This window comes from Anas platyrhynchos, chromosome 3 (assembly GCF_047663525.1).
Source record: "Anas platyrhynchos isolate ZD024472 breed Pekin duck chromosome 3, IASCAAS_PekinDuck_T2T, whole genome shotgun sequence".
Lineage (NCBI taxonomy): Eukaryota > Metazoa > Chordata > Aves > Anseriformes > Anatidae > Anas > Anas platyrhynchos.
In genome coordinates, this window is record NC_092589.1 from 46,479,536 (window position 1) to 46,615,146 (window position 135,611).

At 41.8% G+C, this 135,611-nt stretch overlaps 4 protein-coding genes and 2 long non-coding RNA genes across 8 annotated transcripts; 3 read left to right on the forward strand and 3 right to left on the reverse strand.

Moving 5' to 3' along the window:
- The first annotated feature begins 2,020 nt into the window (after positions 1-2,020).
- LOC140002162 (putative coiled-coil domain-containing protein 144C) lies at positions 2,021-14,187 on the forward strand. 2 transcript variants are annotated; one of them, XM_072035811.1, is made up of 9 exons: positions 2,021-5,613; positions 6,250-6,398; positions 7,145-7,257; positions 7,497-7,973; positions 10,495-10,647; positions 11,699-11,893; positions 12,381-12,613; positions 12,772-12,896; positions 13,182-14,187. In XM_072035811.1, exons 1-9 carry the CDS (start codon positions 5,447-5,449, stop codon positions 13,283-13,285), a joined length of 1,716 nt encoding a protein of 571 aa, XP_071891912.1. In that variant the 5' UTR covers positions 2,021-5,446; the 3' UTR covers positions 13,286-14,187. The 2 variants fall into 2 exon arrangements, with proteins under 2 accessions (XP_071891912.1, XP_071891913.1); XM_072035812.1 differs by having other exon boundaries at positions 13,319-14,187.
- Positions 14,188-16,612: 2,425 nt separating this feature from the next.
- On the reverse strand, positions 16,613-22,087 carry LOC101790520 (sulfotransferase 6B1). Its single transcript, XM_021270723.4, has 7 exons — positions 21,805-22,087; positions 20,576-20,721; positions 20,031-20,120; positions 19,204-19,330; positions 18,686-18,780; positions 18,140-18,296; positions 16,613-16,932 (listed from the first exon to the last, which is right to left on the reverse strand). The coding sequence occupies exons 1-7, from the start codon at positions 22,004-22,006 to the stop codon at positions 16,802-16,804; spliced, it is 948 nt and encodes a 315-aa protein (XP_021126398.4). The 5' UTR covers positions 22,007-22,087; the 3' UTR covers positions 16,613-16,801.
- A 2,881-nt stretch (positions 22,088-24,968) lies between these two features.
- LOC101790335 (sulfotransferase 6B1) lies at positions 24,969-31,058 on the reverse strand. 2 transcript variants are annotated; one of them, XM_013097255.5, is made up of 7 exons: positions 30,778-31,058; positions 29,239-29,375; positions 28,478-28,567; positions 27,694-27,839; positions 26,788-26,902; positions 26,094-26,250; positions 24,969-25,414 (listed from the first exon to the last, which is right to left on the reverse strand). In XM_013097255.5, the coding sequence occupies exons 1-7, from the start codon at positions 30,977-30,979 to the stop codon at positions 25,284-25,286; spliced, it is 978 nt and encodes a 325-aa protein (XP_012952709.1). In that variant the 5' UTR covers positions 30,980-31,058; the 3' UTR covers positions 24,969-25,283. The 2 variants fall into 2 exon arrangements, with proteins under 2 accessions (XP_012952709.1, XP_005017313.1); XM_005017256.6 differs by having other exon boundaries at positions 26,788-26,882; positions 27,713-27,839; positions 30,778-31,056.
- Positions 31,059-34,374: 3,316 nt separating this feature from the next.
- LOC119716461 (uncharacterized) lies at positions 34,375-40,173 on the forward strand. Its single transcript, XR_005264535.2, has 3 exons — positions 34,375-34,727; positions 39,745-39,828; positions 40,035-40,173. It is a non-coding gene; the product is annotated as an uncharacterized lncRNA (long non-coding RNA).
- Positions 40,052-66,154, reverse strand: LOC140002163 (uncharacterized). Its single transcript, XR_011808291.1, has 3 exons — positions 65,843-66,154; positions 59,017-59,194; positions 40,052-42,561 (listed from the first exon to the last, which is right to left on the reverse strand). It is a non-coding gene; the product is annotated as an uncharacterized lncRNA (long non-coding RNA).
- A 56-nt stretch (positions 66,155-66,210) lies between these two features.
- On the forward strand, positions 66,211-79,539 carry DACT2 (dishevelled binding antagonist of beta catenin 2). Its single transcript, XM_021270724.4, has 4 exons — positions 66,211-66,591; positions 71,419-71,551; positions 73,168-73,455; positions 76,926-79,539. The coding sequence occupies exons 1-4, from the start codon at positions 66,343-66,345 to the stop codon at positions 78,713-78,715; spliced, it is 2,460 nt and encodes an 819-aa protein (XP_021126399.2). The 5' UTR covers positions 66,211-66,342; the 3' UTR covers positions 78,716-79,539.
- Positions 79,540-135,611: the final 56,072 nt, after the last annotated feature.

Consider the following 135,611-nt stretch of genomic DNA (forward strand, 5'->3'; position numbering starts at 1 on the left):
GCTAGTTCTCATTGGTAATGCAGTAACTTTGGCTTCCCTATAGGGAAGCTAGAGAGCTGAAAATAGGTGCATGAAAGTGCCTCCGGGTGCGTCGCATGATCTGTGTGCATGAGAAATATGCTGCCTTTTCCTCACCCCCTTCAATACAGAGATGGGAAAGTCTGTTCATACTAGCTTTCACCTAAAAATAAGAGGAAGAACAGTGTTTTTTCTGAAGTAAAATAAAGGAAAAACATTTAGTTGTTTCCGACACTGTTGTTGGTCGGGAGGAGGCATGCTTCCTTCACTGCGTGGGGCTCTCTTTTTTCCATTGGGTATGGGAACTGGCTGTGTGGCATGGACATGTCAGGGTGGCAATGCCGTTCTCTTCCTGGTTCTTGAAGTTGCATTATATGTTTCAGATGCCGGCAGTCTCTCAAGCCAAATCAGAGCACATCAACATCCAAGAAATGGCTGTTAGAAAGTATCAGGAACAGCAAATCGCAGCTCTGAAATCAGAAGTGGAGAGAACACAAAGCTTGCAGCGGGAGACTCTGCTGCAACTACCACATGTAGAAGCAAAAATAGACAGGTCAGACGAACAGTATTTGATGCAGAAGGACATTAGAAGATGCCTCACAAATAAGGTAAATAGGTGAGTACAAACATTTTGTTTGTTTGTTCATTTTTGTTTCAATCTTAAACTATACAGTGTTTCTCTCTTCACTGCTATTCCATCCAACATCCCTGTTTTGGATCCAGTCCGCATGCTGGATGCACAGCAGTTCATGCATGCTTCTGTTGTTTTCCCAGAGCTAATAATTTGCTGGCAGATGTCAGTGCTGAAAGGCCTCAAGAGCACCTGCCAAGCAACTCCTCAGTTGCAAGACCAGCTCTGAGAAACGCCTTGAAAACAGGAGAAGACTTATTGGGCACAGGTAAGCAGCTTTACCTTCCATTCTTCAACAGCCAAATCTTTCAGAGATGGGATTATTGGTTGGCTGCAGGCTCCAGAATTTCCATCATAGGCTTTAAAAAGGCCTGATGGTCAAACATGAAAACTCTTGCTTTGTGTGTGTCCCTATCATCCGTTGTTTCCCTTTAGTTGGCTTCACGTCTCTCCAGATCTTTGCACTCTCCTGTCACACTACAGAGTTTTCCACTGATTTCTTACACTAGCTCTGCTCTCGAACTAACATCAGACCCCTTTTTTTCTCTTCCAGTCACCAGCGAGCATGAACTCAGATCTGCTGGGACTTCTCAGATAACTCCTGGCAGATCTTTAAAAGTAAACCAAGTCCAGGTTGCCCCCTTCAAAACAACACAGTCATACCCCACTGGTTTGAATAAAGAATTTTTAAACTGAAAAAAAAGCCCTCGTGACTGTTTGTGATTTTTTTTTTTTTTTCACCCAGCCTGACCGGTTTTCCCATTGCTGTGCCTTCCTGAGCAACAACAGCGTTTGTCTCTTCAAGGTTTAGTGGCTGGAGAAAGTTAAGGCCTTGGAAAGCTCCTGTCCTCTTCCTCCACACTGAGGGCTAGATACAGACAGGAGAGCTCTGAGGTTCCACGTGGTTGTCAAAAGGACAAGACACCCTATGGGATGCAGGGTTCCCGCCTGCCTTGGAGGGCTCAGGGCACTTCCCATCTCTCTGCATCCAGGTCACTCTGAATCCCCTCTGCTTGGTGAGATATCCCTTCAAGCGGTGTGGGGCACACTCCTGGAGGACCAGGAGACCATGACCGATGCTAGTGTCATTTGCCTCCAGCACCAGTGCAGAGAGACAGATGGAGATGCAATATCCCCCAAAATCCTGAGAGAGTTCCAGGCCGTGCTGGGCCTGCGAGGGGCCTGGTGTGGGCAGAAGGAGACTTGCTGGAAGCTTTGCAACACCTTCTGCCTGAGAAAGCCCCAGGACAAATTGCTGAGGACGCGGGGACATTTTTCACTGCTCTGAACGTTCCCCTGACACACTGTGCTCAGTGGGACACCAGCCCCCTGGCAGCTGGGGCTGGTCCATGCTGCAGGGAGACGGTAGGCCCATCTGGTGGCTGGGGGTAACACGCTGTGTTGGGAGGCTGGACATTGCCTGCCAGGGCCCTGGGGGGCTGTGAAGGCTCCTGGGACTCTCCTTGCCTCCAGCTGGGCTGCAGAGGTGCCATCAAGGCAGCTGGCTCCAGCGCCCTTGCTTATGGGTGAGAGTACAAAATGAGGAGGTTTTGTGGCTGCATGGTCACCGGCTGCTCCCCACAGCCCTGCTCAGCCCCATGCACTGCTGGGGACGTTCCTGTCCCTGCAGGCAGGCCTGTGCAGTTCCCTAGTGTGCAGCGGCTCTCAGGCTTGGCTCCAATGCCACGGGCCTCCGCAAGGCTGTTCTCCCAGGGCTTCCTTCTCAGGGCTTCTCAGACCTACATGTAGGTGCTGTGGGCTCTTGCAGCCATCACAGCTCTGTGGATGCTGACATGTCCACAGGGACACTCCTCACCCACACAGTGCCATGGGCCAGGCCCTCACCCCGCCACCTGCTGCCGGGCTGGGGGCAGATCTGTAGAAAGCCCAGGCCTGGCCCTTGCGGAGGGTCCCTGGGGGCTCTCCCCGGCACTAGGGCAGCGTGACCCTGCCCAGGCTGCTGCACCCGGCAGAGGGGTCTTGGCCCCAGCCTCGGCTGGAAGGGTTGGAATGGTTTCAACGGATACAGGCCTGGCTGGGGGCCTGCCCTCCTCAGAGGGCTTGGGCAACTCCACGTCATCCCTCCTGAGCTTCCTCTTCTCCAGGCTGAACAGCCCCAGCTCTCACAGCCTCTCCGGGCAGGAGAGGTGCTCCTGCGGCATCTTGGTGGCTCTGCCTTGGACTCCTTCAGTCTCTCCATGTCTCTCTCATGCTGGGGGGCCCAGAACTGGGCACTGTGCTCTAGGTGCAGTTTGCCCAGTGCTGCCTAGAAGAGAAAGTTCACCTCTTTTGGCCTGCTGGCAGCAGAAAGGTTCATGAACATCCCAAATCACACTCCAAGTGTCCAGTAGCCTCAGAGAGACACGGTGTGGGTGTCCAGATGCCCTCCTTTATGTCTCCGGGAACAATATGGAGTCGTCCAATCATGCGTCCTGTCTGCCTGCCAGCTGTCTCAGGGCAGGCAGGGAGTGGCTCCATGAGTCTTCCTCCCTCCCTCCTTCCATCAAACTGCCATACTGCACCCAGTCGCTGTTCCTGGCTGCTCACGCTCCTCGGGGGCTGCCTTTGGACACGTGGGGGAGGCCGCTGCTGCCCCTTTCAACAAACCACAGTTATACCACAATGCTTTGCATAAAAATTTTTAAACTCAAACAAGCACTCATGACACTTTGTGAAAATTGTTTACCGCAGTGTTTGTCCCCTCCTCACAGCCCTAAGGATCTTTAAATCCACCATTTTTTGGTCACTGCAGGCAAGCCAGCATTTGACCTTCACATTCCCAATAAGCCCGTCCTCGTTCCTGAGAAGGAGGCTCAGCAGAGCACTTCTCCTTGTCTCCTGTATCACTTGGATGAAGAAGTTATCAGTGCATTCCAGGAGCCTCATGGATTGCTCACCTGTGAGGTTGAGCAGGAACCTGTTTCCATTCCTCTTTACCTCCAAGGAACCCTCCCTCTGCCCAACAGCGATAGCGCAGGAGGTCCACCACAATATGGGGTTTCTCATCCCCGTGGCTTCCCTTCAGGCCTGGCAGGGAGTTGCTCCACCAGTCTATCTCCCGCTCGCACTCCCTAATAGCCCTCAATCTCTCCACCCCCTCCTTGAGTTCTGCCACCATGCGGACCAGGTCATCCACCTGCTCGCACCTCACGCACACAATTACTCTGCCTCCCGCCGATGGCATCAACAGGCTCAGACACTCCCCGCATCCAGTGACCTGAACTGCCTCATTTTTGGACGGGCACTCGGTCTGGGTGTATACCGTCCTCCTGGAGAGAGCACCGTGCCAAGATACTCCATTGTGACAAGATACTATGCAGCATGCTCTGCTCAGCTGTAGCAAAGAGATTTGCACCAGCCAGGAGGGTGAGGAAACCAAGCCGACGCAGCACAAACGCAGTTGTTGTAGAAAAGCACAGCTTTAATTAGTTTAGCTATGGGGTCATCATGGGCCTCTTTGCCCCACGCCTTCCAGTCAAGTGTCATGGTTCTTCCCACTTGCCTGTGTCCCCAGTGTGGGCAAAACACTGGACAACATGTGTTTGTTCATTACTTAAGAGGTCAGGTCTGTAAGACCTCCAGAGTTGTCACCCTGCAGCAAAGTGAGGACTTTGGCAAAGTGTCAAAGGCCTTTCTGGCCTCGCAGAACAAACGTCAGTAACAGGGTAGTCCTGGTGTTTCTAAACCCAAGCGGTCGTGCATTCCTCCTTGGACTTGCACCCAAATACAGGAGCTTTCTGACAGTACATTTTTTTTCTCTGGATGGTCTCTCCAAACAGCATGTGGAAGGGCTACATGAGGGCTGGTAGACAGGGCAGGAGGGAGAAACAGAATTTTATGCTGCGTGGCCACTTAGATCCACCTCTGTCCAAGACCACATTGAGAAGGCTTCTGAAGACCTCCAAGAAGGGAGACCCCGCAGCCTGTCTGGGCAACCTGTGCCAATGCTCATTCACCCACACAGTAAAGAAGTGCTTCCTGATGTTTAGATGGAATACCCTGTATTTCAGTTTGCAGCCACTGCCTCTTGTCCTGACATGCAGGAATGCACAGGGAGACACATCAAAAGGTTGTGAATGTCCCAGACCGTACACCGAGTCTTCAGTCATTTCAGAGAAACACAGTGTGGCTGTTGAGGTGCCTTCTTTCATGCCTCTAAGGAGCCTTGCAAGCACACGCCTGCTCTACTAAGACCATCCATCTACACCCTGCAGATGAGCGCTGCACAGATGCTGGGAGAGGAGGGGATGATGATGATGGGTCTGCAGGGCATGCAGAGTGCCGGGAGTTTTGGAGCAGCGGCCTCGGGCAAGCCCGTGCTTCTGGAGGCACATGAGGGGTTCCTCCTTTGGCCATGAGGCCCGTGTGAATGCAGAGAGGTTACAAACACATAGCCCCCTCTGCGAGGAGAAGATGGCCACTACCAGCCCAGCCTGCTGGCACTTTAAGGTGTCAGCAAGGTGTCACCAAGCCCCTGATGATGTCATAAAGAGCTCAGCGGACTTGAGGCACTTGCACAGCCCCCACAGGCACAGTGCCTTCTGGTGCTGGCAGTGCTGGTACTCGTTGTAGTGGTGCTGCTGTTGGCACTGGTGGTGGTTGCATTGGTGCTGCTGGTACTGGTGCTACTGCTGGTGGTGGTATTGCTGCTGCTGCTGCTGGAGGTTCAGCCAGTGGCAGTGACCTGGGCCCTGCTGCTCCCCAGGGCTCAGTTCCTCTGTTGGCCGCCTGCGCCCATAAGCATCTGCCGAGCCCAGTGGCGAGGCGAGGTGGTACAGCGCCCTCTTCTTCTGAAACATGAAGAAGATCCAGCGGCTGCTACGCAGGCTGAGGAGCGATACTAGGAATGAGGTCCGGGCATCGCACATGGACTTGCAGCACCCCATGGCTGCCTGTGGCGAATCGGCCCTAGAGCAGCTACAGGCAAAGAAGCATGGCATCGCACAGCAGGACAAGGACAACAGGTAACGGGGCAGTGCTGGGCGGGCAGGCACTCGTTGGGACATGCCTCAGCTGTGTCCCACCTCTTGTGCCTATTTTTGTGCCTGTTGGTGTCTGATCTCAAGGGCAGCTGCATGTGCTCAATACATACAAATCAGGGAAAATCAGCACATGCCCTGAGGATGGCGGCTGGGCTCATGATGCCTCCTTGCACACCCTGTGCTGCCCACAGACATCTCCCAGAACAACTGGGTGCCGGATCTGGACGTCATTTCTTTCCCCTGCAGCCCCTGTCTCTCTTTGCCAGTATCCAGGGGAACCAGCAAAAAGGAAGCCTAAGTCCACTGTGGGCCGTCAGCACCTCTGGTAGTAAAGCGTCCTTAGAGGGTTCTGTACAATAAATAAAATGCAAGCCAGACTTCCAGCCAAAGATGAAATGGGTTGTCAATGCCTCATCTTGCATAGCAGCCTTGCTTTGAGAAACTGCTTGCTGGTAAACCGTAGTGTACAGGAGAAAGATAATTAATTCTAGGAAGTGTGTGCTGCTCTTTCACGGTTTGCCATCAATCTGGAAAGAGTGGCCAATGAAGGGCCATTATTAATGCCAATGGGCATCGTGTGCAACTGAACAAACATGCCTTCTTTCTTTCTGGGCACAGGCCTTGCGTGCAACCCGTGGGCTGCAGAGAGCAGGAAAATGAGAGAGAAGCTGCTCCATGCAGTGAGAAAGGGTCGCAAGCATCCAGCGCTGGCCATGGGGCAGGAGCTGCTGAAGCCGGACAATGTGCATCCACTCTGGAGAGAGCAGGTAGGACTCTCCAGCATGGAGGAGGCTATGGGCAAAAGGTCTGTCACCTGCCCTTGTGGTGGGTTGCTGTGTTCACGCTTGTGTTCAGTGGAGGAGCTGAGTGGGCCAGCACAAGACACCTGTTTGCTGCTACCCAGACATGTAGCTTGGGAGGCTGTGTGGGCACTCCTCTGTGTGCTCAGTGTCCACTCAGAGAGCCGTGGCCTGCCTCTCAGATTCCCCTTTGGAGAAAAAGCAAACTACCACCACCAACAACAGCAACAACAAAAGGGGGAAATTTATTTGGCTATTTCGATGCTAATAGCTACACCCGTAGAACTGTCCACTTTCTGTGGGCAGTCTAAAGCACAGTGGAGACATGATATTTGGAAATTATTAGGTCTTGTGCTGTAGAATTCAGAAAAAAATGAACTGCTAGGCACTGTCCCTGGTAAGCAGCAGAGCTCTTTAGACAGTATTTGCCTCTTTAGACAGTCGTTCCCTTTTGTCTTGTTTCTGATCACTTGGAGTGATCTCCCTGGTGCATGAAAAAGAAGTATGCACCAGACGAAAAGAGCTTCCCAGCAGGAAGACAGATGCATTTTGAGCCTGTATTGAAATAGTCCTGTCTTCAAGATTCCATGAGTTTGGAGACGTGTGTCTGTGATAAGATTTTTGCTCAAAGCATGACGATTCAGAAAGCACTCTAGGCATCAAGAAGTTGTTTTAACTCACACTGGTTCCAAAACTATGTGGTTTTAACCTAGATGAGCCTGATGTACACTCAGAGCCTGATGTACGCCCAGAGGCTGGTGTCTCTGAGTTGCCATCAGTTGAAGAAGAAGCTGTCCAGCATAGTAGCGAAAGCTCTGGGAGCAAGGTATGTGAAAGCATGGTCTTTAAATCAGCATCTTCATTTTTGGTGTATATTATGCGCTAGTGTAAGATAAGACTTTTCTGTGAATAATGCCAAATTCAGAGTTGTGTAGATGAAAACTGCTTTAGAGTCTGAAGTCAAGCTGTTGACAGTCTTCGGGTTTTATAAAATGCTTCCATTATATCCTCTTTTGAGTGGACTTGCTTAAGTTTTGTCAATTTTTATTCTTTGACTTTGAACAGGACACAGAAAGAACAGTGGAGCCAAAGTCTGACTTGCTCGCTTTCTCCCCGAGCCTCGGAATTCATCAGACATCCAAAAGTGCTTCTGAGCAAATGTTTCAGAGAAAACGTGAGCAATGGCAGTGTTTGCAAGATAAGCTCTATCGCGACATCTCTGAGATGCAAGAAAGCAACAAGAGCTTGTCTCAGCAGCTGAGCAAAGCTGAAAGAAAAGCTAGTAGGCTTGAGAAGGAAGTTGAGCAATTGAAAGTACTGCTCCAGGAGAAGACCTTGTTTTTACAATCAGCAGAAAAAACGATAGAGGATGTCAGGAAGCAGGCAAAGAAATATCATGCTCTACGCCCTCAGAAAGCTCAATTGAAAAAAGAGGCTGCGGAGAAGGAAGTTCTGCAGGAGCAACTGTCCCAGCTTCAAAAGACAAACCTTTCACTCTGTCAGCAGCTGGAAGGCATGCGGAACAAGGCCATCCAAGAAACAGTGAGTAATGTCTTAAAATGCAAGACCGACAAAGAGGGGGGAAAAAAAAAAAAAAAGTGAACACAGACAAAGAACAACATAAAGGGGAGCAGCTCACAAAGTCATTTGACATTTGAGAATTTAGCAGGTATAAGCTACCTGCATGGGAGGCCATCACTTGGGTTGGCTCTGTTTTCTTCCATTTCTGCTGGTACTCCAGAATGGTTTGGCAAGCAGCATATCCTTGCTCTAAACTCACAGGATCACAGAATCGTTTAGGTTGGAAGAGATCACCTAGTCCAAGATCATCTAACACTAACAAGTCCTAACCTAACCTCTCACCTAACACTAACAAGTCCTCCACTAAACCCTATCTCTAAGCTCCACATCTAAACATCTTTTAAATACCTCCAGGGATGGTGACTCAACCAGTTCCCTGGGCAGCCCAGGGAACCCAATGCCTAACAACCCTTTCCGTAAATAAGTTCTTCCTAATATGCAACTGTGCCAGGAAGCTATCTTCCATGCTCTCCAGGAACCTCCTAGACTGCTTCCTGTGAGCTGTACTGTATTTCCAGGATATGTCTGGGAAGTTAAAGTCCCCCATGAGAACAAGTGCTGGCAATTGCACGACCTCTGCCAGCTGCTTGTAGAATGCCTCATCTCTCTCCTCATCCTGGTTCGGCGGTCTGTAACAGACCCCGACCAGGAGGCTTGCTTGGTTGGCCTTCCCACCAATCCTAACCCATAGGGTCTCAACTTTATCATTCCCAGCCTTGAGTTCCACAACATCAAGACACTCCAATATAGGGAGCCACACCACCACCCCTTCTGTGCTGCCTGCCCCTTCTGAAGAGCCTATAGCCAGTCCTTGCAGCACTCCAGTCATGGAAGTGGTTGCACCACGTTTCAGTGATGGCAACCAAGTCATAGCTTGCCTGCTGCACGATGGCTTCCAGCTCCTCCTCTTTGTTGCCCATGCTGCGTGCACTAGTGCAGATGCACTTCAGTTGGGCCATTGCCTGCTCCCCCAGCCCTGACAACGTTCCCCCAGGCTCATCTCTAATGAGCCTCATTTCATCCCCATGCCCCTTCTTACCTAGTTTAAAGTCCTCTCAGTGAGCCCTGCCAGTTCCTGGGCTACAATCCATTTTCCCCTTAGGTGGGACACCTAATTTCGTAGGACACCTACGATCCATTTTCCCCTAATAGGTGGGACCCATCCGCAGCTATCAGGCCAGGTACCAAGGAAAGCACCCCATGGTCAAGAAAGAAAAAGAAAAAAAAAAAGTGCTGGCACCAGCCTCTGAGCCACGTGTTTATCAGGTGGGCTTTCCGTGTCCTGTCTGTACCCCTCCCTGCCACCGTAGGGATAGACGAAAACACCACCTGTACTCCCGCTCCCTCTACTAATCGTCCCAGTCCCCTAAGTCCCGTTTGATAGCCTTCAGGCTTCTCTCAGCAATTTCATCGCTGCCAGCCTGGACTCTCAAAAGAGGATCATAGTCAGAGGGGCGAACCAGGCTGGGAAGCTTTCTGTCAACATCCCTGACACAGGCCCCAGGGAGGCAGCAGACTTCCCTACGGGTAGGGTCAGGATGACATATAGGGCCCTCTGTTCCCCTGAGAAGGGAGTCGCCTACAATGATTACTCTGCTTTCTTAAGAAAGAGGCAGTCTTGAGGTGTGGAGTCAACTTCCTTGCCCTAGGCAACCTCTTGGGTGGACTTTCATCCAGCCACGTCCTCACCCACCAGTCTCTCAAGCTCCCAGGCCTCAAACCTGTCGTGTAAGGGCACCTGGGAAGGCAGGGCCAGTAGGGAGGGGGGTTGCCTGCAACTCCAAGCAGGGACCTGTTTCCACTCCTCTTTACCTCCAAGGAACCCTCCCTCTGCCCGACAGCAACAGGGCAGGGGGTCCACCACTATTTGGGGTTTCTCATTCCCGTGCCTTCCCTTCAGGCCTGGCAGGGAGTTGCTCCACCAGTCTATCTCCTGCTCACACTCCCTGATAGCCCTCAACCTCTCCACCTCCTCCTTGAGCTCTGCCACCAGGCTGACCAGGCCATCCACCTGCTCACACCTCACACACACGGTGTCGCTGCTACCCTCAGATGGCAGCAAAAGGCTCAGGCACTCCCTGCATCCAGAGACCTGAACTGCTGCCTTCTTGAGCAGGCACTCAGTCTGGGTGGCCACAGACTTTCTAGAAGGAGCTTTCTGCCTAGCGCAGACCATGCCTGGTTTAGGTATAGGTAGACAGCTGGTAGACAAGCGATTCTCCCGAGTGCGGAAGGCTGCTCTGCTCAGCCCTGTCCGAGTGTGCCCTGCCCTGAGTGATGTGCCACACCCTGTTTGCCCGTCCTGGTCAGCAGTCACCTCGGCGAGGATGAGGATCATCACGTGATTCTCCTCTACAGTTTTATTTCCCTTTGCAATTCACTTAGAAAACTGAACTAGGCATAGGAACTAGTAAGTAAAAGTAAAATACAGCCTTTAGCTTCTTACATTTTTCTTCATGCTCTCCTACCATTGTTTCTCTAGGGAGCAGTCACACAGCTGCAAGAAAAACTTGCTGATACTTCCAGTAAGCTGTGGAAGGCAAAAACATCACTGCTTGTTTCTACGTACACATGCCGTTACCTGGAGGAAGAAAACTCGAAATTGCAAGAGGACTTGGACAAGGCTAATGCTAAGGTATACACCATCTGTGAACAGCTTATTAGAGGTGAAGCTGTTCTTTTCTTCTAAATACTGCAAGAGAAGAAATAACCTGAGAACAAATGCAAGACAGATTTGTTTGAAGATGTTAAAAGTTACATTGTCATTAACACTCATTTTCCACTACAGCAAGTGGAAACTTGTTCTGAAACATCAACAAAGCCAACAGGTTTCAGTCACGCGTAGGAGGCGATACCGTGCTTCCACAGCAGATTAGAAGCCCTACTACTACTACTAGTACTACTACTCAGTACTACTACCCTACTATTCAGGCCCTAGAGTAGTGTTCCAGTGATCTCCTTTCTCCTCTTCCCTTTCTCCCCTTTTGCCTTGCAAAACAAATGGCTCTTCAGGAAGCTCATCCTGAGACTTAGGGACAAGGCTGTGGGTCGGGAGTAGCATCTGGAGGAGCAAGAACGAAGCAGCTTGTGCTCCTTCAAGACTCTCTGTTGTTCCAATGATCTCATCCGCTGGCTGTTCTGTGATATTGCAAGGCACGCTCTGCATAACGTCTCTGGGCTTGCTTTATTTGCAAGTTATTTCTCCTCTCAGTCTCGGCACAAAGATGAAGACCTCATTCTCTGTTAGTGGAGTTCTTGAGAAACAGAAGTAACCTTTTGTTTCCTGCAGCCTGCTAAGGCATGGCTTGCTATCCCTTTAGGTAAGGATGAGGCAAGGCCTCGAGCCTCTTGTGTCTTCTCCCCAAGCTGGGAGGACATTCTCACACAGGTGTGTGTGAGTGAGAATCATTGTGTTTCACAGGCACGGAAGTTGTATAATGATGTAGAAGGAGTTGAGTGCCTTTGCCATGAGGCCTTTCTAGAAAGAAAGGAAGGATGGAAACCGGAACACTCTTGTCAGCAAGGGTTTGAAAGTTGTGCTTACTTTAGATGTCTTTTCCTTGGCTGAAATACAACCTGGGTGGATTTCAGCTCTGACTGCCATTAATACATCTGTCTAAGTTTCCCATAACGTAGAGATCTTAGAGCCCTCTGATTAAGGGAGATTGTTTTTCTACTGCATACAGGGACGTGATCTTTCTGCGGAGCTGGAAGTGCAACATGAACTGTTGCTGCAGCTTGAAGATGATAAACAGAAGCTGCAAGAGCAGGTGGCTTCCCTTAAGCTTCAATTAGAGACTGAGAGAATACACCATCAAAGATGGAGTAAAGAAAGAACCCAAGAAATGAGAAAGAAGCAAGAACTCAGTCATCTTTTTCCGGTAAATTCATGTACTGTTTGGATCTGTATCAACATTGCATTCAATTGTTGTTGGGGTCCTTGTTGTTAGGTATTTTATTTTAGGCGGCTAGTTCTCATTGGTAATGCAGTAACTTTGGCTTCCCTATAGGGAAGCTAGAGAGCTGAAAATAGGTGCATGAAAGTGCCTCCGGGTGCGTCGCATGATCTGTGTGCATGAGAAATATGCTGCCTTTTCCTCACCCCCTTCAATACAGAGATGGGAAAGTCTGTTCATACTAGCTTTCACCTAAAAATAAGAGGAAGAACAGTGTTTCTTCTGAAGTAAAATAAAGGAAAAACATTTAGTTGTTTCCGACACTGTTGTTGGTCGGGAGGAGGCATGCTTCCTTCACTGCGTGGGGCTCTCTTTTTTCCATTGGGTATGGGAACTGGCTGTGTGGCGTGGACATGTCAGGGTGGCAATGCCGTTCTCTTCCTGGTTCTTGAAGTTGCATTATATGTTTCAGATGCCGGCAGTCTCTCAAGCCAAATCAGAGCACATCAACATCCAAGAAATGGCTGTTAGAAAGTATCAGGAACAGCAAATCGCAGCTCTGAAATCAGAAGTGGAGAGAACACAAAGCTTGCAGCGGGAGACTCTGCTGCAACTACCACATGTAGAAGCAAAAATAGACAGGTCAGACAAACAGTGTTTGACGCAGAAGGACATTAGAAGATGCCTCACAAATAAGTTAAATAGGTGAGTACAAACATTTTGTTTGTTTGTTCATTTTTGTTTCAATCTTAAACTATACAGTGTTTCTCTCTTCACTGCTATTCCATCCAACATCCCTGTTTTGGATCCAGTCCGCATGCTGGATGCACAGCAGTTCATGCATGCTTCTGTTGTTTTCCCAGAGCTAATAATTTGCTGGCAAATGTCAGTGCTGAAAGGCCTCAAGAGCACCTGCCAAGCAACTCCTCAGTTGCAAGACCAGCTCTGAGAAACGCCTTGAAAACAGGAGAAGACTTATTGGGCACAGGTAAGCAGCTTTACCTTCCATTCTTCAACAGCCAAGTCTTTCAGAGATGGGATTATTGGTTGGGTGCAAGCTCCAGAATTTCCATCGCAGGCTTTAAAAAGGCCTGATGGTCAAACATGAAAACTCTTGCTTTGTGTGTGTCCCTATCATCCTTTGTTTCCCTTTAGTTGGCTTCATGTCTCTCCAGATCTTTGCACTCTCCTGTCACACTACAGAGTTTTCCACTGATTTCTTACACTAGCTCTGCTCTCGAACTAACATCAGACCCCTTTTTTTCTCTTCCAGTCACCAGCGAGCATGAACTCAGATCTGCTGGGACTTCTCAGATAACTCCTGGCAGATCTTTAAAAGTAAACCAAGTCCAGGTTGCCCCCTTCAAAACAACATAGTTATACCCCAATTCTCTGATTCTCTGATTCTAGGGTTGGAAAAGACCTCCAAGATCATCTGGTCCAACCATCCCCCTACCACCAATATCACCCACTAAACCAGATCCCTAAGTACCACCTCCAACCTTTCTTTGAACACCCCCAGGGACAGTAACTCCATCAACTCCCTGAGTAACCCATTTCAATGCCTATCTACTCTTTCTGAGAACAAATGTCTTGTAATTTCCAAACTAAACCTCAATGATTTGAATAAAGAATTTTTAAACTGAAAAAAAAGCCCTCATGACTGTTTGTGATTTTTTTTTTTCACCCAGCCTGCCCGGTTTTCCCATTGCTGTGCCTTCCTGAGCAACAACAGCGTTTGTCTCTTCAAGGTTTAGTGGCTGGAGAAAGTTAAGGCCTTGGAAAGCTCCTGTCCTCTTCCTCCACACTGAGGGCTAGATACAGACAGGAGAGCTCTGAGGTTCCACGTGGTTGTCAAAAGGACAAGACACCCTATGGGATGCAGGGTTCCCGCCTGCCTTGGAGGGCTCAGGGCACTTCCCATCTCTCTGCATCCAGGTCACTCTGAATCCCCTCTGCTTGGTGAGATATCCCTTCAAGGGGTGTGGGGCACACTCCTGGAGGACCAGGAGACCATGACCGATGCTAGTGTCATTTGCCTCCAGCACCAGTGCAGAGAGACAGATGGAGATGCAATATCCCCCAAAATCCTGAGAGAGTTCCAGGCCGTGCTGGGCCTGCGAGGGGCCTGGTGTGGGCAGAAGGAGACTTGCTGGAAGCTTTGCAACACCTTCTGCCTGAGAAAGCCCCAGGACAAATTGCTGAGGACGCGGGGACATTTTTCACTGCTCTGAACGTTCCCCTGACACACTGTGCTCAGTGGGACACCAGCCCCCTGGCAGCTGGGGCTGGTCCATGCTGCAGGGAGACGGTAGGCCCATCTGGTGGCTGGGGGTAACACGCTGTGTTGGGAGGCTGGACATTGCCTGCCAGGGCCCTGGGGGGCTGTGAAGGCTCCTGGGACTCTCCTTGCCTCCAGCTGGGCTGCAGAGGTGCCATCAAGGCAGCTGGCTCCAGCGCCCTTGCTTATGGGTGAGAGTACAAAATGAGGAGGTTTTGTGGCTGCATGGTCACCGGCTGCTCCCCACAGCCCTGCTCAGCCCCATGCACTGCTGGGGACGTTCCTGTCCCTGCAGGCAGGCCTGTGCAGTTCCCTAGTGTGCAGCGGCTCTCAGGCTTGGCTCCAATGCCACGGGCCTCCGCAAGGCTGTTCTCCCAGGGCTTCCTTCTCAGGGCTTCTCAGACCTACATGTAGGTGCTGTGGGCTCTTGCAGCCATCACAGCTCTGTGGATGCTGACATGTCCACAGGGACACTCCTCACCCACACAGTGCCATGGGCCAGGCCCTCACCCCGCCACCTGCTGCCGGGCTGGGGGCAGATCTGTAGAAAGCCCAGGCCTGGCCCTTGCGGAGGGTCCCTGGGGGCTCTCCCCGGCACTAGGGCAGCGTGACCCTGCCCAGGCTGCTGCACCCGGCAGAGGGGTCTTGGCCCCAGCCTCGGCTGGAAGGGTTGGAATGGTTTCAACGGATACAGGCCTGGCTGGGGGCCTGCCCTCCTCAGAGGGCTTGGGCAACTCCACGTCATCCCTCCTGAGCTTCCTCTTCTCCAGGCTGAACAGCCCCAGCTCTCACAGCCTCTCCGGGCAGGAGAGGTGCTCCTGCAGCATCTTGGTGGCTCTGCCTTGGACTCCTTCAGTCTCTCCATGTCTCTCTCATGCTGGGGGGCCCAGAACTGGGCACTGTGCTCTAGGTGCAGTTTGCCCAGTGCTGCCTAGAAGAGAAAGTTCACCTCTTTTGGCCTGCTGGCAGCAGAAAGGTTCATGAACATCCCAAATCACACTCCAAGTGTCCAGTAGCCTCAGAGAGACACGGTGTGGGTGTCCAGACGCCCTCCTTTATGTCTCCAGGAACAATATGGAGTCACAGAATCACAGAATCACAGAATTTCTAGGTTGGAAGAGACCTCCAAGATCATCGAGTCCCACCTCTGACCTAACGCTAACAGTCCCCACTAAACCATATCCCTAGGCTCTACATCTAAACGTCTTTTAAAGACTTCCAGGGATGGTGACTCCACCACTTCCCTGGGCAGCCCATTCCAATGCCTAACAACCCTTTCGGTAAAGAAGTTCTTCCTAAGATCCAACCTAAACCTCCCCTGGCACAACTTTAGCCCATTCCCCCTCGTCCTGTCACCAGGCACGTGGGAGAACAGACCAACCCCCACCTCGCTACAGCCTCCTTTAAGGTACCTGTAGAGAGCAATAAGGTCGCCCTTGAGCCTCCTTTTCTCCAGGCTGAACAAGCCCAGCTCCCTCAGCCACTCCTCGTAGGACTTGTTCTCCAGGCCCCTCACCAGCTTCGTCGCCCTTCTCTGGACCCGCTCAAGTACCTCGATGTCCTTCTTGTAGCGAGGGGCCCAAAACTGAACCAGTACTCGAGGTGCGGCCTCACCAGAGCCGAGTACAGGGGGACGATCACCTCCTTAGCCCTGCTGGTCACACTGTTTCTTATGCAAGCCAGGATGCCGTTGGCCTTCTTGGCCACCTGAGCACACTGCTGGCTCATATTCAGCCGACTATCCACCATCACTCCCAGGTCCTTCTCTGCCTGGCAGCTCTCCAACCACTCATCTCCCAGCCTGTAGCTCTGCTTGGGGTTGTTGCACCCCAGGTGGAGGACCTGGCACTTGGCCTTGTTAAATTTCATGCAGTTGACCTCAGCCCCTTGGTGCAGCCTATCCAGATCCTCCTGCAGAGCCTTCCTACCCTCAAGCAGAGGATATGTTTCTTCCAAGTAATCACTTTGCTGTACCAGGAACGCAAATATAGAGTTACCATTCAGGGTTGCAGCCCTCCCATCTTTTCAAAACTTCCCTTCGGCATCTGCTTCCTTCCTAACTCCACATCAAACAACTTCAGTCTGTTGACTATTCATAACCTAACACAGAGTCAGCCTCAGTGAACTAAAGGTTCACAACACTCAACATAGACTCATAAACTCTCAACCCTTCCAGTTAGCACCATGTGCTCTCTCTCTACACAGTCATTTGTGGGTTCAGACCCACACCACAAATGCAAGTCAAGCCCACTATGTCCTGGGAGGAAGGTCCCTGTGGAGACTCCTCTCCCTTACCATTGAGCACTGCATCAGCCTCCCTCACAGTCTCAGGCTGTGAGGCAGCCACAACGAAACCACCAGATGGGTGCTATGATGCCCATGCACCATCTCTCTCCTGGAAGGATGTCAGGCACTCACTGAAGAAATGCGCTCATTTTATTTGCTTGCATTAAGCAACAGCCAGGCTCCAGGCACAGCACAAGCCCAAGAATTACAGTCCAAATGTTTAGAGGTGCCAAGTCGATCTCTGAGGGTTTCCTCTTTTCTCATGGTGACCGGCCACTATTGGAGAATCATTTTTGGGGAAGAAGTTGCTGCTCTTCTGCTCATTTTCAGGCCTTGCAGTACACATTGTATTTAATCTTTGCTGCCAGCTTTGTTCTCCCTATGGAGTCTTCAAATTTTCGGTCCATTTCTTCATTCTGAGCTTTAGAGAAGAGGTCTCTCCAGCTTCCAACAATGCCTGTGTACAACAAGAAGCAACAAGGACTGAAGGTGGCTAATCATGAGAGAGAATAACACAACAGTGATGCAGACTCACTGCACACTGAGGCAAGAAGCGTCTGTTTTATGCCCCTAAGAGGGCTAATTGCCTAGGAGAGGCAAGGTCACAAAGATAAGAAAATAAAGTCTGGAGCGAGGCCAAAGAGAGGCGTGCTGCCTGCACGCCTTCCCTCACATCTCCCCCATGCCAGAGGGCATTTCCAAGGTGGTTTCATGCAGAGTTTACACTGAAAAGAGATGAACCTGTTTTTGTCACAAGGGAATATGCATTTGTGAATGCTTCCTTCTGAAAAGTCAAGTTATATGGGGAAATGGGGTGAGTGGTGGAGAGATCAGTTAAATCCTTCTTCCTCCAAGGGGTTGGAATGGGAAGGGGCTAAAGCAAGCCCATGTCCACAGCAGTCAGAAATCAGAGACTCCTGAGCACTGGGGAGCAACTGTGCTACAAGAGCCCGGGCCCTGGCCCCAGGTCTATAAGTGATCACCACTATTGGCACACCTGTTGAGAGAAACCATGTTGAGACTATTTCTCATCTCCTGGTGAGGACATAATAATGTGATGCCCGGGAGGCCAACACAGCACTGAGTATGATGTTCCTGAGACCCTTGTCCCATTAGCACACCTCCTCCAAAAGAGAATTTGTATGAAGTGACATGTAAAGTCAGAAATGTCAAAAAGCCTACTTGAAATTCAACTCCAAAGACAGAAACAGCCTTTCTCCATGTCACACCAACCCACTGTTCTTCCCCTCCAGATCAACCATCAGCCTCATTGCACAACTCCTGGGCAAAGGCCACACCAGCAGACAACCATAAAGACAAACCACACAGCCCAAGCAGATTTAGTGCATAATTGCTGGTATACATGTAACCTACGTAATGTTAGCCTCCACCTCTACACCTCACTTGCCTAATTGACCAGCGTTGCCACAGGGAAAGAGAGCAACATGGAAGCAATGGCTGAGGACCATGGATAGCTGAGGCACTCCGGTATGCTACTCACAAACAGCCCCAAAATCTCACCAATGGCAGAAGCTTTCTGTACAGGATGCTACAGAAGACACCTCACCCATACCTGCCATTCACAACAAGCCTAGCAAGCTCATGTCCCAGTGACTCTCAGAAGACAACTTTAGAAGGCAGATTTTTCATTTGCAAAGACTTACCCTTACGGAAGAGGATGTCCCCAAATTTACCATGGGTTTCCTTGGATTTCTCCTTCATGGCTTGGAAACTGGTCTTCTTGGCAATTCTGTGAAAATCTTCCTCATCCAGGGAGAACTCAAAGAAGGCAGCAATCTTTTTCATTCCCAGTATTGGGTTCTGGCCAAAGGAACACAGCACAAAGGTGAAGTCAAAAGACTGGGCACCATGGCTAGGTTACAAAGCCAGCATCCAGTGATGTCACCAAGGAATTCTAAGGTCTCTCATAGAGGGGGAATCTATACGTGGTGGCCTCCGGTTCAAGGCCTTTTCTTCTCCCTAAAAGCAACTGAGTGAGATGAGACTCCTTCCACAAATAGACAAGCCTGCTCTCCTCCTAAGCCCCCATGGGCCAACCCAGGAGCAAAAGAGAGTAGCTCAGGAAAGCGTACTCTTCTAAAGGGACAGACAGGCCTGACCCAATAGTTTCTACTTCCCCATAGCCCCCACGTGTATAAGGACAGTTGCACAGTGCATCCATCAAGGAAGAACTGGCTGAGGTACCACACCTCTTTCAGTTCCTCATAGCTTATCATCATGATCTTCTCATGGTCAATGTATTGGTTCCATTCCACTAACTGGTCAAAGTAGGATCCCCAGGTCACTGCAGACAAAGAAAAGAGAAATAGCTGTGCAGGATATATGTGAAAACAGCCTTTACCAAATTAGAGGAGTCAGCCCATACAGCTATCTAAACATGGCACCAGAATGGAGAAGTGGGGACTAGGTAATGTCTGTTGTTTCAGCTGAGGTCAATGAAGGATCCCCCAGTTCTTGTCACTAGGTTGCACTGAACCACCAGCTCTATTACGGGAATAGAAAGATTCAGGCTTTGCCACAATCTCTCCATTCTAAGTTAGAGACAAAAGTAATACTAGTTCTCTGTTACTCCACTATTCATCCATAACATGGGCCCATCTGCCCATGACTGCCTTGGGAAGATATGCTGGGGTAAGATTCCCAAGCCCAGAATCCTGTATATGCACTCTAGGTGGAAAGAAATCCCAGAAAACACAGGGAAAAGTACATTTCCCATTCATGAAAGCTGTAAAGTACTCATCCCAGGAGGCAAAGGATGGCAGCACTGGCATGTTGTTGTAGAAGTGGTAATAGGAGACAGCCGTGTCTTTGGGGTTCCGAAGTAGCACAAGGACCTGGAGGAGGAATATTCATGATTTGGTTGTGATATGGTGACTGAGCAAGACACCATCTTCTCAACACATCACAAGTCCACAAACACCCACCAGACAATGACATGCCAGTCTAATTCCTTTGGTTTAGTAAGAAGTCAGAGCCTTGGCAGACCACTTGCTGGCAGCTTCAAGGTGAAAAGAGATACCTTTTCAGTGATGCCCTTGGGACACAGCTGTGAACTAGCACCAATCCAAAGAAATGAGCTCAAGCGCTACAGACCAGAAGATCTACAAACAGACTGTGGGTGCACCCATGCTTCTGTCTTAAGCAGTTCTCATCGATGATCATGTTATCTCCTGAGGCCCTGCTGGGCTTTCGACAAGTACTGGTCTTAGAGGCAAGTCCAAGCCTCTAAGCTTATCCAAACAGGGTAACTGCTTGCCATGCTCAGTTTTCTGACACAAAAATCTGGAAGCATCTTTCTGAGATCTTAGGGGCTACTAGCCCACCGAGAGAAATTAGAGTCAGCAGAGCTACTGCTGCCGGGAGAGGATGCTTATTCACAACTTCAGCACACAGCACTCTGCCTCTTCACCCTTGGAAATGTGCCTATGCATTGAACAGCACAGGTGAAAGTGCAAAAAGACATCTCACACAGGCAGAGGAAAGCTAGCTTGAGGTGGAAATGCTTTTGCAGTGTGACACAAAGAGAAGACTCACCTTAGCCTTTCCTTGGAGGATGGAGAAGGGCAGGAGATGAGGATGCAGATGGGTTGAAATGATTCTTCGGGAAGGCAGTTTCTTCATCCTCTTTAAGGAAGGTGGGAGAAATAGGACAGAAGTAGTTTATTCATTGAAGTGAGCCTTTTCAGGAGTCATGGGTAACAGGAAAATTTAAGACCAGACAAGAGGTATCTTATCCCTTGGGAAATCCCAGGCACTGGCGGCATACATGTAGGCTTCTGCTAGCCTCTGCCACAGAGCATCACTTCACATGAGACAGGTCTGAGGACAGGACACCCACAAGAACAGTCTTACAGATCCAACCAACTGGCTCCAGGCCTGGAGACCCCAGGCCTCCAACGCTGGCTGGTGTTCTGAGACCCTTGCACTGGGACACCAGGGGCAATAGGACATGCTCTTTGCACTGACCCTAACACTTGTTACTACTCTGAAGTCGTCTATTGCTCCTGAGATTAGACATTGTCTTTCAACCGTTACTACCTGTAGCAAGAGTATTGCCAATATTTCGAAACCCTGCCCACCTCATATATTCCAGGATCTCCAAACTCTAGACGTGGAAACATCTGTAGCTCCTTTTCAGCATTTATTCTCTCTTTCATTTCATCTTCCGTATATTTAGCATCTGCTGATTCCAGCTCCCTCACCATTTCTTCAAGCCAGTTGGTTCCTGAAATGATAAAGATAGCAGGAGAACGTCCGTCCTGGGCCACACATCTCCACCTTTTCCTGTCAGCCTGGCTGAGAGGAGCTTCAGTTTTCAGCCTTTTATTGGTCAGCAGAGTTTGGTCTCATACCCAGCCCCCAGCTAGGCTCCCATAACAAACTGAAGAAGGGTTCTTCAACCAAACCAAAAGACTGTCAAACTCTGACAGCATCTTTGCACCAGGCTCAGCTGTCTTGGCTTCTGCGACCTGCCACAGCTGGTATGTGAGGCACTGGGCTCAAAGAACCAATTCTCAGTTTTCATCTAACCTCTTCTGGGACGTGTAGGTGGACCCTCACACCTCTAAACTATTTCTGCCCATGCACAGCTCTGCAGGCTGCACTCAAAGTCAATGTAATAAGAATCACCAACTCCTCTTTCTGTATATGACCTGTTAATGTATCTCTCCAAAGTGATTAGAGACAAATGTGAAGGAATCCAAAATGTCCACGTGAAAGGGAACAACTTAAGAGTCCTGGTAGCATTCCTTTTTCCTCCAGTTAGGTGCATGGGAATTACTTGCATTGTGCAATGTAGTAGATTTGTGGAAACACTGCTATTCTGCCCTCGTTAGTAGGAAATAGTCCCTGTATTACCCTTGCAGCAAGTAGGGTAACAACATATTTTCCTGTACTAACAAGACTGTGTTCGGAAAGTCAAGGGATGTGGTTATTGTGCTTTATCCAACACTGGTGATTTCACCACTTGCACACAGCATGCAGTTCATGCACTGAAGCACAAGAAGTTTTGAGAATCAGAGGAGGGTCCTGCTGAAAGCCCCTGAAACCACCGCGAGCTGCAGCAAGTGAAACACATGGAAAGGCTTGGGTTGCTCAGGCTGGGGAAGAAAAAAAAAAAAAAAAGGCATGGAGGAGAAGGAGGTTGGGTTAGAAGACCTCCAGAGATGCCTTACAACTTAATTTCATGATCCTATGGAGAATGGTGTCACCATAAGCTTTTCTCAGGTATTATTGCTGCGTTAAACGAAGGCACATGATTCCGGATTTTAGCATTGCATGTTTGACTATTTATCCAGTGAACACTCACCTGTTTTAGGATAGCCTGCTAGAATCACATCGTCGCTCCTGATTTCAAGGGATTTCAGAGCTTCCAAAGTTTCTGGGCTGCTAAATGCAGTAGGATACAAAATACCTTTGTAAGTAAACAGCATATCTTCTGGGGAAGTCTTTTCATTCTCTGAAAAGCAACTTTCCACTGCTTCAATGACTCTTTCTCTATTTCTGCTCATGCTTGTATCCCTGTGGAATTCTTTTCAAGCAGAGATACAGACTGTCTTTCCACAATGCAGAAGAACTTTATACAGTGTGTTAGGAAATCAGAAAGGGCATTCACTCAGAGATTAAGATACATGTCACTGATTAACTCCATTTGTACTCTGTTACCTCCTTTCGAAACTGCAGGACAGGAGACTCACAGTAGTGACATGGAGTCTCTCTGCCATGCCTGATACCAGCACCAGTAGTCTGTTCTCTGCAAAGCATTGCTGTTGGGACAGCAATTCCAGTTAATACTGCTAGCATTCAAAATATTGCGTGAAATCAGGGAGAGACTTATAAGTGTTGTAAGATACTACTTTAAATATTTTTAACTGCTGAGCTACATAGTGCAATTTGCAAACTAGATAACCAGCATAACCATGAGAGCAGTGGATCTCAGCCTACTTTGGTATTGACTTCACTAATGGATGGATACCCAAGGGTCCAACTTTGTTTCAGGTGCCAGTGCTATCTTCAGCCCATTATTGTAATATTATCACTCCAGGTAATATATTCAGCACTAGGGACTTGTACCATCTAAGCCATACTTCTCATGACTGAATACTCACATTCAAGACCTTCTACTTCACCATATCCTCCAGAAGCATTGATTTCATGTGAAACTCTAATAGTTAGGTTCTGCATTAACATGAATCAAGTTCACCTGTATCACATTAGTTCTTTTTGTGTCTATACTTGGCCATAATTTAATCTTTGGGTGAAAACGTTCTTAGTGGGGGAGTTATTGATATTCTGGCTGCTGCCTTTTCAGAAGATAAGTAGTACTAAGATGGAGAAATATGTATCTCGACAAGTTATATCATTGCAAAAAGTCCTATTGTCCACATTCATTGCCCAACGTGGCTGCTTGCCTTCTCTGTCTTCCCCTCACACACATCCTTACCCTGTTGAATGCAAAGGCCCACAGAGCATCTCTAATGAAGCAAAAGCACCTGAAGTGTTACTGCTATAAAATAGATAGGGTGAGATTTTAAGGGCAGACAGTAATTGAACCTTGGGATAACACAGGAGAGGATAAACTACATAAACAGGTCATTGGCTGGTTTTCCATCAGATAAGCAAGGGCATGTCTACAATTTATTTCAGACCAGGTGCTTTCAAATTAGTTTTAATCTAATTAGTTTAACAGAGTAGCAGCTATACAGCATCCCTTGTGAGCACTGTAGCATCCAGTCTTTGCAGAGATTGTTCCCAGAGCCTGTGAGGCTCAATAACAACCACATACGTAATCTCTCATCCAATAGTGCTGCAATGGTAATACTATTTGAAGCTCAACTGCTTCCCCTTACTAAGTAAATGTGATACTTACATTTACTTCTCAAATCCCGGTGTGCTTGGAAAGTCTCAGTGCAAATCAAGGCTCTTGTGCAGTATCTGTCTGAAAACTCCAAAGCTGCCATTAAACTACAGTAAGATTCAGCCAGTGAGAATGAGGAAGGTAACTCTAAAATCTGGTGTGGGTACAACTGAGGAAAAAAAGTCACAAAAGGAAGCCAGACTTGATAGAGTTTTGCCAGCTCCGTGAACTATAGTGTTCAGTGCTGATTTAATTAATGCAAGAATAATTAACACAAACAAGGTCCTGGGTGCTTTTGTTCAGGGCATCAGTAAGAACATGAATAGCTAATCTGCTGTACATCGAAATACCCAGAAGTATAGATGTGGAAGGGACTTGATCTGACTTTCTAGTCCTACACCTGCATATCTGATTTATTGAGTATGCCAATCTTCTCCCCATTAGATGATTGTTTAAAACTTTTCATGGCCTCCCTAAGCAGCAGCATTCTCAAGTTTAGAATGACCTGCAACCAGTGGCTTTAACAATTACTGCCTGTGTTATGTATGAACCTCCTTTTACTGTAAACCAGAATAAGATTTGACTTCCCCCCCCCCCCCCCCCCCCCAGCACTTTCACCAAATTAATCCTTGCTGAGTGTGATTCTTCAAGTCTTTTCTCACAATTCACTCTTACTGGCTTTCCCCCATTAAGTACTTCAGCCTTTGGTTTGTTTGTATTTTCACACTTACCTTTACTGAACTTTATGTTTTCCAACCTTCTTCTTAATTTGTCAAAATAATGTTGAATACAACCAGGCCTCTCCACTAAAGGATATTGCTTTAACTGTCCTCCCAGTTTTGTACTGATCCAGTTTACAAAGTTGTACCTTGAACAAACTATTGCAATTAGTTTCATAACAGCCATGTAAACAAGTGGAAATTCCTGCAAGTGTTGCTGCCTTTAGATGCATTTTATGACTGTTGTTTGGATTTCTAGGAACTCAAATCTACTCTCAGTACTTTAATCACATTACATAACCCATTTAAGTTGCTATCTCTACATATGAAGCTGTTGATCTAAGTTGCTTCTCTTTTGGTGTAATTTCAGAACCTGTCTGATGCCAGAATTACACAAGTATTAACATCACAATTTTGCTTTTTACTAACCTTTATACAGATAGAAACATTGGTTTCAGTGAAGCAAGTGCAAATTTATATATGAGAAAAAAAAATAGGGATTTCTTTTGTGTTCCACAGAGATAATTATTTGTGGTCATATGTAAAACCAGTGCCTATGATTGGATCATGGCTGTTAATACCAGTCTGTAATTTGAATTCCAGATTGAAATTCTGCATTCAAAGACATTAAAATACTTAAAAATGCTGATCTCCATGCTTCTTTATTCTATTTCTTCTAGCTTTCATCGCGTTTGTCCTGAAGTCACAGGAAAGATATCCTTTGTCATTACTTAAGGTTGCATCAGATCCATATTTTGCTAGTTATCTTAATCATGAAGATGTTGCCTAACTTGAGGAAGTTTTGGAAAAAAAAATAAATCTCCATATACTAAATAATTTCTAAATAGTCTAGAATGACTGTTTGGCTGGAAACACAAAAGGACCATTTCCTTCCAGTGATAGCTACTGAAACAAGGCTGTCAGGTTTATTTGAATATAGTTAGTTATCATCGTATTCAGCAAATAAACGTAGCCAAAGTAAGCCAAAGATCTCACATTAAAAGAAAAATAAACAAACAAACAAAAGAAAAAAACGAACAACAACAAAACAACTATTCATCACTCTCGCTGTAAAGGCTGCTGCAGTGTGATTAATGTGATTATTACAATAATTCCAAGATTCTTGGATCATTCCAGCTATCTAATATATGTTATTCAGATGATCTGAAAGTGCAGTGGAAAGCTCTTCCTATAACCACATTTAATCGCTCTTCAGGCTTTGCAGTACACGTCATACTTTAACTTCATCCCCAGTTTAGTTCCTGCTATATGTTCTTCAAATGCTTTGTCCATTTTCTCATTCTGATCTTCACTGAAAAGACTCTTCCAGTCACTTACACCACCTTCAAAGAAGCAAAGAAATTATTGGAGAAAAAAAGAAAAACAGCATAAGGTCCTATTTTTCTGCAGCTCTTTACTCCAGAGTCAATTATGACTGACAAAATGGAAGATCAGGAAGGACTGATTAAGAATCGTCTGTCTGGAGGCAGAACTGGGTTTGTGCTCCCTTGTCAGCTTCTGATTTTATTCAGTGACTCCTTTAATGTCAAATGTAGAAATAGATTCTGACAACCAAGTTAGCCCTCTCACATCTGCATCACCTACACTGCACTACAAAAGTAGTCTTCTACTATCTTGCTTCTCTCTATTACCAATTCTTGGATCCTTGTCTTTTCTCTAACTTGTTAGCATGAACAAGGGGTTGACAGTGGCCCTTTCAGGGCACTTACACTCTCCCAAAAATTTAGGCTGAGTTTTGGCCCCTTTCTTTTAAAACGCCTGCCCTCCCCAGGTAAGCATCTGGTGGCTGAAGAAGACTCAGTGAGGAAGACTCTTGGCCAATAGAGGGAAAGTAATTCAGACACAAGACTACTCCTTCCTGCCAGCCATCTGTGGGCCTCTAAAATTTGCTGTGTGCTGTTGCTTCTCCCATGATGGCTGCAGTCCCTTCCTCATGAATGCTCCTTGACTAGTTCTTGACAGCGTGATGTTTCTGCCTCTGGGCCTCTTGGAGCTCCCTACCTTTGCGAAAGAGAATGCTGCCCAGCGCCCCGTGGGTCTTCAGCGAGTTCTCCTTCATGGACTGGAAGCTGCTCCTCTCCACCACACCCTGAAGCTCTTCCTCAGTCAGAGAAATCCCAAAGAAAGCAGCGATATTTTTCACTCCCAGGGCCCGATTCTGAAAAGAGGAAGGCAACATACCACATGACATTCAAACAGCTTACATTTCTTTTTTTTTTCAAGATGTTTTCATGGCCCTGCATGCCTCTGTTAGCTGCATATATAGAGTATTCAGAGTTTATCAAGACTGGAATGGTGTCTAGTGTTTTTATTCTCCGTTACTTTTTCAGATAAGATATGAGCTGTATTCTTATAGATTACAGAAGGCTGTGTATAATTTACAGTTGAGACAAATCTACACCATTTGGAGCTATAAAAGCTCCAAAAAATAATTACTGAGGATTTTGATTTACAATGATTTGGGCTGATGCTGCAGCTAAAGAGAAAACAAGAATCATGTTCGTGCACACACACAAATATATATAAAAAAGTTTTTAAGCTGGAATTTCATCTTACCCTCTCCTAAAACAATAATCTGTCTCATACTGTATGTATCATGCAGTTTGAATACACTATATGAATATAATGGTTTATTGGTTAGGAACAATTGTTCTTTGAAGTATAAAATACTTGTTACCTCAAGAGGTAACCTCACCTCTTTTAGTTCTTCATAAGTTATTGTCATAACATTTTCATCAGCAGCATACTTGTTCCATTCAGAAAGATAATTAAAGTAGGATCCCCAGGGCACTAAATAAAACAAAATAATCCTAAGATGAAGAATAAAATAATATTAGACAAGCTCCTTATTATATTAAACATTTTTTTGTCCTTGGGTTGATCCTTCCACCGTAGCCATTATGTTTATGCCTGAGTTTACCCCCTTCTGGGATAAACCCCATAAATCCCTCTTTATGGGATCTATGGGGTTTTGCTCCAGACTGTTCCAATCTCTGTCATAGTCTCTGGACCAAAGCTAGTCCAGTGTGGCTCTGAAGGATCTGCCTTCACACCAGGGCCAGCAAGGGAGCTGGGGGTCTGGCTCAGAACCTCTGCAAACACCTTCACAGAAACGCTCCTCTCTACTGTGGCTGGTTTTAAGCAAATCCTACCTTGTCTGCTTCTTTCCATTTCTGTGCAACAAAATTTCTGTGCATTTCTGTGCAACACAAAAACTGGAGAATTTATGCAGTTTTAAACTAGTGGGGTTATTTTATTCTTTTTTGCCAGTTTGGCAAGCTGGTGTTCAGATGTCTGTGTGAGCACAGGATAATGGACAGTGGAGAGGAGAAGGGGTGAAGGGGATCCAAGAGCAAGATAAAGAGGAACTGCTTCTTCCAGCAAAAATAACAGTTTGTGCAAATTAAAGCAGTTTGTGTAAGTGCAGTTCTGATGAATATCTGTCTTCAGTCAGTAAGACAAATACTGTAAAATTCACTTCAAATTTCTCACTTTGTTTCCTTAATCACTGCTCTGTTTGCTGTAAACTAAAAAAATGCAAGTGACTCTGATTTACAAAATGCAAGGTTTTTAGACAAAGTCAAAACATTGGATAATTTACATAAAAGAATATACTGTACTTTTCTCTGTCATGAAAGCTATGAAGAAATCGTCCCAGGTCTCATAGGAAGGAAGAAGAGACATGCCATTGGAAAAATGATAAAAAGATGTAGCCACGTCTTTTGGATTGCGAATCAACAGCAATATCTACAAAATAAAAACATTTTATTTCTACAGTGAAAAATAACAAGCCATAGTATTAAAAAAAAAAAATACTCTTCTTTAGAACTGCAGTCTGAGGAATTTCTAGTATGTCATACGCTATTTGCAGTAGTAACAATTCTTTTCTAAATCCAGTAAGTGAAGTATTTTGCTTCACTTCAGTACCTTGTGAGTATGATTGCCTATAGCTATCAAAATATCTTTTCCAGATTAATCAAATTAATTATGCAGAATCTAAGTATGATTTGCCCAATACGAGTATTATTCATCATTTAGATAGAGAGGAAAAAATCACACAAATACATATTCTCTCCAGAACTTAATGCATTTGTAACAACATTGTGGAAAGCCTTCCATAGGAAGTTGTATACAAATACATTTTTTTACTGCTGGAGGTTTTGTTTTCCCCCACACCTGCCTTGTGGATACTGAAACAAATGTGTCTGTAAGGATGAACTGAGACTTACTGAGATAAAGGGTAGCTATCAGTCAAGTAAAAATGGTCAGGCTAAACACTATGTAAGTATAAGAATGATTTTGAAATTTGGCCTAAAAGCACTAAATTAGCTTTCAAAAGCATTTGTAGGAGTGTTTGCTTACAAAACATTCAAATCATCACCCACCTTGGCTTTACTTTTGAAGATAGACCTGGGAAGATTGTCAGGAAGGAGATGAGTAAATATAACTCTTCGAGAAGGTAACTTGTTCATTCGCTTTATTAAGAATTGGAAGGAAGAAAGTAGACAGTTCAATTACTACAAGTATTCTGTTCCATTGGCCTGTGATAAAACATTAATTTGCTAAATTTATCAACAATTTTTGGCTGATCAGAAACACTTATGCTTTATGAGTGTTATCCTGGGATCTTAGCAGACTACCCTGAGTAGCAATAATCTTCAAAAGCCCCTGAGAATGAACATTTGGAAGGAAGATTAGCCATTACTAATTCTCTTTAGTGATAATGAATTTAATATGTTCTGCTAGACAAGGTATGAAACTGAAAGGTAATATCCAGAATCTAACCGGGAGCATGGGAAAGCTGAATAATCCCAAGAGATAAGGGGGGATAAAGAAGAGGTAGTAGAAAAGACAAAAGTCATTCTTTCAATATTCAACTTTTCATGAAACTCTTCATAAATACAGAAAATGCTACGCCAAATTTCTGTAGTGCTTGTATTTCTAATGAGTATGTGCTCCTCTCAGGCCCTGTAGAGTGTCCCTTTATCCCTCAGCATTTTGCAACATAAATGAGTTTCAGCCTGGCCAGATGCAGCCTACAGAGACATGGAAGAGTTCTTATCAAAGAGTGGAGTATTTCACATGCCATATATTCAGTGTTTGAAGCACCAAATTTTTACAATTTTAATAAGTATTCTGTACCCACCTCAAATTTCCCAGCATCTCCAACTTCAAGGTAGGGGAATTCTTCTAGGTCTTCAGCATTAACACTTTCTTCACCCTGCGTTTTCTTTTCAAATGTGGCTACCAGATCACTTAAGATCTGACCCACCCAGTTTGTACCTGGAAGGGGAAAAATACAGAATTGCTTGTAAAGCCTTGAGAAAAAAGCAGAAATGGATCTGCCAGCAGCCAGGAGGTAGGTAGTACTAGCAGGTGAGTTGCCTGGTCTTCTTTCTTGTGATACAATATCACAGCTGACTGTCTGGACAATCACCTCTCAGGGCCCTACCTTTGTGCCTTTGAAGGTTACACTTCTCCAACTTAGATGGCTAAATACATCATAAATTAACTTGTAACTTGTAAAATAACTAATTAAGGAGAAAAACCACTGCATGCACTAAACATGCATTAATGTAATAATTTTAAATTGTTACAAGTGGGAATAGGGGTGATGAACCTGTACCTCAAAACCTAGTAAATTACAAATGTTTTCTGATGGAAGGACAGGTCACAGAACTTTAGCATAGTTGCAGTACTAGATCCAAAAATTGTGCTTTGTATGCTCATTTTCTTTACCAATATGTAGTATATAAAAAAAAGTCTGAAATGTTTCATATATATATATGATATATTTTTTTCACAATGTAAAAGAGAACCCGTAGAGAACTCTCATGTTTAGTTTACTATTCCCTGACCTGTGGACACTGGGTTACTATGTCTTTGTCATTAGAGTTCAAGAACTGCATTTTAGTGTACAACATTTCTTCAGACAGAAAACATGCTAAAAAAATAGCAAAAACTTTAGAAACCTGTCAGCTCTGGCTATCTGCTGTAAGGCACTGTGAATCCTATTGCTAAAGGAGAAAAATAGCTATATTAAAATGGATATGTAACACACCCAAGAGCCAGCGTAGAGTGCTTTCAGGGAGATGCAGCAAAGATGTAGGGTAAACTAGCAACCCCAGAAAAGAACTGCTCTCAATCTCCCAATAAAAATCCATGTGGCCACTGCCACATGTTGCAAAATAATTTTTGGTAGTCATGGATTTTAGATATTCTATACATTTATGAGAAAAAAAAAAAAAAAATATATATATATATATATATGCAGCACTGCATGTGAAGGCACCAATGGGTTCATTCTGTGTAGAAATACAAAGCTACTGTCTTTACAAACATAACTGCAAGAGCAGATCCTGCAACATCAGGAAATCTAGTTGCCTCCAGTTTGAGAATTACATTTTTATTCTTTTCAATTTGTGCATATAAATTCATAACTACAAAAATTAAAGATAACAAAAGCTTTACACTCTATAGCTAAGAAAATCAGGTGTTTGTCAGTCATTTGCAAAATTCCTATATAATGTCCTCATAACTAGCTTTGTTGTGTTTTGTTTTGTTTTGTTTTGTTTTTTAGAAAAAAAAATGTTCTACTTTTTCTTTTTTCTCTAAAAACTGTAAGTAGAATCTACTTATTTGATATCACACAAATTCATTTACAAAGAAAGCAAGTTATATTCACCAGATTTAGGGTATCCTGCTAAAATGACATCATCACTTCTGGCTTCAAGGGACTCCATAGCTTTAAACACTTCGGGACTGCAAACAGTAACAGGGTAGAGAATCCCCTTGTAAGAAAAAAGCAGTTCATCACGATCCATTGTGCTAGCAGCAACCATTGCCTTATCTACCACATCAATAAATTTCTTCCTGGGCTTTTCCATTCTTCTCTGCCTCACACACAGGCTCCGTCACAGTGAGAAATGCTACATGGAAAGAGAGCCACAGTGTGCCTTTTAATAGGGCTTTTACTTTTTTGGGTTTTGGGGAGGAGGAGGTGTGTGTGGGGGGGTGGACCTTGTAAGCAATAATTAACTACTCTTTTTGAAACTGAAAAAAAAAAAAAAACTAACTGCAGACAAAGACCTTAAGTCACTTGAACCCTTTGATATCAACAGAATATGGATGTAATTGAACAAGAAAAACAAGCAAATGTAATTGCATCCTGGGTTAAAGGGTTTATCTAACTCAAAAACATCATATGCCAAAAATATGCAAATAATCACAGCACAGAATTTATAAACAAAGTACATCAAGATAGAAGAAGGACATGATTACAGGCTATGGTTTAACTGGCATAAGCACATTCCTTGTGGCTGTTCTGCTCTTTTCAGCATTCATTCTGCTGGGATATTTTCTTATACAACTCCTTTTTTTTTTTTTCCCCAAAAAAAAGTAAGATAAAATGCACTGGGACTGGGAGAGTGTTTAGTGCATTATTGGCTGTCCTGTAATGGTGGCCAACTTCTCCCTCCAGCTGGTGCCCAGGAGGGCAGAAGGACCAACATGCTCTTTGATCATTGTTCTTCTCTGTTTGGATTGCAACAGAAAGGTCTGGCTTTCTGATGAAAATTACTATTTTTACATGTTCTTCCCTTAATGAGCTCAATCATTGCTTAACAGCTGATCAATGATCACTGACTTAGTAAAAATATAGCCTCAGTTATAATGATTATTATTTATAACGGACTTTAATTTATGAACTTCAGACTGCACTGATCTCAGTACAAAAATTAAAGTAATGCCCAGGTTTAACATTAACATCTTTGACAAGAGGATGGATCACAAGGCAGAGAGGAAGTAGAAAATAGTTCCCCATTCTCCCCACAAAAAAATAAAAATAAAATAAAAAATAAATTCTGCCAAGTGTCTAAATGCCATTCTTTCCCATCTCCATCTTTGAAAGCTGCCTATTGGGCAGCTCAATCAGGAGGTCCACCGATGGCTTGCCCTGGGGAATTCACACCCAGGCACTGAGGCACCCTGCAGCACTCACAGGATCACCTGGCCCTACAGCTCTTGCATTTTGATGCAAATATTGTTCAGTCTATGGAAATCTTTTGCTTTTACCTTCATCACTTCTTTTCTGTAAAAATTTGTCAGTATACATGTATAAAGACTACCTGTGAGCAGGCATCAGCTGAACCAAGTGGACACCACGTGACTCCTGCTCAGTCCATTTCCTGAATCAGAGCTTGCACCAAAGCACATCCAATTGGCACCGTCTGCATCGCTTCACTTACATTAGCTAGAAATTACTGTACCATGAAATAGAGTCTTTGCTGATTCTTAACATGTAACCAGCTATTCTAGCAAAGCACAAAAGCTGCTTGCCTTATTTTTTTTCCTTTAGTTGGTGTTTTCATAATAGAAGCACATAATTCATTCCCATACTTCAATCTTCGCAGAACAGTCTGGAGAAAATTTGAGAGTGAAAAAACATTGGATTTCTGGTGTATATTTGCCAGAGGAGGCAGTCAGGGCACTTATTCATTGGAGGCATGTATTATACATAGGAACTGAGCACCCCCCAAAAAAAAAATAATAATAATAATTAAAAAACAGTATTACTGAAGAAAAACCAATTAGAAGACGTAAGTCATAAGGAGGGATTTGGACGGGAATTAAATTTCTTGAGTGAGAAAAAAAAAAAAAAGATCAAGATTTCATAACGTGAGCCTTTGATACAGCCATCTGCCAGGACACTGTAGCTGGGAGAGGGGGGATAAACCTCACACGGTACGTCTTGCATAAGAAAGACTCTGATCCTGCCAAACGCTGAAACAGGAGACTGACGGAAAACATTAGTTGGTTTAAAGTTTCTAAAAAGCAGCTTTAAAAACATGGAGATTAAAAACAGATTAAAGGATTTGGTAATCTCCAGATTAATGGTGTTTGTTGTTTAAACCACCACTGTGCCTCTAAAGGTTTCTGACTTCCCATAGATATCAGACTTGGTCTTTCCTGATTGTGGAGTTTTGCAGAAAGAGTCTGGTGACCTTTGCTGTGATAGCTACAGGACTCTGTCAGCTGACAGTTACCCAATGAGCTGATCTGCTTGTGCAGAGCCATTCCCTGTTAAATAAAACAACAACACAGTCCCCAAACGTACCCTCAAAACTTAAGGGAATGTGCTCTCAGTTAGTAGGTAAGAAGAGGTGGGTTTCCATAACTGTTCCTGTGATCTGCATTTATCTCATTCAGACTCTAGCAAAGGCTTCAATAAATCAGCCTTCCAAAATGACCTAAAAGGGATCTTGGTCCGCTTATGAAGGTACCCCCCTAAACTCCTTCTGACCATCAATATGACAAAAAAAAAAAAAAAATCAAGACCTCAAGAGGGGAATGTTTCCTGGGATCCTATTAATCAGTCCATGAAAATTTGGGCCCCACGTAGAATTTGCTCTACAATGGAAACACCATTTGTGTCATTTTTTTTCATTTGAATAATCCAGCGTGTGCCAGATCTGAGGGGAGTCAAAGTCTCCAAACAGCGACTGGGGTGGTAGGATGTTTTAGGTTATGTGGTAAAAGCTTGTCTGCCTGTCCACAAAGAAGCACAGAGACAATGGCAGGCAGGGGTGGGCAGCCCAAATAATGCCCTGTCGAGCTACTCCCAGGGCCATGACAGCAGCCGTCAGCTCATCACCACCACAAGCACAGAGGAGCACACAAAGGCAGTCCAAGTCCAGGGCTCAGATGGTGCTGGGTGGGCTGCTGCCTGGGGACATAGGCACGTTAAGGGTTGTGAGGGAAGAAGGTTTCATCATGGGACAGGATTCATCAGGGGATGTTTATAAGGACCAGAGGTAGGGAAAGGAAGGGATTTAGGCAATTTGGGGAGGATCAGTGAGGGAAAATAGAGGGATGAGTGGTAAAAAAGGGACAGCTACATGTAAATTGTTGGCTGGTCAGAATGCTTGTCTGCTTTGCCCTGTACCTGACCATCACAGTATGTCCTGTCTTCTAATTAATTTCCTTTCCATCTTTTTGTCTGGGCAAGGGACTCTATTAAATGTGTACGTGTGTGTAGGGCAGTCTGAGCACCAGCAGCAGGGGTCAGATCCTGTGTGGAAGGGCATCTGTGTCTGAGCGCCAGCATCTGGATTGAGTGCATCCAAATTAAGTGGGCTGGGACCATGAGCCAGAGCACCCATGTGCATGGGTGCCAGCAACTGGGGAGACCCAAGTGGCACCAAGTGCCAGTCCCTGAGCTGGGACCAGGGCTCAGAGCCTTTATGCACCTGGAGCAAGTGCAGGTGCATGAGCGTGGGTCTGAATGCTAGCAAAGGCCAAGACGGATGTGCCAGTTAAATCACCTCGAGGCATGTGTGCCTCTAACAGTAAGATTGCAGAGTGCTGCGTGCCTTCTGATAAGCTGATTGTTGAGACTACCACAAGAATAAACCACTTTTTACTCATTCAGTAAAACAGATAACATTTCCTGTTAAAATCAGCCATCCTTACTCAACTGCACTTCTAGACGCAAAATCTCCAGACATGCAGTCCTGGCTGAAAGTGCATATTTGTCAGTGTGCCTTGAAGGTCTGGTCAACTACCATGAAGAAAAATGCACAGCTCTACATGTCCACTCAAAAAGAGCAGGGTCCCTGAAGGCATTTTTACCTGGGTGTGAGTATCTTATTCTAGCAACTGCATGATATTTTTGCTGCTCTTGTGCTATGTACAAGTGCTATTCTGTTAATCCCCTAATAATCTTCTATGTATTAGGTGTAGAATTAGATAAAAATTAGCTTATGAAGTTTGTATAGATCTCCTTATCTCAATATTTATCAGTTCTGGTGATTTGAAAGATTATTATGCCTTACAGTTTTATGGGATTCCAGAAACATTCTTCATCTCCAGATGCATGTTTGCCATACCCTCTCTTTTAAAATCCAGGAATTATGGGTCAGTGGTATGCCCATGTGAACCCTTTTGCTGAATTCTTGATCTTGTCAACAGTTTACACCTATATTCTCCCAAAACATGAACCGGCTGGATATTTTGGGTAACTGTATCACTCCTCAGGAATACAAGACACATGTGAACAGACACAAAACAGGCTATTTACCAGACTGCATGACACTATCACTATTTACTTAAAAATACAGGAAAATACTGAAACAGAGATGAAAAAGAATTAATCCTCAGTACAGGATCCAGGTTTGTTTTCTTCAGTACTCTACAAAGCTGTTTGAGCTGGGGTGTTATCCTCTGTAAAATTATCTAGGATCCACCTTCATCTTTTGTTTTCTTCCTGAATTGTAGTCTTCTTCGTGACAGTTACCTTTCCTCAACAGAGCAAAGCTCGTCTCACCACCAGGTTAGACAATAGTTCCTAGTCTACAAAAGTATACCCAGCCCTATCTTTCCCCTACCCAAACTTTCCCATGTGTCTCTTTTAAGCTTTCCTCTCACAGCTTTTTTTCAGCCTCGGCTTTGCTGTCTCTGGAGAGTTTCCACTCTCTAATCCCTTCTCTGGAACAAGGTAGGAAATAAGCAATTTTCCACAGCTTTCATCATCTTTATTAATTCATGGGCTAGTTGCCAAAGTACAGATGCAAAGGTTAACTATTCCCTCCATCCTGTTAATACTCCACTAGGTAAGAAGAAAGAACATCTCAGGACACACAATTCTGGAGAAATCATCTTTTTACACTAATCTAAATATAAAAGGTCTATGTTAACAGAGTCCACAAACCACCACCAGAAGAGGTTTACTCTGTTTTGTCTGATCTTTCCCATTGATATTGGTGAAGTTAACTTAAAATACATAAGTAAACAATGAAAAGTAGGAGAACTTTGACTACAGCTCTGTTACCAAGTAAATGTGTAGAAGGGAGAGTCAAGTCAATGACCTGATTCACACACAAACACACACACACACACACACAAAAGTAACTCATTACATCCTTGTCTACCCATACAACTTGACATTAAAAGTAAGAGAACAAGGGGAAGAAGTGTGCAGAAGGGGATAAAGAAGAATATCAAAGACTTACAGAACATTACCTGATGTTTTGGAGGACTTTCTTATTTTGGGTAATACACTAAATATCCTACTTCCTGCAAACCTTTTATAAATCCCGCTATGGTCTACGCCTATGAAGTAGTCAAGTTTCTGGAAACTTTAGTACAGAACGAATTATGTCATACAAACAAAGTGTGATGTGGCAATACAAATGAAGCCAAATATATAATGCAGAAGTAATAGATGTGAAATAAAGCTGATTAAAGATGTATATTGAAACAGGTTATTCAGATGCACACAAAAACAATCCTTTAAAAAAAATCACAGTTTTAATTTTCAGTTTATGAATTCTAATATACAAATCAGGATATTAAAGCAAACATAAATTGCTCAGTAGAACATATGAGATTAAGTGGATATATCCCTGTGGGAGCAATTTAGGTCTTAAACATGTAGTAGGTCTTAAACATGTAGTCAAAATTGTGTATTTTGACAGAGATAAAAATTCTTTGCCTGAAGATCATATTTTAATTGTTTGTTTTGTTTTGTTTTTTTCATGTAACATCAAATACATTTAGTTTTATTCAAATATTGTAGTATTAGAATTGGAAAGGCATGCAAAATGAACAGTGGAGTGTTTTTCTCTGATTTGTTCAGAACATATTTCTGCATGGAATTTGGTCCCAGTCATGACACTTTAAATTAATCCTTCAGACATCTTTGGAACTGAAAATTAATCCTTCAGAAAGTTTAAACATGAACTGCCAATCTGTATGCTAATTCAGATGCTGAATAGCTTGCTACCAAGCCAACTTGGGCACCACCAGTAGCTCATCCTATTTACTTCTAGTCCATGCTATACCACTTTCTTTTTTCCTCTTGTTTCCCTCCAAAGGACTGAGCTGAACACACTCCATATTGTGTGTTTTGGAGAGGATGAGGGCTGTGGTGTACTGCAGGAAGAAAGTTTGAGACATGGAGGAAGATATGTCTCTGTGTCCATGCCCCCCTATCATCATAGGGTATGGAGATGAGGGTACAGGAGAGGGAGTTGATGAAAGGAAATAGGGAAGGAAACAATCATTTGGGTACCTCGTCCCTAGAAATACTCAGTTCACAATTATCTATGGTCATTTTAGCCAGATTAAGATTAATGGTCATTAGTGCAAGAGTAAGAGTTAAAAGCTCACACACACCATTGTGTGATAAATACTGTTCTGCTGCTTCCAGGGTAAGCTTAGCAGCATAAATATTTTTGGCAGTGTCATACGTAACAAGCCCTGAAAAAACATGAGATGCCTACATGCAAAGCTTCTCCAGATGTTTGTGTTGCGTTTCCTAGTGCTCTGGGTGCAGCAGTAGACCCAGGATGGCTCCATGGTTCCTGCTGTACCAACTCTTAGCAAACAGTCTGTGTTCAGGCAGGTTGTGTTTCTGGAAGAGTAACTGAAGTTTAGCTGGGAAGTTACTTCTGAGCTTTTGTGAAAGACACCAGATGCTAATACCCTGACCACAACTCAGCAGACTTCCACAGCCAGAGCAAAGGTACATCCCTCCAACAAAAGTTATCTGTCTACCACAGACATGGCATAGCAAGGTGTCTTAAATTACCAGGAGCTCTCAAGTGAAAGTCTCCAAATTTGAGAATAGAGCTTGACTTTTGTCTTCAGAATAGACGTGTGAGACAAAAAGTAACTAAAACCCAAAACGAGGCAGGAACTTCCAACCATCAGTTTTTCACACTCAGGTCAGTCAGGTAAACATCTTTTCCAACTCTGTTCCTTACAGTAATGGGTTAATGTGTAAAGCAGCCCTCATTGATTGCAAATATTACCAACATTATCAAGAAAGCTGTTACCTGTAAGTAACTCAAGGACACCACTCAGTGATGAAACCAGCAAAAAGATTCACCTCCTCCTTCTCCAACTGTTTTCCTCACAGCCCCTTGTGCCTTCTCTCAAATCAGAACAGGATTTCACAGCAAGGCAGGTCAGGGAGGTGTGAGTAACCTGTGAAACAAAATCAAAGGCAGCTGTAAACTGTAGCTTTACTGTATAGTGACTAAACCAGTAACAACAGTGCATATAAACATGAGCTGTTTGGTTTATTACAACCATTTTTATCAGGCTAAAAAAAAAAAAAAAAAAAACAGGAGGCTCAAGCTAGCATCTTATGTGTTAACAAGGTTCAGATTTCTGCTGATAAGAAAAATAAATAAAAAAGCACAAAGTCTGGCACAGAGTTTACCAAGCAAACATTGGCACTAGCTATGCATCAAAATTACCCAAAGCTGTGGAGAGTGAGTCTGATATACTGTCTATAAAAAGATAAGAACATTTTAAACAAATCTGCGTCTGATATGTTGAGGTTGTTTTTTGTTCTTGTTGTTTTTGATTGATTGTTGCTTTTTTTTCCTGATCGGTACTTAATACAGATTTAATTCAATTTCCAAGGAATTCAATGAAAAAAAAATCCATTAATTTGAATCATAGTTGGATGAGAGATTAAATATGCAGAAATCATTCTCCTAAGAAGTGGCCTGAATTGATACAGTTTCTGTGTGTCAAATACCCCTTTAGCCTTCTAGAGAGACCCAAGAGAATTTGACAATAAAAGGGAAAATATAATATTTCTTTAAGACAGCATCTTGTGAAGCAGGGACCTTAGATTACTCTGTATGAGATTAATTAAAATGCCACCCAGTAAATGAACACTCTTAGTATGCCAAAAGTCTTATGTTTAACGTTAAAATCTGACATATACTGCAATCACTGCAAAGACAGTTGTAGTATGAATATTATAACACTTATTTGCAACATTGATTTTTCTCCTGTACATCACACAACTGCTCTCCTGATCAGAGTTCAGAAACTGATTGCTTTAACAGCTCTATTTATCTCTCAGGCTTTGCAACACACATCATATTTTAACCTTATTCTGAAAGTGTTTGCTGCAAACTGTCTCTTGTACATTTTGTCGATTTACCAACCATGCTTTTCCTTAAAAAAAAAATTCTTCCAGTCACTAGCACCAAAGAAGCAGTACTGACACTACAAGATGTAATGCACATGCTTTAATACACTATTCAGTGTATTTATTTTCTCAGGAAGCATCATATAAATCCTTCTACATGACAAGGAAGTGTTTTTCCTTGCTCTTTTAAATTATAATAAATTGGATTTCTTTTTAAACCTGAGGAGTTCTGCCAGTCTGCAGGGATCACTGGGTGAGGTGGTTGTCAACAGCTCTCCGCTTCACATATGCAATAGATGTCCCAGTCTTGGGGTACAGATGAGCAAATAGCCACAGACTAACTCCTGGGTTGTGACACAGGTGAAATAAAGTTAACTGGTCTGATTTTCGAACACTTTAATACACCAGGGGGACAGCAGTTGCACTTCACAAACTCTTCACTAGCTGCTTATTTATTCCTGCCATGACGGCTGTAACTGTAGGGTTACTCCAGTATTAGATGGCACTGACAGTCTGGAGAATAAGGCTTACAGATACTCATGGCCAGAAAAGAAAATCTTTCCAGAAAACCAATGGGCCCTCAAAAAGCTCCCAAATCTTTTTCAAAACAAAAGCAAATGCCACCTTTGAAGAAGGACTCAGTGGTCTTAATAGCTGGACAGTCCCTGTCATGCTGTCATCTACTATCTGCTGTTTCTGCAGGGGGATAATATCTCATTCTTTTAGCCTCAGAGGGGGAAAGAAATCGTTACCATATCACCAGCTCCCTTGCTCTTCCCATCTCAGGTAAGCAGAATTAGGCAAATCAGATGCATACTGTTTCAAAAGAGTAAAGGTGTCCAAAAAAATGTGTGCTAAACCAGTTGTAAGACAGTCATTATATAACCCTTCAAGTTAGGAAATCTATTGGATTCTTCAACATTGTACATTGTGAATAGTCAGTTAATATTTATGAAAGGAAAATTAAATTCCTCTGTTCTTTTATTTGACAGGAATGCTATGAATAGTGTTTTCAGAATGGCTAGAAAATTCACCTGTATGCAAGAGAACATCACTAAATACCACTTAGAGATCTTCATAGATTGGAAGCTACTCCCCAGTACAACAGCATGAATGTCTTTTTAATTCAAAGGGAATCAAATATATGTATCACTCTTAAATATGTATTTCAGTTGGAAAAAAAAAGTAGCATAGTAGACATTATCCAATGAAACACAGCATTTCCTCCTCATAGCCTTCCCAGGGTGTCTCTTCTTGCACCACATTGATGACAAAGTGATGAACACAGCTGTTCCCAGGACTAATTCAACAAATTACTCAAATCAGGCTGTGTATATTTAAAGTCCTATAATAATGAGCAAAGCTCATTTACAGAAACATCGACAAAAGCATGCGCTTCATTCAAAGACAGTGAAAATTGCACCCCCACAGCACTGGATGAAAATAAAGCAGATAATTGCACAATGAAATATTAGTGAAGGCTGAGTACATGGTTTCCAATCTAGAACCCACATGAAAACTACGGAAGGAACTCCTGTCCAAGTAAAATCATGCCCTTGTTCCACAAGAAAAGGCTTTAGAAGTTGTCTCCTCACTACCTAGGAAATGCACCTGGAATGATTAGCCTTGGCCATTTTACTACAAAATACCCATGTACATTTCATCCACTGGATAATTTCTTTTCAAAATAAATATTGCATATTAACCATAACATAGTTAGACATACAGATATTTACAGTTTATCTGAGTTTTTATTATCACTACTCTCTTATTCTTAAACATGCTATTATTAAATGCCAGTATTACTCTCAAAATTGGAAATAACGTTTGGATAACTTTTAATAACCAAGAGCAATGGTGACTAGTGAAGACTCCCTTACTGACTCTGGAGTTTTCCCAAAGGTATGCCTTCAGTGCTCAGCTGAGCCAGATGAACTGCAGGAGGTCCTCAGAACTGGTCAATCTGAGAGCATCCTCATATGATGTCAGATGGTCTGAACATACGCTGCACTGCCACAATTTTATCATTCCGGCTGTTAAACAAATGAAGAATTTCCATGCTGGAAGTTTAGTAGCCACAGGTCTTGATTCATCTTCAAAGTATCTAAGCAGCTAACGCAAAGCCCTGCTGTAGGATGCTGTGATGCTGAAAGATGAGAAGCTTTCCATCAAGCTCATGGAAGAGAAGTTCTCCAGCACTGTTCTTCCAGATTCAAGATGTCCTTAGGTCACCGACCATTGGAGACTGGGAAACTATTTTGAGGAATTATCATTATATGCTGAATATTCCCTCATTATTCTTGTTATATTCTCTCAGCCACTTCTGTACATAGGATGAAGTTAAATGCACCTTTGGCCTGTTCTAGGATGGGACGCTAGGGTCTCATATTCTTTAAAGACTTCATTTTAACTTGGACTCCCCTCACTGGAGGCTGGCCAGAACCAATATTTATCATGTAATGGACAAATAAAATATCTAATCTAAAATATGTCTTCGGCTTCAATATATGTTATGTTATGCAATGTTTGTTTAAAGTGCACTGTTAAGCTCTTTCTCAGGTTGCAGTTGGTGAAAGGATCAATTTTCAGTTTTTATTTCATGGTTCTGTTTGCTTAGCTGACAATTATACTTAAAAACAGAGGATTTTAGCCATACATACTGATGTATGTACTTGTAGGGTCTGTGAATATGGTTTCATATTATTTTACGTAGAATGAATCGTGTCAATACTGTCAATCATCCCAAAGACTTACAGGTTAAGAATTTGACTTGTTGCCAAAGGCTATATTTTTATGAGAATTTAAGTGAAAATGATCTTGCCACTTTTGAGTATGAGAAAAATGGTTAGGAAAATAGTTTCTTTCTTCCTTAATATGGCCATTATGACTAGATATTCAGTGCTGTAGTCATGACTCAAGCCTTGCCCTAGTTAGGGCTTTAACAGGCATAGTATAAATCACTGTTGCCTTACCTGCCTAGGTAGCTGAGCTGAAGTACATTACTGGAGTAAGGAGTAGAAACTTGACCCCATTATTTGCCATCAGACATAGAGCATTGCATGAAAGCATTGAGCACTGCAGAGCACGGGAGCAGCCAAGAGCAGAACTGCTGAGCACTGCCCCCTGGCAATGTTGGGCACAGTTACAATCCAATCAGACATTAAATTTCTCATCTCACACTTAGTTCTTAAGGAAAATGAGTCCTTATTTCAATGTTCATCTGCAAGAAAAAACAGCTAGAAGCAATAAGGGAGCACTGACACAGTGTTTTTGTTAAGTTAGATATTTAAACCCATTCAAGAGAAAAGATTTTCTTTAGCTAGTCTTGTCCACTCTCTATCACAGTAACAGCATAGCTGAGGTTTGGGGCGGCCTCTGAAGAACATCTGGTCCAACTCCATTGCTTAAAGCAGTCACCTAGAGGAGGTTGCTGAAGACCATGTCCAGTTGGGTTTTGAATATCTCCAAGGAGGGAGACTCCACAACCTCTCTGAGCAACCTATTCCAGTGTTGGACCACCTAAAACAAAACAAAACAAAAAAAAAAAAAAAAAAAAAAAAAAAGTATGTATCTTTATGAAAACCCAGCTTACTTGAAAACTTTTCATCATCTGAATTACTAAGAACAGAACGGAACAGAATTGAAAGGAAAGCAAAGGGAAAAACAGATTATGGATCACATGTGAATCTTTTATTCTGAAAGAGCAGATCTGTTTGCTCCATACCTGCTCCTGTCCTTCATAGTGAAGACTATGAGGTTGAAGAAAGTTTCAGGCACTTTGAATTTAAAAAGTAAACTGGTATAAGATTGAGAATACTGCCTGGACCCAAAGACAAAATTCTGATGAAAGCATCTTGACAGAAAGTGAATAATTTTATTAGACCTTGCTGATGTAAGTAGGCTAAAAAACCTTTCACTGACTGCACTGCATTCTGGAAACTAATTCAGTTGAATGATTTTGTTTGACCTCATTATTGCCCTGAAGCCAATATTGAGGAACAATGAAGACAAAACATTTATGAAACATAAAACTCCATCATTAACTAAAAAAAAAAAAAAATAAAAAAATAAAAAAAAAAATTTAGTTTCTTTTCTTTCTTAGTTTTCATCATTTTTTCCCTCTGGCCAGAAGTTTATCCATCATAAGGATATCCAGTAAAATATTACCTTTCTTCTTACAAATATTCTTCATCTTCATTTATATAGAACACCATAATAACAAGACTACTACTAGTGTTTTTAAAATTCCACATCTTTGAAATAAATCCTGTCCCAAAAACTTTAATTTTATTAACATCTTCATGGTTAATATCACATGTTCAAGAAGACAGTTACATACTGGTATGTATTGCCAGTTGTATCTTTGGGAATTTGTGTCTGCAGAAGAGAGAGTATATTCATACTCTCTCTGGCTTTTCTCAACATTTTTTCCTAGTCCAGAAGTTATTATTTTCAGCAATAGTCTGAATATATTTCCTTTTTATTAAGAACACCCTGAAAAATCAACTATTTTTTGACCCCCAGAATCTGTTTCTAAAAAGTAACAGGTGATACACTGAAAGTTGTTGGCATTGAACATATTTTTTTTTCCCTTGGTATTTGGACCAGTCTGATGCCAGAAATATCTTTAACAGAGTTATGGGAAATTCAAGTATACTTTCCAAAACATTTTAAAGTAGTTTGAATGTTCTCATTTCATATCCCTGTTTTCACTGTGAAAACAGAAGCTCCAAGATATTAACCAGACTGGAGCTAAGAAATGCTGAGCACACAGAGTGTTTGTTTGCTTTACTGGAAATCACAGAGAGCCAGTACACTTCTCACAAATGTCTCATGAATGACAGGATTCTGGCAAGATCAGCACTATCTTTACATCATATAAAGTCCCTTCTAACTAGTTGCTTGTCCACTATCTTTTTTTTTTCTTTTTTTTTTTCTTTTTTTTTTTTTTGACTAAAGGAGCCATTGAGCCATTCAGGAATTTTCAAAGCTAATCACATCTTACTCCATCCTTTTCAGAAACAAACCCAGGTTTTCCATCAGCAGAGGAAGACCAGAAAAAAAAACACATACTTGATGTCCAAAGAAGCTTTGGTTTCTTCTTTCTTCAAGTAAATAAATTAAGACTTCCCCCTTTTTCGTCTTTCTTGGTATCATCTGTGTTAGATGTATGAAAATGGAGCCTCTTTGCAAGGCCTGGGTTGGTCTCAGAGTTAAGAGACTGAGGAGAATAACTGTATCTGTGAAACTGAACTCAATGCCCAAGGGAAGGAAGAGAATAGCTGATGCTAGAGAGACAGAGATGATGAGTTTTCATGAGGAGTCTGAGAAAACAGATATTGGTGTCTGGCCACAGTGCAGTCGCCTAGGGTGGTGACTGCAGGAAGGAAGAAATGGAACTGGGTCAGTGAAGCAACCTCTTAATAAATATTTTGTTATCATCAGAATTCTATATATTCATCTATAGGATACATCCATCTCCTGTCTCAACAAAGACTAGTAGCTTAGAGTTCAGACAGAATGTTGGGTGACTGGAACTAAGTGACTCCTTTATTTCATGCATATCTTCTCTTCCAGCTGGGGCTACTAACAACAAGAAAGTCGCTTACAGCTTTGTCATCTGGATGACACGAGGCAGATAAACCATTGTGTGTCTTTGTCCAGTTTGGGCAACCATAAACAATTTACATTTGGGTAGAGCAGGCCAGGCAAGGAAAAGCAAGCAAAAGACATCCTAACTGATAAGTGTTCTCTTTGCCCAGAGAAGCTGTGGATGCCCCATCCCTGGAAGTGTTCAAGGCCAGGCTGGATGGGGCTTTGAACAACCTGGTCTGGTGGGAGGTGTCCCTGCCCACAGCAGGGGGATTGGAATTATTTGTTTTTTAAGGTTTCTTCTAACCTAAATCATTCTGTGACTCTATCATTCTGCTGTTCTAATCATCAAATAGTCAGTGGTAGAAAGGACTAAAGGTTGAGATCACCACATCTGATACCCTGCTTAAGATCAGCCACAGAATTCCACCTGGTAGTTCTTGTGCCCTGACATCTATCTTATATTTCAGTGTATCTGTTAAAAATCCCATATGCCACACATGTCCTTCAGCAGGAACAAGCAGCTCCTCACCACAGGAATTGTGTGGCGAACTGCTTTCAAATAGAGCGGAGGGAGGGGATGGACGTTTTTTTTCTTCCAAAAGCATAAATGGTTCTTTAGCACATAACTCTCCATGACAAAGACATCCATCTTTTTAGAAATTGCCCTGTAGTTATTCAAAGCTCTTCTGGTCACTAGTATTTTTCTTTGTCACTTTAACATTAATCAAAAGAAGATAATTAGGAAAAATTTAGAAAACAAATCATTTGCAATAAAAGACAAAGCATCTCTTATGGAGCGCTAGCCTAACATTTTTCAGTGCTTCCTAATTGATGGCCATAATACTTTTTCTATATGTGTTTCTATATCTGTTACATTCAGTTGCATGACTATAGTAAAAATATGACTGAAGGAAAGGAAAAGAAGTGTATCTGATTAGTTACTACTGCTGTATCTGACAATCTATGAGCAAATGACTGTATTTCCTTCGAGCTATGAAACCTTTGATAGGCCAGAACTGACACATGCATATGTTTTCCCTCCACAGTGAGTTAAACTTAGGGCTTTCTTTGTATAATAAAGTTTCCATTTATACCATCTTTAAGATGCAGGCACAAAGATTAATTTCAGTAGATATCATTATGAAGAGTTATAGCATAGCTACAATTCTATATGTTAATTTTCTAAGGACTCCTTTACAGTCTGATGCGACCGATGTGATGTTATCAGTGCCACCTAGTCTAGCTGGTGGCCAGCACACATTACAAGCACAACTCCGAAACTCAGCCAAGGTCACCTGATGGGCCATTCAATGATGTAAGAAATAAATTGTGTTCCTATGTAAATGCATCTTTACTTCAGTACAACCTCTTTGTCTAGCAGCAATCAATATTGTCCTACTTCTTAGTCTATGAATATGAAATGAAGTCAGAGAAGTTCCTGAAGACTCATCTATCTCAAGATGAACAGCTTTTCCAAAGTTCAGCTTGTAGATGTTTGAGGGAGGGAAGCGCTGTGAGGAAAATCTGCTATAAAAATAGTTAACAAAATTTAAAGCAAAATAGGCAAGAAATTTTAATGTTACAGTTTTCTTGCAAGTAAATTCAGTTTTGAAACCAAATTTGTTTTAAACATTATTATTTATTTTAGGATTATCTATAAACTATATTTAAATAACATTGAATATTGTACTATAACTTTAAAAAATATTCTCAGCTTTTCTTTGTTCAAAACTTCTTACAGGTCATATAATGTACAGATTGGCTTACAGATTGGCTATATAATCTATGGTAATACTTGTGTCTGCTGAAAGAAAGTTTCTTCCTGCTGTGGAGGACAGGTACATGTTAGTACCTGGTAGAACACTTCCTCTTTTCCTGTATTAATCAATCCTAGTTCCTATCAGTGAAGTTTTCATCCCTTTGTCTTCTAAGACATTCTGATGTCTTAGAAGACAATGATGTACCTTAAAGTTACATTTTTTTTTCATTATTATATCTACTTTAGTATTTCCCATCTTATTCCTCTGAGTTTTTGGCTATACACAGTGCCCTGGCTAACATCACGTTTCTGTATCTGCTGCTGCCCCCAATGGAGAGCTGTTTCTGGTCTTTCCCCTTCTTGACAAGTCCTTCATATGTAAGAAGAATTATTTAAAAAATAAATAAACCAAAAAATAGACACAATAAATAAGATTTCCGAAGTGACATCTTCATATGTTCCATGTTCTCAACATGGGTATTATGGTACAAGCTGACAATCACAAAATGTCACTCAGAGCTCTAAGACTGACTGTTACAATTGCATCAACCCCCAGCTCACATCTTTTATGTCTCAAAGCTCTCATTATCTTTAAGCCTGGAATACAAAGCTATATATATTTTTTTTCAACTTCACATACGGACACCAGCCAAATACCTAGGGGATGTTATTTTGATGTTCAGATGTGCATTGTGCTTTAAGCATACTGATATTCTGTATAATCAGCACACACCCAACATTTCCTCTTCAGATGGTAATGGGAAAAACCCTAAAACAACTGCAGTTAGCTACCTCATTCATTGCTTGTTTTGGAAGACACTTAATTATCATGCCAAGAGGCATGCCATGAGACCCAAAAATGATGTCCTGTTCCTTTTGTGGACAACTGAAGCTATAAAAGAATCTCGGAAGAAATAAAAACAATAATAATTATATATATAAAAAAAAAAAAAGAAAGAAAAAAAAAAGAAAACAAAAAGAAAACCCCAAGGAAATACAGTAGAAAACTTCTGAAAAAACGTGTGAAACGTGTATCTCCCATTCTGTGAACTACACACACTTCTCCATTTATGTGTATGTTTTATAAAGAGAGTTATTTTTACTATTGGACTCACCTATTCCTTTCTTAACTCCTTTAGGTGTAAAAATTCATAATTGCAGCATTATACTACTAAAGTTGTTTGTTTTTTTCTTTGACAGGGGTGGGGTGGAGAAAGAAATAGAGAAAGACATATCTGATTGGCTACATGGCTTTCTCTGTATTTTGTTTTAAAACCCTTTGTCCTTCTAGTTTTATACTACACTGAATAATATATATTTTATCCTTTGTGAATACCTGCAATCTTGGTGTTTGTTTTTTCCCAACAAGGAAGAAGACCATTTATGTTTGTGCTGTACCAAACAATCTGTGTAAATTATTTTTTTATATTCATTTTAAAGAAGTATTATCATTAAATTATAGGCTTTAAAACCTTAAAGATCATCTACATCTAACCTCTCTGCCATGGGCAGGGGCACCTCCCACTAGACCAGGTTGCTCAAAGCCCCATCCAACCTGGCCTCAAACACTCCCAGGGATGGGGTATCCACAGCCCTTGATTTCCTCCCAGACCTTCCACTGCTGGAGGTACTCATTATTTCTCCTAGTCTCTACTGAGTCTTTTTATTTCTACAGAGACTTCCCGTTCATATAATCCTGAAATATCCTGAGCAGGAAGGGACCCACAAGTCCAACTTGTGACCCATTGAGTCCAACTCTTGGCTCCACAAAGGACAACCCAAAAATCAACCCACATGTCTGAGAGCACTGTCTAGACACATTGTGAACTCCAGCAGGCTCGGTGCCATGACCACTGCCCTGGGGAGCCTGTCCCAGTGCCCGACCACCCTCTGGGTGGAGAACCTTTCCCTAACCCCCAGCCTGACCCTCCCCTGTCCCAGCTCCATGCTGTCCCCTCGGGTCCTGTCGCTGTCCCCAGAGAGCAGAGCTCAGCGCCTGCCCCTCCGCTCCCCTCGTGAGGGAGCTGCAGGCCGCCATGAGGCCTCCCCTCAGCCTGCGCTGCTCGGGGCTGAGCAAACCAAGGGACCTCAGCTGCTCCTCAGGCATCATCCCCTCCAGGCCCTTCACTATCTTTGTAACCCTCCTTTGGGCACTCTCTAATAGCTTTATGTCCTTTTTATAGTGTTGTGTGCACAAAACTGCACACAGTACCTGAGGTGAGGCTGCAGCAGCACAAGAGAAGAGCAGGACAATCCCTTCCCTCAACTGGCTTAGCAATGCCGTGCCTGATGCACCCCAGAATATGGTTGGCCCTCCTGGCTGCCAGGTACACTGTTGATTTATAGTCAACTTGCTGTCAACCAAGACCCCCAGATCCTTTTCTACACAATGAATCTAGTCTCAGTAGTATATAAAACTCATGCATTTCTCTTAAGTCCAAAAGGAACAGTTCAGTATCTGGTCTGATCACCTATACAGACTGGGGAATTTTACCTAGTTTCTTTTGTTAAGACCAACAACTTGCTGTGGACTGGACTTCTGACAGTGGTACAGTGGTCACCTAGTTCTCTAATTTTATTTCACCAAGATGTAGTTTGCAAGATTTGTTGCTGGACTAAACCATGAGGATCTCTGACACAAACCATGGGGAAGCAACTGTCTCAAGGTGATATCTCAGTACCCTACACTCACAGCCCACAGCAATGTTCTCCTCAGTGGCCATACCCTTCACACCTCTTTCAATCCATAACTCTCTTTTCTGTATGGCTGTGTGAGCCTGTGCTAGCAGTGGCATAAAGGGGCACTTTAGCTAGCTGTTTCTCAACGAGTAAGTTAAAATAAAAAAAAATAAAAATAATAATAATAATAAAAAAAAGTCTTACATGTTTATAAATCAACTATGGATAATTCTAAGGACTTGTAACAAGTTCAAATGATTTTGACCCCTGTAGCCAGAGTACAGGCAATGACACAACCCTTATCCTGATACTGGTTGGATGGTTGTACTGCAGCCATGCAAACAGCTGTCAGCAAACACTGAGCAGGAGATCCACCTCACACTATGAAGGAGGCCGCAGTGATTCCTTGGTCAGCTATGTAAGCATGAAAGCCAAAGCGTGGATTTATTACCTCAGATATGATCCTGCACCAATGATTTTGGCAACCTGTTGTCTCTGCACATCATCACAGTGTATCAGGTAGATGCACTAGCTTGGGTTAATGATAGCTCTAGTGTCTGTCCATGGAGCTACATTACCCACAGCTCTACAATGATAGTGCCAGGAGCTGGAGGCAGGCTGGAATGTCACCTTTGGCATCCCACAAAAAACAGAGGAATACCACACTGCTCTGAAAAATGCCAGGAGAGTTTTTGTTGGGAAATTCTGGATCACCATAAATTTTCACAAAGATTCACTTGCTGCAACAAAACATTCACACATAATTTTAGTTAGGGAAAGTTTCTCAGCTCCAGAATTAAACATTTAAAAAGGAAAGACACAAAGAGACCTGCCCATCTTGAACAGGCTAATGATTAGGACATCCAAGGTATAGAACCTGAAAAGAGGACCTGGGAAATCAGACACAAAGGAGTTAAGCATAGTCTCTCTTATAGCTTGGGTGTCACGTAATACTGGCATGGTAATTTATTGCTTTCTGGAAGGCTGCAAAGGCTTTGTTTTATCTCAGGGTAGAGTGAGAAAAGTCTGAACTTGAAGGACATGACAGCTACAAAAATCACGCTGAAAAAAGTTACAAAGGTCTAGGTGGGAGCAGAATGTTTGTAAAACACTGGAATCTACTTTAGTAGATAGCATATGCAAACTTCACTTCGGAGTTGCAAATGCATCAGTATAAATAGCATTTCCTTCATTTCTTCCCACACACAATCCCTGCTGGATTTTGAGCAATAAAGCTGAGACTTTTTTGCTCTTATCCTACTCGCCCTAAAACTCTTTGGAGTCTTATCCCTAATCTGAAAGAAAACCAAGATGTTTTCTTACATCTTTGCGCCATCTACTGTCTTCCACAGATCTTAGCATCCAACTCAATTTTATTTTTTTTTTTGCTTGCTGCTGCTTAGATGTTTTTATGGAAATGTCGATTATAATTGCATGACCTCGTTCCTGAGAGGTAACAGTCAGCTCAGAACCCCACTTTTTTCTACAGCTGATGGAAGGTGCCATTATCACAGCCAGACTGACCTCCAGTAGGTTACAGCCTATTCAGAATTTCCCTGAACTATTTTCAGCCCTTCAATAGGTGAACTCTCTTTGGTTTTAAAATGTTCTAATGCTTAATTATCCCAGCTTCCAAAAAGTATGCCTTGTTGCTAATGACTTCTGTCCCCAAATAGCATACTGTTTTTCTCTGAGATGGAAAAGTCTTTAAGGAAGCAAACACAATGAAAAAATAACATTCTTTGTTTTTCCACAGAGACCCTACAAAGTAGTCAATGCATTCCCAGGCTACTTCCTGGATGTGAAATGATATATAATTAAACACCTTCCTTAGAGCTGAAGAAAGGACCAGTGTCTAAAACTGTAGGCCTCCAGCTGCTGGATACCAAATGCTTTGTTAAAGAAAGGCTCCTTGCCTGAAGGGTAGAGATGTTCAGCTGAAAGCCCCTTCTGAGCACAATCAATACACAGTGACAGGAAGCTTGAGATGAACAAAAACATTACATTTCCAGATTTGCTTGCTTAATAATCATACAGGACACTGGATATTAGCTTAAAGTGATGCAGCCATAATGGTAACTCATTTACCTTTAAAACTGCAGCCCACTTGTATGTTGATAACGATAAACAAGTGCTTTTCCAATCTGAATTAAAATACTTAATATTCAATACTTTAAAAAAAAATGCTTTATGGGGAGGAAAAAAAAAACAAAAACTATCACAACAGCCATAGGGGAGAGAGCAAAACTGCAACTAGCTGAAATAGATTTCTGTCTGTAACTAATACTGGATGCTAAGTGAAAAAACATATGAAATGGTGCAATCAGAGAGTAATGCTTTCCCCAGTTTATACTCTCATTCCTCAGCCATCAGCAGCTCTGGCTTCCTGAGATGATGGATGCACTCCAGGTACATTTAACAGCCACCAGTGAACAAATCTTTCATGACTTTTCTAATTCTCTTTTGTCTAAGTATTTGAACTTTTGTCTCCACAGCATCCTGTAGCAATGAGATCCTAAATTAAATTTTGTATTGTACAAAAAGGATTTTTTTATACTGCTTCTTCACTACCACAAGCACGATAGTATTTCTATCACCTTATAAAGACTTCTAGGCAGAAGGGTAGCTAGAAACTCAACTTTCTAATGTAAAATCCAATAAAGAAAATAATTGAAAATAATATATATGCCTTTTACAAATCTATTTTTAAAAGGCAACATTTAATTCCTTTATCATGAATTCAGAAAGCTAAAGAATGACAGGAAAAACATGCTACCAGCACGTCATGATTAAAGGGATGCAAAACACACCAAAGCCACCTTGTCCCTGGCTTCACCATATGCTGCTCAGCCTTCTTAAGGATGGAACCAAAGTGAATTACTATGCACATGCATAGTAATGTGCATAAAGTGTTTTTAGGTGAGGTTTTGTTTTATGGATTCAGGGCAGACTTGAAAACTTACCTTAAAACTTACCTTACTGTGTGTGCTCTAATGCCTCTTAGGCATTGACAGTCTTTAAGTGTACTATGTACAGCCTACTAACTGCTTTCTGTATCAATATACACACATATATCAGATAGCCATATATGCAAATACATATAATACTAAATTTTTCCTTTTAATTTTGTAGTTCTGAAACTATTCTCAATGCAATATCATTCAATGCCCATTACTGCAAATCAAAATCATTCATTTCAAGGTAAACAGATAAACTGCTATTTCCCTAAAAAGTCAGCTCTAACAATTCCACAGATTTTCTTGCTATTGTTATCCCGTATTTAGAACTATGCATTTTAAATGCCAGCCTCCTACACTTGAACACAGCACATAAAGTATATTTCTTGCAACATTAATCATGCAAAGGTGCCTTTACTGGTGCCTATAACTGAATTTATACAGTATATGCAAATGTATTTTTATGTTGGTAAGACTTGCCAGATTTACAGTTTTCATAGTACAAAACAATGATGCCACAACACAGCACTGAATGGTTGAAAATGGAATATCTTTTATTAGAATATGCTGTTTTCTTCAAAACAAACTGTATTGAAGGACCCTGGCAATTTTGATAAAAGCAGTTATATATACTTAATGTTTACTCAAAACATAATATTTGGATTGACTCATTTCTGGAATATTGCCCTGACTTAGTCCTTTCATATTGTTTAAACTCACTGATAGTTCATTAAGATAGCATATGTGTAAACTCACTGATAGTTCATTAAGATAACATATGTGAAATACATTTGTACAGGCAACTTAATTTTGTTACTTCCTAACTTTAGATTACTTAATTTACCAGCTTTATTCAGGTAATAAATACTGAAGTATGGCTACAAATGGAGCATTATAGTTTAGTTTAATATAATCTATTTTTTTTCCACTCCTGACTAAATTTACCTTGCCCTTGTCACTACATAAATGATAGGCAACTATGGCTTTTTGCCCACTTACCTCTGGTTAGATGTGGTGCTGTCTGCTACTGTGCCATTAGATGTCACTCTGGACCATGCAAAAGACCAAGTACATGAACTAGCATCAGCAGCAGAAATAAACAGTTTCAAAATAGGAAATACATCTTCCAAGGCTGCACCTTATCCATGGACCCTCTCCAGTACATACACCTTCACCTCCACCTTCACGTTCCTCTGTGACTACTGGCTGAGCTGACACAACAGCATGTACTGGAAAGCCAGTTAGGCCTCACCTAGCACAAACTTGGTACTGTGCTCCTTTCATTCCACAAAGTGACAATTTCTAAGGGCCAGAGTTTTCAATCACACAGGGGTAGAGAACCATAAGAAAACACAGCCGTGGGATGCCTCTTGGAGGGATGAAGGGCAATGCCAAGCATGGTGTCTGAGCCTAGGGCAAATAATCCAGCAAATGGGATGTTTGGTAGATTGGATCTGAAGCCAACTGATTAACTGCTCTATTCTTGCATCGCTTCTTATGAGTTCATCTTCCTTTCGTCTTTTTGGTTTGTTTGTTTGCTGTTTTATCTTGACTGAGTTGTTACCAGCAAAGCAGTTCATCAGTTTGTTGCTACTCCCCCAGGGGAAGTGAGGAGTTATGGTAACTTTGATCTTGGAGGAGAGATAACAGTGGTGAGGTAAAGCACTCCCACATCAGTGGGGTGGATTCTGCTGATGCTGAAAGCCAGAGAAACACTCCCCACACACACTGACTTCTTGTGGCAGCATGATCACAGTCTTAATGCCTTTACAGCTTTTATTATGTTCCCAGCTCTCTGGTCTAGGGCACCATGACATTTTATGCAGAGCTGCCACGTGAAAACAGGACAAATTCAAACTATCCCCAGGTTTTCTGCTGACACAGACAGCTGTGGCATTTGTGGTCCATCCTGGAATTTCAGCCAAAGGGAGAAGTCCTGCTTGGGATAACACTTTGCCCATTGCCATGTACTTCCACTCATTCTAAGCAGTTCACAAACAGCTCAAGGTGGGGCATCTTTTAAGTCCCTTGTAATCTAACCATATTTATATGTTTTTAGGCAGAGTACTTGTTATGTCTCAGCAAGACAGGATGGATTAATTTAAAATTAAATGAAACAGAGAATTATAAAAAAAAATATTACACTCTGCTTTCTGACAGCAGCAGCATTTAATCTTCTAAGAAACCAGACTACACACACAGGTGAAAAGCCAAAAGAAAGGGGGTTCTGGGCATGAGCCCTGTGTGTAAGGGAGAAGCACAGCACTGCCAGGTTGAGAGTTCACAGACCAGAAATGAAAGCCTTCATTGGAGAACTTAGCCCAGAAACCATGAAAGCAACTCTTTATCTCTCCTCCAGAGATAGGTATGCAGAGATCAAGCTCCTAGGGTTCACACCACATGGTTGTTTTGGGGGGTTCCCAATACATCTGAGAAAGATGAAGTGACAAACCTGAACACAAACACCAAGGATGGAGCAGAGCTGAGAAAATTACTGATGTGTTCCAAGCCTAGTCTGGTGTGTAAATACTGACCTGAGACCAGCATCACGTGAGAAGTGGTCTTTGGGGTACAAGTAAAGCTGTTGCATTTCATTGGTGGGATACCAATACTCTTCAGCTTCTGACTGCCCACCACCTTCACCATTACAAGGGGCAAGCTGCTGCTCTACATGATGCAAAAAGGATGGCTGAAGTTGCACCACTGCTGTTCTTCAGAAAACCTGCTGTATGATTCAGCTGGTGTCCTTACAGGGTTTGTCTGAAACAGCTGTCTTCTCAGCTTGCAAGAGAGCAAATGGGTTTTTGTCCCATTTTCCCTCTCTTCAGCAATGTTAGAAAGAGAAGTGAGCATCTCCTCCTCCATAACATCCTCATCAGTCTCATATTTCCTCAGTTTCCCACATTAATCCAAGGAACAACCAGAACTTGATCCCAGCCTCTGTTATGGCACCACAAAATAACACCTGCCATCTCTGCATGTCACCTTACATGGTGGGGAGAGCAGAAAATGCCATTCATTTCAACATTGCTTCCAGAGGACAATAAAGACAAAAACTGCCTGTTGCTACCTTAATTCGATTTCCTGGGAGGGGTGGATTACTGTCTGCTAGCCAGGATGGATTTGCAATGGAATACGCTCATTAGCAAACAGAAAATGTACACAAAGCAAATCTAGTCTTCCAAATTTTCTCTAGGAACAGCTTTACAGGATTTACACAAGAATTTGCTTGCAGGAAAGGAGATTTGAGCATCTAATTTAAAACATCCTGTTCTGCGAAGTATTTCTTTGGGTGCCCACACATGTGGAGATACTTTGTTTTTTGCAAATGTTTCTGTGTTTGTCCTTAATCTGTACTGCAGCTGGTAGATCAGTGTTGTTTTACAGGTATTAAAAACATCCAGCAGGGTAGCTGCTAGCTAAGGTTTCAGGCTCCTGATAAGAGATGGCAGATGTTCTTCATCGTAACAATGAGGATAGCAGCTGCCCCTGTTTTGCAAGAGAGAGTAGAGAAAACTTGATCCACACTGATGCTTGGACAGAGGGCTGATTTTAGGTCTTCTGGCATACTTAATGAGGTTTAGAAAATAAATAAATAAACACTAGTGTCTCACTTAAGGTCAGAGAAATAGGGAAAAAAGAAATCTACCATGCTTCAGAGAAATAGGGAAAAAAGAAATCTACCATGCTGTGGGGCTGGGCACTAACTTCTCCAGCTTTGCAAGGTAAATTTTGGATTTCTGCATTGAGACCATGCATCTGCTTTGCTGAGAAAGAGCTTTTAAAAATGGCTCTATACAGAAAAGAGAGGAAATTTGTCAGTGTTGCAGGGAAGGAGAATCTGAGAAACAGGAATGGAAACAACCAGATGGATAATTTCAGCTCAGCAAAAGTGATGAAAAGAGCCTCTGCCTCTTGATTAAGCTTTAATCTACAGCTGCTGCAGAATGTATAGAGGTAAGAAAGCTAGAGTGTCCTTCAGGCAGGCTTGCACAATGAACTCAGGGGATGCCCAAGCTATGATGCAGGGCCATGAGCTAGCACCACAGTACCAAACAACGTGGGCTAGAATGGTGCTGCAGCACAAACGGGCTCAGGGACACCATTGCAGTGACACTCACACAGTCCTGCCAGAACCTGAAGGAGCATCTCTGCACATATAATGGCATCGGTGTAGCAGCTCATTCCATGTCTCCAGAACGGCACAGTAATGCCATGGTCAGTAAGACCAGAAACGTGCCCATTGCACTAACACACAATTCCCTTTGTCAGTGGAAGAGCAGTAGAAACTCTTGCAATTGCGCTGCTCCCACTCCTAATGGAAGCATGTCTGACCAGAAAACCTGTTACCAGTCATAGGAGACTGTTTTACAGGCAATAGGTCAAGCTCAGACCCAACTTAGTTGCCTGGACATTTTTCAAGCTGGATTCAGGTGTACTCAAAGTGAACCTGGCTTGAAGCTTTAATAGACAAGATAACTAATATGAAGGAAATACTGAGTAATTACCACACAACATTTTCCAGCCATGACTGGAAATGCACTCTAGTATTATTTGTGCTTCTCCAGGATTTAGAGAGGGAAATCCCGTGGGAGAACTTCTCTGCTTTATCAGTTTTTATGCAGATTTATATTGGCATTCACTTCACATAGTCCCTCCTCAGTTTTGTGAGCTTCTCAATACCTGTCCACTCAAGCAAGTCCTGCACAACACCTCTGAAGCTGAGTATAAGAACATTCAGCAGGAGGTAAGACTCAAGGTGCTTATTTCCTAGCCTGGCACAGGTAGGAAGAAGGAATACCTTGTATCACTGCAGCCAAATGGACAGTAAGGCAAGTAAGAGATACCTTGTAAGCTCATGTTCTTATATCAGAAAGGCACGTGGAAAGGTCATATGAGTCTGCCGTGGTAAGGGAGAACACGTCATGTACTGTAGTATGTATTTTACATCAGATCATCTCATGCACAATTAACTGGTACTGTTTTGTCTCTTTGTTTGCTGATATTGACATCTGCTACTTTGAGTGATTTTAAGAACCTAGTATTTTATAAAATGCTCTGGTTACAAATTGCTGTCTTCTTTCTTCCCCGGGTGTGCATATGGCAATGTACTTTGCAATCAAATCAGTCTAAAAAAAATGCAATTAAGAACATAAACAAGGAATCCTCTTGGGCACCTGACAATAAATACAAATTTGCTGAAGAGCAGTAAGTTGAAGTGAGGATGACATGGTGAAGTCAGAGGGCATAGATAACATATGTGCATGTGTGTGCTCTTTCACATCCTGTTCACAGAAAAATTTGTGAGCAGCAATGTTAAACAAAGCACAAACGCCACAGCCTCAGTAGCAGAGGAATTAGAGATCAGCTATGTGTCTCCCATTCTTCTTTTCTGTCCTGGAATGTGCAATATGTGCTTTAGCCCATCCCATTGCTGAGCACACAGCCGCTATCTCAGCATGCTTGTAAGTTTTCCATTTGTTTTTCACAGTTCACTAATGACTTATAACTGCCCCTGATCACCACCCTGCTGCAAATGATGAATTTAGCAGACTCCACATGTGAATGGCAAAGCATGAGAGACGATGTCAGTACTGGTATGCAACCAAGAGTTTTGCAAACCTGCTGGTGTTGCATGGTATGCTGAAAAAATAGATACACACAATAAGCACCACCTTCCTGCCAGCACAGCTCTTCTTCAAATGACAGGAGCTGCAATATCCTATGAACAAAGAACCATTGTCTGTAAAATAATTCAATTTTATTAAGTTGCTAGGTTTAGTTAACCTTTATAGGAAATAAAAAAGTGAAAGAATCATAATTTTTTAGTTTGCTACTGCCCTATTTAGTCATGAAAAGTGAAGCAAAGGCTTTGTTGATGAAAAAGGTTTCCATAATATTGCTCCACAGATGCATTCAGCAATACTGCAGTGATGTGATGTACACCAGTAACTTTTGCCCATTTACAATGCTGAAGTAATTTCTGCCGTGGTTTTATTACTGACCTACCTACCAGAAAATGGAGATGCAATTGAAGCTCTGTGAATTATTCTTTCAGGGTAGACTCAGCAGAAAAGCATGCTCCCCAAGGCATGTTTTGCACAGTAGGTCTCCTTCTTATAAATAGGGGCTAAGTAATGGCTGAAACAGAGGATTCAGTATGTGGGTTTCCATACAGTTCCATCCTAGTGGAATTAGGATTTAACATCATTGGAATTAAGCAAGGAATTTGATAAGGCTTTTTCTCACATCTCATTGACTTGCTTCTATGGGGATACACAGAGCTGCATTTTTAATAGAAGTCATTTAAGTGAAAACATTTCCCAGTTGCCACAATGCTCAGTATGACTCTTACACACCATCATATCAATCTTGTTAGCTTACAAAACTCACAAACATACTCCCACTAACTATACATGTCAGAGAAGCAAACTGGGTCTGTCCAATTTGCTCTTTCCTAGAAAAAAGAAGGCATTTCAAAGGATGCCCAATGAAATTCGCAGCCCTCACAAGTCAGCAGGCTGTTGGCTTTTGTTGTTGTTGTTGTTTTATTGTTGAAAGAATCCAAACAGAGCAGACCTTTTAGCATCCAGCAAGCTAAGAGTGCATTATCTGAATGCGTTCAATTCCTGTTAGTCGATAAAAGTACATTAGCATGTCATCCTCTGCATTGCAGTCTAACCTCCATTACCTGCACAGATCTCCAATGCAAATAAATAGAAACATCAGCTATATCAGCATGCTGTAAAACTCTAAGATGAATTCCTTTTTCTTTCTTTCTTTGTTCCTCCTGGATATCTTTAAGATAGCGGATCTATTTTTAACAAAAGACATTTCATTTTGCATGCTGTGATCCAGAATGTGCAGAAGCATTTGGCAAGATTAAAAGTAGTGAGTCTTAGGCTTCAGTTTAGCAAGATATCACAGCGTTTTTCTGACTTTAAGCACAGAAGTAGCACTACTGACTTCAGTGGGACCGCTCACCTATTTTGAGGTAGATGAGTGTGTAAGCATCCTGCTGAATTGGTGCCTTTCTAACCATACATCTTGAAAATTTTTGCCATCCTTAAGTATGCTTGTCAATACATTACTATGAAAGGACCCAGCTTTTCTGTTTTTGTTTTTTCTTCTTCTTCTTCCCTGGCATTGAGCTTTATTCATGCTGGGAAAAAAAAAAAAAAAAAAAGATTATTTTGCAACAAACAAACTTTAAATTTTCATCTGCCCTGAAAAAATAGGTAGTGCCCTTCATTTATAGGACTTCAGAGTAGAATTCTGCAGTAGGGCAGAAGGAATATTTATACTGCAGAACTGCACGTTGATGTTCAGTTTTTCCTGTTGGAGATACATTCCTTTTTCAAAGAAGTAAAGTAAGAAGTAGGCTAAGGAAGTAGGCTAAGGCCTTGCACACAGCTGTTTTTGCTTTGTTTTTCAGAAAAGTATGGAAGTTTGAAAACAGCAAGATCATAGATCACACACACAAACAAAATGGTGAAAAGATAAATCCATATGCAAATGCTAGTTAAAAATCTGATGTGATGTGTCCAGTGTGAAATATGAAGCAATGGAACACAATTCTCATATTGGTATAACTTTAAAGGCTTTGATGGTTCCATTTATTCTGAATGCTGGACAAGTGAAAGGAGAAAATTGGGGTCCCTTGGACTAGAAGAAAATGAGAATAACAAATGATTAAAACAACATAATAGCATAGATTCAAAATATTTTTAGAAGGCACCTTTTCAGTCCAGAAGTACTTAATATTATATTATTATACAATTATATTATATAAAACATATTATTATATAATATTTTATGTTATATTATGTAATATTAATGTACTAAATATTAGCAGAAAGACCCATAAATGAAGCTTATAAGGATGGGAGCAGACCCTCCAATGATGAATCATGTGTAACTTGGAATAACTAGGCATACAAACAGAAAAGATGTCAGTTTGGATACACAAACATGGTCACCTATGCTGAAAAGCTGTTGAAGGGAAAGGAAGTAAAGGGAAAGTAAAAATGAAGAGCAAATGAATGGAATTCTCATTTATTATTAATGATCAGGAAAAGAGATTTTAACAATATTTTAACGAAATCTCCAGGTGATATGAAATTGCTAAGCATTATGAATGCTAATGAGGGCAGAAAAAAAAAGCTGCGGGGCCTACAGAAATCAGGAGGACAGGAAGAAAATAAGGTTCTGCTGGGAAAAAAAAGTAAAAGCTATGAATTTCTCCACACCAAAAGATGTGGAGAAATAATCATTATTCTCCTCAGCCAGCCTGACCCCTTCCATCAGACCACAGATGAGGTTTTGAAGTGATGGGGAAGGGTCACTGCTCCTCTCAGCAGCAAGTTACTTATAGCCCTTCTTCAAGAACTGCCCTACCCCAGCTCTGTGGGACAGTCTTCTGACCCAGCTCTCCACTCCATGGCAGAAGCACTCAGCAGCTGCTTTTGGTGTCTCAATCTTAAAGAAGCCAGATGAAAATCTTCACTTACTTCCAAAGAGCATTAATACCCATTTTGTGCCCAGTCCCGTGAGCAGGTGGAGGTGCAGTGACTGAGCGCTGGCCCCAGCCCAACTGTACTTACCATATGCCCCCCGGGCACCTCTGGTTGCAGTCTGTTATAAACTTAGACCTTGGTAGTTGAAACAATTTCCTTGTGCTTCAGCTTCTTCTCGGTTAAATGATGGTAATGCTTTCAAGATCTCTGCCAAGAAGCCATGATAGTGACACAAAATCGTATCAATTTCTTCCTGGTTTCCATTCTCTATTATGCTCCCACACCTCCCATTCTTTCTGAATCTGTTTCCTGGCTTCACTCTCAAGCTTCTGGCCCCAGACTCATCCTAGCTATTCTGTGCCACTCCTTCCGCCTCCCTGGATTTCTGGTCCCCACCATCTTCTCCATTCTCCTGCACGCTCGTGCTTCCTGGGTCTGCATCTATGCAATAATTGCTCACGTTCTCCCGTTTGCTGTCTATCCACAGATTTATGAACAAACAAACATTTTCACATGGTCCAAAACAAGGCCTTTTAGACAGGAATATTTAAATTGGAAGGCATAAACTGGAAAGAGGCAAGACTGAATGCTTTCATGCTTTCATGGTTTCCTGAGGGAAACCTCCTCCCATCCCTACAACCCCCACCATTGTGCTGGGAGCATCACAAGAGAGACTCAATCTGCAGCCTCACGAAAAATAAACAGAAATAATCACAAAAACAGATGGACGTCTCCTAATCCCCAGTAGCTGAAGGCAGGATTTTACTCATGTTTTCAGAAGATTCCTCTCTCTAAAGACCACCATCAACTCAAATCTGTTTTTTGTAGCAGAATTTGTATGTCAGCTGCACTCTTGATTCCTCTTTCCTATCCATTACCCTGTAAGCTATAGTTCAAAAAGTCATTTTTTCAATTCAAATCAAATTCTCTGAACTCTCTAGAAAGAGACCATCTCACCAGCGATTTGTTTCTTTCGAATTAAATAAAGTAATCCTTGAGATATCAGCCTTTAAGAAGAATGTTTTCAAAAGCAGCTGCTCTGCTAATTAGGCAAAATGCCTGGATGAATGCAATTTACTTACAGTCACCTCACAGAGGCACACATGATACTATGCATTCTCTGGCAAGCAGTGCCAGCACAGAGCTAACACTGCCCAGCGTAGGCAATATGAGGGTTTAATTAACTTTCAGAATGCTCTTAATGCTGAAGTTAATGTTTCCAAAAAATGGCAAAAGGCTCCATCCCACTTCATGGCTGAACCCCGTACTTCTGTGTGGTGCCTCAGTCCTTCTGCATTGAAGGATATGCTTAGCACACACCTTCTTCGGTATGCAATGAGCAATGGTGACACACAAGAACTACACTTCCACATATCATGACTAGGATAGTGGCTTCTGTTAGTTTTGGCTCAATCCACGTCTGACTGTTCTGCATCCTCCAAATAACCTCTTCAGCATCTGCCAGATGTTAACAGCTTGGAAGATTCCTTTAGGCAGTACCTCTCCATCAGACCTTTAGTGGAATCAATGGCAAGAGGTTTGCAGAGCATCTAGGAACAACAGGACAGAAAAGGGACAGAAAAGGGGATAGAAAGGCTGGTAGTGTGAGTGTGCTGGTGCACCCATTGAGTTTCCATCATGCCAAAAAGATAGTCCTAAACAGCACTGGATTAATTTCTTCCTCAACTAATGCTACACGTGCTAGTGCCAACTCAGGCCAAAGTCACAATTAAAATATACACAGGCCAAACCTTATACAGAGAGACTCTGTCTCTTCACATGGTAATATTGCCAAAAAGATTCTGAATGATTTTTCCAAACAAAACATAAGCAAATGTGGGAAACAAACTGTAGTTTCACTCTTGAAGCTGCCTGTTATTACCACTGCATTTTGTGTACTCTGGACTTCATCCAAAGTAAATATTCAACTATTTTCCTTTTAAACACATCTGGAGGTCAATACAAATTGTCTTACCATTAACATTAGTCCCACACAAACTGGCTAATATGCACCCACAAAACAGGGAGTGAAGTCATTTTTTGTGGTCAAATTAACGATGCAGCTTCACTTTCAAGTCCTACCACAGATTTCCTGTTCGATCCTTGGTTAAAGGGTTAACCTCTTTGTATATCTCCATCTGCAAAACAGGGTAAATAACACCTGCCTCCTTTCTGGTATTTTATGAAGCTCTGAGGGCATTTCTATACCACAGGTGCAAGGCACACCCAAGCTAGCTCCATATGAGGAGCACTAACTCTGTTCCTCATTTTTCTAGGGTTTAAATTCAAATTAAAATATGCAGTATTCAATTTACTAAAGTGCTGAGTGCTCAGAACTGCAACTGAAGTCAAAGGGAACTCTGCAATTTATATATATTGACAATATGATACTAAGCACTCTGGAGAAATTGAACCAAAGGCATCTCCAATGGGCACCTAAAATGAGTGAGTATCTCTCAAATGAAATTCAGTGCCTCAAGTCCCCTCCGAGAAAACAAAAACAACTTTTGGGACATCAAAAAGACATTATAAGTTCCAACTGTAAGGTACTTACAAGCTAAAATGCTAAGTACCATTACAAAAAAAAAGAGAGAGAGAGAAAGAAATTTTGTCATTAGTGCACAGCTTCAGTAATCTGCAGTAAATAAGGCATGAGGTTGGAGCATGAGGGAAGAGGGTGTAGAGTAGTCACCCACTGAGTATGCATCTTACATTGTACACATCTTTCACACTGAATGAGAAATAGACCGGGGGAACAACATTGTGTAATCATATCTTAAAAAACAGGGCCCAAAGTAATATTATGTAGAATAATTGTTATTTTTTACTGGTTTGGTGTCTGATTTTGCAGCTACATAATTCCCTTACTACAGGTTTCTCTTCAAATGTAATTTGTGCATGACCTCAGAATCCATTGATGGAAAACAGGAGTGTCAATTTGACTCTCATATAAATTGAGAATAATGTCTTTGAAATAAATGGAATCAAAGCAACATAAGTGAAAAGTCAAAACTTCTGGCTCCTGAAAAGTGCAAGTTACATTTCAGCATTTAGATTCACTGTACTAAAGCTAGGCAGCAAAATGGGCTGCTACCTGTACTCTTCTCCCCTTCTTTCAAGTCATTCCTAAAGTCTAGTGAAACTTCACAGAGCATCAGCATTGAACATTCTTCTCTGTCAGTCATCAAGAATTGTGGAAGTTTGATCATTTCCTACTATGAATCTTTCACCTTTATCACTACCATTGCCCCATATAATACCATAGCTTTAAAACTGGTGGCAATTCATACCTTTTACTCTTTCCACAACAAATCAGATAGCACAAGCTATTTGTGGAGTTATCTGAAAAGATTAAGTGACATCACATGGGTTCCGGGGAAGACTAATCAGTACAACACAGGGGATAATCAGGAAGCTGATTAAAATAAAGATACTGCTGTGATATAGCCCATTTGGGATTTAATGCACAAAAAGATAAAAAGATGAAAGAAAAGGAAGAACAAAGTGCAAGGGATAACCGTTCCTTGCAAAGGAAAGGAGAAAAAGATAGATATATGACCTTAGATTAACTAATTCTCCTAGGAAGTAGATACTAACTGGTATTTGTTTCGGTGACTTGTATTTGGTCATGTTAGAACACGGTTTGAATAAAATAAGGAGCAGTGTTGTATTGTCTGTTTTAACAAGTGCCAAGACAAGTGATTTACAAAAACGCTTCAGCTCCTCATACCTGCCACGGCATTTTGCAAGATTCTTGCCACATGCTGCACACTACTGGTTGTCTGCCACACTCCACCCAAGAGGTGACAGTATTTCATGCTGTCTTTTGTCAGCACCTTCAGAAGCATCTTAGTTTTTGAAGGCAGTTTTTCTTTCCACTTCGTAGATTGAGCCCAGTCATCTTGGCTCTGAGGCATTGCTTTGCACAGGGAATTTTAGTGGGATGGATAGGGAAAGCAACAGCAGAAGTACATTCATCAAAAAAAAAAAAAAAGCCTTAGATAATATTGTTCATATTGTACCCCTTACACACCTTAACCAATCACCGTGATCATTGGTCATACTGTTCCCGCAGTTCCATCTTATATGTGAATATTAGAACTGTGAATATTTGCATACAACTTGCCAGAACAGGATCTCTCTAGACCCCTTCTGATGTAGTTCATTTTTTTTCAGGGTAAATACAGTTCTGAAACCATTAAACTACATGAAGTCTGTGACATGGTGAAAGTAAGGCTTGGTCCTGCTGTTAAATAATGTGTTGTACCGGAGGTGGTGTACATGAATAACTTGGTGGACATGGTGGACATGAATAACTTGGCCTCCCAGCAGGTGCTGTTTTTGACATTACACTAGCGCATCTGGTACTCCTACAGGGGCCGCAGCCAGGAAAGCTAGGCTGGCTGCAGGCTTGGAGGCAGAAACAGCCACCCACACATGGTGTTGAAAGAAGGCACTTGGTGAACAGATGACAGAGCAACTTGTTCCCACTCACCCAACTTGTGTATTCCAGCACAAAGTCAAGTGGCATTCAATTTGAGGTATGCTAGCTTTTAAGGATATGCCAAATGGGCAGAAGGAGGTGACCACAGACAGATGGGCTATATGCGTTGTGTACATTGCCTCGCAGAGAATCATACACGCTCCTGAAACTGTTAGAATCTCCTTCAATGTGACAAAGTGATCTGAGGACCTGTGGGATCCAAATGCTTCCTATTTTGGTGTAGTCAGAAGAATATTAGTTTTGTGTTGTACGGTCTCCACTGTGTTCACCAGAGTCTTGGTATCAGGGTTTCTTCTCACCCTTTGCATCACTATAGACTACATATTAGTAGTATACACTTTATTAGTATATTCATTATATTAGGATATTCACTTTCACATATTAGTAGTATTCACTTTGCTTTTCTGCCTGATAACTGAGCAGCTCCTAAGAAGCTGTCTTGGAAGCTTTAAATGGCATTCTCTGGGTAGCGACAGCAACATGACCTTGGATTTCTGTGACCAACCATTTCCAGACCCCATTTAAAATAAATCCTGAGCCCTTCAAGTGACTTTGGGAGGCTGAGACACACCTCAATCTCACAAAATGACTCTCTGCCATGCTTTTAAACCAACAACAAGCAATTTAGCACTAGAAAGTGAATGGCCATGATTAGATAACACACTTGGGTTGGTTTCCAGGGGGCAAGGTGAAGAGTGCCAGCCCTGTGTGTGTCTGACATGAAACACTAGCAAACAGGGGAAGGGACAGCGTTAAGAGAACCGCATTTTTCGTGAGGGAAATGTTCTACCTGTGCGCGCTCACTGCACCAACATCCTCGCATTATCTTCATATGCAGGAGGCTTCAGCACGACGACGGGCACGGGCGCACTTTGGGCATCGCAGAGGGGTAAATCAGATCCGTCCTCAGCCCGCAGGGATCTGAGCAGCCTGAAGAGCGTCAGAACCCAGCAGCGTTTGCAGAGATGCTCCGGAGAGAAAGCACCCCCATGGGGCAGGGGCAGGGGCAGGGGCAGGCAGGAGCCTCCCCCTCGCGGGGAGGAGGCAGCGCACCGCCCCGAGAGGTGGCCCCGGCGCTGCCCGGAGCCGCAGCCCTCCTCCCTCCTCCCCTCCTCCTCCTCCTCCTCCTCCTCCTCCTGCCGCTCCCTCCCCGCTCCCCACCTCTCCTCCAAAACCTGCGGAGCCGCCGCGGCCCGGCTGCAGTCTCCGCGCCGCCCCGGGGCCGGCCGCAGCCCCGCCGCCTCCCCGCCGCCTCCGTGCCATGGCCGAGCCCGCGGCCCAGCGCTGAGGATGCTGCTGGGCGCCCCGCGGCCGGGAGGGGGCGGCGGCTGGGATCGCGGCCGGGTGGGCGAGAGGCTGCAGGCGGCCCTGGCCGGGCTGCGGGAGCTCCAGGTGCTGCGGGAGCAGCAGCGGGACCTGGTGCGGGCCGCCCTGGCTATGCCGCAGCGGGGCCCGGCCGCCGGCGGCGAGCAGCCCCTGTGCGCCCGCAGCAAGGAGCGCCGGCTGGAGGCAACCCTCAGCGCCCTCAAGGAGCAGCTGGTAAGGGACGGGACGGGGTCCCGGTGGTCCCCCGGGGGGCGGAGGGGAGCCGTACGGCCCAGGTGGGGGACGGCGGGGCTCCTCGGAGATGATTCCAGCTAATGGCTCCGCTTGGTGTATATATAAGAAAAGGAAAAAAAAAGAACTGAAAGCGTTTATTGCCTGTCTGGGGCCACTGGGTTAACAGCAGCACCCGGTGACCTCTGGCCGTAGCGGCTATCATTTCTTCCTTATGTCAGCTGGCGTGCTTTGGGTACTGGTTTGTTTATATACATCTCAAATAAAGTCTGAAAATAGAAGATTATCTCGTTAGGACTTTGCTGGCACCTCGGAAGGCTTTCAAGGACACGGGAGAAACTAGCGGATAAAATGGAAGGGGCTGGGATTAGATTTATTTCCCGGGACGTGCAGGAGCTGGGAGGGCGGCAGGAACTCGGCTCCACAGCGGAGAGGGACGGGTCTCACCAGTAGGTGCCAGTGCAGGTTTGGGAAGCATCCTCTGGGGGTGCCTGCAGCTTGGGAGGGACGGCTCCGAAATGTCTAAAACCGAGGGTCGGGCTCCTCAGCCACGCTGCGGTTGTGCGAGCTCCTGGAGCTGCGGTACAGCGCGCTTCCGACGGACCTGCGGCTGCTGGAAGCCTTCCAGGAGGGCATACCTGCTAGCTCGCTGCTGTTGGTCTCTTCCCTGCAAATTTCAGACGTATATTTAAGCATAGGTGCAGACCTCGGCTTTGCATAAGACTAAAATAAACCCGAGAGAAAAGAGGCTTTTCAAAGTAGGATTTCACACATCCTAGGAACTCGGAGACCACAGGCTGAAAAAAGTTTCTTGGTGCCTTGTGGACAGGACATTGCAGTCAAACCCCTTGAAAATGGTGTTCATGATCACAGGAAGTTAAGTTAAAGCTAAAAGCAATAGAGAATGCAAAGCACGGCATTGCTCAGGGAGTGTTGTGTCTTCACCAGTGTTGTTCTTGGCCCAGGGATGGTAGAGTCTGTGATCACAGCTCTATAGGCTTTCAGATGGAGAAACTCATTAACAATGTAAACGTGGCTTTGCCTTGGAGTGCATCTTGATCCAAGTTTCACGTAGGGCTGTAGCCCTAGGCTTTTGTGTGGTCATAGCTGCATTCATAAAAAGTTTGGTCCTTGTCACATAAAACGTGGAAATTGTATCAGATGGAGCTGGCTCGAGGTTTCTCAGCAGTGGAAGCAAGACAGATGAGAGTCACACCAGGCTTCTTCTGTGCTGGGAGGGTGAGTAACAAGCACAGAAGCTTCCTGAGGTGTCAAATGCCACCAGCAGGAATGGGTGGAGTGGAGCCATCAAATCTTTTAGGGACCACTTGCAGATGCCACTCCAGCATCCCAATCTCTTTCCCAGCAGTGGGTGCTTGCAGCAGTCAGCAGCTAACCTTTCCAGCAGTCTGCTGTAGGCAGCAAGGCCACAGGCTGTCTGCTGCCCCGAGCAGGCACATCCTTTTTTGTCCCTAGTCAGTGGCTCTTTTTGGTGTCCAGGGGCTCTTCTGGCAGAGCTTCAAGTTACCGCGGTGCAGGCAGCGAGTCTGTAGCAGAGACTGGGAAGAGAAGCAGAGCTGTGATGCTATCTACCCTCAGTGATCCCAGAGGTGCTAAACAGGTCTCTCGGCCAAACTCTTTTGTGGTGACCTAGAGGACAAAGAAGAGATGCATATTCAGGCTAAGGAAAAGGAAGAATTCTATGACATTTCCACTAAGTGGGTAGATATCTAAGGCAGCAGCATACAGTATTGTTCATGTTTTCTCAGGGAACATATTTATAAAACCTCATTGATTTAAGTCCAATGATCTTATTTTGCAAGCTTTTGTGTGGCTTACAATGTTGTAAAAATGTGGAGAAGGGACAGAAATTATACTGAAGAGGAAAAAAAAATGATTGGTACCCTGCTTTTTGTGCAGATTTTTTTTCCCCTTTAAATATTTTTAAATGGAAGAAAACATCTTTTACATCCTGGAGATTATTTTTTTTAATATATATTAAAATAACTTAAAGTTTTTCTCAGCTGTTCTTTTTTGTTTGTTTGTTTGTTTTTTCTCAACTGAGAAAAATGTGTGCTTCCAGAAGGGATTCGTGTCACACCAAAGTAAGTGTCTGAAATATGTGAAATTGACCTTCCTCTGAAACTGGCTACTTTGCAGACTCAGTTACAAAAAGACCCAAGGGTGAATGGATTTTAGATGCACAGACCTCGGTAAGATTAGTGTTATCTTTTGTCCATTCCAAAATGCAGTTGGATTAATAAAATTATCAGGTGCCAATCTACAACCACAGCAAGAAACATCAAAACCCTCTTTAGCTGAAGTGAGCTGATTAATAGCAGAGCGGAGTAGTTAAACATGACCAGTGCTTTTTGGTACCTTGTTTTGGGGTGCCAGTTTCTGTAGATTCAAAGGAACCTGCTTTTCAGAGGGTGTTCTTCTGAAAAATGGATGGTATGACAATATTTTTGGCTCCCAGAAACCATAGTCCATCAATAGCATGAGTTGATTTAGAAGTCTGGTCCTACTTTGTGCGGTGTGCAGAAGTCTTCACAGCTGCATTGCCCAAAGCAAACAGATGGCTTCACCTGCAAGGTTTTGTCTCATGTAAAATTCATGTTGTGAATTGAGAAAGAGCGTGTTCAGGGTTTGTTGTTCTGGGTGCCGCTCGGTGTGGTTATTGGAACAATAACAACCTCAAGCAGCACACTGGAAAAGCCGTCCTTACCCAGCCAGAGTGAGACGTGCTTGTTGTCTTGGAGAGCAGAAGGAGTTAACTGAAAGATCAAAGCTATGAAGTCTGCCAGAAACATGAAAACCCAATGGTGTGAGGCACCATAAAAGGGTTAAAACGATGATGTAAATCATGTGTGTTGGTTAAAATGCTGTGAAAGCGCAGACAGAACCTGGAGGTATAATAAATAATCTTTGAATACCTGAGAGCCTTGTGGCCTCTCCGTCATTAATCAGAAACCACAGACTGAGGGATTGGCTGGCGAAACATTAATCATTAAGCAATTAATTCCAGCCGTGAAAACAAAACTTTGTGATTTCCTGAGTAGGTGAGATTGAAGGAAGCATGGCATGTCTTTGCTTTTTCACCATAAAGGAAATAAAGAAGTACTGAGGAGGTCATGCATTCATCATTCAGACGGGATAGAAAATGTCCTTTATTATCCAGGTCTTCCTTTTGTTTGTAGGAAACAGGAAGAGTGAAAATCACCACCTGTATTCCTAGGGAGCAGTAATGAGCTTGCTGAGCTTAAACATTTCTAGACGTGCAACGCTGATAAAATGGGGTTTTACTTCTTGTGTGTAATATGTCCCTCCGGTTCCCTAAAACAGTGTGCTAGAAATACCTTTTAGTCTTCCCAACAGCACCAACAACCGTAACAGTTGTCTTGTGAGACTTGAAACATCTGTCTTTTCTCTCTTCTTTGATTTTCAGTTTCTAATCACTGACTGATTAGCTCAGGATCTTAGCTTTCCTTGCATTTTGTATTTGTAGCTGTGGAGAACCCTAAAAATGCAGATCTTAAAAGCTGAATAATGATAACATAAGGAAAGTAGAGCTGAAAATGCATACATGTACATACTGATTTTAATTTTGTGTATGTTGTTTAATGTTGTATATACTTTAATTAATTAGGGGACCTAAATATTATTTATTTGAGGTTGGAAATGCTATTAGAGCTGCACTTTTATATGTGAAATGTAGGCACAAAGAATCTTTTTCAAGAAGAGTGCCTTTCTCGCTGTTACTGAACGGAAACCTGGCCTCACAAGGGCTGTGAGCACAACTTTACAGCCACCCTGAAGAGAATACCTTTCTGTGAAGTACTGTAGGATGCATGGTTAGGCATGATATAATTAGAAGCTGCCTAAATAGCGGCTGGGCTTACATAATTTGCCAAGTGCCATGTGAGAAGTTGGTGACAGAAACCAACTGTGGTTCTTTGGCTGGTACCCTAATTCCTGGCCATCTGTCCCCCTACGCTGTCCGTGTAAGTGTTGGGGGGAGCAACTGCAGGAGCTGTTACCACAGATCAGTCTGGTCAGTGACCACAGTAGGTAAAGGCCCTCGTTGCTGGCTTCTGAGGGGTTATTTGCAAGCTTGAAGGCACCATTTTTTTTAAATACAGACGTTTCCACAAGAAAATTCAAGAGACGCATTCTTCTTACTTATAATGTGTGGAAACAGCTAGCCATGAGACATGCAAGGGAAATTTTCAGCAGCAGAGATGGTGTATTTCATGTAGTGTACTCTTCCTACTGTAAAGAGATGCTACCAGAGCTAAGGGCTTTGCAGAGTGCAGTAAGCTACCTGTGCTTCGTGTGGTGATGAGATACCTCTACACACAGTCATTTCCTTCCACCAGAAAGTATCTTTGAGTTCACTCAGGCAATCCATAATGTTTCTCTCATCCTCCGCCCAGAGGCAGTGTATGGCAAAATGCAGTACATATATTAGTATGATAATTAGTCAGGAGATTGCCATCCTCTTTAGTTAGTCCCTACTATAGGTGTAACAAAACAAGGGAAGTTGAAGTAGCATATTCAGTATGAGAAGTTCTGAGAAAACATTCAGCTGGGCAGAAGGCAATATATGCTGAGAAACAAAATGTTTTGTACTTGCCTGTTATGTCAGGCTCATTACAGAGATCCATTTGCAACAGTCCCTAGCTAAGCAAAACATTTCACGAGTGCAGAATCTGTCCGGCACAGATGGCCTGAATTCACGTGTTGCTGCTGAGATTCTAACTACGATTATTCTTCATTTTCCCCTTCTTTCCTTGACTTGCAAATCAGTCTCGTTTGAGAAGACAGGATGTCGGCTTGAAAAGCCACCTGGACCAGCTTGACCAGCGAATAAGCGAGCTGAAGCTGGATGTCAGCAAGACCTCCAGTGAATACCTGGACAGTGACAGCCGCCCCAGCTCAGGTAACGTGCACCCTGTCCTTTATTTCCAGGAGTGTGGTGCCAGTAGAACTGAAGGATGTCAACCACTGAGCAAAACTTGTGTGATGTTTGGTCAGAAAGAGTGCCCCAGGGCTGAGGTGGAGAGTAGTGATGTGGCACTGAGCGCACACAAAGCTGGTGAGAATTCACCTGCAAAGTGGATTTAATTGGAAAATGCTGTTTCACTCAACAGGATTTTTTCTGGAAATTTTCAATTAAAAAATAGACATTTTAGCCACTAACAGAAGGAGAAGACAAATCTATTTATTAATTACCATGTTCAGTGCAAAATGGCCATTGGCAAAAGGTCTAAAGTACTTACTAGAAGCGAAGGAGACCAATACCTTAAATCTGCAGTCTTGAACATCAGTAAAGCCTTAAAGATCACAACCACTGCAGTGCTCTGACCTAACGAATGTTTGATCATTTGTATAAAAATGAGTTAATGAATAAAGCTCTATTAAAAGACACTGAGAAACAACACCCCAGCAGTCTGCTGAGTAACGTTCTCATGGACAAGAGAGAGACGGAGTTTCAGGTTTCTGTTGTGATTCACAGGGAGAGCTGAACTGAAGTCTTTTATAGCTGGGATGTCTGTTAAAACCGGTTTCTGTTATCTAGTCTGGGACAAAGGGAACACCTTTTTAAACAAAATTTTGAAAAGCCTTAAGTCTACCTTGATACAAGGAAATAATTTGTTTTTTTTTTTTTAATCTTGAAAGCTTGCACAATATGAGAAAATATTTTTATGTCTTATCTGTATCTATACATTGAATAGTAATAATTTCCTGAAGCATTACAAATAGCTGAGCAGGAATAAAGCATCTTACCACTAACTACTTCTTCCAACAGTTTTGTTCCACATGCATTTATGTGGATATGCATACGCATTTGCAGGATGATACTTACAATGTGTATAAAAGTTCAAGTTTCCATGAGTGTTTAAGTTCAAGAGTTATTCACTTAGGCATATACACAGTTCAAAAGGAAACAGCATCCTTTTCAATTTGCTTTATATAGAGAAGAATTATAAAAATTCCCACATTGAACTGACACAGAGCCTTATTTCGTAGTTCCATAATTAATTAGCAATGATGGTAGGACCTGGAGAGACAAGATAACCTCCACTCTGTGCCCTCAGATATTCCAGCTATCATAGACTTGGCACCTCTGATCACAGGCTGGTTTTGCTCTGCTGTCCCAAATGAGCTGTGCTTGTATGCACCTAGCACAAGTTACAACATCGTATGATGGCTGTTTTACACCAGTTGCATAATAGTCCCCAAAGATGTTCTTCAATAAAGAACAGAGCATGATGGTGCTGCACTTCACCCCACCTCATGCTCAGAACTAAGTGCACATGTCCGTGCTGAGCTGGCTTAGGGCCTAAGGAAATATGCAGAAGCCCAACAAAAGGTAGTTGAATTAGTTGAATCGGAGTATGCCTTTGCAAAAGTTACCCCCCAAAAATGGTGACAAATTTAGACCTGGGGCAAATAGCAAATGGAGATTTATCTTATTCTCTGCACGTTTCTTCTACAGACCATATTTAGTAACTGTAAGTCGGAAATATCTTCCTATTTATTTCACCTCTGCAGGCTTCTACGACCTGAGTGATGGTGGTTCTTGCTCGCTCTCCAATTCTTGTACCTCTGTGTACAGTGAGTCCATCTCCTCCTCCCACACCAGTCTCTTGCCCAGCTCTCAACACCCTAAGGCAAGGCTCAGTGTGTTTGATTACCGACCCAAGTCTGCAGATGAAACTACTGTGCATACCACCAGCTTCCAACAGCAGGACACCTATGCCAGCGATGGATGTCGGATTACAGCGAGCACAGACGTTTCTGGGACTCCTGCCAGGTCCAGACCGAGGCCAGTTTCCACAGGTAATTGATTGCAGAGCTGGGTACTCATTCAAGAGAAGGGCAGAGTCCTGGCTATTACTCTTAGAACCTTGTACACCAATAGTGTAATCAATACATAGCATTCATTTTAAATGTACAAAGTGAGAATTAATTGAAACCACAGAGCCTTGCCATTTACTGTACAACTTTCACTTGTCTCAGACTCTGATACTTTTAAATAATAGCAAATATGAGGAGGTATGCAATTAGAGATGGAAAGTACTTAAGTGCATGAGGTAAAATGGTAATGAATGTCTAGTTATTTTTTTTAATTTATCTGTTTGAGAAATCACTAAAATTGCATACTTGAAATGTCTTATGTAAAAGTACAGCGATGCATGAAAAATATAGGGTGAATTCAGTATTAGAACTATTGCATTTTACTGAGGAAGATCTTCCAAGAATTTGAAGGAGAAAAAGCTATTTCCAGACTTAGTGTCTGTGTTCTCAATCTGCCCTGAAATAGCATGATAAGACTTAGTTTGCTAGCCATATTTACTGAAAGTAATGTGCACACACGATATTCTTGATACTTTAAAATGTACAGTTAGGGATAACAGACACCAAAGGTTAATCGCCTATCTATGAACTGCTCTTGAGCCTAATACTGGACCAAACGTAAATTTGCCTCACACCTTTATGCATAATGGACAAACCTACTAGTTCTCTGAGTCCCTTGTTCATGTAGCTGTGAAGTGCCATCATATTATTTTCCATTTTGGTCCTTCCATATCCTCAGAGCAGCCTCGTGCTAGTACAGTTCTTAGGGTGACCCAGTCAGACATGTTGCTGTTCCATTATAGAAACAGTGGAGTCACAGAGAACGTCTTTTCAAGTACAGCATCTCTCTGGAGTCATTCCCACACCTTCCTTACCTGAACTAGCTCACGTCTGGCTTGCTGAGAGCTGAAACAAAGACCCCCTGTTATGTACAAGTCTGTGCAGACACACCTGAAGCGATGGTGGTAAATTACAGTATAAAAACAAATTGTTCTCAAGGCTTCTCAGATGCTGGGGGGGAAGAAGTGTTGATCTTAATGATCCGTGGCTTCCACGTTCAGATTACAGACTTGGTATTGTATCAGGAACGTGCAACGTTTTGCTCTTAGCAAATGTGGCTTTATGCGCGTAGGGTATGGAGATAGATTAGCAGAAAAAGGGATAAGTAATGTTAAGAAGAGGTGTGGGAGTGAGGGCACAGACCTCCTTTAGTCCTCCTTCCCCTTTTATACGTCCCACTCCTTTATTCCTGGCTACAACCTCTTACTTCATTCAGCGTGAGAACCATAAGTGGTGGGATTGTTGCCTCTGTGGAGAAAGAAACAATTTCTGTGAAGCTGGCCATGTTGCAGAGAAGTGAGTCAAGATTTTACTTCAGAAAAGCATTGTTTGGAAAGGAGAAAAAAATTCTCATTTTCTCCCCCTAGCTTGTCCCTGCTGAAAACTGCAGGTACAAACAGATTTCCTGTTGCCACAGAAAGAAAAGGCAAGCTTGGTAAAACACCACACACGCACAGTATTCTTTTGACCCCTTCCTGGTTTGTTTGTGGTGGCTGAGTCACTGCTCCTTTGACTGATTTTTTGCATAGCTGTTCATTTTGTAGTAGAATAAGTGATTTTTGTTAAAAGCTTGTGATACTGATCCTTTTTCATCTCACTATAATGAGTCTGGACTACTGTTACACGAAAGCATCATTCATTTGAGCTAGAACGTGTGCTAGAGTGTCTTCCCTTTTAACATAATGTTGGGGAAAAATCAGTTTGTGGTAAAACCATGTCCTTTTTTGTGGAATTTCTATGCTGTGCACAGAAGGTAAAAAGCAAAGGGAAAAGAGAACACTGCTACACACTGCCAATTTCCTAAAGAATTTTCATGTTGTAGTTATGTTGTTTGAGACATCATCATCCTGAACTGCTGAAGCAGTTCTTTAAGTGCCTTAGGTAGGACAGTGCTGACAGCTCCAAATTTTGAAGTCTCCCAGAAGCTTCCTTGGACAGGAGAGAGGCAGTCACTGTAAGTGAAATACCTGCTTGAATTTAATGTTTGGGTTTCCTGGCGGCATGAAATAGCCAGGAAAGTAGCTAGCTGAGGATTTGTTGACACTGCAGTCTGCACTGTCATACCAAGAAATCCAAGCAGACTGCAGATGGTTCCAGCACTCTTGGTATCTATCGGAGGTAACACAGCACCATGGTGCTCTACCGGCTGACTTGTCCAGATGGAGCAGTCCTGCTCCTGAAACACAACCTGGCTCTCACAGAGCAGATGTTCCTGAGAGGAAAGTCCAGCAATCTGGTGTAACTTGCCCTTAGGTTTTTTTTTCTTTGTCAAAATTAAAAGGTTCTCTAGCCCATTTTTCTACACACTTAAGGTTGACTTTTTAAAAATCTGCACACATAATTACAGCAGACCTGATTTTGTGCCTTTTAATAAAAGCTCAGAATATTTTGTTCTGAAATTAAATGCTCCAAGAAGTTTGGAGACTTAAGAAAGGCATTGACTGGTGATGTTGTCAAATAAAATTAGAGATTCAGTTAGGGGTTTTTATTGGATTTCAGGTTGAGGAAAAGTAGAATCACTTCATTGTGGCCTGTCAAGACACCTGAGTCTTAATGTCTCTGCACTGTAGGTTGAGTGCCTCTGTTCAGTAATGCCTTACTGAAGCAAGATGCAAAAAAACACACCTACAGCTTGCAACTGTGAAGAGTTTAAGAAATACCTGGTGTCTGTTCAAGTCTTCTTAAGGAAGCTGGTTGAGTACTGTAGATTTTTCTAAAATGCGTGATATAAAAGGGTTGGAGGAGAAGCTGGAATTCAGATTTCACCACTTTTAAAAAAATAAAGATACTGTTGACTATTTGGTAGACTCTTGCGTGCTGGAAATTCCAGGAATTTCTTTCTAAGTTATAGGTTAGTTTTTTTGTTTGTTTTGTTTTGTTTTTAAAGCTAACAAACAAAAAGTTATTTAGTCAGAGGAAGTCTTTATCCCATCCTGGGGGGAAAGTATGAAAAAAAATATATCTGTTGTATTGGATAATTCTGGTTTGACGCTTCAGGCTTAAAAGCTATTGGATTCACTTTTTATCTCTACTAAGAAATAAAAATAACTTCTTATTTTTGGTTGATTGGATTCCTGTTGGTCTGTGTTGCTTGAGAACATTTTTATATATACACAGATTTACTGTCATCCAAGTAGCACAGTTCAAATTTCCTGCGAAGGCATCAGTTTTATCATTGGTGTTAAAAGGCATTCTAATCTCCATTATGCTGAGGTGAATAAGAGCCCTGAGCTAATTCAGTGTTCTTGGAGGACTGAAAGGCTTTCTGCATTCCTGCTACTGATTTTAGTATAAATTAACACATCCCTCTGAAATAACACTTTTAATATAAGCCAGCTTGAGTGTAATTGTCTGTGATTTAATTAAGTTATTTATTTTCATCCACTGTGTAGGTGACTTGGAAAGACTCATTCCAGCAGACAGTAGATTTCAGACAGAGACAGATCACAAATCCTCATTGCCTCCGTGCCATGCAGACTTGCAGCTGCACAGCGTGGACCCCAAGTTCCAGAACGATCTGGTCTCCAAGAATGGCATCGATGTGTACCCTTACCCAAGCCCCCTTCATGCGGTGGCTTTACAAAGTCCCCTTTTCTCCCTGATGGGGACATCCCCAGAAGCAGACCTCCAGGCTTCCCCCAGCAAACCCATGCCTAGTGTGACAGGTCCCAGCTTGATTAGGACTAGGCCAACCGCTGAGGCCAAGCCAGGGGGTTACATCAATAAGTTACTGCAACTGACAAGATGCAAAGGGAACAATCGAGCTGATGCCAGTGAGCGGGTTTCGACAAAGAGCCAGCCAGCCACAATGCACCAGAGACTCATTATAACCCCCAGCGCTGGTGGAGTGAAAATTAACAGCAGCGGTAGCCAGCTGGAAAAACAAGCAAGTTCTCTGGAAAGTAACAAAGCTGAAGGAAAGCTGCAGAGAGAGATGCCGGAGGGGGAATGTGCCAAGCAGCAGGAGACCATGCGCTGTGTGAATGAGGAACAGCCGTCCACTCTCCCTGACACAGAGCCATCAGCTGTGAATAGTTGTTATCCTGCCAAGTCAGCGGCTAGGGGCTCTCCGCTGGCAGAGGCAATGGAGAGCAGTGCAGAGTGCAGTTCATCCTGCTCGCAGCTATGCCAGGAGGACTCCAGCCTGGGCAACTGGAATGCTAAAGCTGTCCCTCCCAGAAAGCTGCCCCTCAAAAGAAGTGGCAATGCCAAACTGGGTAGCACTGGAGGGCATGAGCGAGCTGCACGAGCTGAGTTTGTTCACGCCCAGTTTGTCCCTGCAGAATCCCACCAAGTCCGAGTCAAGTTTGCCAGCTCCAAAACAAAAGCAGTGAAGATAAAGAGGAGGAACAGCGAAAAGGTGCTACGTCCTGGGAAGCAAGCCTTTTGTGTGGAGAAGGCAAGAGGGGCTCACGGGGCTGCCAGGCTGCCTGCTGAGTGGAATCAGCCCCAAAGACCACACGCAGCGAAGAGCCTCATCCGGAGACCTTCGTACTCTGGTGATGTGAGTGGCAGGTCGTGCTCAGAGTCTAGCCTGTTCCCTGCACAGGTCAAGCTGCCCACCACGCCATCCAGGTCTGAGCTCTACAGAGCTTCTGCCAACGCGCTGTATTCCCTCGAAGGAGCTTCTGTAGACACAGCCAACAAGAAGAAGCAGCAGCGCAAGTGGCAGTCCACGGTGGAGATCTCTGCCAAGGCCCACGGGGCCAGCTCCTCTGGCCTAGGGGCAGCAAAGCAGCCAGCAAGGAGAGCCAGTGTCCTGCGCACCCTCAGCATGAGGGCTCGCTCCAAGAGTCATCACCACGGAGCTTACGCCAGAAGCGAGTCAGACCACTCTGAGTACTCTGCAGAGTGTGCTTCCCTCTTCCACTCCACCATCGCGGAGACCAGCGAAGGGGAGGTCAGCGATTTCACAGCTAACCGTTTTGGGGACAGTGAATCCAGTGAAAGTGACTCGGATGGCAGCAGTAACAGCAGCAGCCTCGCACTTGACTATGATGAGGGGGATGAAAGTGAGCTGATTTGGCCCGAAGGTTCAGTCAGACAATCAGGGACTGTCCAGGTCTCTTCCAGGCCTCTTCCCCCAGTGCCCAAAATCTGTCGCATCAAAGCTTCAAAGGCACTAAAGAAGAAGATTAGGAGATTCCAACCCGCTTCTCTGAAGGTTATGACCATGGTTTAAGGGAGAGTGAGCATTTGTTTCTTTCCTTGAGACATCCTGCTGGCTCTCATTTGTGAAACAAGAAGACCAATGTGCAGAGAAAAGGACCTGTTTAAACGAACTTTTAACAATCCCTGAGTCAACACAAGGGATATTTTTGTTTGTTAATGCCTGGACATAAATGTCACTGTATCTAATTTCCTCTTTTGCCATTTATTCTGTAAATATGGATCTGTGTATATTGTGTGATGCCTTTTTTTTTTACTATGCAGAAGGGTCACCATGGTAAAAATAAAATGCCAGGAAGAGATGACATGTTCAAACAACCTCTGCCATAAGATTTTGCAGGCAGTCTCTTGTTGTACATATGCACCCACAGTACCAGTCTCAGACATAAAAGCCTCCTAAGAAGAGGGGCTCTTTCCAATTGGAGATTTGGGAACATCCCTCCCTCTTGTAAGTAATTCATTGCAGTCTGAAGGAGCATTAACCACCCACCTATGGAAAAGCTCTCAGTGCTGTCTGTAGTTCTTTCTTTCATGTCAACCATTCATGTACCATCTCCCAACCACAGGAGGACAAGTCTGTTCTTCAATAGAAACATACCATGCTTATTCAAAAGGCAGTGTGTTTGTAAATGAGAACAAGACTTAAGTCTGTTTTCAAAACTGAGAGAATAGGGTTTTTTCCTTCAACCCCTTCTCTATATGATTTTCTATGTTATTGTTCATTTATTGAATGAGTGAAAGAACATGAGGGCTCAGTACCATGGTGTGTGGATAGCTGGGACTGAGATTATAGCTTTGCCCCTGAAATTGCAGACTCAATAAATACTATTTAATATACTTGCAAAGGCTATACTTGTCTGACTTTCATGTCTAAAGAAAATGATTCTGAGAAAATGTAAATATTCTAACATTGCATGAGGCAAGCAGGAGGAGCGGTCTCTGGTAGAGCAGATATGCATTTTCATAATCACTGTGCCGGAGGGGTTCTGTTTTATTTTTCAGAGGGTCTCTATAGCTCTGTAGGAACCAGGGCCCTTTCAGCCTCTACCTCAAGAAACTTACCTCAGCATCTGCTTCTGACTGAATGAATCTGAAAGCAATATTTATACTGAGGACAGAGTGGTGTTTTAACTGTCTCACTTATATTGATGCAATTTTGCTACAAGACACTCCTCGTTTAAAAGGTTTATGTATGTATACACAACAGATTTTAAACACATCTGAGGGCACCTATCTGAGGCTTTGAATCAGTTGCTAAACTGATGAAGTGATTTTTTTTTTGGTGTGTTCAGACAAGCAGTCCTAATTCTTTCCTCCAAGCACAGGAATCTGGAAGCGGAGCTGAAATTCACCCCGTGTTTACCAAAGATCAGGTATTATCCTCCTACCCTGAATACATTCCTGGCCTAGGAGATGTAGGCATTACCTCATTCAGCCCATGTACTGGGTCTGAAACAAAAGGCAAGTGCCTTAGCAGAAACTGGGGGTAAAAGAGTGTTTGTTTACTCCAAGGATTCATTAGCAAACAGAAGTATTGAAAGACTAAACTTTTAGCCAATGCCTTCTGTTCTTTGGAAGCTATATTATGTTTTTAGGCCACTCTATTTTCAAACCATGTTTTGAAAATGAGGTAGGGAAAAGTAAAAGCTGCATGAAGTAATTCAAATATTAGGAGCTAGTGCCTAACACCATCCTTTATTTTAGCTAGTGAAGTGTTATATTTCAGCCAGTGGAGTACATTTAAGTGTTTTTTCATGGTCCCAAGAATACTTGGATGTAACTGCTCCAGTAGGATTAATGGAAGAATTTCACAGGTCTGGTGGTGGTTTCTTGTTCAGCATGTCAAGCAACAGAACAAACAAAATAGTGATTTATGCCATGTTGACTTTCTGCACTACAAAAGGATTCTTTTTCCCGTTTACACAAAAGGTTTGGTTTGGGGGAGTGTGTCAAAAGTTACATATGAACCTTTAATCCATGGGTTTTCTGTGCTCGGGTGGGGTTTTCTGGTTAGATGGGAACTTGAAGGGTGTTTTTTTTTTTTTTTTATGGGGGAGGAAATTGTTCCTAACTAGAAAACTGCTCTGGGTAGGAGCATTCTGAAACCTAATAAACACCACCACCCAGTAGCTCCCTGCCTTTTTATCAGAGTAAGCTCAAACAATAAGTTTGTGATCACACAACTCAGTAAATCCTGCTTTAGGGTTGTTAATACTCCGTCAGAAATGCTGCCAGACACATGATGAAAGTGCTGATCCAGAGTGAACTCACACTGCCAATTCAAATAAAGAAAAATGATGACTTAATTTAATACTGACAGGTTTTATGCCAGATGAGGTATCACTGCCTCTACTGCTCACACCTTCTGCCAGGTCAGATAACGTCTCTCCTCCCAGAGCCAGCAAAAAGCCAGCATAAAAGCATAAAGCTGGCACAAACTTCATCATCCTATGCCCTAGCTAATTTGACAGAAATATGATTATGTGCCTACACTTGATCCAAAGCAAGCCTGGAGAACCCCAGCTGTGCAGAGGATCTGCTGTTGCGTGTTGAGGTATCACCATATATGATGCCTCATCATGCACTGTGATGCCACTGAGCTGTGGCTTTCTGGGAAGGATGGCACTGGTGGTGTTCAGGGCAGGGTGGACAGTAGCTTTCCCACCAGCCACTGCTTGTTCTTGCTTCCCAAAGCTCTTGGTACAATGGGGGGCTGAGTGCTGTCTCTGGGGAGCTTCATCCCACAGTGGTGGAGATGGTAACAAAGTCCCTTGGAAGGAACTTGGATCTACTTCAGCCGCCTTACTCCAAGAGGAGTAAGGCCTCTCCCTGGCACTTCCTTTGGAAATTCATTGGTTTCCTCTGCTGGAGCAGAAACTGCTGGGATCTGAGCCCTGGAGGCAAGAAGTAGGACAGCACAAGGCAAAGTGGAAGACTCAGATGGCCAATACTGCAGCAATACTGGCAAAAAAATAGAGTTGTGGCTCCATACATTGATAAAAAGTGGTATATTTTGGTGGCACATACATTAAGAATTTAAATAACTGGGTAAGAGTGTGATGCCTATTAGTGCTCAGCCCATCTGAGACTGTGGGCTAACTGCTGACAGCACTGAGGAATACCTACCTCCAAAGCAAACAGATCTGAAACATATTTAAAAACAATAAATATCTGTAAATAATTTGATGCAATACTATTTTAGATATGCATGCTGAACATCACAGAAACAGCTTTCAGCTCCATATGCAGCCTAATAGTGAGAATCAGGGATGCCCAACCTTACTGATGGCCATGGCAGTACACAACAAAAATGTTCCCCACCTATTTTCGCTTTCAGAAACAATCCACAAAATCCTTTTATCTTGCTGTGACAAGGACTATAAAGGCCTGAAAGAATGCAAAAAATGTCAGTTGGTGATTCAATTAAAAGTCTAGCACCAAACCTGACACACTTCAGGAGTGAGAAGTTTAGCACTTTTGCTGCGACTTGGTTAGCAAGTGTGCAGTTCTGACAGCTATCTGAGAAACAGCTTTCTGCAGCGTCCCCATTGCAGGAGCTAACATCTGTCATCATTGCTCCTCCAAGCTCTAGTGAATCAAAATCATCCACTGCTGAAATGTGTGCATCATACCAGCAGTTTTCTTCTGTCAAAAAACAATGATAAAACTTTGGTTTAGAAGCAAATTGCTCCTTAACCACAAAAGTGAGAAAAGAAACTGGGAGAGAGAGAATAGAAAGGGCATTAAGGAAGCTTTAAGAGCAATTCGCAGAATAGATCAGCCTTATGATTTTCAAAACTTCATTAATCCTTTTATTACTCTAATAATTTTGGAATTTGGATGATTACCAGCCTCCTTGGCTTTGACACAATCTCAGCTTTTCTAGTCCACATGCATTACCCAAGGCTCAAGGGGGCCATGCAGCAAAATGAGGCATCTGTGACCTTTGTCTCAGCCAGGGGACAGGAGAGCAGCTTGCCAAGGAAGGTCTGATGAATTGTTACTCTGATGCAATGGTGGCAGTTTTCATTTTCAAGCCCCTTTGAGCCCTCCTCAACCATTCAGGGACTGAAGGGATCACTTGGCATATGTTGAGCATATGTTGACTGGGAAGACAAGCACTCCAGTTTCTGCAGCTTGCCTGTGAGGAAAGCAAACCTACAATGACCAAATATTTCAGAAGCAGCATTTAGCCTCATATCTCATACAGATGTGAGGGACATCTGGAATGCCACCAATAGCTGTTTTTCTGTACAGAGAGCTGCTGTGGTACTTCACTACAGGTGAAGAGGAACCAACAGGAAAATGCTCAGCTATGGGCAGTTTCTTCATGTTTGTACATTTCAGGTTCAAAACCACTGTGGCAGTGCAGAACATCAGCAAGGTAACAGCCTCAATGAGCAGAAGTCCAGCCATCATCAATTCTGTTAATTCCGTGTGCTATCTTTACAATGAAGCCTGGAGACTATTGTTAGCTAGTATTGATCTTTTTCAAGCATTCCAGCCTTTTTGCTTTCTGTCCCTGGCTCTGCATTTGTAACTAGGGATGTAGTGCATTGAATTCACCCATTACACAATTTCAGGGAAGTCGCTGAAGCTACCCCACATATTCCATTATACCCCCATGCCACTCTCAAGATGTCAACAAGGGGGATGATTGGGAGTGACAGATGAAATATATAAGGAGAATTTCAGACCTTGCTTTCATTCTTGGCTGGGCTGCAGGCTGTGGAAGTAACTGTGTTTGTGGCTCGTCTGCCTGGGGAGAATCATACTACAGTGGTACATCTGTGTTAGTGGGGGAACAGGAGCAGTGAGTAGGGCTGTGTTCAACAATGGCTTTTCATGTTTACTCTGGATTCAAAAAAAAAATTGAAAAGAATATCAGCAATCTAGTGATCCCTGTCCCTATAAAGCTATATTTTGAGAGAGAAGACAGTGCATAGATCAGATTGAGCAGGCAATATTGAAATCAACTGCAGATTTGCAAGCCCAAAATTAAGAATGGCAATTTCAGCAGAAAACTTGAGTGACTGGATGTGCTCAAAAGCTCTGTCAAGTCACTCTTGGTGCCTGCTTTTCAGCATCCAAGACAGAAATGTGAGGCTAACAAATTGCTCTAAGAAATGTGTATTACTGTAAATCTTTACTCCTACATGCAATACTTTCTCTCCATTCCTAGTACCCCAAAAAGAGTCCAAAAAGTCAAAGGTTCATGTAAAGTGAAAGGTTGACTCAGTGAGTTATTACATTCAAGACTCTGTACCAAACTCTTTTACAACCTCCAAGACTGAGCTATATGGATACATTTACTCTCCAGACCACTGCATGTGCCCTTCATCAGAAAACCAGAATTGAAACTTTCACCCACACAACAAGATGTAGCACCAAGAGCTTTATTATTCAATGTACAAATGTTTAAGACTTTGCATTGCAATGGTCCAGCATAAAACACAATTAAACCTTCATTATTGTAAGATTAGTAGCTCACTCACTAATGAAAGACAGAAAGTTCAATTATGAAAACAGTCTTTGATTTTGACAACTCTCCAGGAATACAGAATTTGACAGCAGGATAGCTTTTTATACATATTTTTTTCACTTTTCTACTTAATTTTCCTTAAAGAATAAAATGAAGAGGAGAAGGAAAAAAATACATGAAGTTGAAAAGACAAAAATTAACTAAAATATTCCAAAAGGCTTTGCTTAGGCTTGACTTTAAGGTAAAAGTAGAGGCTAAAAAATAAATTATTTTGTTAGAATATAGCTGCCCATCCTTCTATGCAGTTATTTGGAAACTTTTTCTCACAGTTTGTTTTCAGGAAAGAGAAGAAGACCTTTAGGAAAAAGGCAGAAGATGAAGAAAAATACAAGTATTCTGTTTTCTTAATAAGCAAAAGCATTACCTCTTCAGCCAATGCAGGCTGGCTTAGGAACTACCATACAGCCTACAGTGCTGGGTAAATTTTAAAAAGAAACCAATACATTGCAAAATCTGTTCAATCCTGAGGTTCTCAGCATGTGTTTCTTAATTTGTGCCCTCAGCAATTAATTTGTTTCCAGTCCTTCCTATTAACATGAAGAATGATGAAAGTTCATTTTCACATTCTTCATTAGGAAGATCACCTGACTCAACCCTGCCTTGATGCACTGGGACGTGCAAAAGGGCAAGAGCAGAGACAATTGCAGTCAGGATAGAAATTGGCTGTCTTAAACATGTAGTGCAGAAACCATTTTTTAAACCTATTCAACAACAAAGAAATGGAAGAAGTTAATAGCTAGGGCATACCCAAAATCTCCCATGCTGAGCTCATTGGAATTAAACAGATGCCTTATCTGTGATGCATTTTATGGGAAAGGGATAGTGAAGAGAAATTATTTGAAAAGAGAAGATTTTCCTCATTGTACAGTGTGTTCACTCGCTGTGTGGCTTACCATGCTTCAGAATGTAACCAGTTCAGTATCTCTTGGCTCCCCAGTATGGCTATTTCATTGTGGCATTAATGGAAGAACAGAGCTCATCAGCTGCACTGATTGCTGGGCATCTCACCTTAGCATAGAAATACATATATTCTGTAAGGACTGAGATTTATGAGGTTATTTTTTAAATGGAAATTTGCCATACATCTTCATTTCATTAGACGTATACAAAGATATTTGGAAAGAGGCAGTTCAACGGATGGGTGGATGCAATTATGTTCACAGACATTGTCTTGGAAGTGAAGAAGAAAAGCCTTTGGGCTACGTTGCTGTTTCTGTGTCTTGTCACAGAGTGACTGTATTTTCCAAAGAAAATAGGTCTTACTAGAGGACAGGTATTGAGAATAAAATACTGCTGATTAAAATTAGTATTGTGAATGTTTCCTTTTTCTTTTTTTTAAATCACACCTGCAGAACCTAATGAGTTGTCTCTGATCTGACATTAGAGTGGGCTGAATTCCTTGAAAAAAAAAATAATTCCATGATGTTCTTTGTTAAGTTGAGATGTCTGGGGAAGCTTCAGATGTGCTTACTTGATATGTGCCTGAGTTATGAATCACCTAAAGTGTACTCATAACTACCTGTCTGATAACTCTGCCCCAAAAAGGCACGTATATATTGCACAAGTACAAAGTACCTCTAATAAAATGACTGTGACTGTAGAAGGGCTTTTCTAGTACTTCATGCTACATTTAGATCCTGTGGTTTTTGTTTGTGTTCTGAGTCTCCTTTGTTGCCACTGTGGCATTGGAAATGATATAATACTTGTATGCCTACAGCCACAGCTTTATAACTAGTATTTATAGAGCATGGTCTGCTTCTGGGAGGTCAGAGAGAGGTAACTGTGAAGAGTAAGCCTAATGCCAGCAGGCTTAGCTTCACTGTACCACAGCATGAACTCTCATTTCAAATTTTTCAGAGCTCACAAATCAAAAAAAAAAGCCTGAAAACCACATATTGTGGCCTAAATGTCTGAGAGAAAGAGGACTCCCAAGCAAGGAATCCATAAAGCCAGGACTAGGAGGAGTTCCAGGAGAGCTGAGCTGAGAAAAACAATTTCACAGTCTGATGACAAGTTATGGCAAACCAAGGGGAAAAGTCCTCCACAGATGGTGTTAAATAAGTATAGACGACAGAAACAGGCTGCAAGACAGGCAGGGCAAGTGATAAAAAGGGATGCTTTAAAGCTTGGTTATTACAGAGGGGTTAATAATTTTCCAGCTCTGTGGTTAGTACCTAACCACAGCAGCCTCCCACGCAAGGTACGGCCGGTGAGGCTGTCAGGGAGGCGCGTGTGCCAAGGAAACACATGGGGTTGGGAGCTAAGCACCCAGCGCTGTAGAGGGATGAACGCATTTGCAACACCCTCGAACACCCAGCCAGCGGTGCTGGGGGTCCCTTACCTCCCACCCATGTCACTTTCCCAAGCGCTGTGAACTGCATCTGCAGCCAGAGAAGAGAGAGGGGATCAAAAAAGCCAAGAAACAGAGGATCCGCTGTCTTTTTTCAGGTGCATTTCAATGCAAGGAAGACACCATGCATGGTGGGCTGCATCCAGCCCGCATTGAGCAGAGTGAGTGACCCCACTCACTGCACCAGCACTCAGAGTCCTCGCTCACTGCATCACTTTAGCTCCTCAGCACAAATATACAGGAGTTTCACCTTGACAAGCAAGAGGAAGATCAAGCCCTGTGTGGCTGATACATGTTTAAAGCTCTGCAAGCAGCCATGAAAGTGAATAGAGATGAAATATGGCTATTTTCATATAAACTTTTCTCTACACCACCACATATCATTAGGTAATATGATTACAGATCTAATGTCTCTCACTTTCCCCCTTACAATTCTTTCATGACTTTTTTGAGATGGCCACAGCAGCCTGTTCTTGTATGACATGCCCTGTGACAGTCAGGCTTCACACCTTTTGTGGTGCATTGGTCCTAGTGCGCAGTCTCCTCTATCTCAATAGTTTGCTTAATGATTTGCTGATGAAGAGAGCTATTTTTTTGTGTATTCCAAGACTAACTTGAGAGCAGTTTGCCTTCAATAAAACTGCACTCTGTAAGAGAACCCGCTGTGATGATGTGGTTCGCAACCGTCACTGCTTGTTCCCCTACGGATTCAGTTCACATCTACTTTCCAAGTATAAGAAGGCCAAGTCTGTATCCAGACTATAAAGATTATACTGTAAGTATGTAATATAAATAAACAGGCATAATAGGACTATAAGGGAGGCAGCAAGGATAATTATTGTCTTCATTAGTCACATATTGATAAGACAAATCCACTGTATGAACACAGAAATAAAGCATCCCTTGTAAGGTATAATACAGCCGTTGTACGTCAGACCTGTTTGGCTGCATAATGCTACATCACTTTTAATTGCTCCCATTTACTCAAACACCCCTAGGAAAGCACCCTTTTCCTGTAAAGTTAAAGGTCTTTCCCTGAAACACAGAGCCTACTGTCTATGGCTTACCTGGCTGCCTGAATTAGCAGACATTCTGTTATTCCTTTAATAAAACAAAAAAAATGCATAACGATTGTGGTTTGCTTTGAATATTCGTCTATGGAGTTACAAAGCTATGTCTGGAGAAGCAAACAGATGATTAAATTTTCCTTGAAACATTTTAAAGAGACTCAGAGATCAAAATATCTTTGTTTTAAACTCACCTCCAGCATTTAATAAGCACTTATGAGTTCAAGCCAGACCAAAACAAATCTCTACAAGAATATAATGCTTTTCCTAATCAAAAATTAAGATTACAGTTAAGTTGTGTCTTGCCATGAATTTGTTTTCACTGGAAATTATTCCATTATTTCAGTAGAATTCTCTTTTTGCTATAAAAATGATATTTTCCATGTCATTCTGAAAACAAACAAACAAACAAACAAACAAAAAACTTTTTCATCTCATTTATAGTCTGTGGCTTGTACTGTGCAGGAGATCAGACTAAATACTCCTGTAATCTTTTTGAACTTTAGAGTTTATTACCTTTCATTCTGTTTCCTACACTGTATTTCTGTTCAAAGAGGAGAATATTCCTTAAACCACAAAGGAATTTTAAAACTTCCCAGTGAGGGAAAGAAAAAAGAAAAAAAAAAAAAAAAGTATCTTCCAATACCTTAGAGGCAAATATCTATGGATTTAGGATGGAATTTGGTACGTCTATGGTGAGGCATTTAGAATTTAGGAATCTGGGCTAAACCAGTCCTGTAGGCACCTCATATTGTCAGTGGACAGAATGAGTAGCACCTCCAGCAGCAAAATTATCTCCTTCCTAAGAAGTTGTTGAATCGTTTTCGGGAAGTACCAACAGCAAAGGAGCCGAAATGACTCACTTCAGTAGATACCAAACTTTTGAATATGTAACATCAGATTAGACACACTTGATTTCGGAGGGCGTGGGTAGCCACTGCTGACTGGTATCTGTCATTGCAGATATCTAAGGAATTGTTAGAAGAAATTGAAGGGGATTTATACATTTTGTTTTTTATAAAGGAGTTATTTTAGACAGTACGGGTAATGCTGGTAACAAGTTTCAGGATAGGCACGGCATTTAAACGTACAGATGGTACAAGTAAGGGCAAGCCATAGCACATAGACAGCATACAGCTGTGACATGGTTGTAAGTGATATCCAAACCCTGGATTAATCTGAGAATAAAGAAATAAAACAGGAATCTATCAGTCAAAAATTGCTACATTAGAAATCCCTTAAACCTGTGCTTTTCTTTCTTCTTCTTCTGAAAAGATGATAAATTATTTTTACTCCAGAGGACACCAAAGCTTGAACAGACTTGCAAAAATACAGTAAGATCTAATAATGCCTGGAAAGTTGCAGAATCTTCGTTTTTATACATCAGCATGTAACCTTGTGTTCCTCCTTCTTTGGGACTTTAGTTACTGTTCTGTTTAAGAGTCTGTTCAAGATTTGGTTTAATGTTCTGTTTAAAAATCAAAGTACGTTACCATACCTGTGCAGCTTATGTAGTCACTTAAACCTAATCAAATAGAATTTGCACACAACTGGTCTTCCACAGGTTTCGAGAAGCTCAGCTGATTCTTAAAATGACCATTTTTCATATGATTTTCCACTGTTCCAAGGACAAAGGTGTGAAAACTTCTATTCTTCCCACAGACAAAAGAGCTAAAAGAGACTTTCTGAATGACAGTTAAATCACCAAACAATCTTTAACTCAGAGCAAAAGAAGAAAAAATTAAAAATCAGTATAAATTCTTCATGAAAGCACATGAAGAAAGAGATCTACAGCTGTGTCAAGGTTGCCCAAAACCTAAACCCAAGACATGGACAAAGCTTTGTTCTCCACCTGCACCAAACTGCTGAGTGGAAGCAGAGAGTGTCTTTGGTAGCCTGGATTCCAATTCCTTCATATTTTTGCTGTGTTTCATATTCTGTTTGCAGTAGTCCGAATTGCCAGGTGCAGGGTAAGAGAGAACAAAGCCATTGCATCTCTGCAGATTTACCTAAAGAGTCACAGGTGATGAAGCCAGATCTCCTATTACAGACATCCATGTGAAGAAAAAAAAAAAAAGGTGTGGGGGGGGGGGGAGGGATAGGGGCTATAAACATGAAGTACTGTATCTCATTTCATTTGCTGATACTAACTTGTAAGTAAATAAAACACATTGATTCAAGCATACACACAAGGTTAGTTTTTGAAGACTTTTTTAGATAACTTACAGTAAAACAACAACAACAACAAAAGCAAACTTGGAAGAAAATAGGGATATGGTTTAGTGGGGACTGTTAGTGTTAGGTTAGAGGTTGGACTCGATGATCTTGAGGTCTCTTCCAACCTAGAAATTCTGTGATTCTGTGAAAATAAGTTTAAAGGGAAAAGCTTATGGCTCCAGAGACAGGGATTTTCCCAGCAGGATACAGAGTTGGGTGGGCTGGATAAAGGTAACATGCATTCTTTTTCCCTTAGTAAGAGGTGCACTTTCGTAACTCTAAGGGAAATTGCTGAATAGTTTTGACAGTTGCACTGCTGTGTTTGGTTCAGCTCTGGAATGTAATTCAGATATTGTTTGGGAGTTAAAAAAAAAAAAAAAAGAAAAAAGAAAAATAACAACAAACTTCAGAGTGAGTTCCCGCAAGCTCTATGAGCTCTTCGTGTACATATGAATGGGAAGGGACAATTTTCCTGCATGCCAGAGGAGAAGGGCAGCTTTTGATGGCGGGTCATTCAGCTATAGGGTGCCATGGGACTTAACTGTATCTTATGCAAGAGATAGCTTCCTCTGGTCTTAACTGAAAGCTTCCTACCCAGGGGGTCTGGCAGGAATCTCTGCAGCATTTCCATTTTGTTCAGCAGTCTGTATTTGGCTGACCAGTTCAAATGCACCTGTTTTCATAGAAACTGCTCCCTTTGTTCAATGTACATTCCAGCACAGTGTTAAAAACCATCAAACATGGTCAAAAGGTCACTGTTTGTGGCTCTGCTCAGCTCTGACAACTGCACCATTTGGTCCGAGCCCTGCTATTTCTGGAGTACCCTGCAGAGCATCCAAATCACCATAAGGAAGCTGCACAAGCCTCCATGGGCTGGCTGGGGAGGAGCAGCCATCTCATCAGATGCAGGGTGTCTGGGATAACCAAACCTTAGCCCAGACAGTTATTTGTCTTCACGTTGTTATTCTTTTTATGGCTTTCGGCTATCTGTTGGTCAAGATCCTGTTCTTCTCCAGTTTTTCCAGCTGGTATGATTTCATGCCAAGGATCAGCCAGCCTTGTTGGTTTGTTACCCCACAAACATGCTTCCCCACTTCCAGACAAACCTACCTGGGGTTTCACTGCAAGCTGTTCAATACGCCAGGCCCAGTTAACTCTCCGATCTGCACTGACAAGCTATGTGGTGCTTTAATCACATAGGCAGCAAGGGTGGGAGCGAGATTTTCTGCAAAGCACACAACTGTAAACAGATTTTATAGGAGCACTATCCATCTATTCCTGTGCTCTGTAGCTACAAATAACTCCACAAATGACAAATGTCTCCACACCTAACCTCAATACGCGCCGAGACAGAAGAGCTCAGAGAAGTGGGTTTGACATTAAAAGAGAAAGACCTAGTAAAACAAATGACAGCAGTTAAACTGCTGTGCACCAAGACCCTCCTTTGTCAGGGCTGATGTGATTGCTCTGCCCTACCCAGCACTTCCCCTGCACTACAAAAAAAAAAAAAAAAAAAAAAAAAAAAAAACAAAACACTCCTTTTCTGAAACACCTTTACATTGCAGCCTCCTTCAGATGTTTGCTAACTATTTGGCTTCCTCATTTTTGTTGTTCATTTTCCCGGCATCTGCCTGGGCTCTTCTGTTTCATGCTGTGGATGCTGTGGGACAGAGACCCTCTGTGGACTATGCCTGTGGCTGACATGTTCATCCCAGTGAACACCCATTTAATAAAAACAATGCAATTATAGCAAAAACAGAGATTTGCTGAAGGGAAAAGAGAGGCTGTTAACAAAGTAAGTGAGCATACCAGACTTAAATCTCTCTTTCTGTTTCACAAATACTTGCTCTGGTAACACGATCCTTGATTTCATACCCATCACCAGCAAAGAAACTGCTGTGAGGTTTAAATACAGAAAAAGAACTTCAGCTGCAGTTTGTCAGTAACAGGCAAATGGGAAGCTTCAGGAACTCCTTTACATGTTGTGCCTTCATTCTGTGTCCACCACACCTATTAATTTATTTGGTATCTTTATTTGCTGCCACTACACTCCCGTTTGAGTTCAGTAGATGGATGAAGTCCCTGATAGTCCCATTTCGACAAAGAGAGGGACAGAAAAATCCTTTAAAATAACTCTGAATCTCAAAGTGGACACAGTTCACCTCTAAGCTGTCGCAGAGACTTACTGTGCAAACACTAGACAGTCCCACCCAAGCTAGGAAAGAAAGGTTCGGGGCTTTTAATGAGAGGCATGGCCATTCCTTCATTATTTGCCCACTCACAGACAAACCCAGCCTTTTTCCTACTTTCTGGTGAGCTCATTGTATGTCTGTATGGCACAGAGTCTTTTCCAGTACATAATGGCATTGTTAAATGGATGCCTGGTTGTTGTTCATAAATTAAGCACCTTTTGTTTTTCCACCAGGAATCTTGGAGTGTTGCACTGATTGTCTGTTATCTGTCAAGGCATCAGTCAGCAACCAAGCAACTCTCTGCTGGAGACTGCCCTGCTTATGCAATTAGCAATAAAAAGCTTTTGTCACTGCACAATGATGCCTCTGAGGTCTGGTTGAGGGTTTCAGGAGGATTTTCTTAATCAACAATAAGATCAAAAACATACATATTCTGTTTGCTTTAGCAGTGAATTGGAAAAGAAAATATTTAGCTCAAAAAGAATGAAACGCTTCTACATACTGGAGTGATTATTCTGATGCATTTAAATAAGGCTTTGGAACCTTATTTCCTACTTCTTCACGTGTTGCCTTTTTTTTTTTTTCTCTCTATTGGTTTTAATGTGAAATGTTTTGAAGTACAGGTCTGAAAAAGACATGAATAACTGAAACTGTAATTTACACCATGTTTGAAAGAAACTTAAGTAGTGCAAGATCAGCTTTGCTTCACTGAAATGTGTTACTTGCACAAACAAGACGTTTAGGAAAAAAAAAAAATCAAGCACTTAAATGGGCAAGCTGGATACAATTAAGGTCACTTGATCCTTCTCTTAAGTGATACTAAAGTACACACACACTAATCATGAACCAGTCAGGGTCACGGGGATAGCAGTGTTAATCCTAATTATATATAGTTTATCTGAGTACATTAAAAATGTAATTTAAGGAGGCATCTGTCAGAGCAGTGCTAGGTAAATTACTGGTTTATATATAGCTTTACAGCATCTCATTGCTGTCAGCTCAGGGAACAGGATATACTGGATATTGTGTTTGGCAAAATACAAATATACAAATTAAAATTCTACTGTTAAAGATTCTTTAATTTTGTGAACGCTGCAAAAAGGTGTAAAAACAAGACTGAGGTTAAGAAGGAAAATGGAAATATGAAGATCAGTATACTAAACCTTGTAAAAAAGATATACAGTAGGAAAGCATGAAAAAAAAAAACAGTAGAAGAGGAAAGACATCTTTTAATCTAGAAAATGTTATACACTAGAACTTGTCAGAATAAAAAAACGGTCACTTTTTTTTTTTTTTTCTTTCATATTGACCTACAAAAGGAATAGCTACAAAACTTAATTTTCATAATATAACCTTTTCAAATCTGGTCCAGGGTTTATACATCACCTAGAAGGCTAGAATAACTCATCTAAACGTCTACAGAGACCATTAAAATATTTGACTTTCATGGGAGAACTGCACAGAAATACAGTTTATAAAGGAAATTAAAAAATGTTCCTCACACACGATGCAAAGTTCTTTGAAACATCTGTCCCTTTTTATAGATTCCAAATTCTACCCAAATCCCTTGTATTCCATGCAACATTCATAGAAAATCATGTGAGCAACAAAATTGTAGAATGCACTGCTGTTGCTCAAATATAAAACACCCTATTGGGATTATAATGAGTTTCCAAGAAAAATACAGCAGCTTCAAACAGCAGCTGCAGTTTTTAAATCAACTTGACAGAGAAAAGCTTTTATTAAACATGGAACCTCTCTTTTAGATATACTGCCCATCTTGGGCCAGAGCCAGCACTCATTTTTTAGCTTGCAAGAGTTATACGTACATATATACATATATGAGTTCTGCATTTTAATACTTACTGTTAAGTGTTCAACACAAAATTATTCATAGTTTCCAAAGTATTTGTATGTGTAAGGCAAGTTTATAGACATAAACTACATTCTGTTTGTTTGCACAAAGTTTGTTCTCCCCAAGTAGAGGAGGAACAGATTGATGTTATTTTGAACTAAAATAGAATGTATGGAGCATTCAAACTGTGTATTTCATACCAAAAACTTTATCTTAGTAAAGTTTCAGATGAATTTGGTCTCTTTTATTATGATTTGCCTCTATTATTTGAAATCGTAAATCACATAAATAAGATTTTCCAACATAATCTCCAGTTACGGGCCTTTTGGTGATACATAGCATATGATATTAGTTGTGAGGCTTCTTACAAAAAATACTAAAGAGTATCTATCCTGTGTGATTATGTTTCAGTAAAACTTACCCAAGCCAACAATTCTAACATTAAATGAAATTTCATGGTGGAAAAAAGCAACATTTGATCTGCCTCAGGAAAGGACATGCAAATAAACAACTAAATCAGTATGAGTATGCCAATTTCACACAATTTTTCAGAGTAAACAATTCACTTTGCCTTCTGAGGTATTTCTACCTTTTCAAGTCTGATAAACATCCCTGCTTTGGTCTTCAGGGAAGGAATGAGGGATGTTAGGTAGAAAACAGAAACCCTAAAAGGAGGAATCTGTACAGGACACTTCAAAGGCCCTGCAGGTCAAGATTTTTAAAATACCTTGCAGTGGGCCAGCCAGAGTAGCTGTGTTTTGTGCCTTTGTAAAGAGGAGTCCCTTCCCTGTGATATCCAATGTGATATTATTTGAAATAATTCAGCTACTACCCACACACACTTCACTAGCTGAGAATGACCTCCATGCCCAAAGACATCCCCAGTTTGGCAGATGTTTTGGCAGTCATTTTACTTGGTTTCAAATAAACTTAATCAAGAGGTATTTAACCTTAGCTTTGAAAAAATTCAGGAGGTTTCTGCAGACATAGACAATCAGGAATACCTTCTGAAATTACTGTCTCTCCCCAGTGACAAACAAAAGGGTGGAAGATAACTAAATCAGGCTGCTTACCTATCTTTTAGATAGCTAAAAACTTGTCATTGACGAATATGTATTTCTCTGCAGTCGCAGAAAAGTAAAGATTGAAAAAGTGGATAGAAACTAAACCAGGAGCCTTCAGTCCAATGTTTGGCCATCCTCACTGGAGTAGCACTACATGTTCAGGTGGGAAGCTTTACTCAAGGGAAGCATGTACTCTGCCTGTCCACACACGATTGCTCGTGTGATTACCCCTTGGTCTTCGGAATGCCAACAAAATCATGCCCAAGTAGACCGTATGGGATTTACATGCATTTTTGTATGGGGAACCATTTCTTCCCAATGGGATTTAAGCACCTTGGGGTACGCCTGCACTGTCAGGTAAGCATGGCTACAAACCTGACCTCCAAATTGGCTTCTTTTACTCCCCCCACCGAAGACCCTCAAGCCCTCCTTCTTCACAGGTGTGTGATACAATAGTACAGCCCTACCTCTCCTCCATGTGGCCTGGCAAGGACATGTCCACATGTGTTCCCACACAGATAAATGATAAATACACTCAGGTCTACTTTTCCTTCAAACAATGCGAATCCTCCAGTCAGGAGCTGCAAAAGCAGAAGGGCTCCAAGCAATTTTAGACCCACTTTCCATGTCCAGGTGCAAAAGCAGCACAAGTTTCAGGCCCTTTAGGATGCCTCCACATGGAGGCAGATTTTTTAATAGCAAATCATACTGAGTACTGATGAAGCAGGGATACAGTGGCCAGGGTCTTTACTTTGTGTTGAATGGCTATGAGGTAATTTGAAGAGGATGTGGAGGCGTAATGATGCCAGGGCTGCCTTTGCAGCTGGGATTACCCAGGCATTTTTTACAAAGGAGAACTACCTGAGGCTGCTAGTAAATTATTAACTAATAAACAAAAAGCATTTTTTGAAGTAGGAAGGTGAAGTATTGTCACACCTTTCAAGAGGAAGCCATTAGGCAGTTGCAAAAAAAATAGTTTGAGACCAGAAAGGCAGAATATGGTTGTGACCAGGCCTATTAAGTGAATGTTATGATTGTTATGCTAGATAGAGTTCCTGAAGTTCAGAACAGACTGTTTTAATTGGTTAATATAATTTTAAATTCACACTCCTCTCTTTTCTCCTTTTTTTTTTTCTTTTTTCTTTTCTCCTTTTTAACCTAGTATAGCAAAAATTCTGTACTGAGCTGTCCTGAGGGTCACAAGAGACTTATGTTTAAGATTCTTTCTGAAATTCCTGTCACAGATCAATCAGATGGTTTATGTAAACTAATAATCTCACTTATTTTGCATCCCCTGGCTGCAGTCCTCGTCCTGAAACTCAAGTGTCTCAGGTTACACTTGGAGCCAAGTGTTTTGGAGAAGACTGAACAAGGCTGTTCTAATTTGCTAGTGTTATGTGTGAAGAAGTGTTATCTGAGAAAGACATAGAGCAGACACACCACTGCTGGTTCTGTGCCCTTCCGTAGCGCTTTTCTCCATGGCATGGGCTTCCCCTTTTTCAACTTGTCTCCATCCAATAAATAATAAATTAAGGGATGAGGTTTGGTTGATCAAACATATAAACATGAACTCTCATTCAGTACCATATCAGGGTAAGTGAAACAGAAAAAGTTAATAATTTCATTTTATTTTTAAAGACTGTTTGCTTGTCTGTTGTTTCTTTTCATAGCATAATCACATTTGTTCTTTGGTTGTGGATGGCTTTTGTGGCTTTTTCAGGTAAAATGGGGATGTGCAGAATGTCTGATAAGCTGGTGGCAAGGGCACTCCCATGTAAGGTTAAGGATTTGGATTCAGGATCCAGCTATGAAAAAGGCAGCTCAAGAACCCGAGTCTGTCCCTCTGGTGTCTGTATATTGCTTATCCTCACTCATCCTGGGGCAAAGTCCAGTAATTGTTAGTTTTGGTTAAGTTAATTCACTAAACCACCCTGCCCTCAGCCAAGGTGAGCACTGTTACTCCTGGCCTATGTCCTGATCTGGTGTGTTTCTCCTATATCCAGTTTGAACAGAAAATGTTTTTCAGTTTTAATAAACCATCATCTTTATTTCTTTCAAAACATTGTTAATTATTGTGTGGAGACAGCCTGCTAAATGCAGTTATGGGCCAGACAAAATACTATCATAATGTGCAAGGCAAACTCACTGCTCTATTTTTGGCATTTGTACCGTCGTCCCCTGATCCTGACAACAAACTCAGGGCTCTGGAAGGGCCCATGCAAACTCTCATCTCTGACTAGACTAAAGCTTTCTCACCTAAAGGCTGTGATTGTCTTTGAGAAGATGATTGTTCTGATTGTATTAAAATGGAGCTGGACTAAATGGTTTTTCAGCCAGACTGGTTACTTAGAGAGAATGCACAGTGTATTTTGCAGCAGTACTGTTTTTTCTTTGTATCCTATCTCATTTAATGGAGTTGTCTGTGGGTTTTGAAAGGTTTCAAACGCTCAAGAACACCTGCAATTAAAATGACAAATTTTATGATTGTGTTTAATAATGCTTTCTAAGCTGACCCACATAGATGCAAATAATTCTGTCCTCACAGAGCACGGATGGCTCTTATCTCCCTCTTTTGGAGTATTTAGGTGTTCAGGGCACGAGAAACAGCCATGCAATTCATGCAATTTATAGCGGAAGTTAATGTCCCTGGCATACCGTATGAGAGTGTAGCCTGTTGTTAAGGGATTATAAAAATGAGAAATGTTCCTAATATATTCAACCTACCTTCAGTAATGGCCTCAGACCTTGAGAAATCTACGATCTGCTCCCAGAGAGCTTGCTGTGAAGCAGCACAGCAGCTAGGTCCTGTGGATACACTTCTTTCATTTTCCTTCTTAGGAATTGCATGTTTTATATTGACTTACTTTCCTTTTTTCTTCCTTCTGCTACCAATGTTTAGCAAGTGGAAATTCAATTGCCTCCTTCCACCTTTCATTTAAACCATGACAATATCATTTCTGTATCTCAAACCAACCTACCAGGCCAGAGTGTGACTATAAGTATACTCTGGATGATTTATCTCTCCTGTGATAACACTAAAGCTATTATCTTAAGAATGTTCTTTCTAATTTCTCCCTCTCTGCACAGAGAAGGTGAAGAGGAACAAAGACTGGGCAGTCCAAGTCCTAATATTAGTAAAGATTTGTGTGTGGACTTGAAGTCGCTTACATAGTGATCTCACTGGAGCAGGACACCCTTTCCTGGGTCCACTGGCCAGCCCTGGATATTGCAGGTACCACTGTTCCATAACCCCCTACAAAAGCACCAGATTCCCTACTTACTGCAGTACAGTGTTTCCCCCTGCTACTTCCACACAAAGCTGTTCCACGTTTTAGGACTCTGGTTACCCCTTTATCATCACTTACCTGGTCTATGCATACATGTCCTTGTGTCAATATTCCCCCCCCCCTTTTTTTTTTTAATAGGCATTGGGGGATTACTTCTAAGATTTTGTTAGTCCCTCAGCTTTCCTTGGGGGGGGGGGGGGGGGGGGGGGAAGTTTTATAAAAAGACAGCCTGGATCAATAGTGTGATTATCTTTTAAAACACACAAGGAAGGAGACATTTCTGCATCAATGGTAAACTCTTACACTGCTGCTAAAGTATTTCTAAGCTCACATTTTAGGTCAAGTCAGACTACGCCCCAGTATGCTAAGTTAAGCTTGTTTGTAAAGCTCTGCAAGGTCAGTACTTCAGTTGTTAGGGGTTACAGTCAAGACAGCGAACAGAGAGGAGAGGAAAAGTATGAATTAGGGCACAGCTTTCAAAGTTATTCAGTGATGCGGCTGATGTAATGCAGCTGAACAACCTGATGACTTCCTGTGTGCATTAAGGGTCTGGGAGAGGTGTCTGAATAACCTGGAGGAAAAGTCACTGTCAGCAGGGCCTGCCAGGTGTTTTGTTTGTGTCTCTGATTGTTTGTTGGTTTTAAATTAATGCTAAATCACAATCAATTATGTCAAGCTTGTAACTGGGTGAAAATGATGACTGGCCTCTCCCAGAAAAGGGTAGGACACACGATGTGGAGAGAGCATGTGACAGGGCTGTTCAAAATAGGCAATTTGGACCTGGACAACCTGCTTAAGAATAGAAGAGTTGAGCAATATGGCCCCAGTCATGTGTCTCTTACCTTTTCTGTTTAGTTCACCTATGAAATATAGCTACCACATAACTAAGTTGTCATATGTTGCATCAGCTATCAAAGTCTTTCTTTTCCCATTTATGACTATATTTTTCAAGCTAGCTGCTTGACTCAGCAGCTTCAACTGCCTATGAAAACATGTTTATTGTTTGGATTCTTCATTTTTGCAACTATCTGAGTTTTGTAAAGCATGCAAAACTGCCCTGAAAGGCTAATTTGGGTTTCAGGTGTCTAATTGCAGGTACAGACCTGGAACGTGAATTTGCCAAGTTATTTGTAGAGGTCACTCTGAGGCATGTTGCCCTCCTGTGCTGTGTAAACCTGCAAAAATGCAGAGCAGGCCATGTTAAAGCACTGAGACACTAAGGCACTAAGGCTACACTGTAGGCAGCATAAAACCACTCTCCATTCTTCTCTTTCTATGTAATAAATCATGCTTCTTTAAAGTATTTATACATTAAAGGAAACTCATCTGAACTATGATTACTCTGTTCCCCTATTCCATTTTATTTAGAATCACTCAAGATTTATCAAATTATGACTGAAATTCTCAGTTGACCATTCATTGCATCACACATTTCATGTGCATTATATTCACATCTTCTCCCATAGATCCCCTCACACTGCTGAATTTTGCTGCCAGTTGCACACAGCAATAGCTTGTGCTCATACTGGTGAAATCAATCATTCTGCACTTCCTATTACTTTCTCTTAGCTGTAACAAGATAGATTTTTATTCGTGAGATGAATGTTTTCTCAAACTTTCAACTAAAAAGCCCTTTAACTCTTCTCATTTAGGGAGTAGTGTAAGCAAGCTCACAAGGTTATTCATCACCTTGTAATCTACCTATCTGAAATACTTGTGCTGATATTTATGTGGTCCGCAATCACAGCTGCATATGAGAGTCCTGCAAACTTTGCTGTGCAACATCCCAATTACCTGGGAGCTGTTATCCTTCCTGTTTTAGAAAAATGCTCTGAGGTGTGTCCAGTGTTTGACTGGCAGAAGAACAGTCATTGTCCACACTCTGAACCTAACTGACAGTGCACAGTTACACTGACATAGCTCCAGGCCCAAGTTTAATAACCTGTCATTCAACAGGGATGCAAACAATTCGGGGTGCCCCACTTGTATGCAGCTGTATGCTATCTGCATCTCTGGAGCTCCAGGCTTAGAAAGGCTTTCACCTCCTAGAAAAGACCCCATTTAAATACAGCTGTTGTGTTCCTCTAGACTCAGGGCTGTCACTGTGGCCTCAGAATGTGGTGCAGACTAGCAGAAAGAAGCTGGGTCAGTTCAGGCTGTGGCAGAAGGTAGCTGCTCCATTTGTCTCTAATGAGGTATAACTTTGGCTGCAGCTGCCCAGAACACCAGAACAGAGCCCGGTATATTCAGTCACCCAGAAATGGATGTTTCCTATATGCAAACGAAGTGGAAAGCATGTCAATATCGTGGGAGCAAGCCTGGGAGTTAAAACAACAGAGCCTGTCAGACGGAAAAAGCGTCCGTGAGGGGAGTTGTGCCATTGCTCAGCTCAGACACCCGCAGCTGGGCTGGCTGGGAGCAGAGCACAGCTCTGAGGCTGGAGAATACCCAATGGGTCTGCTCCTCGCCATCTGCACCCCATCCATGCTGCAGTGAAGCCCACCTTGCACTGGAGCCAGTGCCCTGGCAATCTGAAAGTCAGTCTGTAAACTGAATATTGTTAATTTGAGTGTAGTTTTCAACCAAACATAGTTTTATATAAATTTTATACCCCCAAATATTCACTGTTGAATTTCCATGCTGACAAATACTCACTGTGAATTACCTGCAGCAGCAGCATGGCTCGCTTAATTCGGAGCAGCTCAGCCCCTCTGCACCCCTCTAAGGAGTCTTCACATCAGCCTTGGGTTGCTGCTGGGGAAGGCAGTCAGTAAGATCATTGGCTCTGCATCAGCTTGGCATGGCATGAGCTTGGCATCCTTTACATGTTCTTCCCTCCTTGATTAAAAAAAAAAAATGTGAGAGGTGGTGAGTGTTCCTGCTAATTCCATTCTGCACAGAGGTTTATGGGCTGCAGTCATCAGCACAGATAACAGCACAGGCTGGAACTTCAAAGGGCAATAGGAGGTGAGGTGGCTGCTCCTGGACGTCTCTCCCCCAGCCCAGGTATGAGCCCTTGAGCCATGGGTGATAGGCTCTTTGGAGAAGTGCCAGTCTTCTTCATATGTTGATTCCCTGATTAATGGAATAGCCAAAATGTAAGTTCCTTTTAAGGGAAATGAATCAGTTGAGACAAAGAGGGGAAAAAAATAACAGATTCAATTTTAAAATTGAGCTAAGGGAAGATTTTTTAACCACTAAAATAGTCACAGTTCATACTGTAACTTTGTTTTCCATGTTCTCTGTGAGATACATTCCCTCAGCAAGCAAATCTGAAACAATCAATTCAAAAACTCATTCATGAGAAAACAGCAGAGGTGCTACTGCAACACTGCTACTGCACAGTACCTCTATTAACTGTAAATATGATCTCAGGAAAAGAACATCAAACATTTCAAAAATCTCCATGTCAGAAAGGGCTCAGATATTTCAATAGGAGAGATGTCTCTCTCCTACTTTTGCTGAAATTATGTTTACTTCAGCTAATGGAAATAGTGGAGCTATGCGGGATTTTCATGTGCTGGGTGGTAAGTGTGCAGAGCAACAGGGTCAGGGTGCGCCTCATGCCTCTTCCACAAAGTGTGTCATTTGTTTATACCATATTTCCAAATGATTTCAGGGAAGCTGTGTTTGTGTGTCTGACATCAATTGGGACAGCCCTGTCCCAGAGTGATCCTCTGCCATTAAAAATCATTCTTTTAGGTGTCAGACTACAGGACAGCCTAGCAACTCAGGACAGCCCTGGAGGTAGGCACTTTCCTCCTCATTCTACACCATCTGAATCACCCTGATTTAAGGACATCTGCATAAGTATGTTAGTGTCACTATTATCCAAGCTGAGATTTCCAAAGCTAGCTCAGATGCCCAGGGGCCTTTGAAGCATGCAGGTTTTGCATGACAGGATTTCAGGGGGACTGGGAAATGCCATCATTTTTACTCTTAACCAAACATCAAGCACCTCCCCATGCAAGTTAACCAGTGAATATTGATGCTTGTTGGTAGCCACCATCTTACATGTGGAATTGAAATGTCCATACAACCAGGCAACGAAAAGAACTGCCATGAAAGCAATGCAAAATTTGTGATCATATTATCAGGCCTAGTCACTCTGCAAACAAATGGACATCTGTGTCCTCTCTCCTGAGGCTACTTGTAATCATTACGTCTGCAAACCCTGTGTGATTGTCGCAATGACTGTGTAAAGAGCAGCCTTTTTACATGGTATTTCAATCCTCTGCTTTCAGTCTGTGTTGGAGCAGAAAGGAGGGTGGAGTGCAGGGAGTTGCCTCACCTCTTGGGAGACTGGGAGGGTCGTTTTCAATGAGGGTTCATGCTGAGGTTTGGGATGGCTGTGGGGAGGAAGGAATTTGTTATCATCTATGGTTAACTTAGATGAAGAAATTTCTTTGCACATCTTTAGTGTGCTACTTGCAAGGTAATTTGTCCTTTACTTTTACAACTGCTTCATCCAACAGATACAGTGACAGCTTAAATGTTTGAAAGAGTACTGCAAGCTCCTTTCAGAATGAAACAAAACAAAACAAAACAAAACAAAACAAAACAAAACAAAACAAAACAAAACAAAAACAACAAAAAAAAAAAAAAAAACAGAACTAGAACTTTATCTTGTACTGCCCTGAAGAGCTCCAGGATGCTGTTCTTAATGCATAGTTCTTCAGCAGCTGCCTCCCTTAAGCCCCTCCAAGGCTCTCAGAGGATGCCCAGCCCCACCTGGGCTCCCTGCTGCAGACGGTTTGCACATGCACTGTTTTCTCCAAATGTCCAAGCAGGAAACTCAGGCATACAGGCTGCAAGGATTTATAGCACACTCCATCCAGACCAAGATCTAGATGATAAAGAATGACAGACCCACAGTCTAGATATAGCCAGAGACAAGTTTATGCATGTCTCCATTTCACCTGCACTGAAAATAAGAACCGTGGGACCTCATTATCAGCAAACTAGAGAGAACTTTCCTCATCTAGTTCCAGGAACTATGTTAATGTGAGATAAAAATTATAGACGAACATTTTTTCTTTTTCTTGGTCAGTGTACAGTCTATTTAATATTAATACCTTGGGTCTCCCTCTTGGGACTTGCTGTTCTCCATTTGTGTCTCATTCTATCACTCATGCAGATATTGGTAAGATTTATGTCCTCTTTTCCAGTAATTAATTTCAGCAGTACTGCATGCCAACCATAAACTTTTGCATGCCATAGAAAGTTTCAAATGCCAGCCTTTCTATTTTCAGGATTATAACAACATGTCTAACCTCCAAAACACACTGTTCTTAATGTACTTGTGGAGCTTCAGCCAATGCAATCAGGCCAGATCCTTTAAGGATAAAAAACTAATTGAGGGGATAGCTTCATCAGCAAAGATAGCTGATAACATAAGCATGTGTATATTAAGCTCTGTGAATAAATGTTTCCTGTAGAATAGCCATGCAAGAAGATGCTTGATATTGACATACCTTTACCAATTTGTATGGCTATATGCACCAAATTTGAGACCTTGTCTATGAAAGAGATTGATAAACAAATGTATAAAGATATCTAGTTGAGCCACAGTAAGATATGATGTTTGGTCATCATTTTACTTCAAGAGAGACTTCTTCAGCCTAGCTTGCATTGGTTCTTACATGTAAGCGCACTCTTCACAAATAAATAAATATTAGTCATATCAGAAAACTGTGAGTTCATAACACACCAGTTAAAACACCTAGCAGAGATGCAACAGGCCAAGCTAAGTACCTTCCCTGAATCTTAACTTACACAAACTGCAAACAGGCTCAACCAGGACAGAGTATCCAGCAAGGCAGAGGTGAAGGTATGCCCTGCAGACATGAGAAATCTGGATTCAAGGTCCTAATTCAAATTGTGTAGAATGGGAATTCCTGCACAAGCTTACTTCCTCATGAGCCTTCAACCTGTAGCAGGTACGTCTCTTTTCCTGCTGAATCCTTCACTGGAGCAGTGTGTTGAGCAACTCCTGGTAGAGGCATGTGCCTCTCCCACATAGGCCAGTGCAGTCATTGCCAGCAGGGCCAGCTCTCCCGTCCTCCCCAGGTGATCTTGGTGGCTCATAAGCCACCCCTTCATTTTGAGGCACTCCAGGTGCTCCCTGCCATGCACTGCAGCAGCAAATGAACATTACCCTGACAGACAGAGGCACTGGGCAGCAGGGCACTTTTGAAAACAAAGTGTTTGACAAGAACTAATCCTCTCTCCAGCTTCTCAGCAAACAGGAGTGAAAATAAACACTTGAACATTTGCTGACCGGACTCAGACACTAGCTCCACCTGTCCTGCCAGCAAACACTGGGCCTAATGTGCTGAGGTACTTGAGGATGTACAACAGTAAAGGCCGCCAGCCTTTACGCCAGCTCTTAAGCTGCCTAACCAACATGCTGGGGATGGGGAGTGCTTCCAAGTCCAGGACACAAATCATGAATAAAGTGGTTTCAGAGACACTTCAATCAACTTTCCTATATGGACACCCTGGTGATAAACTGCAATGGTTCACCAGTGACTGCAGCCTAGAGTCAATCACTTCTGTCAACCTTTTTCTGCCAGGGGAGGCAGCAGCCACAGGCTGTAATTTCCAAACACCTTATCCTGGGGATGGCTTTGCCTCAGGCCACCCCCTCTGCCTGGGGGATTGGCAGCATTTCAGCTGCCTTTCAGTTCAAAGATTAGATTGAAAACTTAGCTTTTGTGAATCGGGTTATGTTAGCTGCCCGTTTTTTGAATACAAAGCTCTGTGACAACATGTGTGAAAATCAACTTCCTTAGCCTCTGGCCCCAGCCAAGGCACCCATGTGAGATGCTCAGGTGGGCATCTGGTGTATTTCTGTCTTTCTGACCCAGGTTAGCTTTCTTCAGACAGGTTCTTAACTTAGTCCTTGGAGACAAATGTGGGGGATAAAAGAAGAAAAGAAAAGGAAAAAAAAAAAAAGCCTCTCCAGATTTAATCATCCCCAAGGGTAAAGCAATGTGCAATTGGTAAGAAAGGTCACTGAGGGTCAAGAGGATTCAGGGAGGAAAGTGCCTTTCATGAGGAATTGCAAATGTTTACTTTAAACAAGTATTTAAAAAGTCAAGATCTTGAAAGAAGCCATATGTTTTGATTTTGAGACCAATTAGTCTGCCTCATCTGCAGTTTATTCTGTGGATTTTTCTCCTTTCACTTCTTCTGAAGGCAAGGAGGCTAATGTGCCCACACAGCCCCTGAGAGGCAAGAAGCCGGGGCAGCTGCCTGAAATGATTTTTAGAGATGCACTTGAGAATGCTTTTCAGAAATTCTGCACAAAGAAAAGAGGAGTTAGACACTGCCTCACTGGACTAGGGGAGCTCTGGCAGTCAGCACCCCACAGCACTGATCTGTTCGTTTTTGTTTATACTCTCTGGTATGAGAGTCCTTAAGAGTTAGTTAGGACTTTGTTTGCATATCTATTTATTCTACTTTCAGTCTTTCCATGAGGATTTATTTTCTTTTTAATTTCAGGAAGGTGCTTGTCAGCACACATAATATCACAAGAAAATAAAAACATATCATGAATAACTGATGTCACCCAAATGAATCCCACTAGCAATATTTTATTTGATATTTGGTCCTTGTCAGAACAGATAGCCTCTGGAAAAAATAAAAAATAAAGATAAAAGCCAATATGAAACAGTCACCCTCTTCATGTATAGGTGTTTCTGTTACATTTTTTACCTTGGTCTCGGTTCATGCATACCACAGTCAATGCTAAATGCCCCAGGAGGTGGAATGAGGACCAAAGTATTCATCTTCATCAGTTCAACAATACATATATGCCATATAAATGTGATGATTTGCACAGCAGGACTGGGAAATGCCACAACACCAGGTATTTAGGCACTCAGCACCTTCTCCATTTCTGCAGCCAGAGTATTCTAGAATTGAATGGCAGTTTTGGTTACAAGTCTATTAGATCAAGGGGTGCCTGAATTCAACATCAGTCATGTTAATTCGTCAGAATCCTCTACACAAATTCAGATGAAACTTGGAGTTAAGAACAGAGAGGGTCTGGTCCTAATCAAATCAACAACAAAGTGGAGTAGAGTGTGACCAGGGTTTCATTCAGCATCCTGCTTTCTTGACTACCAAGCACATGTCATAAATCAGGCTGCATTTTATCATTCAGAACAATCACCAGAGCAGGGACAAAATTTATAACAGAATCTGAAAGCTCAAGGTTTAACAGGCTTGTTGATGGTAGAAGAAGTAAATATGAATCACTCAATAATTTAGGGGAGAAAACATGAAAAGTCTTGCTTCTCTACTGTTTGGAACTGAAGATATGAAACCTTACCAAAATTTGTACCAGTAAATGGAATGTGTTTTATAGGGAAATAAAGGGTGGTGATTTGTCTGAAATATTACAGTTCTCATGAAGCAGGAATCCATATAAACTAAAAGAAAAAAAAATAATACTTTGTTTCATCATATTAGAAAGAATAATAATAATAATAATAATAATAAAACTTGATTATTCAGTTCCTAGCAAATATGTCAGACATACTAGCTTCTCCACTGAGAACTAGCCTACATATTTTTCATCTGAGGAATTCTAAACTCACCAAAGCTTAAAATCCCACATGTCTATAAATTAATAGATAAAAGAAGTCTTCCTCTAAAACTGATATTTATTACCTGTATAAAGACAGGAAAATGGAACTGAATTAAGGGAACAGCTCAGTCTAACATTAAAGCATATGGGATTTCTGAGTGAAGTTCAACTTCATACTTTACAGAGTCTGACGGTATTGAGAGCTGAAATGAAACAGAACAAAGTATTTGTATATTAAAATTCCAGAGATGTGGATGGAATAGTACATTATCAACTAGCCATAAGCATGACATGAAAATAGAGACAGACAGTCTGGAAATGGAAGGAATCCTCCAAGACCTCCTGGAAATGACATATCATGTTTAATTACAGGATTTATTTCATCCTAGATTCTCTCATCTTATACCTCTGAGAGCAATGACATATCTGAAAGTGGAAAAAAACACCATCTCTTTGGATAAAAGTAACTCACCCCAAAATTCTTCTTTAAAAACAGATGCTGACTTCAGGTGTTCATTCATTAAGGTAAAATGGGATAGATGATTTTCAGTTTAATTGAAAAATTAAAACAATTTATTGCAGAAAGATACTAAGTTATTTTTTAATTTGCTCATTTAATAAATCAAGAATGAGAGATTATCTTTCTCCCCAAGTCACTTTAAAATGTGTTCTGAAGCTTGCCCAGTTCATGAAATCTTGTCATAGACCCCACAACTGCCACTGCCAATTCAAAGAAATGCTATAGCATCTGCACTAAACATGATGGCTCCAGACAGTGCACAGCAGCTACCAAAAGCAAAATGTCTTAAGGGCTCATCCATTTGCCATGGATTCTGAAGAGAGATGATGAGGTTCCCAAATGAGAGATTGTATTTTGGACCACTTTCATTGACAAAAATATTTCTTATCCCTGGACTACTTGGCTGACTTTCACAATATTTACATTAGTCTGCACAGATAGGCACTATATGTCCAATCCTGTAAGTTATCCAAGGTGTATCTTGGTGGCCCTTACACAGTCACAGGAGGTTTTCCCAAGCTATGGGTCATTGTATCTGGCTCTGTAATGCTTTCAAGGGGCTAACAACCCTCACAAGACAATGTTGTGGACAACTACCCATGCAAACTCATGATATAAAAAGATGCAGGAGAAGAGAATGGGAAGCACTGGCTGATTTGCGAGTTATGTTCATAAATTTAAATGAGTACAATAACCTTGGGACTTGAACTGTGATCATGGCTACTTTCCTGTAAGGACTGAGATTGCAGACCAGGATGGTTTCTTCCCTTTCCTGACCTTTTCAAATTTCATTGCAGAGTGGACACTCCAGAAGAGGTCAGCCAAGCAGGCCTTTATCTCTGTGGCTCCTCCTATCTCTCCCTTTCATACCCATCAGCAACTCCACCTCCTGTGGCAGCTGAGCAGTGCAGACCACAGCCCAGACCATGCGTACAGAGCAACCCCTTGTTATGCTGTGGTCCTTGGTCCAGGACTGTTGGATGTCCATCAGACACAATAGCCAGAAATCAGGAGATCTGGCAGATCATGAAAAAGGGCAGTGTTGTCTTTTTTTTTTTTGACTAAGAGAAAATGGTAGCTGGTAAATGTGGGCAGATAAATATGTTACTAGAGGCTCCAGGCTCTCTTCATGGCCAAAACTAGTTGCCTGAGGTTAACAGCAATGCCACCAAATGCCAAGTGCTTGCTGCCTCTCATCTGATATGACCCTGTTGTAACCACCTGCAGGAAGAAGGAGCACAGGTCAGAGAGATCTCTCTGGTCACTGTGAAGGCACACTGGATCGTGCCAGATGTCGTAGCCCTGTGGGTACTTTTGCCATTCATCTTCTCTGGAATATACATCTATGTGCACTGATTTGCTCTCTACATAGATACCTGAAGTTAATACTGTCAGTTCTTACAGAACTCTCTCCTGCTTCATAGCTCAAAATACTTTACAAATAAAACAGTGTTATCCAATTTTACTTAATGAGGCGCGTATGGGGTGAGGAGGTGCAACAAGCTCTTCCCATCACTGGCAGGGGGGAAATCAACCTTTCTACTGAGCTGTAAGCCCACTGCTTTCTCTGCTAGACTCCTGACAGACCTCATCTGCCACCTCCTGCATAGCTCTGGGCAAACCCAGCACGAGCTTCTTTTCCTCTAGTGACTCCACCCTACAGTCCATAGGCTTGACCATCAGTCATATTTCTACCCTCCAGCTTCTATTGGCTTCCCCAAACACTTCTGAAAATGTAGGACCTACTTTCCCTGCTTTCTCCAGCTGAAGAAAGGTCATCCACTTGGAGTGGTAAAGCTGTTTCGCTGGCTCTGCTCTCTGCCTCCCCCAGTCACAGAGGCATGCCAGGCACTTCTTCATCTTTCCCTGCTGTTCTGTTAGCCACATCTTCCCCACCCCAGTGTTATTTATACAATAAACTTGCAGCCAAGGGTTTCCTTGGCAACACACGTGTCTTCCTGTTATCTATTTTACAAGCAAGCTTGAATTGTCCTGCAATAGCTCAGAGGCAGCAATTTAACACAGCTGGTGGCACAATACTTCTATTCTGAGTACACGCTTCCTTCACCAGAGGTAACTCCTTTGCTGATAACTGAGCTTTTATTCATCTGTAATGGCAAGTAAAAGGAATGTGTTATTGTGAAAATAGAAGTAAGGAGAAAGCTTCATGATGGGAACAGTCAGAGAAAAGCATCCCAGGAGCTGCACTTATATTGTAAACTCTTACTAAACAGCAATAACTGAAGTACTGAAGAATTTTACTTCTTTCTGTGCATGAAAGAAGATATTTTGCTAACTCAGCTTTCACAAGGGCTTGATAAGACTGTATTGGGTGCTTATGCCCCAGCATTCTCAATAGTCTTTAAAATTCTCACAATTTCTCTTTCCCTCTGTACATTTTTTTCTAAACAAAGAAAAGTTTACAAAAAATTATATATATATATATATATTAAGCTGGTTAATTTACTAGACACAATAGAGAACTCTTGAGTGCACACTCATGCACATCATAGCAAGCAGACAGAAATATGTTGCCACAGACTGTATTTTGTCTCCAGTTAATCAGTCCCAGAAACAGACATCACTGAAGTCTGAATATGGGTATCCATTTTATCTATCTTATAATCACTGAAGCTGGGAAGAAATGAAAGCTTTCAGGGATCACGAGTGCATATGCAAGCTGCATACTTCAGGTTCCTGTACCTCAGTGTAATTCTTCCTTAAATTGGAGGCAGATTTGGCTGTGATAAAGCCATACATCTTCACCAATTCTCCAAATTAGCTCTTTTCCTATACTTTCTCCATTTCTCTTGACTTCACCAGTTTTGAAAGGATCAAGGAAGCTTTATCATACTCCTAATGCTGTTTTTGCAAAAGCCGATTTAACAAATGTAGCTTTTTCCTCTAACACATTGCCTGAAAACAACCTATATTGCTTGCATTTAGAAACCCATAAAGCATTCCTTCAGTAACTTTTCATGAAGAACAACTGCAGCTGATAGCTTGCAAGCAAGCTAGCTCTTCAGTGATTTTCACTGTTGCCCAGCATCAGGTGCCTAGTTGCTGAAGCTGAGTAAATTGTGATGCCAAATTTTTGAGGCTATTGTCTACAGTATTTCCTGCAGCCAGGAGTGAGTGAGGGCTGCTGGTGCTCCCAGCTGAGCAGAAGCTGTAAAACTCTGGTAGCACAGCCAGCTGGGGCTGGAAAGCCTTGCTGTAAGAGGGGGCATCTCTAGCCAGGTTCAGCTTATATGCCAATCTGAAGCCATGGCAGAGAAAGCTGACATTTGGCCACAAAATATCCTGGATTGTTACAGGTAAAAGATTTCAATTACTCAAATTCTGTGCAATTACTCAAATTTTGTGCAAGTGTATCTACACAAGTGCTTGCAACACTTCTAAATGTGTTGGAAGGATTGAGAAGATGTGGTAGCATTATTTGTGAGCAGACATGTCCTTGTCTCTGTGTTATCAAGACTGCCAGACCTCTGCAACTTGGGCTTTCTACTTGTTTTCTTGAGTAAAGCCTTGGCACTAGTCACCTGAACAAGTGGCACTGTATCTCTTTGGTGTCTGCTTGATCTTGCAAAGAACATAACACATTCCTGTAAGTGGAAAGTGAAAGAAAGTTGTAAGTACCATCAAAGCAGTAAGCACCATTCACAAAAATATTCCCTGATGGGCAGATTTTGATTTCTGCATACCAAGAATTCCCACTGAAACCAATTCTACGACCAAAAAAAAAGTTAATACAGCATAAGGCAACTCTAAAAACCAAACTTTTATATGCTTTAATATTGAATCAAATTATAGGAGAGATCCAAATAATGACCAAAGAGATGGAATATGTTTTGTTTCCAACATACCCCTTTCGGATGCATTGGATTTATAATACATCCCCACCCTGAGGACAGAAGTGCATGGAAATTTATTGGTAGCAATTAAAGCCCATGATTTTTATTTCATTTGTTTCCAGACCTATAGGAAATTCAAACAGAGGTCTATTTACTTAAGGGACATGTACACTTTCTAGCAGCATGTTCAGCTGGTTTCCCTTCCTCAGAATGATAAATCTGCTGAATGATGGAGTCATCTCTCACTGATATCAAAATACACTTACAAGCAACAGATGTGCTGTTCTGAGTGCCAAAGGTGGGACGCTAATAGTTTGCAGGCGAGCTTTTGCGCTTGAGAAGAGATGGATAAAAGTGAGAGCTGATTATTAATAAGAACCCACTGCAGTGCTTTAAGAACTTGGATCTGCATGAAAGCCAGGAAAAAGTTCTCTTCAGCTGAGCTGGTTCAAAAAGTCATTCCTTACAGACTTTTGCTTTTAAATCACAAAAGGTATGGTTTGTTAGGCAATAGAGAGCATGCAAGTATTTGAGGGTGTTTTTGCCTCAGAGCAGTTGGTATTAAGAAAATACAGTAAATCTACAGAGGTCTATAGAAGTTCTTTGACATCACTGGGGATTTTGCTGTTACCTGGCAGCAGGAAAAAAAAAGGATTCTCAGGCTCTTTCTGGACAGAGACATCAGCTCCAGGAAAGGTTTGTAGTTACAAAGGAGGAAAATGAATGGTGAAGAGATGAACCACAAGACATGGCATCTTGTGCTTGTGTGGAAAGCTTTAGCCATCCCTTTTCTACAGTGGAAATAACCAGTAAAAACTAACAATGCCCAGGAGATCAGCCCAGGACTGGCAGACAGCATGCCCTCCACTCACAGGTACTGCACCACTTCATCCTGCTCAGAGCCTACCCCTCACAGCTGTGCCATCTTTCAAGGCCTGTGTTCAAACAGACTCAGACTGTGTCTATACTACTAAATACTAAGCGCTAGGGGACACAACTGGGTAGTGTAACTCAGAGGTTCATAGCATTAAATTGTCAGAGCAACCCTTGGGCTACATGTGAAATGAAAAGAGCAGTAGGGCTCTATTTTCAGGGTTTCTTAGAACAAAACAGTGAGGCTCCCCCATGCTGAGCAGAAAGAAGGCAGACAACAGCTTGACAAAATCACCTGGCCACTTGGGTTGTTTATCAGTGCTCTGGGTGTGCTGTTTTCCCCAGGCAAGGGCTGCTAAAGCACATCAGGAAGATATCTTTCTCTGTTGGTAATGACATGATCTGAGACCGGCATCATGCTGATATTCAGAAGGGTTAGTGGTCAATGCTGGTGTACTTTATGTACTTTCTCAACAGGTAGGTACAAAGGTAGTGTAAAGGTACTCAGGTAGTTTAAGACAAATGACTTAATTATCTAAGTACATTGAAGCTCTCCAAGTTAAACATCGCAACATGTAAGTAATAATTTTAGCACTTCATCTAAAATTGGTTCTCTTGAAGAACCAATTTTAGAGGGAGGAGTTTAAATTGGGTCATCCTGAACCATGTGTAGGGCTAAGTCTCCCTCATGGCCATTACTGCCTTGGCAGGCAGTCCGAAAATGAGCAACATGCACAGTGTTTTATGCCAGCACTTCACCACAATACCTTCACTTCTGAAAAAGAAAAGCCTACAATAAAGAGCCTTTACCCCTTTCTTCTCTGAGTGCTGCTACATAAATTGATCATTCCCAGTCACCCAAGGCCACAGAGGCTACTTCCTTCTGGGAGCTGCATGACCAGAAGTGTTATGTTGCGTGGTGTCACTGTCACCCACACTTGCCCTGTGGCACACCCGCTCAGCTGGCGCAGAGACCCAAGCACCTAGCTTGGGGGCCAAGAGGATCAACCATGGCATAACATTTGCCTGCAAAGTGAGTAGGAAGAGATCGTGCTTGTGCAGTCCCATAACCCTGAGCATGGAGGGAATCCATGTCTATGTACTTGGGAAGCAGAGACCCTCCATGCACGCTCCCTGTTGTTCTTTGTGTGGTTCTGCAGCATAGCCACAATGAGAGTAAGACTAAAGCAACATCTCTCTACCTCCCTAATTTACAAGTGTGTGATCTGAAAGGCCAAGGAGAAGAGAACAGGAGAATAAAAACTCTGTTTTTCATCACACAAAGTCTGTTTCAGGACTGGCTTGTCTGTATCACAACCAGGGATCTCTGTGGCGAAGGTGCATTCCTAGGCATGGAGGAGATCCTTGGTCTCAGCTCTCACTTGCCAAGAAGCTAGAAAGGAAGAAATCTGTCTGGATGCTCCATGTGGATCAAGACCAAGAGGCACATGTTTGATTCCTGTCTCTACTGTGAATGTTGCCTGGTTTTGCATGAAATAGGAGTGCAGGTATTGACCCACTCCAGGAACAACGCCTAGTCTGTATTCTTATTGCCATGTATATTCAGAGGCGCATACCCCGAGGCTTCAGTCTCAATTTAGAGCTTAAGTGTTCCTTCATGTAAGAACAAATCTAAATATAAATACAGGAAAAAAACACATGAATTTGCACAGGTAATAGCTGACTAATAGCAATTCAGTTTTGTATGAGACCAAGTGTCAAACTTACATGGTTTGCCCTTTTGTTTTCTTATTCTGACTGTATTTTGATCACCTACATCATATCAACATCTGACTCACCCTGTTTTTCAGAATAAAATCTTGCTTTTTGAAAATACCTAATTGTGAATCATGGACATGTTTATGTGGTAGTCTCTAAAAATAAATAGTGGTCTAGCAGTCAACAGTTGATTCTTCACACACCATCTACATCAAACTCTGAGCAGAAACTGAGAAACTGTCAGCGATCAAAGAAGTCGTTTAGAAATCAATACACCTCTGAACAAAAAGGAACAGGTATACTATTTTCTAGCATCTTGTCAGCAGACTGAAGGTAAATAGATCTAAAACCCAAAAATGTGTGAAAATCACCCAGCAAATAAACATGGTGATAGCAGAAGGAGCAATTAAAGATCATTAACTGATGCCTAGAGCACATGGAAAAGAGTGTTCAAGACACGTTTCAATAATTTTTCTTTAGTGTCAGACCAGCTGCAGAATTTAAGCCTGCATGGCAGAATTTATTTATTTATTTATTTATTTATTTTACATAACATTTTTCTTGCACTGAAGTCTGTCTGAGTTCTGAGAAATGTTTCCTGTTTCATGGTGATCAAAATTCATTTGAGCTTTCCCAGAGAGGTGCATTAGAGCAGTACACTAAACCATGCTTCACATTTTTGCTTGCGGAAAATATAAAAGAGAATTCTCATAGGGAATAATGAATGAAATGTAGCCCTGGCTACACATTGCTGGAATTTACAGAACACAATTCTGTATTTTTAAAGTTGGATCTCATATATTGGATTTTTCATTAACAATCTGTATCCCTCAGGTTTAAACAAACATATTAAACAAAAGGGAAAGGCTCATAGCGCGTAGCATTCTGCCCTCCAAGCTTCCTCACTGACTGTATGAATCCTGCCTAGTACTACTGATGATGAATGAAACCTAGTCTGTGGGACAGGTTCACCCAGTCCCGCCCTGGCCTGGTAGAGACACAAATATGCACTTGGGCAGCAGACAACTAGTCATGGCTCTGGTTACTTCACCCAGTTACTTCACGCTACTGCTTCAGACCAAAGTTTCATTCCTTGCTGTCACTGGCTATATGTGTTTCTTCAACAGAGGAAAGGAAGAACAAAATCTTCTGTAAGAACAAAAAGCTCAGGGGAGTTTTATCATCTGAAGCTGTGATTGTACTGATTCTCTTTTTGAAAGAGCTCCAGACATCAGAGGACAGTTCTGCTTATGCTGTGCTAGTCAGCAGCTTTATCTGGGGAAAAATATATATTTTGACTGTTTTTGCACTACTCCACAGTTCTTGATGCAGAGTACTGAAACATCAACCTGTTTGGTGTGAGTTACAGATGCAGAGGGTTTCATAGTCATGAATAAATTTTAAATTATTCTGGAAAAAAAAAAAAAAAAAAAAGAAAAGTGTGGGGAGGCTTGATTTCAAGATCTGTGGGGTTAGCAAGTTTTTGTTATGAAAGGTTCTAGAATGACAGCCCTAAAAACAATTTTTATTCTCTCTTCTAAATGTGGGAGGTGTGAGGACTCAGATGAGCTGTGGACTTGCATGGCTGATGCTGGTATCATGCAGCCTTGTTCTGGGAGATCTATTCCTGGAGACAGAGGGTAGCTTGTGACAGACTGACTGGAGGACTTCCAAGGATTATAGTTGCCCTCAGGGTCTTTCATACCATTTGGACTTGTAACAGCTAGAGGATGGGCAGTGGCCACAGACCTGTGCAGACTTCTTATATACACCAAACAGAGGTGGCTAAACTGACCTAACTCATTTGCCAGAAGTCATTTCAGAAATTAGGAAGAGCAAAGAGCTGGTCTGGTATCTCCACAGTGAAGTGATTTAGTTTGGATCCTTCATCTTTCTCAGAGCCTGTGGTTGGAGGCTCTTGAAATGCTTTGCAAACACTAAACCTCTCCGTCTCACCCCTGTGCCTGAGGGTTCAAGTTTGCTGCTGGATCTGACATAGGTTTCCAAGATGACTCCAGGCAGATAATTTTGATGTGTTTGTCCCTCACACATCGTGTAGGCAATAGGGATAATACATGCACTGGGGATTAAAACTGTGAAGGTTTTACTTTGAGGCAAAAATAACCAATGTTAGCGATACATTTTGAGAAAGTACCACTGCAAGGTAGGAAGCGGACACTTAGAGCAGCATAGGAACAAAGGGAGGAAGTGTTAACAAAGCAAGATAATGGTGAATTGAAAACCCTCCAAACTGGCAAACTTCCTCAACTCTCAAGTACTCTTTGAATGTGTAAAGTACATATCTACATAAAAAGGCAAATTATCAGGTGTAAAAGAGTGATAAAGCTGTTACCTGAATTGCATGCCTATAGGCCAGCTAAGCCCTTGCCCCAAGGTGTTGTGTGTGCTGGAAACCCTCGCTTCTAGTTTGTAACTCCAATTTGTCACCCCTGTTTTAATCCTGGCATTCCTTAGAGTCTGAACACTTCCCATGTCACATATTTTGGATGAGGCATGAGACTTTTACAAGGCTGCAAATGCACTGAAACACTTAAATTTAACTATTTTTAATACCTTAACCACTAGTTCTTCAAAAGAAGACAGTGCTTTACATTGTCTTTTGCTGTTCTTTGAGCATCAGACACTGAATTAGCTTTGCTAAGTCTATGTCACCATAGCAGTAGCAAAGCAGCTGGTTTGCTGTTACCTTTCCTACTAAATTCAACAGAAAAGCCTTGTTTGTTTTGCTTCTCTGCTGTTATTACCCTACTACTATCTTTCAGTTAGGCCAACAGCTCCTTTGAGGTGCCTCTGACTGTAGGGTATAACAATGAGAACACAGGTGACCAGGCCTCCCTCAGGAACTTTAAGTCACTCCTGCAATAAAAGAGGAGTTTTCAGTCTTGAAAAGGCCCTTATGTGCCCTGAGAGAGGGTTAGATGCCCTACAGATGTGAGACATTTATTTGCACCTGGCTACCACCATACCAAAAACCAGAGAGTGAAAAATGGTGTGTTGCAATGGAGGCACAGCCATAACTCACTAGGAGAAAAGGCTGTTTCCAAACATCTGCTCCACTTCTGCCTATGTTCCTCTTTCAGAGTTTGTTCTGATTAAGTGGCAGTTGGAGTGGATTATAAAACATTAAGTGTTAGACAAGAGAGGATGCATTGCATCCTGTAAGTGCTGTAGCTGCTGAGAAGATCCTGACAGCAGCATGAGCCCATCGCTCTCCCCCATCAAGGTGAGGTGGATAAAATTGGAGGTGACACACATTCCTGGCACTTGTGGTGCCCTTATGGATCACAGCACTACTTTGTAGGCACCCTCCTCCTGTCTTCCTGCTGCTATTATATGATTCTCCTGGTTTTGTGAACTGGATGGAAGGTTTCACATGGAAGAAAACTACTAAATGGCACAAGCCTAAACTATCCCTGGACCATGTTATGGATGTGTCAACTGAGACTAACAAGTCCCAGGGACCAGATGCATCCTGGCATTTAGTGACGAGGAGGGACACAGCCCTGGAGAAGGGCAAGGACAGGAGGTGGGGAAGAGGATCTCCAAGGCTGTCATCACCGTTGCTGTTACACTAGTAGCCTCTAAAATACAGATGCAACAGCAGCCCTAACTTCATTACACAGTCAGATACATTTTCCAGTAGAATTCACAACTGAACTCTACTGAAATACTTGCAGAGGAACCATTTTTAATTACTTTACTCCTTTGGGAACATGGCTAGAGATTCACAAAAAAAGCTGATTTCACAAGTACTTTGAAGAACCAGAAAATAATTCCAACATCAGACACAGACCTGATAAAACTACAAATGCCTACAGAGGGTTTTAGATGAAGCAGTTTCAGATGTTTTACAGTACTGAATAATTTTTCCATGGAGAAGTGAATTCCTTTCAACAATAAGAATATTTAGTTTCCATTTATCTCTCTTTCTCTCTCTCTCCCTCTTTTTTCCTTAGATCTTAGAGAAATTCACAGATAGGAAACACTTGTGTGTTCACAGGTCATGTGTGCTGCGTTTGGAGAGGACTAAACACAACATGTTTATACTCTGGCACCTACAGTGTATATGGTGCAGGAATAATCATGATCTTTTATTTCTAAATATGGAAGAAAATAATGTGATAAATGAGCAAATAACATCTTTAACACACTATAGCATTTCCTGTTTGGCACTTAAATTTTTAATAAAGTTTAGTCTTGATTTTATTACGCATTTGGTCAGGTTTGACATGCATATGACACAAACATACTTGCAGCCTATTTTATGTATAGAAATATAATGTAGACAAAGCATCAGCCCTTGTCTTTGCTGAGTGTGAGATAGCCTCTTCTTGAAACTTGCCTATTCAGTTGGTTTGATAAATTCAGACTTCTTAAGAAATGTGCCATGAGTAGCATTTCAGTAGCTGTCTGAGAAGAGTTTATTTTGTTGACATACTTTGCCCAGTCTGACTGAGACCAGTAATTCGGTTGGGTCTAGTTGTGTACGGAAAGCAAGAGTTGACCCAATGTCGGGAAACTGTTGACTTGTTACCACACTCTATACTGTAGCAGGGTACTGCATCTCAAAAGTTGATGAGTATGGCTTGGGAAATGGTAACCTGAGAGGAAGTAAAATCATTTTGCAAAAGAACCAAATAATTTGTTGACATGAAGAGATCAACAGGACTTTTAAGACTTTTCAGGTTTCTTTTAACAGACTTCTGGTCTAAAGAATGCCTCAGGTATCTGCCAACATAACTTGGAAGGAGCTTTGTCTCAGATCAGTTTTACAACTAATATAGTCTTCAATCAATTTTCTTTTATTGAATGTTTCACTGGAAGTTCACAACACTAATCATGATTGTTTGGGTTGTTTCAGTCTCATAGCTGAGAAAGGATATTTCTCTCTGTATTTTTATCTTGCAAAAAATTTAGAGAAACAAGAAATCCACTTCCACATCAAAAAGCTGAAGAATGATCTGATACTTATGACACAAGACCTATATAATTTAGTTCATTGCTGGTTACTTGATTTGATTTCTTGTTTATTTTTTAAAAAATATTTTAAATTCCAGATGTTTATACTTAGCTGTTTCTATCCTGTTTTTTTTTTTTTTGTTTTGTTTTGTTTTTTTTCCATCTCTGATGTGTGAGGACTTCAGCTGTTGCCTGTAGATTTGGGAAGTATCAATTGATTAGGAAAGCAACATAAAATTTTACTCTTCAAAAGCTAGAAACAGCTTTTTCCTTCACTGATGTTGCCTCTGGAGGCAACGACACTGTGAAACTGAACTTCTAAAAATAAAAGTTCCACAAAGTTGTAGAACTCTGCAGCTCAGAAACAGGATTTGCTTCTGCAGCAGAGATATAAACACCAAGAACCTCAGCTATAAAATAAATTTAAAACTGAAAAATAAATAACTTAGATTATAGATTTTTTTCCTAAGCAAATGTGTCATCTTTTTTTTTCCTTTCGTTTTTCATTTCAATAGTGAAGGTATTGTCTGAAATTGGAATATGAGCTGTGAAAAGCCAGTCCTCTTCTACTGCTTAATTTCCAGAGCCAGAATTTCACTCAAAAACGTCTGAAATAATGTGCTCCTCTGAAATTACATTTCCTTGTTTTCAATTTACATTCACTGTAGGGGTGCTGTGACCAACATACAGCATGATTGTGTGAATTGTTTCTCATCCCACTGTAAATAAGAAATGAAATAACTATGAGCCATGTTAAGATATGGTCTACTTTCCCTGAACAGATTAACAACACCCAAAATATTGTATAACTGTATTAATTTTATTGCACCAGAGGACTCAGTGTTTCTTCCAAAATCATCCCAAATCATCCACATTACAAATAAAAACACCACAACCATGATGGTCTAAAAATACAAGTCAGTGAAAGTCTGAGGTTTGAGGCAAATCCTTTGGTCTAGGTGTTGCCTCTCCCTGCAAATTTGCTTTGCTTTAACTTATCTGCTTTCTTTTCAAAACACCTGCAAACTTTTTCTCATCACTTCCATCACTTCCCATCAGAAGCTGTTGCAATTATGGGATGCCATCAGCATCAGCTCTGTCTTTCTAAGATGTGTACTGTGGTGTTAACCCAAAACACAGCACTTGCAGGGCCGTTTGCTAAGGGTTTGAAGATTTGTTTTTTGTGGATTTAAAAAGTACTCACAAATCCCCTGGCTAATTGTCCATTAGTATGCTATTTTAAACATTAAACAAAACCTTTTATTTACCTTCTCTGCTGCCTGATAGGCCTCAAGAGGCAAAGCTGCTTCTGCCTTAGCGACTTGAACCTATGTGACCTGAACAGTCATTTGAGATGTTAATTTACTGAAGAATGAAGCTGAACAATGATGGATCGAAGAATTTCCCCCACCCAGAAGAATACATGGTTGCATAAGCTTTGTGTATTGATCAACTAGGTTCAGTTTAATTCTCTCCAGAGCCTCAGTGTTAGCCAGTTTCTGACACAAAGGGAAATTGTAATCACTGGTATTTTAGGAAAGAACTCTGATTTACTGTGACAGCAGTCCAGATAAGGGTCTTTTCCCTGCAAGTGTTGCCAGAAGTGCCAGGCCCATGTGCTCTTATGCATGAGCCTGTAGCTCAGAAAAATTATTTAGTTTCTGTCTGGCTTGCAGAACTCTACTGATTTTCCCCACAGTGACTTTTCTGTCACCATGATGAGATCACAATACAACAAACTCCAAACTTCAGCTCTCCTACTCCCTCCAGGTTTCTTAACACTGCAAATAGAACATCAATGAAACAGTAAGTCCTCAGGAAGAAGAAAATGATGCTTGTAAATGAATACTATGCTACTTGGCAGCTTTTGAGTTTTGAAGGTGGGATCCTATGGACCTCAGCAGCAAAATTCACATTGTTTTTATTGAATTACAGCTTTACCTTACACACTCAGCTAGTATAAAACCAAGTAGACTGTATAAATCATCAGAACTCTTTGGAAATGTGCTGAAAAGTCCCAATTCACCACAGGTCAGAACATGACCCTATCTGCTTTAGTGGTCAACATTAAAACCTTGCTGAAGTCTGGAAGTTGGATCCTGCTCCTCCTCACACCCAGCTTATTTAGGGACCTGAACCTGGCTGATGGTCTTGCATCTAAATAGGTGTAATGAGGAATGAGATGATTTGAAAAACAGTGAAACTGTAGCTAACTCTTACTGGATGAAGATATTATCCTTTGCCATTTGGTAACTTTAAAGGGCCTTATAGACTTATAAGTTCAGCAATAATCCTTTATAGAGAAAAAAAAAAAAAAACAAAAAAAAAACAAAAAAAAAAACACCACCATGCTTTTAAAAAACTGTGTATGAAGCTGGCTTCAGATGAGCAGCATCTGATGGCCGCTCAGCTGATAAATCAAAACCACATTAGGAGAGTGCTCAGAGATGTAGCATCACCTTAATCCCCAGGGGAAGGCTCATTTCTCTCTGGATGGTGCAGTCCAGGAGAAGCTAATGGAAATGTCCAAAACACTTTTGCTTCCCCTGTTGCAGCCATGGGGGGGCACAGCCTCTGCACAGCCTCCCAGAGCCCTGTGCCTCCTCCTGGCACACACTGTCAGGTAAGAGGCCTCAGATCAATCTTTGTGCAAATGGAGCATTAGGTGAGGTCTCCAGTGGAAGACTCAGAAGCAGGGAGAGAGAAAGGATGTGGCTCAAGTATATATCAAGCATGAACTTTGAAAGCCAAGTTTCCCTCAGGAAGGAATCTGAAAGCCAGGAAACAGTACTAATTAATGGAAAATTAGTGCATTGGCATTATTCAGAATTGCAGCCAGCTTAGCTGTCAGGGGCAAGGGTCCACCATGGGGTCCTGGGCTGATGGCCATTATGTGTGGATAGGTTGGAGCATGCTCCCATCCCTCACAGCCCAGGCACAGGTGGGTTCTTCTGCATGGGGAAGGTGGTGCTGGGGAGAAGGGAGAGAAGTGAAGGAACTGAGTTGTGCTCTGACCTGCCCTAGCAGGGGAGAGGGACATAGTCAGGTGTCCAGCCTGCACACGGGCACAAGGAAACATTCCCTAGAATGGGAGAAAGCTGTTTGGTTCATTTATTCAGAGCTGTTTATCCCAGTGTAAAGCTTTTTGTCTTCTTCCCCTCTGTCTCTTTACTGTATATTCAGAGCAGAGTAGCACCTCTGTTTATAAATCCCCCAGTTCAATTTATAAATGCCCACTACAGTTTATGAGTACCTTAAAATTGTACTGATGCAGCATTGCATTAATTAAAGTAACATTAAAAACAAGACAAATACAAACAAACAAACAAACAAACAAAAAGCACTACAAGGCAATAAAGCTTTCTCACAGTCCCAGCTAGAAATCCCTCCATTTTGGTGAGCTAAGAGAGCTCTAACCAGGCTTTAACAGGCATACAAGGGCTCTTTCTTCCCCTTCTCCTAATGTCAAGGGACAGGGAGGGTAACACAGTTTTAGCTCAGCAGCAGGAGCTCAGGGTCCATTTCCCTCTGCCCTGGGATGTCTGTCATCCCAGTAAGGGGTAGCAGGCCAGGGAGCATGTTCTCCAGATTGAACAGGACTGAACCCCCCGGTAATTCACGGCCCCATGCCGTGGTTGGCCTTGTGCATGGATCACCCTGGGTTCCCTTCTCTGTGAGGTAGGCATAGCCTCGAGTGGTGGTGGCGGTGGGGAAGCCAGACTGATAATGAGCTGGGCTGAGGGGGCTGGTGTCCACAGGGCAGCCTTTAATTAACAGGGAGGGTGGAATTGATTTTTCACACTGACAGCCTCTTTGAGTCTTTCTGTGATAACAAGCACTGTTCAGCCCACGGGGCTATGAAATTCGGGTGGCAGGAAAGGAGGAGGAGAGGGAAAGGAGCCCAGGTCACCAAAGCTCGGGCTCCATTGTGGCAGGAAGAGGGCAAGGTCCTGGGGACCCATGGTCTGCCCTACCTCATATCAGGTGAGGTTTATGTCCAGGAGACTTGCGTGGCTGCAGGAGATGGGTAGAGGCTGATAAGTGGGGTGAACTGTGTCCAGAGGCTCACTGGGGTCAGCTCTCCTGCCAGGAGGCCTCTCCATGGAATAGGGTAGGAAATGGGTCTCTGAAGAGAAGCCCCAGGGGCCACCACAAGACACCCACCGAATTAGTGCTGTATGGGCTTGTTCCCCTTGATGCCTCTCCAAAGACATCTGGGTTGTAAAATATAATGTAGGCCGTACAGAAATAACGAGTGACGCTTTAATTTTACATTTCTCCATACATGCTAATAAAGTTATATCCTTAAGGTAGGTCTGTTACATTAAGAAAATGGGAGTTTAGATTCAGCCTCTATGTGATGTTCAGGGAGAAATAATGGAAAATAATGGACAGAAAATTACATCTGGTGATGGTGAGGGTGACAACAGTGGCGTTTATTTTGTATGCAATGTTTACAAAAATACGATTGGCATCTTAATGTGCACATAGACACCAGGCAGTGGTAGAAAAGAAAGAAGGGAAAGGAAGGCGGAAGGAACATCGTAGTGTATTGTCAGTGGGATTTTGTGGTAATTCACTAATACAAGGCATTTCTTAATTTCTAAATGTCTCTTCTTCATCCTGTTGACCTTTATATTTTACGAAAGGTCAACACCATTTTATATTCTGAAGACACTAAATAAAGTCTCTTCAGAACATCTACACTCAGTTCTATTTCTCTATACTTTTTTCCTTCTCATTTAATTCTAAGTTACGGGTACTAATAACACATAGAAATAATGTTCTTGTGTTAAGTACCATCCTGTCTTTCCAAAATTATCTCTGCCAAGGAAGCAGATGACAGCTTGACTGCCATTCAGACAGCATATTTACTGCAGAGCTTTTCTACATTGATGAGGGTCAATTGCTGCCTTGCATTGTTTCCTAAGTAATTAAAGAAAAATACAGATCTTCATGGCTGGAGGGTACCCCAGGCCTCTGACTCTTTTAATGGAGAAGGAAAAAAAGTACTATAAAGGTCTATTACAAAATGTATACCTTACTGCAGTCATAACTATGTGTTATATAAGGAAATGAAAAATCCTGACAGTGGAAATCATTTTCCCAATCCCAGACAGGGGTTAGCATGGTGCTTAGCTCATGTCTCAGAGTCAGCACTGTTATAAAAATGCAGATCTTTCCAAGTTTTCATCCAGCTATTCTGGTTATTGATATTATTCTTATTGTTCAGTTTGACAGTCTTCCAATATGATTTGCCTTAACAATATTTTCTGAAGCAAATTCGGCAAGTTCATTATACACTGTGCATGAATAGTTCTTTTTCTAGTTTAGAACTGTTTCTCTTTAAACACTGCCAGATTCTTTTCTTTCTTGTTATGAAATCTGTATTAAAAACTGATGATCATTCCTTTATTTCTCATGAGTCTCACAGCTTCTGTTCCTTCTTATTAATGTCTTCATTGATCTTTCTTAGTATCTGGAAGGATTTCCATGTTGGAGATCGTATCTCTTGCTCTTTAGAAGGAACTGATTTTCTTTCCTGGCTACAATTTGATGAGGACTGTCTGACTACAACTGTAAACATTATTAAAGGAGGTGATGGGGACTGAGATATGACAGCCTTAGAGCATTCTGCCCCATTCTTGCTGCCCCTTTCTTAATACCATCAAAACCCTTTTGCTTTCATTGGCATTAAGCAGAGGTTTCCTCTGGGCCATCTGTAATAACGTGCAATTCGTCCTCTGAAACTGTTATCACTTCACTTAGAATACAGTCTGACTCTTCTCCAAATTTCATTCTTTCTTTTAATGCTCAGGACTTTGCTCTTGTTTATAGTAAAAAATAAAATAAAATAAAATAAAATAAAATAAAATAAAATAAAATAAAATAAAATAAAATAAAATAAAATAAAATAAAATAAAATGAAATAATGAAATGAAATGAAATGAAATGAAATGAAATAAAATAAAATAAAATAAAATAAAATAAAATAAAATAAAATAAAATAAAATAATAAAATAAAAATGCTGTATGTCTTAATCCCTGACTGATCTAAATCACGTAGCATCATCTGCAATTTTTTTTTTATTTTTTCCTGCCATCAGATTATTAACAAATAGCCTCCATCCCAAAAGATACATTGTGAACACTTCAATATTAACCTAATTTCTAGATGAAAGCTGGCTCTTCATCCTATGTATTTGCTGTCTCTGAGCCAGTTTTCACCACAAACAGAACATTACCTTTTAACTTCTAGGTGCCTGGTTTTATTTAATAGCCTCTTTGATGCATCTTAACAAAAATCTGAATAATTATGTCTTCCAGTGCTTCTTTACCAGCTAATTTGTTGACACTTTAATGAATCCTTCTAGTTAGAAGCAAGTTTTTCCATTGGCATAAATCAGCACTATTTCTGTAATCATCTAATTTTCATCTAGGTGGTTTTATAACAGTTACTTAAAATAGCACACCTCCTACCGACGGCTCATCAGTCTGCTATTGCTCCAGCTACACCACAAATTTCAATTTTAAATTCACTACTCTCCAAGCCTGCCATTTAGCAATTGATTTTAATGTTTGGCTTTTTTATAAGCTTAGTAAATTATTTTACAAGATTCTCTGCATTTGTAGATGATTATATTTCTAGTCATATCAGTTTCAACTTGTCAATATACGAATTCAACTCCTATCCTGCTTGATTCCTTTTTTATGATGTATGTATTGCTGTATGGAAATTCCCAGAAAGAAAAAAAAAAAAATATATATATATATATATTATAAATAATATATATATATAATATATATTATAATATATTATATATATTATATATATAAATAATATATATATTATTTTTATATTTTGTGTGTATATATATATATATACATATATATATACATATATATATATATATATATATATACACACAATGTAATGTCCATGTACAGTCAATAGGAACCTGAAAAATTATTCTCAATAACATGTCAAACACCTTCTTCCCCAACTAGAGTTTTTGTCTCTCTGTGTTCTCCATTGCTAAAGTCTCCGTTGCACTGACACCTTTCTATCAATATCATGAGTGTTCTGGCAGAAATGCATCTCCCAGATGCTGGATCGCTTCCTGATATCTATCCATATGTTCCATGAGGAAAGTTCCATCTAGTCTCTTCTGTAACTTACTTTACCTTCTTTTCTATTGCCTCTAAACATAACTCAGCTTATTTCAATTTATGTGTAAAATTAAAGTTTCCAAAGCAGTATAAAATCTCATTTGGTGCACTTATAAATGTGATTATATTTCATTGCTGACCATGATAGAAAGGGGATGAGAAGTGATGAACAAGGATGTTTCTTCCAGTCTGGTACTCAAAGTGTGTGTACCACTAATGGCCACATCTTACTTTTTGCTTACAGCAGTGCATCCAATTCATAAACCACAGGCTTCAGGAGTCTTTGGGCCAGAGCCTGAATTATTACATTCTTCTTTCAGGTCTTAGATAGAATGAATTTTGACACCACTATCAACAGCAACTGTTCCTGAAAAGGGATTGGCAGATTTGGCTCAAAACAGTGAACATTCATTTCTTCTTTTTGTCTTTTCCCTAACCTCTACCTTGCAATGCCCAGTCATGCAGCAAACCCAACAAGCTAGCCAGATGAACCCCAGGGCTTTTCACCTCAAAACACTTCCATAGGGACACTTGTAACAGCCAAAAATTGCTTTTTAACACATATCCCTGTGGCACACCTCTGAGCAGAGACTCTTCTAGAGGACCATCTCTTTTTCCTGTCATTGTTTTCCTGTCACAGCAGATTCCTCCATCCTCGGTCACCTTCACTGCTGGCTGCACACACACGTGCTGCAGTAGCACCTGATGCAACTTTCAGGAAATGTTACTGCTCACTGTTCTCAAGGGTGCTTGTATATTCCAGCTGAATTCCCTTTACATGGCCCATAGGCCAGGCAAGATGTAACCTCAAAGCCATTAGCACAATCCTTTTTACTCGTACATATCATTATTGTCTTCATCTGGACATTTTCCAAAACCGAGGCCTTTAGATGCTGGGGTGAGTTAAGACAGTATCCAAGAGAGCATATTTATATTTTAATGAAGGCCAAAGGGCTTCATGCATTATAAATGAACAGTTCTTTCTTTAGTTCTGCTAAGCCTTCTTCAGCTGATCTCTTCAACTGTTTTCTTGCCTCCTCTTACTTTTTAATGTGAGGTTGACTTTGGTTCTCCAAGGGTTGAGGATGACCCCATTTACTGTGGACCCAACAGCTTTCAGATTAAAATTTAATTGGTGACAGATATGCTACAAAATTTTAATTTGCTGCTGTTCATCTTAGCATCCTGTCATATTGTGTGTGTAGGAAAAAAAGAAAAAAAAAGTGCAGAATGTATATAAAATTTTAAATCAATATTCTAATTGCTTTTATTTGCCTAAGCACAGCTTTTGTAAAGGGACACTACATTTACTTTATAGGTATTTTATACTGAAGCAGAGAGATTTTTCTGACACCTTTATGCACATCAGTATACATGAACCCATGAGTAATATTCTGGTTTTGTTTCTTGATGACATTTTTTGGCCAATTCAAGTACAAAACCATTGCAATCTCTTTCTACCCAGTCATTTTGCTGAAATTTTACTCTTCAAAATACCATCGTGTACCCTTGGAAACATGGTATTCCTAAGAGAAGAGTCTCTGAGCTCAAATGCTCTGTTACTTAGTAAACTTGTTGAATCCACTTAGGAAGGAGACACTTTGAACTGAAGTATCCATCTTCTAAAATGAGATGTGCTATGTTTCCTTGCCTTACGCCTGTAAATTTAATCCACAAAGTTCAATTTTTATTCACTAATGAGAATGTAGAGAGAAATAGTTTAAAAAGTGTTTCAAGTCTTCCTGGCTTGCAGAAGAGAGAAAATCGATGTAAGAAAAAAGATATGCTAAGGGAGTTATAAAACTTTGATTTCTTGATAGTGGCAAACAAACTTGGAAAATCAATGGATTCATCCTCCTAAGGAAATTAAAATCCTCCCTTATTCAGGACTGTGTTGCTGGATGTTATTGAACATAACTTAATTACTTGCATTCTGTAACAACAGCAATCATCTGTAATGTAAATGTATTCAATATTGCATTATACAAATAGCAATGATTTTGGTTGGCAATCTCTAAGTCACCCCAGCTGTATATTCTCAGAGAAACATGTGTTCAGGATAAGATTTCAAGTCTTGACATCTTACACTCTGTTTAATTTGAGACTTGACTTTAATATTATTTTGTATTTTTCTTCTGAATTTCTCTTTAAAAACAAACAAACAAAAAAACACTCAATAATACGATGCTCAAGGAACTTGATTTAATGGTTTATTTAATTAGTTACTTTATATCATATATACTTATATGTTATATGTAAATACCATACATGTATGTATATGTATATCCTTGTATATAAGTACATTTGTATACATATATCTAACTAGCGGTAGCTGTAGGCATGGAACTTACACAAAAATGGGCCAGAATATGACATTATCAATTAAATCTAACTTTAAACAATACCTGTGATGATAACTGTGGCCAAAACATACATATTAAGAACTAGAGGAGAATAATTCTCCGGTTCTGTAGTGCCCAGGTCTTGTTGGGATGAAGATCCCAGAAGGGTGCCAGGAATCAAATCGGAGCTGATAATAGCTGGAGGATTTGGGATAGCGGGGAACAAGCCACAGCTGACTGTTATCTTCTTACCTGTGTTCTTGGCTCCTGTTGGCCACACAGAAGATACAGACATCTGATATGGCCAGTACTGCTTTTTATGTGATTTTATGGTACCTTCCCTATAGCATGTCTCAGACTCATTATTCCCTTAGAGTATTTGCTTAACCATGTTCTGGTTCAACACATTCTTTTCAAGACCACACTTCTTAATCTGTTCAAGGTCCATTGTCACTTTTGTCCCCACTTCATAAACTCACATATGGGAGCTTGGGACTGCAACAGTCATATTCCACAGCTCCCTGCTGATTACTGTGACATGTACTTCATTTCAGTTTTTTGTTTTTTTTTTTTTAGCTCCAGCTTTCCTGCTGAAAACAACTTGAGAAGATCAGTCACTTAATCAAACTACCAGTAATGTGATAACTTCCCACTTTGTTGTGACATCCCATGCTTTTCCATGATTTTTTTCAACAAGAAATCAGTCACACAAGTCCCTTTTTATGATGCCAGTGAAAACAGCTCTTGCTTATTCTATTTTGTCATTTCTGCCCACTTCTCTAATAGTTACCATATAATATTAACATCTTGTCAGGACAGGTGGTAATTACAAAATTAGAGTTGCTTTATTCATCTAGAAAAAAAAAAAAAAAAAAAAAAAAAAAAACAAAAAAACAAGACAATAGTGACATGTCACTTCCATGTAGCTCTCTGCTATTCAGGAGTGCAGTTGCAATCTTTCTTTCAATGGTACACAGGAAAATAAAGTTTCACACAAAACACTTGAGTACATCTGAAGTCCCCTGTCAGCTAGCTGTACCCATTTTAATATCACCAGCCCAAACCCACATTGGTTCTGGTTATCCTGTTGACCTTATGGGTGAATTATGATTTGAGCTAAGAAGAAAAGTTCTGACACATATGAATGTTCTCCGAGAAAGGTTTTCACCATTTAAATGCCCTTTTCCAGGGTCTTGTATAAGACTATCCTATGGCCAAAGGGGCCTCCACTGTTACCCAGTTCCAGTGCTAGCAACTATGGTGGCAAAACCACATCTCCTTTACAGTTAAAATATGTGTTGCAAGGGCAAAATTTCTAGAGAGAGTTGATAATTTTAATTCGATCATCTTATCTCATTGGGTAAAACAGGACTGTTTTTTTTTTGTTCTTCTACAACATTTTCAGTGGTGTTGGAGAATATGGCAGAGTATAAAGTTTCTGCCAGGAGATACCCAGTCTGGCAGCAGAATCACTCTTAGGTCGTTAACTCATAGATGGTCTGGCTAGGAGTCTGTACAGCAAATGCATGAGGCATTGGAACCTCTTGAGGTTATGAATTTCAGACAGTCTGAATTGTTTTTTCAGTATAAGATAATTTGTGTAGTTAAGAGTGATTAAAACAGTCTTTTTAAAATAACAAATATAATATATATTAAGAGGAAGAACCTTATGCATGAAAGGAGAGAGATCTTCATGCATCTGTCAGGATGCTTTCCAGGACAGCCTCTTTGAATGGCAGGGAATGTCCCTTGGGGGACAAGACACCTTGCACAACCCCCTTTGCAAACCACAGGGTTTACGCTCCTCTTTCTTCAGAAAGAGAAAAATAAGGAAGATTTCCTCCTTCCGTGTAGACTGGGAAAAATGCACAGGCACTCATATCACTGAATTAAAAAATAACTACAAGATCAAAAACCTGAAACAGAGAGATTTTATGTCAGTGACAAGAGAGTGCACCCTTGATATCTAAGCAACGCACTTGAGCAGACCTGATGAAAGTGCTGTGCCATCTGCCTGTGTTTCTGTTGGCTCCTGGAGCTGCAAACCTCTGAGGTAGCTCCCTGGTAGTTTCCAAGGAGCTAGCTGGGAGTACAGCAGAAAATGTGCCAGTGGAAGAAGCACATTTCCAGGAGTGCTCTCTACTGTTTGTCTTCCCTGCAAGGCAGCCGCTGCCTAATCTTGATCTTCAAAGACTGGCCTTAAATATATCATCAGCCCTTAGCTCTTAGTTGTTCTTGGTGCCTATCAGGAGCTCAGCTGCTATAGCAACGTGCTAAAGCATGATTTTCTTAGTTATAGTGAATGGAGGATTTCCCTCTTGCTGACAAGACTTTTAGGAAATGCTGGAGCTTGCTGTCTGAATTGGTGCTTGTTTGCTCTTCTTCCATGCTAAAGAGGTTATCCATGTACAAAGGGTCAAGTTTTGTTCTATGCCCAGGAACTCTCTGCAAACAAGCTACACTTTTTTAAGCAGTTCCAACTGCTCTCTGTAGTTAACAGCAAACATTAAAGGTTGTCAGTCTGCCATCCTTTTGTCCTGTCCCAATACCCAGGACCAAATCCAGGCTTAACCCAGAAAAAGACAATGGAAACCTGTTGTTATTACCATGAAACACTATGCTTGATCTCAAATGTAAGGTGTTTTCAAGACCTATAAAGATCCTCACAACTGCCTGAAAGAGGTATTGGCATATGTACGTATACAATGGAATACTTTGAATTTGTTATCCATTGTTCTGACAAGCCTTAGAAACACAGGCAAACCCAGCCTTTGAAAGACCTGACATTGACTTCAGAAAGTCATTGAAATCATTGGTGTAAAGGATATTCTTCTTGGTATGTAGATAGATAAAAAATTACATTCCTTTCACATAAAGGGATAAAGTATTCATTTTAATACCAGCTGTATGGTAGAATCTCAACTAGCTCTGCTAAAACGTATTTAAAGTGGGAGGATGGAGAGCTTGAAAGCCTGTTCCAGTACTCATAGGAACACTGCCTCTGATCAGTCCTTAACAGAAATTGGGTTAATAAATAAAATAGTGTGTTACCATAATATGATATTGAAAACACACTACTGTTGTGAGAACATAAGCTCTCACTTCTGTTGACTATCACAAAAAGCTTTGGGGAACTTTTTTTTTGGAGGCGAGGTGGGAGGGAGGGATAAATTAAGAGAGCCTGGCCAAGATGAGAGTAAGAGATGTGTAAAAGTCTATAGTTTTAAGAGACGAAAAGTGTATATGATTGAGGTGATTAAAAAAAAATAAATGGTTCAGAACTATTTCCACACATGCTTGTCATTATGTAAATCAAGACTGAAAGGACATAAAAGATAATATGAAAATAGACAGCAAATTACTGGATACCCTAGGTCCCTGGGAGATACTTGCTATAGGTACTCACTACTTCAAGGTCTCATTGTGTGTCCAAACATTTAACAGAGCTCAGAAAATAATATTAATATTCATAATCACAGAATCACAGAATCACAGAACTGAAGGGGTTGGAAAGAACCTCAAAAGATGATGAAGTTTTTCTGCATTAGACCAAATAAAATATGTCACGGGAATAAGGATGTTATTCCTCTTAGCACAGGACAATTGTCACTGCTGAGATATCTTCAATGAAAATACCATAGCATTTCAGAGAGACTTGTATGTTGATTCAAACATTGCCCAGCATCCCAGGCAAAACTGTTGGACCATATGTGCATGAGGACTATCTATATGTTCACCAGTATTTTCTATCTGGTGACCGTTGGAAACCACCATTTAGCCATATTCCTGAGCCAGAAATTTTGAATAACCAGGAGAAGAAATGACTGCAATGGTGAATACCTACTTTGAATCAAGGGAGGTTTGGGTGAGTCTTTGCAATAAAAATTCATTTACTTCTCTTCTCGGAAACTTTGCAAAACCAGTACACCCCGCTTAGTCTGAGTATCAGAAGTGCCATACAGACAGAAGCATCATGGCTCTAAGCAATCTCTGCATCTTGGTGTTGTTCTCCGCAAGAGTAGTGTGACACTCCTTACAGTATAAGATGACAAGCCTTAGGTATATTTTTCCAAATCAAAGCAATGCTGTTGCTTTATTAATGTTTTGGGAATTTTAATGGGTAGTTTGTAATGAAACAACAACCTTAAGGTTTTTCTCATTAAAGAAAATGGTGCTTTCAAAGTAAACTTATTTTTTCCACTTTGGAGATGTATTAAGTATCTGTATTTACAAGATTAATATATTGAAGATTAATATATTGAATCTACTTAGATTAAAATTTACCAGTAAATTGATAACATTTTTTAAACATTCATTTGTTGGAAATCTGATTAGTGGCCTTGTGATAGTGATGCACGTATTGACTGCAGGATCTTCTTTAATTAGATTCACATTTCACATCCTAATCACATTTTAGTATTTTGGGAGGAATGTCATGATTTCAAGAGACTATGGCTAAATAATGGAAAAAAAAAAAAAAAAAAAAAGCTAGGAAACATGCCAGTTTGTTCTTTGGCTGCTTTATTAAACCTAACATAATATGGAAAGTAATTATTCCTTCGAATTTCTTTTTTTATGATGTTATAAGTATAGTTATAAGTATAGGAAGCTGGAACTGCTGTCTGGGTATATATAAATAGGATCTATCTAACCAGACTGTCTTCACAAAGACCTGAGCAACTGATTTTGAAATGTTTGGAACTCCTATTAGAACCCTCAACTTTGCAATGGATACAGAAATAAAAGCAGAAGATACTGGAAGCAAACAAAACAACTCTGACACTCATTTAAAGTTAATTTTAGAAAAATTCAAAGCATTTTAAACTTCATCAAATTTTATCTGCTGCTAAGTAGCACCGTCATCCAATAAGCCATACTTAAAAAGGAGTTTACCCCAGGTTTTCAGTGTTCTTCAGAAAATCATGTGTCTCCTTGCCCTCACTTGACTTCAGCTTATGTTCCCTGAAACATCCTATACACCCCTTTTTCTTTCTGGTCAAGGCAAACACAAAACCCTGTTTCATGAGTGTGATGCTCATTAAGGCCTGGAATACATAGAAATGGTATCCTTGCAGCCACGTTAAATCGAGCCTTTATGGCCCCATCTCCTTGGGTGGATGCAGGCAGACATGAACTAACTTAGCCTGTGCTCCAGGCGGGTTGGCCATGGTCCAGCGTTGGTTTGAAAGTCACACAAGTGCATGAGCTTCTCAGCAAAGCAAGTCAACCTGGGCACAGCATCAGTACAGTGCCATGGTTCCTGAACCAGACCTAGTCAGAGCAAAGGAACTTGGACCTGTTTACACCTATCCACGTGGACCAGTTCTGAAAATCCCAGTGAGTCACCTATTCTTGTAAATTGTTTCATCTTCCACTCCCTTTGAAAATACAAAAGACCGTTTCAATTGTTGTGCTTCTGTGCTGTGCCTTTTGACTTCTCTTTGTGTAAATGCAGAATGAAATACAAAGACCATCATTTGCAATGAGTCTCAGCTCTTGCAGTGCCACCATGGCACCAGATGGGAACCTGAACTGCAGGTTGGAAAGTATCTGGTAAGCTAATACGTAATTGGAGGCATAAGCCCAGTTCAAATCTCAAAGTGTAATTGTATAATTTTTGATGTATTTTAACTTTCTTTTTTCAATTCATACTAAAAGTAACATGAGATATTTATGATATTTATGATCTTTATGAGGTGTCACTGCTAATCATCACTTGGCCTCCTTCATTAAGGTGCCAGAACATTTCTGCCCTAATTCAGGTTGCAATTCACATTGCATTTCTTCAGCACAGGACTACTCTCTTATCTAAAGCAACAACTGTCCAAAGGCCCACTCAGAATGAGGATTCCATCACAGAACAGAGCAAATCATTGCTTTTCACAGAATCACAGAATTTCTAGGTTGGAAGAGACCTCAAGATCATCGAGTCCAACCTCTTTTCAGAACTTAAACCACCAGGGGAGAAGAGATGACAGCCAATTGGAAAGCCTAACATGGGAAAAAAAAAAAAAAAAAAAAAAAAAAAAAGGATGCAATGAGATGGAAAAACAACTCTAGTACTTCCTAGCTCTGGGTTCTCTTCTGAGAACTGACTCAATGTGTGGAAGAGTTAGATGATGGGTCAGTGACACCTGCAAGCACTGCTTTGCTGTATGTGAAGGATTCATTATACTCTCATCACAGCTTCAAACCAGGGTTGTAGTCAGCATATCCCTTGCTCTTAGAAGCCTCATTCCAAGTCTTATATGGGAGAAAGCAACACTTGGTGTGTGAGGTGCCAAAACATTTTTGCAGCAGGGATAGAGCAGGGGATAAAATAAATTCTTCTGCAACAACCCAACACCAAAGACTTCTTATATAAAGTTATCTCCCTTTTCCAGCTCCCAACACCTACTCAGTTGCCTCACACCATCAAGCACAAAAATGCTCTTGGCTTTTCACAAACAGCATCATCCAGATTTCATGCCTCGGAAAGTCATGACCTTCAAATCCAGTCTCTGTGCAAAAGTCCAGCTGATAAAACACCCAGAGACTACAAACACTGGTTAAATATAGCCAAGGGCAACATCACAGAGTGGACTGGTTTGCACAGTTAGGTGGGTCACTTGAGCACATGCTCTATGCAGAAAAAACATCTCAGAGCAGAGGACATAAGGTGACCATAGTATTCCCACCTATGTTTTGGAAGGCACTAGCTTGGAGAGGGCAGTAAAGATGAGAATCAACTGAAAGGGAGCTCTCTCATGGCTCCCAACAGAGAGTTAACCATGTGCACACTAAGTGTGGTTGGTGAATATCTTTGGAGAGGAGCGCTAATAGGTGGCCCACTGCCGCAGGTAAGTTGCAGCCCATGAGTGCTGACATGAGGAATTCTGATTCCCATCCTCGACACAGGAATAACGTCATTACAAGCCTCAGAAACTGAGACTCCAGCCATGACAGATTTAATCTCAAGACTTTGTTGAATAAGCTGTGATGAAATAATTGACTGTTACTATATCTTACATGCAGCGTTCCTCTTTCAAAGATTTATGCTATGAAATTGGTAAGAAACTGGCTGGAGTAACATTACATTTAAAAACAGATTCACAGAATTAAAACCAAAAACACACCACAAAAGAAAAAAAAAAAAAAAGGAGTCTGAGTGCTGATACAGCCAATGCACATGGCTTTGTGAGTGCACAGATATGGGAAACTCAGTGCTCAGTGTACGTTGTGAAAATCTGTCTGGTGTAGAAAAAAAGTGCTGACAACACAGGACAATGAGTGAGATTTCAA

Coding starts and splice junctions, on each gene's coding strand:
- LOC140002162 (XM_072035811.1), top strand. CDS start 5,447: ATGAAGAAGATCCAGCGGCTGCTACGCAGGCTGAGGAGCGATACTAGG. Junction 5,614..6,249: donor CAGCAGGACAAGGACAACAG/GTAACGGGGCAG, acceptor TTCTGGGCACAG/GCCTTGCGTGCAACCCGTGG. Junction 7,974..10,494: donor ACAAGGCCATCCAAGAAACA/GTGAGTAATGTC, acceptor TTGTTTCTCTAG/GGAGCAGTCACACAGCTGCA.
- LOC101790520 (XM_021270723.4), bottom strand. CDS start 22,006: ATGAGCAGAAATAGAGAAAGAGTCATTGAAGCAGTGGAAAGTTGCTTT. Junction 20,722..21,804: donor AGCAGGCTATCCTAAAACAG/GTGAGTGTTCAC, acceptor TTATCATTTCAG/GAACCAACTGGCTTGAAGAA. Junction 16,933..18,139: donor GGACATCCTCTTCCGTAAGG/GTAAGTCTTTGC, acceptor TGTTGTACACAG/GCATTGTTGGAAGCTGGAGA.
- LOC101790335 (XM_013097255.5), bottom strand. CDS start 30,979: ATGGAAAAGCCCAGGAAGAAATTTATTGATGTGGTAGATAAGGCAATG. Junction 26,251..26,787: donor CTTATGAAGAACTAAAAGAG/GTGAGGTTACCT, acceptor TCCTCTTTTCAG/AATCGGGCCCTGGGAGTGAA. Junction 25,415..26,093: donor CAGCATTCTCTTTCGCAAAG/GTAGGGAGCTCC, acceptor GCTTCTTTGAAG/GTGGTGTAAGTGACTGGAAG.
- DACT2 (XM_021270724.4), top strand. CDS start 66,343: ATGCTGCTGGGCGCCCCGCGGCCGGGAGGGGGCGGCGGCTGGGATCGC. Junction 71,552..73,167: donor TGACAGCCGCCCCAGCTCAG/GTAACGTGCACC, acceptor TCACCTCTGCAG/GCTTCTACGACCTGAGTGAT. Junction 73,456..76,925: donor ACCGAGGCCAGTTTCCACAG/GTAATTGATTGC, acceptor TCCACTGTGTAG/GTGACTTGGAAAGACTCATT.